General features: G+C 45.3%; 3 protein-coding genes across 31 annotated transcripts; 2 read left to right on the plus strand and 1 right to left on the minus strand.

Annotated features, from left to right (window-relative positions):
• Window positions 1-26,249: 26,249 nt before the first annotated feature.
• KAT7 (lysine acetyltransferase 7) lies at window positions 26,250-43,153 on the minus strand. Its single transcript, XM_074940852.1, has 15 exons — window positions 42,898-43,153; window positions 39,696-39,843; window positions 37,789-37,965; window positions 37,332-37,571; window positions 36,028-36,110; window positions 35,705-35,794; window positions 34,654-34,752; window positions 34,368-34,478; window positions 33,228-33,419; window positions 32,765-32,854; window positions 31,873-32,013; window positions 30,514-30,607; window positions 29,652-29,798; window positions 28,639-28,745; window positions 26,250-28,052 (listed from the first exon to the last, which is right to left on the minus strand). The coding sequence occupies exons 1-15, from the start codon at window positions 42,910-42,912 to the stop codon at window positions 27,951-27,953; spliced, it is 1,836 nt and encodes a 611-aa protein (XP_074796953.1). The 5' UTR covers window positions 42,913-43,153; the 3' UTR covers window positions 26,250-27,950.
• On the plus strand, window positions 43,012-93,930 carry FAM117A (family with sequence similarity 117 member A). Of its 29 annotated transcripts, none has more exons than XM_074940863.1 (16): window positions 43,035-43,498; window positions 49,001-49,088; window positions 51,101-51,271; window positions 56,814-56,941; window positions 57,110-57,199; window positions 57,335-57,577; window positions 59,138-59,317; window positions 60,262-60,400; window positions 60,648-60,863; window positions 81,499-81,665; window positions 86,057-86,152; window positions 86,789-86,893; window positions 87,278-87,412; window positions 90,239-90,464; window positions 90,849-91,002; window positions 92,136-93,928. In XM_074940863.1, the coding sequence occupies exons 10-16, from the start codon at window positions 81,645-81,647 to the stop codon at window positions 92,476-92,478; spliced, it is 1,080 nt and encodes a 359-aa protein (XP_074796964.1). In that variant the 5' UTR covers window positions 43,035-43,498; window positions 49,001-49,088; window positions 51,101-51,271; window positions 56,814-56,941; window positions 57,110-57,199; window positions 57,335-57,577; window positions 59,138-59,317; window positions 60,262-60,400; window positions 60,648-60,863; window positions 81,499-81,644; the 3' UTR covers window positions 92,479-93,928. The 29 variants fall into 29 exon arrangements, with proteins under 29 accessions (XP_074796979.1, XP_074796978.1, XP_074796981.1 ...); XM_074940855.1 differs by having other exon boundaries at window positions 43,036-43,498; window positions 57,332-57,577; XM_074940857.1 differs by lacking the exons at window positions 51,101-51,271; window positions 56,814-56,941 and adding an exon at window positions 58,808-59,033 and having other exon boundaries at window positions 57,332-57,577.
• A 6,289-nt stretch (window positions 93,931-100,219) lies between these two features.
• SLC35B1 (solute carrier family 35 member B1) lies at window positions 100,220-110,245 on the plus strand. The gene is made up of 9 exons (XM_074940663.1): window positions 100,220-100,425; window positions 102,172-102,275; window positions 102,951-103,081; window positions 103,713-103,743; window positions 103,955-104,115; window positions 105,499-105,625; window positions 106,568-106,674; window positions 106,988-107,141; window positions 107,528-110,245. Exons 1-9 carry the CDS (start codon window positions 100,220-100,222, stop codon window positions 107,578-107,580), a joined length of 1,074 nt encoding a protein of 357 aa, XP_074796764.1. The 3' UTR covers window positions 107,581-110,245.
• The last annotated feature ends 11,727 nt before the right edge of the window (window positions 110,246-121,972 follow it).

Raw genomic sequence — 121,972 nt, forward strand, 5'->3', positions numbered from 1 at the left:
GTCTCCATTGACTCCTGCCGCGGTTGAAATTACAGTCCCTTCTTCCCCACCACCCCTTAGTTCTCTTTGCTCTGGCATTACCCCTGCGTTAGCATCATCCTCTCTCTTGATCTCCCCCAACTCTTCTCCAGTTTGTCATAGCTAGCCCCGGCCTGCTGAGAAAGGCTGGGATCCTCAGTGCCTTTCGATCACCTGTCTCAAGGGACAGCCTTAAGTGACAAAATAAGGTAGTTAAAGCAGCGGGTGATTCATTTAGTCGGAAGGAGCAGTAACAGATCTGCTCAGCAGCCTCGAGCCGCTGGGGGGCGGGGGGGGGGGCGCAGCTGAGCCTCTTGCTCCAATGCATCAGCTCATCAGATACAGATGGAAGTTGCCACCTGATGTGCTCTGTGCCTCTCTTTCTGCTGCAGGGGAGCAAGCAACAGATGCAGAAATGGCAGGGAGAGAATAGAAGCTTCCTGTTCCCACTGGCGTGCCTGAGCTTGGCTCAGAAAGGCCAGGGGAAACACAGCTGCCCAAGCTGGCTTACAAGCCCATATATCTCCCTGCAGAAGATCCATAGATACCCCTCTGTCTCACTGCACATGACCCATAGATACACATATCTCCCCACAGAAGGTCCCATAAGGTATCGAGAAGGCCCATGAAGACCTTAATGATCTGCCCAATGTACATCAATGGCAGAACTGGGACTAAAACCCAAGAGTCCTGGGGTGAATTCCTGACCCCTTGAAGTCCGTGGGAGCTTTCCCAATGGCTTCAATGAAGGTGGGGTTTCACTCTGACTTGCCAGTTCACCGCTTTTGCCAAGCCAGACAGTGTCCCAGACACAGATTAACCTTGCATTGTCTCTTATACACCAGTGCTAGTGAATGTACCAGCCGTGCTCCTTTAGAAAGTTATGCTATCTAAAGTCTCAGCTGTGTCATGGAATGTGGGGTGAGGCATCACTAGCCAGGAGCTTCGGAGGATGGCCCAGCACTGATAGACACACAGACAGACTGGCCTTTCTCAGTCCATGCAAAATGCGAACAGACTGAAAACAAGCAACGACAATTAAACCTTTCATACTTGATAAGTGCAAAGTGATGCACATTGAAAGGATCAATTTGAATGGCTCATCCACATTGATGGGTTCTAAATTAACTTGCAACCACGCATCAAAGCGGTCTAGGTGCCTCTGAGGTCAGGTCCACAAAAACCTCAGTTCACTGAGACCTGATAGTAAGAAAAAAAGCAAACAAGACGGCTGGCTTACGAAAGGGATAAGGAACAACACTTAAACAGATCATGCTGATATATAGAGATGGCAGCGCGTCACCTTGAACTCAGTGGTCATCCCATCTCCTAAGGGATATACCAGAAATAGAAGCAATCAGACAAGGACAATGAAAATAGAGAGAGACCTGGACAGGTTTCCATGCAAGGGGAGAATACTTAACATTTTCAAAAGTGCCTAAGGCCCAGCTGCAGGAAGGTATTGAGGCACCTAATTCCCACTGAACTCAATGAACCTAAATACCTTTCAGGGTCTGGGCCTAAATGTCTTCAGAGCCTAACCCCCATTTTCAGAAGCGACACTTAGGCTCCTAAGGCCCAAGTCCTCAAAGACAATTAGGTGCCTAACACCTGTTGATTTAGGAGCCTAAATCCCAGTGACTTTCAATGTCCCCTAAATGCCTAAGTCAAGTTTGAAAATGGGACTTAGGCTCCTAAGTCACTTAGACCTAGACTATGCTTAAAAGTTTTGCTGGTATAGCTATACTTGCAAAACCCTCCTAGCAGTAGAGGGTGCAATAGTCCAACCTAGTAAGGCAATTCCTATGTAAGTAAACAGGCAACAAACTCCTCTGCCAGCCCCAAACTGTGTGGTAACAGACAGCAGCCTTTCTAGCTGCGATAACATGTAAAATTCAAATCCACGCTTCCAGCCCAGTAGCAACAAAGAATGGAACTTTTCAAACTATGAACAGACACAAACAATTCCTCTTCCACTGTGGGAACAACATATATCTTATCAAACCACTGGTGCACCAGTTCTGAATCCTGCAGCTGGTAATGGGCAATACCTGATGTTTCAGTGAAAAACAAAATGTAAAGGCATAATATACCTAGGAAATTGCTCAATGCTGCCCACTTCAGAAATATTCCTTCCTGGTGTCCCTTGGATTATGCCCTGTTTTGTAAAGGGCCTGCTCAGTGCACAAGAAACACACGCTCGCTACAGCACTGCAGGCTGGGAAGCTGCTGCTTTATTCACCTACATAACAAATGGGGGTGGGGGACACCCACTAATGAAACAAAAAGTATGGGAGGTATGGAGCATAGCCCAACCCAAAATACTCTGTTAACTCCTTGATGACCATTTCACAATGTCTCCCCTCTTAATTTACAGCCCAGATATAACCCTTTAAATAACTAGGGTCTCCCCTCTCTTTCATGGGTAGCGTCTCTCCTGGGTAGCCAGGCAAGCCTCTGAGGGCAGAGAAACACTTACCCAGTCTCAGGAATTCAGGGCAAACAGGTGTCCTCCCTTGGCCGTGGCTCCTTAGGTGGTCATCACCCAAGGGCACAGGCTCCGGTGCTTGCATGTCACTCCACAAGCAGACAAGATCCTGATGTCGTCTTACGACTTGACCTTCACTTAAATGGACTTCAAAAGACAAAGGTCCAGTTTGTTCTAGGATAGCACCTTCTCCAGTGTGGACAGATATTCAGCATCACTTCTGTCTGCTATGAGGATATTGTCAACCTTCGCTACAACACACAGAATACCTTTCAATATGTTTCCAGGGCTCTCCGGAAAATCCCTGCTGTGGACAATATTCCATATGGCAGTCTATTGTACAGTATAAGCCCTTGTGAGTATTCACAGAGTCCACCTCCAGTTTTATATGCTGGTATGCCTGCAACATGTCTGGCTTGCTACGTTTTTTACCACCACCTAGCCCCACCAGCAGATCCTTGTCCGTGGACAGGGTCATTGTCTAACTTGGAGACTCTTGGCTGCTTTCACCACAAGCACTTTAGGTGTTGGCCATTCAGAAAACTGCGCTGATGAAATACTCCCCCCATTTTCCATCCTAACTCAAGCTGTCGTTTCTCTGAGGGCATAAGGACCTGGTCTTGCTCTAAAGTATTTTGGCTTGACTCCATCCTGGATATAAATCCTCCATCCAAGGTCCCTAACTCTTTTTTGTAAATGGCCGGATAAGCATCCAGGACTTTCTCAAGTGCTGGTGTTTGCTAGGCTCTAATTTGAAAATTTCCTTCCAATTCAGTTTTAGTTCCTACAACCAATCTCTGTCTTAACAGTTATTTGCTGTTGCCCCCAGATCACAAGGACTCATAGCTTTTCCTTCTGGCTTTTATATTTTAGAAGGATAAGCACAGACCCTACCACCTAGCTGGGTTATCAGGTGTATGTCTGCAGGGTAACTCCTGCATTTGCTAGTGAGCTCAATCCTGCTTTGCATTGCTGACATGTATATTCATTGATCACAGCAGCTGAAGCCCCATTAGTACTGATTGATTGTTTAACTACTGTTACTTCCTTAGGTCCCACTGTCTTCCCTTTTAAGCAATTCATAGTGTAAACCTCCCCTCACGTCTTCCTCCCACTCAAGGTAAAAAGTCCTTTGCTTTGTCTTTTCTTCTGGTCTTTTAGCATCTACCCTCCTGGGCTTCCCATACTGTTTGAGAGTCACCTTCGCATTGTCTGGCTGAGTGTCCAATCTTGAGGCATTTATGGCACTTGGCCATTTTAAATTTACAAACTCATGCAACATAAGTTCCTCCATGCTGGAAATGAACCCCTGGAAGCCTGAGTCCCTTGCAGCTGCCTCTGGATTTTGTTTACTGAGTCTGTTTGATTGTCCTTGCAGTCAAAAAGTGAAAATTTTGCAAGTTTTTCACTGCGGCTTCCATTGCGGTTGCTAATTCTGCCGCTTTGGGCCGCGTTAAGTTCCTGTCTGCCAGCAATTATCTTTGAATTGTCTCATTATTAACAGATTAAAATTTTTTATTAAAGCTAATGTTAAAAAATTATATAATACACAGGTTGTGAAAAGAGAGTCTGTAAATCTGGGTATAGCGTTTGCAAAGTTTGTTTTAAAAGTCATAAGATACATATAGTGCATAATCGGCAATAACCCAAATTAAGGTGAATAAATTTACCAATACAGTTTGGATATTAGCATTCAAGTACTTGGGTACATCACTCATGGAAAGTTATACAGAGAGCTGGTTGTGGAAAACACTAAATATATTATTTTAACGGTGGCGTGTGTTTAGGACTAACCACTAAATATGTTATTTTTTCTAAATCTCATGGTTTTAAGCCAGTCTCATGATTTTTGGGGCCTGACATGTGATTTTCCAATACCTGGAGTTGACAACACTACCAGGAGCTCTTAATACGGGAATGAAATTAAAAAATGGCAAATTTAGGCCTAGTAATAAACAAAACTACCTAGCATGAAATCTGCTAAACCCTGGAACAGTCTCCCATTGCTTGGGACACCATGAACGAGAGACAGCACGGCTGACTATGCTGTAGCAAACGAAGCTGTAATAGTTTAGCATCTTTTCTGTTCCATATGCCGCTTAGTAAAATCCTCATGGATGAAGGAAGAAACCTGCATAAGGGGAGAGCATTCTCCATCCCCATGGCCCGATAGTCTCATTTTCTTCCACCTGAGCATGTGAATTCACATTGGCCCTCAGCTACGGTCACCCCAGAACCTCTGCTTTAGGGTGATATGCTACTGTGGCAGATCCCCCAGGAGCCCTCTAGCTCCCTGTGCTGGTCACAATGCACTGGTGACTGACACGCTGGACCCAGCTGAGATCAGGATGACTCTTGCCCAAACTTGAATACTTCTTTTGAAAGAGATCCCAGGGCTCATCGGGATGCACTGAGCATCTTGCAGACGATGGCACTGTTTCCTCCTTCGTTTTAGCTTGAGGCCTGTTTTCTCTCTCTTCCTCTGGCTCATTACAAGACAGAGGGACGAGCCATGGGTTTCGAAAGGACAGCCTGATACAACCCATTAGGCTGGGCAGTGAAAGCCTTCCCAGTGCAGTATGAATCTCTAGCCTGCTGCTAGGAGGACAGCAGCAGCAGGAGGGATGGGGGATGAGGTTAATTCGCTGTGAAGGAATCAAGGACTCTGCCTGCAGTGTTAATAAACCAGGAGAGATTTGTAAGTAAAACAATCACTCACTCTAGCAATACCAGGAGAGGTTGCAGAGCTTTTGTTTCGCTGAAGGGCTTATGGTGCCGGTGGAGAGGCCACAGCTTGTCAGGATTTAGGGCCCACTAAAGTCAATGGAAAGTCAGTGGCCTTATGGGTTTTGCTCTGAGCTGGAGTCTGCACCCACCCTTAATCCCTGAATCGGCTGTGGGGTGCGGAGATGGGTCAGTCAGTTAATCTGGTGTGGAGAGCTGCAAAGACTGATCTGAAGAGATGCTTCCCGGATCCCACTCAGGTGCTGCAATCAGGGAGGGACTGGCACACAGCATTACACTCAGGATTACAGCGACAAATCTCTTCCCTGGCCTGTAGCCTCCAGACAAGCGAGATCTCCCATTGACTTCAGTGGATTTGCCATCTTGTTCCTCTGTTGGTGTTTACTCAACATACAATAGCTGAGTTAAATCTAAATCAAGGGGGCAAACATAACCCCCCCACCCCCCATGTGTGTGTCTAGAGGTCTCTGAGCTGGTTCCCAGGAGTCCACAGAACACAGCTCCACAGGGGTTCTCCCTGTGTTCTAACACACATGGGGCAGGCAGGAATGAGCCAATAGATCTGCCGTTCCAGCTCCCACGGAGTTGACTGCACTGGGGTAACAGCCATGGAGTAGCTCCAGTATGGCTCTGCAGCCTTGTAGTAGGGGAGGAATCCCTGTACCTCACGCACACCCTTGCCCCTCTTTCAGTTCTACCCTGTGTGCAGCCTGGTCACTGTGGCTGGGTACAGGGACCAGGATTGCCCCTCACCCCTGGTGCGAGTCACCACTGTGCAGAGGGGCCTGCTAGGCACCACTGAAACCATGAGAGGCTTAAGTGGAAGTTCAGGACTAGGCCTCATACTGGCCCTCTGTCCAGGGAGGAATGCTACCCCCAGTGCAACCTTAGAGACACTGTCAAGGATTTGTGGCTCCAATTTGAGGCTGAGGAGCTGACTCTGGCCCCTGCCCCAATATGCCTCTCTGGCAGCCATAGGGACGGCTGAGAAGCTGACAGGGACCATGGGAGAATCCCGCCTGCCCCCCATGTAAGTGACTGTCTGCTGCCCTACTCACAGCCCCAAGGGTAGCACATGTGCCGGGGTGACTAGCTACCTTAAGGGAAGGCTACCTTAAGGCAGAGCAGCCCCGTGACTCTGCAGCAACCCCCATATTGCAGGCAAAAGCCGGGCTTAAAGGCACCTTTGCTTCCCTCCCTTCCTCTGTGCTGCCTCCCTCAGAAGATGCAGCGCAGAATCGGCCCTTTAGCATTTCTTTAAAATATTAATACAAACGTTCTCACGATGTTTCCTTTCAATAAAACCTGGAGCGAGGGGTGAGCGTCTTTTGCATTGGTTAAACAATCCCCTGCCCCTGCCGGGCCGAACTTTCACATGCTCCCCCAGTAGCTTGGTATTAGTGTGTGTGCAAGCCAGGGAAGGGAAGAGCCCCATGCACTGTCCCCTCTCCAAGCAGCGTGCTGAGCAAGAGGTAAACAGAAAGGTAATGCCACTGCAACTCAGTTCTGTTCAAACCTATCCATTTTAACCATCTCAGGTGTTTTTAGTAGCACATTGAGGGACACTTCAGATATAGGGGCTAATTCTCCACTGCACGACTCTTCCTTAGTGAGGCAAGAAGACCCATTCATTAGGGGCATTAGCCTGGACATGAGAAGTTACACGTTCAATTCCCTACTCTGCTACAGGCTTCTTGGCCACTCACTAGTCTCTCTGTGCCTCAGTTCCCCTGCTGGTGCAACGTGTGTTTTGTCCTCTCCAAAGTAGGGTTGCCAATTTTGATTGGACGTATTCCTGGAATTTTCATCACAAGACACAATCATTAGTTAATTATTAGTTGCTGGAGACTCCTGGCAGGGCTGGCAACCCGACTCCAAAGCGCCAGTGCACGTATGAATCTACTACTGCTAGCAGCTAGCAGAATAACTACTCCGGCTCCAGAAGCAAAGGCCTGTCCTGAGTTCAGATCCCACTGATGAGATGACACACGGGGGAAGATTACTGTTGCTTTAGCACCTTGAATAGCCAGTCACACCTGTGCAAAGCGGACACTAATCAGAATAGGGGCCATGTCACATTCTGTGTGCACAGGTGTTAATGGTGAGCCAGGGAGCCAGGCAGAATTAGGCCTATGATTCTTAACAGCGTTCCTTAAATTCAAAGCACAAAACCCCTTGACTATATAAAACAGGCAAGAGCTATTCACTTCCCCCGGGGCTGTTTTTCTTCCCTTTTGTTTTCTCTTTCTTTTCAGATCCTCTGCTATCATCCCAGACTCGGGCTGGGTGTTTTCTTGTGGTGCGTGGGCAGGAGCGCAGGAGGGGGGTGGGAGGGGAAGCAGATTTAATTATAGGGGACGCTTTAAAAAATAGAACTGAGTTTGCCCTCCCGTTTGAGCTGGTGGGAGATGCGGCTGTTCTTGTTCTTTCCATGGTATCAGAATAACACGGAGGAGGGATGGAGTCACTGGCAGATGGACTGTCCTACGTGGATTACAACTGAGCTCTGCCTTAAACTGCAATCACAATAGAAATGACCAAAATAATGTCACCTTCCTTCCTGCTTCTCTCTCCCTTTCTTTTTCCTCTCCCATGATTGATAGGAATATTAGCCACCTTGCAGAGCCTCACACGCGGATGCATCATTACCACATCCTGCCCCGGCCCCCCACGATTACATCCAAAAAGAAACGCCAGCAGGGATTTCAGTGCTCAGTGGGAGAAAAGAAACAGCAGCAGCCAAGGGCTGGATTCCTGGGGCTCTGCCTGCTGAGGAGTGTGTCGTTGAAAAAAAAGGAACATAAGAACGGCCACACTGGGTCAGACCAATTGTCCATCTAGCCCAGTGTCCTGTCTTCCGACAGTGGCCAGTGCCAGGTGCTTCAGAGAGAATGAACAGAACAGGAAATCATCAAGTGATCCATCCCATCACCCCTTCCCAGAGCAGAGGTGGGCAAACTACGGCCCGCGGGCCACATCCGGCCTGCGGGACCCTCCTGCCCGGCCCCTGAGCTCCTGGCCAGGGAGGCTAGCCGCCCGGCCCCTCCCCCACTGTCCCCCCTCTCCCACAGCCTCAGCTCACTGTGCCACCGGCACAATGCTCTGGGCAGCGGGGCTGCGAGCTCAGCCTCACCCAGTGCTCTGTGCTGCGCGGTGGCATGGCTGGCAACAGCTGGGCGGCATGGCTGTAGCGCCGCCAGCCACGGTGCTCCAGGCAGCGCAGTAAGGGGGCAGGGAGCGGGGTGGGGGGTTGGATAGAGGGCAGAGGAGTTTGGGGGGGTGATCAGGGGGCAGGGGTGTGGATAGGGGTCAGAGCAGTCAGAGGGCAGGGAACAGGGGGGTTGAATGGGGGGCAGGGGTCCCAGCCGGGCAGTCAGAAAGGAGGGCGGTGGTTGGATGGGGCAGCCGGGGGCAGTCAGGGGCAGGGGTTCCAGGGGCGGTCAGGGGACAGGGAGTGGGGGAGGGGGATGGATGGGGCTGAGGTCCCAGGGCGGCTGTCAGGGAACAGGGCTGGTTGGATGGGGCAGGAGTCCCGGGGGGAGGGCTGGGCCACACCTGGCTGTTTGGGGAGGCACAGACTCCCCTAAAAGGCCCTCCATACAATTTCCAAAACCCAATGCGGCCCTCGGGCCAAAAAGTTTACCCGCTCCTGCTTCAGAGTATGGTTTTGCATCCCTGCCCATCCTGGCTAACCTGACCTATCCTCCATGAATTTATCTCGTTCTTTTTTGAACCCTGTTATAGTCTTGGCCTTCATAACATCCTCTGGCAAAGAGTTTAACAGGTCGACTGTGTGTTGTGTGAAGAAATACTCCTACAGGCCCCGCCGATCAGTGCCTCCCCCTCCCTCCCCGCGCCTCCCGCCTGACACGATCAGCTGTTTCACGGCGTGCAGGAGGCACTGGGGGAGGAGGGAGAGGAGCGAGGGAGCAGTACGCTCAGGGGAAGGGGTGGAGCAGGTTGAGAAGAGGCAGGGTAGATGTGGAGCGGGGGAGGGAAGAGGTGGAGCCGGGCGGAAAGAAGTGGGGAAGGAGTGGGACCTTTGGGGAAGGGGTGGAGTGGGGGCAGGGCCTGGGGTAGAGCCGGGGATCAAGTACCCCCCAGGACCTTGGAAAGTCAACACCTGTGTACCAAACTGACCCACTTCTGGTGAGAAGCAAACTCTTGAGTGTGCAGCTATTCTAGGGGTCCAGAATAGATGAGAACCAGGGGACCTGAGGCAGTAGTGGTATTTCAAAATGATACTGAGGAAAGAAAAAAAAGAAAGAAAGAAAGAAAAAGACAAGAACAACCTTAGACATGGTCCATTCTCTCCAGGTCATGACAGCCCCAACACTTTGTTTCTGACCTTAGGACCCAGCCCTTCAAGGTGCTCAGCGCTCCTCCATCCCCACTGGCTTCAGTGGGAGAGGAGGGTCCAGCACATTGCAGAATCAGGCCCTTACCTGGCTTGCTGCTGATTCACCCTTCATCCCCATATGCCCACTGCTATGATCGTCAGCTAGAAGGGCTGCTCTCTGTCTGCTGCCCTTGCAAACCCCACGGTCATCCCCTAAACAGCCCAGGGGCCTTATCATTACAAACAAAGTTATTGTTGTGGTGATGATGATGAAAATGCCAGTTGGAAGCTATAAAGGGAACAGTGCTTCCCCGCCTGTTTACGCGCCCGTGTCAAGCTGAGCAGCCATCTGGCATGGAGCGTGGTTGTTACGCAGTATTTTGTCCCTTGGGTTCCCCACATATGCTCCCTCTGCCTCCTCATTAACCTTCCCTCAAGAGTCAAGTGTCTCCATTGTTTCTGGCCTGCTCCCCCTGAGAGCAAGCGGGGCTGGATTTGCATGACAAGGCTGAAGCACCCAGCTGTCCTGCGGGGTTTCATGATCACTGCATCCAGCAGCACCTGCCATCTCATTACCATCTCATTACCACTACTTGCATCAGGGCTGTACACGTTTCACTGTGCTCTGGGAACAAGATAGGCTGTGTTTTGGAATGGCCATGTCTCTGAGCAGAGGATCTCTGGGGATCACTTCACTGCAGTTGGAAGTGTGATCTGCAGCTCAGGTAGGCATACTCACATTAACTTTAACCTAGCTAGCATGGCTAAAAATAGCAGTGGAGACATGGTGGCCAAGACCCTGGTGCAGGCTAGCAACATGAACAAGTATAGTCCACGCTGCTGCATCTTCTCTGCTATCTTTAACTGCGCTAGCTAGATTAAAGCGAACGCCAGAGTGCCTACCTAAGCTGCAATCATACCTCCAATTGCAGTGTAGACATACCTTCTGGGCTCAGGAAACCTTGCCAGGCCATTCCATCCCGCTCTAAAGCTTAGGCAATTTAAATGCACAGTCCATTCCCCAGTAACTGAACTACCCCTATATCCTCGCATTCAGTTGTCATTCGGTACCTGCTGAGCTGGTAGCTGAATCTTTCCTAGGTGCTGCCAAGGCGTCTAAAATACAGCTTCATGAGCCAGGGGAGCAAAGGGTAGGTGGGGTCCCCTAGGATCACTATTGGCATTTTAATATTGCTGATGGTAATCTGCCAGTCGGGAAAGAAATTCCCTGCTCATAGCTTTCTGTATAGTCCTGTTTTCTTCTTGAGATGAGGGTCATGCATCTTCCCTGACCAGCCTACACTGATGTTGGTGAAGTGTCCCCAGTGATCGACCAACGCTTGCATAGCCATAGAAAAGTAGCCCTTTCTGTTGATGTGCTCTGTAGCAAGGTAGTCTGGTGCCAAAACAGGAATGTGTGCCATCTACCACCCCACTGCCATTCAGGAACCCCATTGCTGCAAATGCATCCACTATGTTCTGCAAATTGCTGAGAGTCACAGTCCTGCACAGCAAGAGACGATCAGTGGCCCTGCACACTTGTGTGACTTTGGTCTCTGCAATGGGGTTTCCAACCCCAAAATAATTTCCCACTGACCAGTAGCAATCTGGCGTTGCAAGTTTCCACAGCATGATTACCATTCACTTCTTCACTGTTGGTGCAGGTTTCATTTTGGTGTCCTTGCACTGGCGGGCTGGGGCAAGCTTGGCACACAGATCTAAAAATGTGGCCTTGCGCATCTGAAAGATCTGCAGCCACTGCTCATCATCCAAAGCTTGCATTACAATGTGATCCTGTCAGTGCTCGTTTCTTGGGCCAGAAGTGGCGCTCCACCATCTGCAGCTGCTCTGCATACACCTTGAATTGGTTCTTGCTATGTCCCACAGCAATCTGACCTGAAGAAGAGCTCTGTGTAAGCTCAAAAGTTTCTCTCTCTCACCAACAGAAGTTGGTCCAATAAAAGATATTATCTCACCCGCCTTGTCTCTCTAATATCCTGGGACCAACATGGCTTCAACAACACTGCATACGCCAAGAAATCATCATGTTCAGTGAGGACGGCCACGCGGGTTCGTGGAATTTTTTTTTAAAGGCGCAAAAATTATGGGATACAGATGATAACATTATGGGATGGAGACAGTTGCACACTGGGCAGTTGACCCTTTGCTCCCAGTTAATTCTGCATGACTCATTTCTGCCCCACCGTATATTACCAAAACTTCCCAAAAGACAGTGTGCTGGATGGTGGCAGGTTGAACACTGGGATACCAATCTATGGTGCACCACACTGTGCATTGACACAAGCACTCCTGGTGAGTACATACAGCGCCAATGCAAGGAACTGAGTATGCACGCACACATGCGATATATGAACTGCAGCGGCTTTACACCTACATAAATTGTGTCTACAGAAGTTTGCAGTTTAGACTTGGCTTTGCTGTGAATTTTCCCCCCTCAGGAAGAAACTATTCCAGGGACACAGACTTGGGAAAGATTCCAGAAATATCTTATTATTACTTATTATTTGTATTTCGGTAGCGCCTGGGTCTTCCAGTGCTGAACCAGGACACCCGCTGGGCTAGGTCCTGTGCAAACTCAGAAGAAAAAGATGGTCCTTGTCCCAAAGAGGTTACAATTTAAGTATAAGAGAAAAGACAACTGGTGCAGACAGATAGAGAGACATGGGAGAAGAAAGAGTCCATACTTGTCAGCATGATGGGCAGCAGTCACAGCATACCAGCTGCCTTTTGGTTGTTAATTTTTTTGTAGGCATCATGGCAAAGGAGAGCTTTTAAAAAGGGATCCCTTCATCTCTCCCCAAAATACCCTCTGTTCTGGGAGTTCCTTTTTCTAGGAGGACCTTAACTTTTCATTTCCTAATTTCTTTAGTGTTTAAATTCACAACCTTGATTTTGTATTAGCTAATCTAATCTATTTTCACAATACACACCGCAATCTCTCTCCACACACATAATCATAATTTATCTCCACAAATAATTATCTGTTTATTTAATCTGCCTAGACACATCAGGCTAGATTCTTATCTCATTACACCAGTGTGATATCTGAGTAAGTGGGGTTACTTTTGGATTTGCACCAGGGTCATTAAGATCAGAGTCTGCACTACGGCCACAAAAGTATTCATTGCATCAGAACGACCGGGAATAGAGTCACACGCTACCCTGTAACAGCGAGATTCCCCCGCCACTAAGGGAACCTGAAACTGTGACTGGGGAATGTATGTTACATGATAATCTGTTAAGCACTATATAGCCATGCTAGGGGAAAATATAGACGACTCCCCTAAGTGTTCCTGATAGGACTAACTCCCAACCCTGCCTGTATGATGCCCAGATTTCTCTCTCCTTCTGGGGAATTAGGCTCAGTGGGGGGGTCCCCAACATTTTTTCCTTTGAGATTCCCAAATTACTAGTACTCAGATTTTCCCCAAACATCTTTGCATTCATATACCAGAATCCTTTGCAATTTATGCCACTACAATAATAATCATCAATCATCATCTCTTTCTCTAGAGGTTACAGCACAAGACTCGAAGCCAAGACTTCTGATGTCAATTGCTCAGCCACTGGGTTGCTATGTGAACTTCGGCAATTCACCTCATCTCTCTGTGCCTCAGTTTCCCCATCTGCAAAATGGAGATTAATAATATTTAACCTACGTACCTGTGAGATTTAATTCAAGCTGCTAGAGAAATACAAAGGATGTTACGCTGTGCAGCAGCACGGTGTCTTGATTCCAGTGACCTATGCAGAATTTAGCAGCCCTACCTCACAAATCCCCACCTGCACCAGGTCCCAGCAGAACTGACTCATTGAGGCATGATGGTTCATTATGGAGCACTCTATGAGGATGAAGGATAAAGTCAGAGCTAAAAGCACAACATCCTATGTTAGGAAGGCTTCCTCCTCAGCTCCAAGCCCCTGTAGACCTGATAGAGCCTGGCATGAATAAATTAGGCTCTGGCTAGTCTGATCATTGACAGAGACTGGATCTCAGAGGCACAGACATGGAGGTAGTTATATGGAGCTGCTCTCTGTACAATGCTGGAGTTAACAGCCTGTCCTCATGTCTATTAGAAACCCCTTTTTTCAAAGTTTTCAGCTGTGAAAACTTGCCCTGGGCAGAAGCGCAGCCAGAATACTCTCTGTATAGGAACAGCATTTATTTCCTTCCATTTTTGACTAAATTCAGGGAGGAAATTAATTCAAGCATGTCCAAGTTCAAAGGGGAAAAATAATGAGCATTTGCCAGTCTGAGATTTGCTGTAAAAATCACGGGTCTGATTCTTAGTTACACTCTGGCAAAAAGTGGCCTTAAAGTGGGTGGAAATTGCTCCTTGAGAATGCCCCCTCTACAGGGGATTCTCCGACCAAGATAAAATTACTGTAAAGTCTCTAGATCCACCCTGCTCCCAGCCTCTGGGGTTGGGCACATATTGGGGGTATCCCCATTTTTTCACTCTCTCTTCATATGAGTTTTTGCATGTACCTCTGCCTGTGAGAAGATTAAATATCTAATGCTGGGTGGAATCTGTGTTGCCTTTAATAGCTAATACATGCTAGAGGCTGCAATTTCAATATTAATAATACTTTGAACTTCTCTAGCGTCTTTCATCTGAGGGCTTGTCTACATGGGAAAGTTTTACCAGTAATACTGGTATAATAATACTGGTACAGTTAAGCCAGTATAACTCCCCAGATGCACATTTTCATTGCAGGGACTTTTTTTGGGTAAGTTTAAACGGCTTTCCCAGTGACATAAGATAAACTGAAAACAGGCCCCCTTGTACCAGAATATAGATGCAGGGAGCTACACTGGTATAACTACACTGCTTTAAATTTGCCCCTTAGCTTATACTGGTAAAACGTGCTCATGTAGACAAGCCCGGAGAAGCTCAAAGATCTCTGTAAGCAGTCATTAATGAAGCCTGTTTTTCAGATGGGCAAACTGAGGCACCATGAATTGTCTAAGGTTACACAGGAAAGTGATGAATCGAACCCAGGAGTCCTGGCTTTCAGATCCCCAACTAGACAGGCTCTTTTCTGCAGTAGAGGAGCTCTGCTGGAGTGTTTTATACAACAGATCACCAAGGGAAGTTGTAAGGAAGAAGAAATTTTCACTGAATATCAACCTAATTTTTCCTAATCTAAACTTCATTTCAAAGTGTCATTATTTCAAATGAGGGTTTAAAAAAATCCCTCCTACACAGTGTAAGCAGTCAGCCAAGGAGAATGCTGGGTAAAGGTCTGGCTTCTGCTGGCAAGGTATTTAGCGGCAGTGTCTATAAACAAAGCAGCAGCGGGAGCATACAGCTAGCAAAGCAGGATTGCAATGAGATTCCTGAAAACTAGAGTAAGATGGGGACGTTTTAATGAAGTCCTTGTTCCATTAGTAACTGTCCGTTCTAGGGTTTAACTATGACAAGATGCTCTCAGAGTGGGTGCACAGAATGTACAGACTGAGTCAGACTCAGGTGAAATGTAGAAGCTATTCAATGGGTGAAAATGTACTGTTGATGTCATAGCAGTTAAATAAACTGATAAGGAAATACAGGATGAAAAGAAGTGGATCAGAAAAGAAGTCCACCTCGCTCAGTGCCCTGCCTTCAGCAGTGGCCAGTGCCTGATGCTTCAGAGGAAGGTGAACCCTTTCCCCCAGCATACACACATTTGCCTGGCCAGATATGTAATGCTGTATATGGGGTGGATGAGTATTCCTTTTGGAGCCCTTCAGCTATCAGCTCATGTCTGCTTGGTTATCCCTGTATTTGTGAGCACCTTTGAAAAAGCTTGTTGGGTTATGTTTTTCGAGGTGGTATAGCTGGAAGATCAATACTGTGTTATGGGGAGGGGAGGAAATCACTGGCTGGAAACAATGTTTGACAGGTTTAATTGGATGCTTCTTTGTGGTTGAGCAGTGGAGTCAAATTGACTCTCTTAACACTGTGGCTGGTTGTGTTGTGTGTGATTTCAGAGTAGTGAGACTCAACATATCATTTCCTGGCTCAAAGGCGGGAGCTGTCTCTTCTGATGAGCATGAAATGGATGGCAGGAAGAGGGATAAAATGACACTTGGCAGTGGAAGATGAAGCCCTAAACTCCTGAATTCCTGAGGGTCAGAGGATCTGGCATCCCCCCTGAGCAGAGCACCCATTGGAATAAGTTTCAGAGTGGTAGCCATGTTAGTCTGCATCAGCAAAAAGAACAAGGAGTACTTGTGGCACCTTCGAGACTAACAAATTTATTTGGGCATAAGCTTTCGTGGGCTAAAACCCACTTCATCGGATGCATGCAGTGGAAAATACAGTCGGAAGATATATATACACAGAGAACATGAAAAAATGCGTGTTCCCATACCAACTCTAACGAGACTAATCAATTAAGGTGGGCTATTATCAGCAGGAGAAAAAAAAACTTTTGTAGTGATAATCAGGATGGCCCATTTCAAACAGTTGACAAGAAGGTGTGAGTAACAGTAGGGGGAAAATTAGCATGGGGAAATAGTTTTTACTTTTTGTAATGACCCATCCACTCCCAGTCTTTATTCAAGCCTAATTTTATGGTGTCCAGTTTGCAAATTAATTCCAGTTCTGCAGTTTCTCATTGGAGTCTGTTTTTGAAGTTTTTTTGTTGAAGAATTGTGACTTTTAGGTCTGTAATTGAGTGACCAGGGAGGTTGAAGTGTTCTCCGTAGAGACTGTCCTGTTTGGCCAATGTGCATGGTAGAGTGAAGAAACAGATTGCCAGAGCCAGAAGAATACCCAGAAGTCACCTACTCCAGGACAGGCCCAACAAAGAAAGTAACAGAACGCCACTAGCCGTCACCTTCAGCCCCCAACTAAAACCTCTCCAGCCCATCATCAAGGATCTACAACCTATCCTGAAGGATGACCCATCACTCTCACAGATCTGGAGAGACAGGCCAGCCCTTGCTTACAGACAGCCCCTCAACCTGAAGCAAATACTCACCAGCAACCACACACCACACAACAGAAACACTAACCCAGGAACCTATCCTTGCAACAAAGCCCATTGCCAACTCTGTCCACATATCTAATCATGGGATAGCATCACAGGACCTAATCACGTCAGCCACACCATCAGAGGCTCGTTCACCTGCACATCTACCAATGTGATATGTGCCAGCAATGCCCCTCTGCCATGTACATTGGCCAAACCGGACAGTCTCTACGCAAAAGAATAAATGGACACAAATCAGACATCAAGAATTATAACATTCAAAAACCAGTCGGAGAACACTTCAACCTCCTTGGTCACTCAATTACAGACCTAAAAGTCACAATTCTTCAACAAAAAAAACTTCAAAAACAGACTCCAACGAGAAACTGCAGAACTGGAATTAATTTGCAAACTGGACACCATAAAATTAGGCTTGAATAAAGACTGGGAGTGGATGGGTCATTACACAAAGTAAAAACTATTTCCCCATGCTAATTTTTCCCCCTACTGTTACTCACACCTTCTTGGCAACTGTTTGAAATGGGCCATCCTGATTATCATTACAAAAGTTTTTTTTTCTCCTGCTGATAATAGCCCACCTTAATTGATTAGTCTCGTTGGAATTGGTATGGCAACACGCATTTTTTCATGTTCTCTGTGTATATATATCTTCCGACTGTATTTTCCACTGCATGGATCCGATGAAGTGAGTTTTAGCCCACGAAAGCTTATGCCCAAATAAATGTTAGTCTCGAAGGTGCCACAAGTACTCCTCGTTCTTTTCATTGGAATGTATGTGTGTGTGTGTGTGCGTGTGTGTGCGCGCAAAAGGAATGTTTCAAACATTAGGGAAAAGGAGAGCACCCATTGGAATAAGTGTGTGTGTGTGTCTGTTATCAGAAGCCTTTACAAAGGCATAAGGATATAGCTTTGCCATGCAGCACAGTTAACCTGCCTTGAGGTTTGAGTGATGGAAAGAGGGAATCAATGACAGCAGGACAGGGGACCAGAGAGCATCCCTCCCTCTCCTGTACAAAGCCCTCCTCCTCAGAGATTTACCCTAGAATCATTGGGTACTTCGTTAGGTCATAGGTGTAGCTGCTCGTTGATTGGACTGGGGAAGGTAAATCCCTTTGAGAAATCTGGATAAATAGAGGCAGCAGAGCTCAGATTTGCAGACTGGTAAAAGAAGAATCTAGGACTTTGACAAGACAGAGGAAGAACAGAAACAGGGGCTGAATTAGGGAATTGATGTCTTATGAAACTGATGTGCATAGCTCTTGCTCTTACCAACTTACAGTGCAGCTATAAGACAGAAATAAACAAAAAAGAGGGAGGAAAAAACCCAAGATCTCGCTTCTATACTCCCTCAGCAGAACACGAAAGAGCCCCGACCTTCTCACAGAGTTCTTTAAAACCCATCTATTTAAACATTTGCCAGTAGAGGTTTAGACAAGGATCTTTGTCAAGAGCTATGGAAAGCTTTAGAGCTTTTTTCCTGCTGATTTTTCTGTGTTCACAGATTTTCTGTTTTGAGGAAGATATGCCCAGTTTGGAGGAAGACCCTTGGACAGCCCCATCTCTGAAGGTAAATAGCTTATTCTTCCTTTCTTTGTCGATTTTTGAAGGCTGGGAGGGTGTTTTGAAGCCATTTATGGCATGGGGAATTCATTCTCTCAGTATCTTAGCACAGTCTGATTTAACTTTATAGTCTCCTGCAAAGGAGGACCACTAAGAGCTAGTAGTGATGCTTTGCACTGATGTAGGACGTGATCTCTTCAAAGTCCTTTCCAAACAACAATACTCACACCACCCCAGGAAGGTGTGGTAGGTAGGGAGGTATTTATTATCTCCACTTTACAAATCGGAAAACTGAGACCTAGACAGGTTAAGTGACTTCACCTCAAGCTTCTCTGGTTACAAAGGAAAAGTGTGTAACATTTTTAAAGGAATGATTTCTCAGAAGTGAAAAAGATCCATCAGCAATCCCATTGGTGCTAGACACCACAGCAATGGGTACATTAGAAATAAGGTACTTCGAAGCGTCACTACATATGGTATGTTTCTAGTCAGCGTATCTGCTTTGAAGTGCAGTTGCATACAGAATAGGGGCTACGTTAAATATAGCACCTTCAAGTCCTATCTGCTCAGTTCTCTATCACTAGTAAGTGTTAGCCAACGCAGCTAAGGGACAGCAAGTTAAAATATATTCTGCCCCATGTATCAGCAGCTAAATTGTCATGCAAGCTTCCACTGAGTAATCTTTTCTACTGGTGATAAAGCGAAAAAACAACAACTCTACTTACCTTGTACCCAGTGCTTTTCATTTGTAGTTCTCAAAGCACTGTACAGAAGAAGGTAATGATGTTCATCCCTACTTTACATATGGGGAAACTGAGTCACAGAGCGAGGCCATGATGTGCCCCAGATCATACAGCAAGTCAGTGGCAGAGCTGAAACCAGAATGCAGGAATCCTGACTCACAGTCTAGTGCCCTTGCCACTGGACCACACTACCATCCCAGTATGGCTTGGAGTTTCAGATCTCATGGTGAGTTGGCAGGCCTGGTAGTCTGAAAACTCCTCTTATGATTTGTAAACTATAAGCAAATTTGACTGGGAAATTGCTGAAAGCAAAAGGTGGAACCCTGTAATGTCTTAATGATACATAGGAAGTGCCAGACTGGATCAGATAAGTTCGCTGTCCTTTCCCTGACAGTGGCCAGTACCAGCTGCTTCAGAGGAAAATGCAAGAACCTAACAGGTAGTTATGGGATAACCTGTCCATCAGGAAATTTTCCTTCTGACTCCCATCCATTAGAGGTTAGCTCTTGCCCTGAAGCAGGAAGGCTCATGGACCTTCAAAAATTCTGTGATTTTTTAATTTGAAACATTCTTTTTACTAACAGCACAGTATATTAAACAGGAACTAATTCCTACCCTCTATAAGAGTTCCAGGGCATGAGGAGGTTAGAGTTAAAAAAACCCACGTTCATGACATATATTAATGCATCTGAGAATCTTTACATTAAAAGTGGCAGAAATCACTTATATGCTAGATCTCAGTAATAAGGAACAAAAGAAAAAGAGGAATTGTGAGTTTGTTTAAAACCAAACACTGAAACACACACGTCCCCGCAGTGCACACACTGAGCCTGATTCTCTATTGCAATGGAGAACTGGGCCCACACACACACACTGGAGTTTGTTTTACCTCTTCATTTGAAAAGTATATACAGCAAGGCTCCTGCTTTGCCTCCTGAGGATTAACAAGAGCCATGATCAAAATCACTCTTTGCCATTGCATGTTGTATTATCATTAATGTTCACAAGTGGTTAAAATTATCTGAGCTCTGAGCAGAAATTTCATAGCCTGGACTATCTAGCAACAGGGATTGGATCTCCTGGAGTCAGTTCAATGGAGGGATGAACTGAGGCAATGGCCTAAGCTAAGCAGCACTATGGCAATTAATGTCAAGCTGTGTTGAAATCCTATCAAATCTCTGTGGATATCAGTATCTGCATGTGTAGCAAGCTAACACATCCCTTAACTATTTCACCCTCAATGCTCCAAGCTGCTGCTTGAAGGGAAGTTTTCACTTCCAAACTCTCAGCTCTTTGTTCATGACTAACAGTAGAGATGGGATTTCAGCTTCTGTCCTTGGCTCTCCCTTTTGCTTTCTAGGATGAGGGCTTGCAGAGCAGCTCACTCCAGCGCTTTGCACAGCTGGTGAAAAGGGGGAAATTCCAGCAGTTCTATGGCCTGATGGGAAAACGGGCTAGTGGTAAGTTCAGTGCTTATCAGAAATTAAAACAACAGGCATCCACCCTTGCTTAGCCCATCAGACCAATGCATGCAAACTGCCACTCAATGCAAGGACCTAGTACTTTCCCTCTTTCTACAAGAGAACTGTTGGGCTTTTCTTTTGGTGAAGGGGAGGTCAGTTGCTTTCATACTGCAGCCCTAATGGTCTTCTATTTTCCACTCACTTCTGTGATCCTTTGTGACAACCACTATTGTTCTGCCTGAAAGAGATTGAAGAGATTTCATTCAGAACGTATCAGTGGCACCCTGATAGACAAAGGCAGAGCTGGCCTTACCATGAGGCGAACTGAGGCAGCTGCCTCAGGTGCCAGATTGGGGGTGGGTGGGAGGGGGCGCCACTAGGTCCCAGAGTTTCTAAATTTTGGCCCAAGCGAGGGGGCATGGGAGTGTCATTTGAGCTCTCTGCCTCAGGTGCCAAAATGTTGTGGGCCGGCCCTGGACAAAGGGTCCATATTTTCCCAATAAAACCACTTATCAGCGGAGCCAAAGGTTACCAACATTATCCCCATTTTAGAGATGGGGAAACTGAGGCTCAGAGAGGCAAAGTGACTTGACTCAGCTTACAGAGCGAGTTAGTAGCCGAGCTAGGAGCAGAACTTAGGTCTCTGTCCTCCCAATCCCTTGCTCAAATCACTAGACCAAATGGCCTCTCTGAGGAACAAGCCCTCCCTTGGCTCAAAGTGCTTCCTAAACAGAACAACTAGTCCCTGCTGGTCTCCACTCCACGAGGCTGAGACTACATCCGAGCACCGGGCAACACAGTATTAATCCATTGCCTCTTCCTCTCCTACATTAAATAATCACCCAAGAGGGAATCCCATTTCAATTATAGCATGTGACCTTGTACATCTCTCTTGAATGTGGGCAGAGTAATAAGCAAAATGCATATCTGACTTTACACGGATCACTTGGGAGAGGTTCAGGGGAAAAGAACGAGGTGTTCACACCCAACCTTCATTTCTCTCTTTCTTTTTAAAAAGGGGTGCCACATATTTCACCGGCAGGGCATAAGAGTGTGTGTTTCTTTTACCCTTGTATTTCCGTTTGTAAAGCCAGTGATGCATGTTCACCCCTACCCACAGCCCAGAGAGGCAGCCACATTGATTTTGCTTAGAGTCACCTGCCTCTGTGTCCCTAAAAACGGTCGATGAGCTTTTTCACCACCCAATCCTAACGGGAGTCTAAGCGGTACCTTGATCTGTTGCTAAGGGGAGGAGAAATGTTAGTAATGAGATTGCTGTAACATGCTTCTGTATGAAAGGAAAGAGAGATGAGCACAAAACCCATCTTGAAACATACTCATACTGCTTACCGCCCCCATAAAGGCAGATAAATACCAATCCTATTTTACAGATACAGAAACTAAGGCAGGAGGTGAAGTGACTTGTCCATGGCCACTGGAGGAGTCAGTGGGATTAGGAGTAAGGTGGCCCAGGGTCTCAGTCTCATAGTCACACCCTCAGGATATACCTTTCAAAACAATGAGGGGCAGGGAGAAGCTCCAATCCTCCATCCTGCCCTCAAAGGATTCTTATTTGCACAGGTCAACACAACACCTAGTTCCGGGCTTTCCTGGTCAGTCAGACAGACTAACTTTGTCCAAGCTTTTTTTTTTTTTTTTTTTTTTCCTTCTTCTTCTTCTTCCTAGCTTTAAACCACAAAAAACTTTTGAAGCAAAGTCCCTTCTTAGTGACAGTACTGTCCTCCTCGCTCAGCTCCAGAGTGGCTCTGGGCCTGCAGCAGAGGAAGAGACACAAGGCTCTTTGCACTTCTGGAGTATGGCCGTTCGGTGATGGACAGTGGCTCACAATACAGTAGTATAGGAGCAGGGGAATCTATGACAAACCCACAGAGTAAGGGCTTGTCTACACCCAGTCTGGGTATTGCTTTAGCTAGTATCTGTTTGAAATCCATATAGTTAAAGCTGTACAACCCTCCCCTAGTGTGGATGCAATAATGCCAGTATAAAGATGCCTTACATCAGTAAACTGCAGCCAGACGATGGGTTTTACTGCTTGAAACGATTTTGGTAGAAAAATAGTTTTACTGGTACAAAAACTGTGTGTAAACCAGGCCTAAAGGAAGCCGAAATGACCAATTCTCATTTCCACTGTAAATGTGCTATTGGTATGGGTCCCCATCTACTTTTCCTGCCTGTAATAGGCTGCGTTTAACTTTTATAAAAAAGTCTCCTTGCCAACCTCTGCATCTCTTTGCCGTGCTAGGGCACCAAGGAGAGACGTTCATGGGACAAAGATCCTCCAGTGGAGGTGGGTGAGCTCCCATGCCTGACGCTCCTTAGGAGATCAGTCTCTCTCCCCTGTCAGCTATTCTGACAGGGAGCTCTCAGCTCATTATTCACCTGTCCTCCTCCTCCGCCCACTTATTTATAGGAATCCTCTCTAGCTGCTGGAGTTTGCAAGAACCTTGCTTGATGCAGACAGACGCTCACTGGTTCAAGTCTCTCTTGTGGCATTTGCACGTGCATAGTTGTGTCTTAGTCATGCAGCACAAGGGGTTTTTTTTACCCCCTCTCCCAATCCCTTTCACTAAGGAACTGCCCTCTTGCAATTTACCAGCATATATACTGCATTCTGCTGATTTACTATTCCAGCTCCATCTCTTGAGAAGCAGCTGGCATTAACTAATTGGGAAATCTCATCCAACTTTCCTACCAAAATTAGTTTGTAGCACGTTTTTAAAGAAAGATACTGATTCCCAAATACTGGGGTGTGGGGGTGGGGCATTTCCCATCTTTAAGTCCACACAAAACCACAGCCTAAAAGCTAGGAATAACTACTGCACATGATAGCATGACTTCATCCCCTCTGTGCAAAGTTATTCCAAGTTGCCATTTTTCTCTTCCATGAAATATTTTGTAGCTGCAGTTTATATGATTTTGAAGGAAGCTAAAACTTACTGGAACACAGGTCTCTTCTTACACCCACGCCCACTTGCATTTATTTTCTACTCCAGAATTATTATTTGTATTAGGGTAGCACTTAAGAGGTCCCAATCAAGATCTGGGCCCCAGTGTGCGAGGCTCTGTGCAGATACATAGTAAGAAACAGTCCTTGACCGAAAGAGCTTACATTTTCAACAGACAAGATCAACAAGCAGTGGGAGAAATGATCCCCAGTTTGCAGATGGGAAACTGAGCCCCAGAGAGATTGAGTGACTTGCCCAAGGTCATACAGGAAGTCTGTGGCAGAGCCAAGAAAAGAAATCTGGGTTCAGGAGTCCCAGCCTTGTGCCGTAACCAAAAGGCTACCCCTCCTATCAGGACTGAAGGTCTTCTCCCCTGCAGAAACTGGATTTCAGACCTGGTCCATACTAAAAAGTTAGGTGGACCCAGCTATGTGAAAAGTCCACCCCCCTGAGCGACATAGTTAAGCCAACCTAACACCTGGTGTAGACAGCGCTATGTTGACAGAAGAATTGTTCCGTCGACCCAGCTACTGCCTCTGAGGGAGGTGGATTACCTACAGCGAGGGGAGAACCCCTCATTGGCACAGGTAGCATCTACAGACACCAAAGTGCTTCAGTGGTGCAGCTGCAGTGCTACAACTGTGCTGCTATAGCACTTCAAGTGTAGACAAGCCCTCGCTACTCTGGAAACCAATGCAAACAGACTTCCCTCACGCAGGTGTTTTTCTCTCCTCCTACAGATTCGACACAGGACTGGGACAACAGCCAGCCACTTCCTGCATGGCAGCCATAGCATGACACTCCATCAGTGACCAACAGCCGCTCCTTTCCTTCACAAGCACTAGATTAGGATAGCTACGCCGTCTGCTCATGTCTATTCACATCCCAGGAACGGAGTGACACAGTGCTTTCTAGTACCGGATAAGCACTTTAGAGTCTTTTCTTTTGTCAAACTGCTGTGATGTATAAATGTATTGCTCTTGCTGGGAAGAGTTGGTGCTTTCTTTACATCACATTCGAGGAGCAGGGCACAGGGTTAGTACATCCCTTCCTTACTCCTGTAGACCAACAGATACACACTTTGGTTTCCTTTTTGCATTATTTCTGCTGAGGTGATAAAGCCTGAAATTTAAGTTCTTAAAAATCGAGAGAGGAAGAGAACACTTATCTAGTATCCTTTCTTCAGTTTTTGTAAGTTAATAACCTGACTGCAGGGAGCTATTGGGAACATAAAAGTTGTATAACTAAAGTACACAACTTATATGGCACAAAAGCTTTATTTTCTCTCCATCTCCCATTTCAATTCATTATCCAATAAGCACCCATTTTGGGGCAAGCACAAAAGCAGCACCTGAAAAGCTTTCAGTCACCTCTTCTTGGGCAGGGATGGAGATATTTTTTGTTCTGTATTTGTACACAGAACAATTGCTCAGCAGTGTTATAATGGGGGTTAGGTGCATCACTCTGGTAGGTTAGGCCACAGTGTTCTGTAGTCTAAGGTGGAGAGTGCAATTAGGTGGCTACTGCATTCAGTAAACTTTCAGCCATTAAGAGTATGAAGAATTTTATTGTAATCAAGAGCAGCTTCAGCTCAAAGAGATTAGTGTGTCTCAGCACCATCTTCCTCTCAAGAGATACATACAGCTGCTGGCTGAGAGAGAAGAGACGCTCCCCTCTACACCCCCACAAATATTGTGCAATCCATACAGAAGCCTTGAGCATCACATTAAGTATTTCCTCTTGTCCCTGTAGTCTAATAAATGGGGCAGTGATCTATTGGTACAGCTACAAAGATCAATGGTTCTCTGCCAAATTCTCCACGATAGTCATTTTCTATGGCAAGAGTACCAGACAGGTGAGACATTCCCTTATTTCTAATCTCCAACCCTTCCACTATAGGAGAAGGGTGGGGAAATGATGCCAGCAGAGCTATTTGGCAATGCACTCATCATCATCATCAAGGTTTCATATATTCTCCTTGCTGATCAAAGGCTCTTCCTCTTCATGGAGTAACATAAGCAGATGGCAACACAGGGTAGGTGCACAGATGCTCATCCCAACCAGAGTGTAAGAGAGGGAAGCAGAAAAAAGGGGAACCCAGGGTGATTTGCTTCCCACAGCAAACCTCTGGAGAGAGATGGGACCAGAGTGGTTTCATTAGCTTCCAATTTAAATCAGAAATTGTAGCAAAGGCTCAAAATCTTTGCGGTCTGCCTTGAACTTCAAACTTTTGATCTTCAAAAGACAGAGACTTAGTTCTTTAAAACTCTCCTGGGGGGAAGAAATAGGTCTGGTTTCAAAGAGTTTAAGGCCAGAAGGAACCATTAGATCACTGAATTTTACCTCCTCTATAGCACAGCCCATTAATTATCAACAGCCAGATACCCGTATATTAAGCCTGAAGACTTCCCTTAGACTAAAGCACTTCAGTCCTCAGGAGGCTAAACTGTGTGCCACCAGCAGAGAACAGGAGACCAAAAGGTGCCATGGTCATGGAAGAACTGCTAGGGTAACCAACTAGGACCATCAGTCCTAGGAAGCTCCTCCCTTCTTACAACAACTTTGGGGGCCACTACAGTCAGACTTGGTATGAACGTTGGAAGTACGGTCTTGGAGCTATCGTACATTAGAGTTATACACTCCCAACAGCACCATCCACCACAGAGAGGCATTTCTAAACAAAGCTAACACAGGATCTAGGACATTTTTAATGCAGCCAACCTGAAGTCTGCTTCGGTCACTATCCCCATTACAATGACACATAAAGGAAGGTTCAAAATTCAAGTATCTTACATGTTAGGAATGGAAAAAGCAGTCTCAACTCAACAGAAGAGCCACCTTAAATCCCCACTGCTCAGGAAAACTAAAAGGAAGGAATTGACGACTTGAGCAGAGAACATGCTTTATTGAGAAGTAGATACAGGAATAGCACATTCTACCACATCAGGGGAACAGGGTTTAGCTTGTGTACATGACTGGCCTTCTTCCCCACTCCCCAGAGTTCCACCCTGCCAGATGGTTCCAAGAGTATGTCTTCAGCTACAACGTAGGATCCAAGGGCCCTTGACAGCAATCCTCAGTAATGCCCACAAAGATATAAAACCTGTGCCAAGATCTATTTATTTAGGGAGGCAAAGAAAAAGGCACAGCCCAACATGAAAGGGCCTGTAGAGAACTTATCCACACTGGGAACGGTCAGCGATTAACAAGAAATGGCCCTTACTTACCAGCACATGGTAAGTGCTTCATTTCAGACACCACAGAACAAGAGATCATAGGAAGGGTCTAAATGCAGCTATCACTCACCTCACACCTGTCCCCTTGCAGGCAATAGATAGGAAACGCATGGAACAAGGACAGCGGTTATACTTGAAAGCCATTTTATGGAGGTTTCTTTTGGTAGTGCAGAGGGGTGTGTTTGTGTGTATGGGGGGGTGGGGGGGTCACTGTTGTTCTACAAGAACAGACAGGATGTACTGTTAACAGAAAAGCAACCATCCATACAGCTAACCGGAGCCACTGTCGATGCACAGAATGTATGCTTTAGACAATCCAACAACTGATGATATTGCTTTATAGACTTGGTGTGGCTGTTTGGACAAGGTTATCAAAAATTCACCTGAAATTAATATTTTATTCCTTTAATATAGAGAGAGACTTTTCAAAAAGCTACAATTCAAAGACTGTTTTAAGAGAACGACTAAGTTGAAATACACTAAACTCGTTTCTATATGTGTAAAGGAAACCACCAACTCCAGCAACAAGGAAACTAGTGATATCTGACCTCAGAGGCCTGTACTGCCATGATACTAAACTCAGGAGCGCCTGCCACACCCAAAAGGGCTACTCTCAAACAGTATGTCACATCACAGTGCTCTCACACTATTAATCTGGACTCTTCCAGTGTAACACCAATGATCACACCACTCAATGACAGGTGCAAGTTGTGCAAGCTTCAGAGTGTACAATATTAGCAGTCAGTTTTTGTTACATGAAGACCCGGTATATTATGTGGGGAAGCTCTCTTTAAAGAGGTGTCATGCTGTCTTACTGAAACTAATTGATACATGGGGTAAGGAAGTTCATCAGACAGGGTTAGTTGTAACAATGCTAAAGTCAGTAAACTGGCAACATGTTGGGAACCTGCTTGGATGCAGTTTTACAACCCTTTTCCCAAACAAAACGTTGACAGAATAATTTGGAGAACAGATTTGTAGACCTTGTTCAAAGGCCACAGAAGCTGTCCTGTCCATTACTTAGAAAGCAGAGTGCCTGCAGGAAGGAACACAAACAGATTATAGGACACAACACAACCTCATTGGAATAAGAACGAGGGCAGGACCAGTGACTGGACAGGTACAGTACCAGATATCAGAACTCCTTGGGCCAGTGCTTGGGTCCTATACAGATCCAATCCTTGCAACCTCATTGAGGCCGAAACATAAAGTTCCTCAGAACCAGCATCTGTGGTGTGCAGAAAAGATCTGGGCCAGAACAGTACCAAGGGGAACTGATCTTCCTGGAGGGTACTGTACCAGCCAATCACAACAGCAACAGATACAACAGAGATCCCTAGGGTACTTCCTACTGCTGGGGTTCTTCACTGGCTTCTGGAGTGATGGCCAGTTAAGTTCCCTTGGGAGGGGTCCATTTCAAACAACTGGGATCCATTGTCTTATTGGTGTTTGATCTTTTTGCCTCTTTGGCTATCCATTCGTCAATCAGATCCTGAGAAAGAGAGCATGAAAGGGCAGGTTAAACCAAAGAGAATAACTGATGTGAATTATCCATTGGACAACCCACATGTGAGTCCAACACTTTGGAGATGACCTGCGCACCATCTGCTTGGTACCACAGAGATGACACATTGTGAATGGAGCAGCCCATATTACTTTCTAGCAACTCCACTGATAACATAGGTCGGGCTGTCTTCACCTGCAGGTGAGAGCCCCAGGAAGGGGAAATAAAAAAAACAGTAAAGAAGGGAGCTGGGTTTGAGGATTTACTTGCTTAAGACTAGCAATGGAATTTCCCTATGTCAAAAACCACCACAGAAGGTGGTTAAAAAGTAGAGGATTTCTACACTAGTCGGGGAGAGGAGGGAACAATCAGACTGGGGACCCACCTGACACTTTATCAGATATTTTGTTTCACTTTAAGATTAGAAAGTTCCCTCACCAGAATCAAAGTGCAAGAAAACCCAACACAATGCATAGGGAATGTAGATTAAGATAGGATGTTATCCTATGGACCTAACACACAAAGCTGAACTGTAAGAAACTAAAAGTGCAGGTGCAGACACCAGAAGTCTTACCTGTCTCTTTAAGACCAGGTGTTTGCCCTTCCAGTACTTGAGCATCTGAAGTGCCTGCAGAGTACTAACGATGTCAACAGGGTTCACTGCAGTCTCCTGGCTGATTTCTGAAAAACAAGATCACAGTCCACAAGAGGATAGAAGGCAACAGGCCAGACCACCAAGGAATTCCCTCAAGACTGCAGCTGTCGTACTTGTTTAGTTCTCAAATACAACTTCATGTTATGCTGTATCCACCCTTCATAACTATATCCACAAGATGCCTTGTGAATACTGAGATCTTTAACTTTAATGCCCTTACTCATTCCTCTGCTTCAGCTTGCTCAATGATTAGGGAAGCAGTGTTATCTAGTGGTAAGAGCAGGTACTGGGAGCCCGGAGTCCATTCCCAGCTGTGTCACTGACTTGCTATGTGACCTTAGACAAGGCATCACCTCCGTGCTTCACTTTCCTCACCTGTGAAATGGGAATAATTGTTATCGCCCAAGGGGTGGCTGTGAGGGTTGATTTTTGAAAGCATAGACATGAGCTAAGCAGCAGTCCATGTGCCTGCTGCATTCTTAATAACTAGATCTGCATAGCATCAAAGGCGTAAAACATTACTCATTTGTACCTAGTTATTCAGTCTTGCTTTTCTGGAGACTGAGCTGTGCAATGATGCTGACTTTCAAGCTGCTGTTTTGATCCCTATCACTCATTGTTTTTCTTTTTATAAATAAATAAACATTTAATTAAGGGCATACAAGTGGGTGCGTTGTGAACCTTCAAAACCCAGCAACCTAGCTTAAATTTAAAAAATAGTGGCGTAAGACAGCAAGACAAAAACCCATCTAATTGCAGTCTAGAGGAGCCATGTCACTTCAAGAACCCCAGTAAGAGAAAGCAACTCACCCATGAGGGTAAAATGGGCGAAACGTCAGTCACTGCAGGTTTGGGGAAAGGGGTGACGAACAAAGAGCACAGAAACATTCCTGAACAAATTCTCTACTAGCTCATTTAGCACTAGAACACACCTTTGATAGAGATCTCTTTGCCTTGGAAATTATGCAGATAACGAAGAAGAACTTCCTTCCAGTAACTACGGTAGCTGATAAGGCCCAAGTCAGACAGCGGGCGTTCTGGAGAGCCAACCTTTTCTTCCACTTTGGAGAGTAAATAACCTGTGAGCAAGAGAAGATGTTTACTAACAGTATATCAGGCTCTCTCCTGACTGTCAGCTAGCTACAGCTAACTGCAGGGATTTGTCATCACGGATGCCCAATGAGCAACATGTGTGTTGCACAAGTTCACCAAGAAATAGTTAATCGGGGGAAGTCAATGCCTCCTGACTACCACCTTATGTATAGCACTGGAAATGCAGCTCAGAAGTCTTTTTCCATACAGACAGACCAACTATAGCCTGTTAAGTGGTGAGCAATTATAATTCAGTCCAGGAAATACTGCTGACTTGCATCAGTATAGTCTGAGACACATTTGGAAAGAACCACAAGAGACAACTGTGCAGGTTTTGTTAGCATAAGTTTCCCTAAAAGGGAGTAACAGTACCTGGATGTGATCTATCTTAAAGGCTCTTCTTTTGATTGGCCACTTCTGCACCCACATATCTGTTACAACCCTGCCCTGAATGGCCCCACTGAAACACACAGGCAAAAGCGTGTGCTCAACAGCTCTTCTGGGAGTCAAGGGCACTGATACACTATGTACAAGCTTGGTTTGAAGGAACCTTATCTGACTCAGCTGTGCATTTCTCTGCTTCTCAAAGGTCAAGGAAGGAATACAGTATAGAGACAAAAGCTGAACTCTTGAAGATAGAGGGTTTGCCTCATTTCACAGACACTGCTGAAAGATTTTGCCATAACTTTTCCATATACTTACTGAAGTCGATGAGCATTTTGCCATAACCCTGCCTCATGTACTGGGGCATCGTCAGAATACAAGACACATTGTAGTTGAGGAAAGAATTCTTCTCCTGAAAGCGAGAAGAGGGAGAAATGAGATCAGCAGGTCTCAATCTGCACAAACAGCAAGTACATCGCTATTGCGGCAGGCCAAACAAGGCAGCACAGCTGACGCAACAGAAGTTGAGTGAAACAGCAGTGTAATAGCCAGCCTGACAATTAACTTTTGATACGAGCGTCCTCCAGCCACCAAGCTGGCTTAGAATTTATTACTGTATTAACCATTAAACTGGACCCCCACTCTCATGATTGCTGGGAGTAGGATGGAAGGCACATAGAGCCTTGTCGTAAGAGACTGTTGATTTAAAACAACTGCCAGGTCATTAGCTGGCACAGCAATCTCTGTTCTGAATCCAACAACCTTCTTAATTGCACATGCAACATAAAGTTAACACTGCACAAGAATGATATACACTCTGCACTAGCAAAAAGTTTGATGAGGGAAAAGACCCATTAGGACAACGTAATCCGCAGGCCAACACAGGATATTTCTTTATGTTTCTTCAGTTCTTTATCCAGTCATAATTTAGGTGGTTTAAGAGATGGAGCTTCCAACACTTTCCTTGGGAGACTATTCTACTCTCAAATGGCTTTCATTTGCTGCAAATTTTTACTCTCTCGGGACAATTGCACCACAGAAACTGCATTTAAGTAAAGACCGCTAGGAAGTGTGCTTCACAAAGATGTAACAGGCATTAAGTAAAAAGCCTAGAGACACTTCTGTCTATTAAGGAGGCAACATGGGTGAGCAGACAAGACACAGGACTATGAGACAGGAGACCTGACTTTTACCCCAAGTTCTGCCACTGACATGTGTTGTGGCCGTGGGCAATTCACTTCACCTTTATTCCTCAGTTCCCCATCTATAAAATGGATATATTTTCCCATCTCAAAGTGCTTTATAAAGCCCTAGGGATAAAAAGCATTAGAAGTGCTAACTACTATTAGAAAATGAATCTAAATTTATCACAAAGGAATTCATCTCCATTTGAGACAATGAGATCCTAGCTAACTTGTATACAAGTGGTTATGAAAACAGTTTAATATAACAATGTCTCTTTGCAAAAGTTTGATTTTGCTAGCAATTAGGAAAGCTAAATAGCAAAGCTTCTGAAAAAGCTTTTGTAGTTTAGCTTTGAAATTTTAGCTCTTCCTGGACACTTGGATGTTGGGACTTGTAGAAAACCGAGGAGTGAGGACCTACACAGATGACCTCTGTCTTAAGCTATGGCATTAATACAGGATTTACATATATTGGTGGTTGATTTCTACTGACCTTGGAGAAATACCCTATCAGGTGGCAGCCAGTGTTGTCAGCTTCTGTCATGACATAGAAGAGGAAGGGTTCAACATCATAATACAGAGTCTTATGATCCAAGAAAAGCTTCGCCAGCAGGCACAGGTTTTGGCAGTAGATCTGGAAGCAGAAGGAGAATCTGACACACCTGTTTGTCATGGTGCAGCATCTCTGAAAGAGAACCCCTTCCACTTTTGAAAGGATGGGAACTGTAACAAAATACAGATTAGAGTAGATCTGTTCTTCCACCAAATGAGTGTCTTCTCAAAACAGCTTCATTATCCAGTTTCTAGCAGGGCTTAGAAGGGTTTTCCACTGTAGCAATGGCTCTAGCCATTTGGAGGCAGCTGTACCACTTCACTAGACTAAGCCCTCAGTTGTAGCTGCCAGTACATACTACACGCTAGTCAACTGTGAATGCTCTAACCAGCAATGGACTGGGCTGCTCCGCTGCAGTTTATAACATTCGTAACTGTATGGGAGACAGGTAGCGGTGGCATGAGTCCAGGAACTGAGGGGCCTCATTAAGGTTCAGAAGGGGAACTGAACATACAGCTGACAGCGGCTACTGTACTTGTATGTGAACAAGCCGCTGGAACCATGGATCTGCAGGAGGGCCAAACAACAGCCACAAGGAAGATGCAGATAGACATTATTCAGGGGCACTGTTGCAAGAACCAACCAGTGCACTGAGATAACGGCTAGCACTGAGAGAAGGGGCAGTGTAGGCACTAACACCCCTTCTGGAATCAGAGGGAAAGAGGCCATCCCATCTCCTGCTTCTCTACAGTGTGAGGCAGGTGACATATAAAGTGCATTAGAAATGTGAACGTCAGAAGCAAGACTGTGCCACCACTGCAATTCCAGTTACCTTGTTCTTTTTCCCATCCACTTCAAACACCGAAATAGAGCCTTTGCGGTAAATTTCATCCCCCGGTGGATGTTTCCAGACACATTTTGCCTACAAGAAAATGACAGTCAAAGTTAGGGTAACAATACTGCTCTAGCAGCTGCTTCGAAAGCAGAAAGAGCCTCTTGGATATAAAATAAGTGTTCCTAACAGGGAAACATTCATTCCTGTTCAGCTATAATGAGAAACTGGATTCCCAGCCCCAACTCCTACTCCACTGAGGTCCATCCAGCTGGCCCAGGGATTAAGGCAATCTGAGAAAACCTGTCTTCCTTTCAAAGCTGTGCAGAGCACTTAGCATTCTGGCAGGCAGGCTCCAAAATGGACTACTAGAGCCCAAAACAGCTCCTTTGTTTTGATGTGTTTTCATTATACTTCCAATCTCTAAACCTAAGGAACTGGGCAACGACCACCAAGGATTTACCATGTGTCTGCGTAGTATTGTCTGACTCTTCATGTATTTGAGACAGAACTCGCACATGTAGAGGCGTCCCAACCGAGCATATTCTTCTGGATAGGGAGAATGATACCAGGTGTCCAGCTCATAGCGGCCAAAGGCAATTGTTTTAATCATGTTGCTGCCTTCTGTGATCTGGCCTTGAAGCCGCAACTTCTCCTATCAGCGGAAGGAACAGCGGAAATGTAATAAAAAAGGAAAAGGAAAAACAAACATTTATTTCCCTTCTGTGAGCTTCTTCCAGAACCATCTTACAAAATGCAAATCCCCAAGGAGCCCTTCCATGCTTCCCCTCTAGCCTGACACATATTAACAAGTTTCTTGTCATGCCGGTATGGCCTGTGATCTCCAGGACCTCACATCACTCAACCTTACCTTGTATTGTTAACTTGAAAGCAAATTTACTCTCCATGCCACTTTGTATTTTCTCCCTCCCACAAGGGGAAAAGGGCAATTGACCATTCTGGTCAAGGTGGCCCCAAGCTACCGCCAGGGACCATCAAAATTGCTTCTGGATCAGCTTTAACGGGTGGGAAGTGGCATCTCAAGAAGCCCTTATCAGTCTAGCTTAAGACACAGTTCTGAACTCCAGGATGGCAGCGGGCTGATAGGCTGGCCTCTTGCACAGCATTTTAAACTCTCAACTCAATCAATACTCAGCTATTGTTTCAATGTGTGAAGCTGTTGCCCATTCTGCCCAGGAACACATTGGTCTTCTCTCACAGGAGGAAAGCTGCAAATGAGCACTTAATAAATGGGACCGAATCACTCTCTTGCCTCAGAGCTCTTGCAATGTCCAAGACTGGAAATGCACAGCTCCAGCTCTGCCGTGGACAAATTCATGGTTGTCAGACACCTCTAGACTCGTTATATTTTTAAGACGTAAATACAGGAAGACAGTCAGCCCTGGTGTAACTCCACTGACTTGGCTCTTATTTTGAAGATGTTTCACTCTGCATTCTATTGCCATTTACACTTTGCATGGTTCAGAGGCTCTTGTCACACACACTCACTTATCAGCATAAACACTGCAGATTCTGGGGACATTCAGCTCTTGGAAAAGCAAAGGCTGCTGCTATCAGACATGATAAGGATTAGGAGTCTCACCAGGTCTTCAGACGCCCGTGCTTGTGCTCTTCGGAAAAGCTCCAGGTCATACTCGCTAGTCAGGTTTTCCAAGAGGGGTTCTCTGGTGTTGCCATAGGTTTGTCTGTGTTCCTGAAACAATTAAATATTAGGAGCTTGAAACCTCTGAATGATCTATGCCAACCCTGGGCTGCTGATCCCCACAGCCTTGTTAGCCCAGCATTCTGTAGAATGAGTGGAAAGCCAAGTCTCCATATGCTTGTGGCATACTATAGAAAGGAACTAAAGAAAAATATTACTGTCATACCATGTACTTTTCTTTTTGCTCCTTGGTTAGTCCCGCATTCCTTTTCTTCCTCAGCTCTGCTACTTTCTCTTTGTACCGCAGCTGTCTCTCTGTTGGTGCCTGAAAGAGAGAGACTAGGAATAGTCAATGCACTTAGCTTACTTCAGACATTGCCCGTATCCTTTCAGTTCTAAAGGACTCAACATTCCACGTGTTCCCCCTTTCATCAAGTCTTTCTCCCCTGAAGGGTAGGCTCAGTTGACTGCTTGCCACCAGTAGCTAGGAAGGGCAACATGAAATCACAAGGCAACATAAAAGAATATAGAGTATGTTACGTGAGCAATGGGTTGATAACGTGTGCTAGCTGCATCTTCCACAAAAAAAATGTTTAAATGAGTTTTATGAATTTCAAAGCTCATGAGAGAACACAGATTAGAGTCAGGCAGAGCGCAGGCATGGAAAGGACAGAGTCCTCTTTCTTCCCCAGGCTCTGCACTTCTCTGCTAGTACGTCTCAATCTCAATGCACAGACCCATACTCTGTCTATGTGGGATTTTATCATGTGGACAAGTATTCCTTAGAAACAGACTCAGGTCAAACTTGTTACAAAGATAAACTCATCTAGATTTGAACCCATGTGTCCAAAATTTGAGAAGCATAAACCACTGAAGGCTCTCTCTTTGGTTTAGCAGAAGGTATACTGTCCAATGCGTTTCTGTAGAAACACATTTGCTCTGCATTTCAAAAAGCGCTAACGGAGAATAATCTCTCAGAACAGCCACAGCCTATTTCGTGCAACTATAATAGATTGCTGGATTATGATGTTTCCTATAGCAATCAGGGCCAGCCACATCCCATGCTCTCACCAGCAACCAGGGTTTGGGCTGCTCCAAACCCTCATCTCATGATTACAATAGAGAGGATAATGGTGCATGAGAGCCCAGGACAAAAGCCCATCTCAAAGATGAATCAGGGAGAGGAACGCAAGAGTTCTAGTCACAAAAGCCTGAAGGCCCGAATTGAGGTTTTGCACCTAGAATTGGGAAACACTGCTTATGCAGAGAATGCATACCTGATGTCTGGTGGCATGCCTGTTGTTGTCATCCTGTCTGTGGGACAGCATCCTCTCCTCGATCTGTTTATCTCGGCTCTGCGCTCTCACCTGGAAATCAGAACAAAGCCCTCAAAGCATGTTAGCAGTCTTTTCTAGTTCCCCTTTGAATTCCAGTATACAGAATGCATACTGTGACACAAATATGCATGGCTGTTTCATGTCTGAAGTGAGACTACACTTGGAGCATAACAACCATCAGTTTAACCCTAGGGTATTAATGACAGGCCTTGACATCTCGTACTGTAAAAGCAGAATGAAAACAGAAGAGGAGAGAAAGTTACCTTGCACTCATCTGCTGAGAGGTTATGATATAGTGGGCATCCTGATATGGAAAAGTGTCTCTCATGCTTCCCTGTTAGGTGTCCTGTGGAGAACCAGCGAAAAAACACCTTACAGCCAGTAAGTAAAAAAGCCAATAATTAAAGCAACTTTAGATCAGGTAGTTAGACATGGTGGCTCGGTTTCAAAGAGGGGCCAAATAAGTTTATTCCCGTAAAACAGGACGAACAAATCTCATGATTCAAGAGATAAGCTGTAGGGGCCAAAAAGGAAACCCAAATATACACACTACACCACATTATAAGGTTAGATCATCTTCCTTCCAAGTACCCCGCTTCTGGCAGTAACAAGGGTCTTACCTCCAGGAGCCTATATTTTCCCCAAGCCTTTATGTTGAAGACCCATCTTCTTTCTGACAGATCACTTTCCCTTCACATCACATCCATTCCCCTCCACTCTCACCCCTCCACTGCAGGGTGCAAGAATTCCAAAAGGATTTACTAGGATTGGAACCAACAAATTTCACTGATGTTCCATCCAGAATACCGCAAGATATCAATATAAACAGGGTTTTTTCATTTTGCTTCAAAGTGAATTTAGTGCAGATTGCATTTGTTCACAGAACAGACAACATTCAGACAGCAGCAGGGCAAGCTTCCTCCATGCTATCCTGTCACAGCACTGACACGCATTGACCACCTCAAGTGAGAAAGGGTATTTCAAACTCCATAGCCCATTCAGTTGCTCTCTTTGCTGAGAAACTATTAAAAAGGGGGCAACTGAAGTTTGTGTAGGAGGAAACTGAAACAAGATCAAAACTATTTCCACATATGCCCAAGAGCCAACAGGTGGCATGGCAACTAGTCACTACTAACAGACGGATATCAACTACTGACCTAGAAGAATATTCCATTGACCTTCCAGGCCCAACTCTGCAGAGAATTTTGCAGTAAACACAGAGCTTTTTGTACAAGTGATAGTGCATCATGAGAACTCCACTGATCTGGGTGCAGATAGAGAAACTCGAAAAGCCTGAGAATGGATGGTTAGAGTGCCAATTTTTTCCTTCTCCACACCACCCTCAACCATTTCTGGCCAAAAGACACCCCTGAAAATATGTACTGCTGGCGTGTTCCATTCCCCCCAAGTGGTTTTCTATTTCAACAAATATCCTGATCCCAATAAAGTGCATGCAGCGGAGACATGCAACTCCACCCAGTGGGGTTCTCAACCCTGTGAAACGTGGGCTACTGAGCCCAATGTCAGAAATGGAAGGGAGAGGAACTAATCTTGGAGCTGGCTTTACCTAGGGAGTTGCAACCAGGTGTGGGACACTTCATGTTGAAGTTGTAGCTTTCATGGAAGCGGCGGCGCTTGGGGCGGTGAGACAGGTCACTTCCAGAATCCTTCATGGACATGTCCTTGGCAATGCTCTCATCATGGGACACATTTGGACTGGATATATCTATGTCAGACTCTGAAGAGGGGGCATTCCCAGTTGGGGTGCGCGGCGGAGACTCGTCATGATCCACTGCATTTTTGGTATCTGAATAAGAGTTGAGACGTTATAGATTTGCATGAAGGGAAGCTTACAAAGAAATGAATTACGTGACTTCATACAACACACAGCCACCTGCTGCAAACCCTTATCCTTAGGGCCCTGTGTTAAACCCTCAGTCTCATAGGGCTCGTCTCTGAGGGAAAGCACACCACTCAGCTGACATCGTCCTGCAAGCATTCAAAGCCACACCTCGCTCCCGTACCTCTATCGGAGAAGTCGACCACTTGCTCTGTTTCCGATCCAGATGAGCGGGTCTGTCGGAGTGGGTATTTTTTTGGAGTCACAGGGGTGGGTTGTTGTTGACTGCGGGTCACCCTCCTAGTAGAATAGGCAGGCTCCTCTGTGCCAAAGGATGGCGGATTACGAACCGGGCTGGAATCTAGTTTAATAAAAAAAACAACAAACAAATTTAATTGAGGACAACCACTACCAATCACTAAACTGCCTCCCCGCCTGACCCCAAAGCCAGGGTCAAATTACCTCTGATTCTGCTCCTATCAACAACCTAAACTACAGGTTCAACATCATCTGACAGCTTGACCCCAACAGCAAGGTCTCTCTTCCAACACCATTGATACATCTACTGACATCGAGATCTGTTCTGTTTGTCTAAGCTGCCCTCTTTCCCAGTTTTACAGACACTATGAGCCACCAACAATCTGAGGAATCAGGCACAAAGTCAACTTGCTCTGTACTCCATCATTTAGCCAATGGTTACAAACAACCTCCCACTGAGAAAGAGAAAAAGCTGCCTATGAAGATGAGACTCATTACTAGTTAGATCAGCCCTCTGTATACCACAGCTGCTTTTGGTGCAAGGCAGTAGAATTGGGACCCTGCATGTAACCTTCCAGCGTTACCACCTTCTCATGTAGCAAATTCTCCGGCAAAAAAAAATGTTTTTTTCCTTTTAATTAGTGTCAGCCAAGAACAGCAGTCCTTAAATCAACTATGAGAAATTGGAAAAGTAAAACATACCCTCAGTCTAGATGCCAAAAATGTAGAAACATGCAAAATATATCCTACTGACACAATATATTGATTACACTCCATTATACAAAAGGCTTTCAACTAATCAGAAAATACACTCCTCCTCACAGCACAGAGCCTCAACTTCCATTTCTGAGCACCTCCAAGCAGCCTGAAGTCTCCAAATACCAACTTCCCTCTTTCTGTCTAGTTATTTATATGCTGTTCTCATCACCATGGTATCCAAGAGCTTAGTGATATTACTAAGCTAAAATTCAGGAGAAAAAGCCCTGAGGTCCAGTTTCAGGGATATGGTTACAATGAAGCCTTAACAGAACAGCGAATTCCAGGTGTGCCAGGCCTTTTTATGCAAAGGCATGTTTTGAACATTTCTTTTGATTACAATACAAACAGCTGTTCCTTAAAATAACTCAAGCGACTTTGAAAGTTCCCAAGATTTCTTTCATGTGAATGATACTTAGCACTTCTATATAATTACATGCTTAAGAATCTTTAAGTGCACCAAAACCACTAAACTGAGCATCACAAACGTTTGTATTAGGTAGGGAGCATCCATTACACACATAAGGAAACTGAGTTAGAGAGGTCAAGTGACTTTCTAAAGGTCTCAGAAAATCAGTGGCAAAGCTAAGAATAGAACCTAAGGATTCCAACTGCCAGTGCCTTGAACTACTAGACAACACTACCTCTCAGATCAGGGAATAGATAGGAGGTCAGACTTCCAACCCCCTGGTTAATCATTAGATTGAACAGCCTCATTTAGAATCATAGAATCTCAGGGTTGGAAGGGACCTCAGGAGGTCATCTAGTCCAACCCCCTGCTCAAAGCAGGGCCAATCCCCACTTTTTGCCCCAGATCCCTAAATCGCCCACTCAAGGATTTAACTCACAACCCTGGGTTTAGCAGGCCAATGCTCAAACCACGGAGCTATCCCTCCCCCTTGCAATGCCTTTGTTCCTTTCCCTGGCACACCTGTATTCAATGAGAAAAAATAATGAATGGGATTAACTAATGTGAAGGTATAGATTCACTAAAATTCCTTTAAGTAATACCAAGCCAAGAATACTGTGACTGCCCAGCCAGCTGCTTCTGGTGGGGTTAGGAAGAAAGGCATTTACCTTGAGAGCTCTGACTGAGCCTGGCTGAGGAGCGGGTCACACGGGCGGATCTTCGCGACGTGCCATCACTTTCAGAGCTGTCCGTGTGCTCAGGATCTGTAGAGAAATCGGAGTCTTCGGTTCCATCTGAACTACTGCCTGCATTCCTCTGTAACACCACAGACCCAGACATTAGCACAGGAGCACTTCTACTTGCATTAATATTAGAAATAAGATAATTTCAATACACAACAAAAACAAACTAATGGCATTCAGGTAGTTTGCTCTGGAGGAAAAGCACGCTTTAGTACTATAAACATGAGATATCAGACAGTACCATCCATAATACAAGATTTTTTGCAAACAGATCAAGTCCATAAAGCTACAGATGGCACCAATTTCATTTAAGAAGAACATACTTGAAGTAGAGCCAAGGCCCAGTGCATCCTAGTGATGTGCAAGCACTGGCAGAGTTAGCAGTGGGGAAGACGGGACCCAAGACTACATGTTCTGACCAAATGACCATTCACTTGCCCCACTGGAGCAGGGTTTGGGGTCCAGAGCAGGAGTGATGTGAAAGAAAGCCCAGGACTGAGTGAACATGCAGGATTTCATGCCATGGCAGGTTGATGAATGCAGGTGCATCACCTTGAGTCTTCTAGATGCTCCTATATACAGGGAGTCCCAGCTACACAACCCTGGGATTTGGGAAGGAGCCCAGGAGAATCTGAGGGGGTAAAGAGGGGAGCATAAGGGATAGCTGATGAAGTCCATCAAGGGTGAGCTTTGGCAGTGCACAATGATGTAGTGTAGAGGGAGGTATGGGGGAGGGGTGAGATAAAGGCAGTCCTGTGGGAGTGGTACACTATAGCAGGAATATCTAAAGCAGCACACATTGCGGGTGCATATATGACATACAGTGAAATACGGGGGAAGAAATAAGGCCAATTGTAGGAGCGTGGCATAGACACAAGAATGGGGAGAGCTAAGGCAATCGGGGCGGTACAGGAGAGTGCCTGGAGAGGGGAATTAATGCAGCCCAATGCAAAGGGATACTATAGAGGACCGTATGGGGGAAGAGCAAGGTAGTCCTGTGTGGGATGGTATAGAGGAGAGTATGGGGGAAGAGTAAGGCAATCCTGCGACGGGGGTGCTGTAGAGCAGTGGTTCTGAACCAGGGGTACTGTACCCTTGAGAGGGGACAAAGAGGTCTTCCAAGGGGTACATCAACTCAGCCAGATATTTGCCTAGTTTTACAACAGGCTACATAAAAAGCACTAGTGAAGCCAGTACAAACTAACATTTCATACAATGACTTGTTTATACTGCTCTATGAAATGTAAGGACACTAGTTATATTCCAGTTGATTTATATAATAATTATATGGTAAAAATGAAAGGCAGCAACTTTCCAATACTAGTGGGGCTGTGACACTTTTGTGGTTTTAGGTCCGATTTTGTAAGCAAGTCGTTTTTAAGTGAGGCAAAACTTGGGGGTGCGCAAGACCAATCAGACTCCTGAAAGGGGGGGGTCCAGTAGTCTGGAACGATGGAGAGCCACTGCTCTAGAGGACAGTAAGGCAACCCTAGGGTGGGGATGCTCTAGTGGGGAGTAAGGCAATCCTGCCCTGGGGATGCCCTAGAGGAGCCTATGGTGTGGGGCGCAGCAATCCTGGCCTGGGGGTGCCCTAGAGGAGCCTATGGCGGGGGGGGGGGCAGCACAAGGCAATCCTGGCCTGGGGGTGCCCTAGAGGAGCCTATGGCGGGGGGGGGGGGCGGCAGCGCAAGGCAATCCTGGCCTGGGGGTGCCCTAGAGGAGCCTATGGCGGGGGGGGGGGGCAGCAGCGCAAGGCAATCCTGGCCTGGGGGTGCCCTAGAGGAGCCTATGGCGGGGGGGGGGGGGCGGCAGCGCAAGGCAATCCTGGCCTGGGGGTGCCCTAGAGGAGCCTATGGCGGGGGGGCGCAAGGCAATCCTGGCCTGGGGGTGCCCTAGAGGAGCCCACGGGGGGGGGGGGGGGGCAAGGCAATCCTGGCCTGGGGGTGCCCTAGAGGAGCCCACGGGGGGGGGGGGGGTGCAAGGCAATCCTGGCCTGGGGGTGCCCTAGAGGAGCCCACGGGGGGAGCGGGGGGGCGCAAGGCAATCCTGGCCTGGGGGTGCCCTAGAGGAGCCGGCGGGGGGGCACAAGGCAATCCTGGCCTGGGGGTGCCCTAGAGGAGCCCACGGGGGGGGGCGCAAGGCAATCCTGGCCTGGGGGTGCCCTAGAGGAGCCCACGGGGGGGGGGCGCAGCAATCCTGGCCTGGGGGTGCCCTAGAGGAGCCCACGGGGGGGGGGCGCAGCAATCCTGGCCTGGGGGTGCCCTAGAGGAGCCCACGGGGGGGGGCGCAGCAATCCTGGCCTGGGGGTGCCCTAGAGGAGCCCACGGGGGGGGGCGCAGCAATCCTGGCCTGGGGGTGCCCTAGAGGAGCCCACGGGGGGAAGGGCAAGGCAATCTGGGGGAGTAACGGAGACGAAATCCAGCGCTGCGCCCCTGTCCCTGGCTTGGGGGTGGGGTGCCCCTACCTACCCCTGCCGCAGCCGCTTTGTTTTGCCCCCGCTGCGTTACCGCTCGCTCGGGCGCGCTCCCCCGCAGCGTCCAACCAATCACGGCGGAAGAGGGGAGGGGCGGAGAGGAATCCTCTCCAATAGAAACATGAGTGAGAAAGCGGCGCGGCCCCCGGGCGTGACGGACGGGAAATTCCGGCCTATCCGCGCGCACCTCGCTGCCACAGAACCAGCCACTAAGGGAGGGCGGACTGAATGGGAGGGAAGGGAAAGCGAACGGGAGAAACAAGGCACGCGTGGGGAGAGGACGGTGGGAGGGAGAGACGGGCAGCAATGTCGTCCAATCAGCGTCCAGCAGTGCCGTCAGGAGGAGCCAATCAAGGACCAGGTCTCCAAGTAGGTGTCCAATCAGAAAGGCAAAAAGGCGGAACGTTCCCCAAGAGGGGGAAGGGGAAAAGATGACCGTTGGGGCGATGAGTGATAGCAGCGATGACCAATCAGTGCTCAGCAGGCCCTACTGGGGAGCCATTAAGGTTGCAAGAGGGGCGGGTGCCGGGGGCTGAAGGCCGCTATTTTCGCTCGGTTTTCATGCCTGTAGGGGGCTGTTCGGTGGGGGGCAAACACGGTCTAACCCCTTGTCCCTCCCGAGGGCCTTTCCAGCCTGCCCGGCCCTGTACTCACCTTCCTGCGCGGCATCCTTGGTGGGGGCGGGGGCAGCGAAGGCGGTTGCTCTCCGGTGCCCCCGGCCCGGGAAGCGGCGGTAGCCGCCGCGTTAGCACCGGTGGGCTCCGTGGTGACAGCCGTGTCTCTCGTTCTATCCCGCTGACGGTCACTCCGCGCCAGGCCGCTCCTCCACCGCCAACAGACCCCGTTTCCAGCTAGGTCCCTCACGCTTCCGCCGGGACACGGTCCACACCCCCCGTCACGTGACTCGCATCTAACCTCACGCCAGCAGCCGCCGCCATCTTGGATTCGGACAGGTAGAGTCAGGCTCTGTTGACGATGACGCTGGTGGCAGCCATTTTGGATGTGGGCACTGACATTTCCAGGTGGGGGGGCAGCCCGCCATCTTGGTTTAGGGCATTAAGAAGGATTCGACCCTGTTGGCGCTCAAAGTTTGAAGGGACGCTGGGGATTCGGACACGATGTGTTCCAAGGAGCCTGATGTCTGTGATGGATTGGGGCAGGCCCCGACTGCCTCTGAGGCCATGACCGGCCATCTTGGATGCTGTCACTAGAGCCCCTTGCTGGTTTCATTGATCGATTCGGTGGGAGTAGATCGGTGAGTATCGACGATTTCCCTTTGGGAGGTGGGAGAGTGAGGTATTGTGGTCTCGGTACTGCACCTTGCCTTCCTCTCTTTCTGACCACCGGGGGCTTCATCCCTGGGCTCTGTCTCCTCCAGACTCAGTCGGGTATCTGCTGCTGAGGCGGGGTAGGACAGGGGCTGTCAGGGGGACTGGGAAACTGGGCTCCTGAGTTCTTTTTTACCCAGCTTGGGGTGGCACCGTGAGTTGGTGGATGGAGCACGTCACTAGGAGACCAGTGCTTATTGTAGGTTTGGGGCCTTAGGGTACTTTTCACATGAGAACTCACAAATTATAGCTCTTTCATATTTCAGTGAGCCAACACAAAAAAGTCAAATTTCAAGGGCTTAAAAAATGGTCCATGATTATATAGGCTACTATAGAAAGTCACTTAGGCGCTTTTGAAAATTTTGCCCATAGTAATGATTAGGGTGAAATTTTGCAAAAATAAACAAAAAGCTAGGAACCCCAGTTCCCCCTTTACTATTTTCACACTTTGCTGTTCCTTAATCTGGCATTGAGATGCTGTGTGATAAAGTCACTTTACCTTTCTATGTCTCACTTTTCCCACCTTTCAAATAAGGATAATAATACTTCCTATATAGATTGTAGGCATAACCCATTAATTTTTGCAATATGCCTAATAGATTAAGTAAAATCTACATTAATAACTATTTATTTATTATTTTGTTACATTCTGCTGTTACAAACCTGAGAAGGAGAGAACTCTGTCAAATGGAACGTTTGTGTGCCAGTCACGAATAATGAAAAAGATTAATAGAAATGGGGGAAATGTTATTAGATTTTTAAAATGGCAATTCCCACTAAATTAAATAGATTTCTTATTGGTATGGGTAAACCGTTAATGAGCTAAAATAAATGCTCAAATAAACTGGTTAGTCTCTAAGGTGCCACAAGTACTCCTTTTCTTTTTTCTTTTTAGTTAATGAGCTAAAAGGTCATTGTGAGGTTTGTTTATCGCTAAAATAATACTTGATGTTGTTTATATTTCATTAGCACCATATGGCAATAGGAAGATCTCAGAGTACTTTTTCAAAGAAACAAGCAAAAAAAACCCTCTCAACAGTCTTATGGGATATTCTAGTTAAGGCCAGACCCACCCTAGAAACTTTTGCCATTATAGCATTTTTATACCAGCAAAAAGCCTTAGTGTAGACACAGTTATGTTGGCAAAAAAATCATATTTTTGGGGGGAAGCTGGGTAGGAGCTATACATTGCACTTCTACTGCAGGGAGATGGGGCCTTGCTGGTATAGTTATACCAGAAAATCCTTTCTAGCATAGACAATGCTTAAATATTATCCCTATTTCTAGAAATATAACAGAACGCCACTAGCTGTCACCTTCAGCCCCCAACTAAAACCTTTCCAGCGCATCATCAAAGATTTACAACCTATCCTGAAAAATGATCCCTCAGTGTCACAGATCTTGGGAGACAGACCAGTCCTCGCTTACAGACAGCTCCCTAACCTGAAGCAAATACTCACCAGCAACCACACACCACACAACAAAAACACTAACCCAGGAACCTATCCTTGCAACAAAGCCCGATGCCAACTCTGTCCACATATTTATTCAAGTGACACCATCATAGGACCTAATCACATTAGCCATGCCATCAGGGGCTCGTTCACCTGCACATTTACCAATGTAATATATGCCATCATGTGCCAGCAATGCCCCTCTGCCATGTACATTGGCCAAACCGGACAGTCTCTATGCAAAAGAATAAATGGACACAAATCTGACATCAGGAATCATAACATTCAAAAACCGGTAGGAGAATACTTCAACCTCTGTGGCCACTCAGTAAAAGATTTAAGGGTGGCAATTTTGTAACAGAAAAGCTTCAAAAACAGACTCCAACAAGAAACTGCTGAGCTTGAATTAATATGCAAACTAGATACCATTAACTTGGGTTTGAATAGAGACTGGGAGTGGCTGGGTCATTACACATATTGAATGTATTTCCTTAAGTTAAGTATCCTCACACCTTCTTGTCAACTGTCTAAATGGGCCATCTTGATTATCACTGAAAGTTTTTTTTCCTCCTGCTGATAATAGCTCATCTTAACTAATTAGCCTCTCACAGTTTGTATGGTAACTTCCAACTCGTGTGTGTGTGTGTGTGTGTGTGCATCTTACTATATGTTCCATTCTGTGCATCCGATGAAGTGAGCTGTAGCTCATGAAAGCTTATGCTCTAATAAATTTGTTAGTCTCTAAGGTGCCACAAGTACTCCTGTTCTATTTCTGCTGATGATGAGTGACCTATCTCCTCCAAATCCTAAACCTTACAAAAACAGGTTGTTTCCTTCCAACCCACCAAATCATGATGTTTGGAGGACTTAAAAATTCTAAAAAGAACAGGAGCTGGATGTTCTTCTGTAATCTTGATATTTGATGCATTTGAAGACAGGTTATGGAATCTAAAAGAAAGGTCTTGATCATTTGTGGTCACCTTTTCATTTTTGCCAAAGTGTGAACTCTGGTGTTTTGGCCCAATTCTAATGTGGGCAGTTATATTCTGCCTCACTTAAATCCTCTTTCAGATTCAATTGGGTAAAGAAGCCTTTGCTAAACTGTTGTATAGTGTTCCTGCACATTACTAAACACTGCCACATCCCACCCCAGCAGTTGCTGTAGTTCAGTGTTGGGAGAAGGATTTCTCTGTACAGCTTGTACCTCAGTTATGGTTTGTAAAGTGTTTTGAGATCAGTTCTACAGAACTTTTCAGCCAGACTGAAGTTCTATTAAATGTGCATCTGACACCTGTGACTTATGATTTTTGTGGAATGTTGCTTAAGTTAACTTCTTGCAAATGTGCACATCCTGTCACGTTACATACTTCTCTGGAAGTGTCTGTGCTGACAGGAAACTATTGGCTAAATGGGACAGACAATCCTGCTGTGACAAGACTTGATTCAAGTTTCTTTGCAGAAATTAATAACCAGTGAAGCTAAACAGCATTTTGCAAATTGGTTAGAAAATTGCTGTATGATCCTGATATTATAATTGTCTGTTGCTCCCAAGGGACAAGAACTGTAGAATTGAGAACAAAGGTCATTTTGTGGCCAAAGAGACATTAATTTCCATATTTAACATGGCCAGGGCTTTATTGTAGTTATAGTTGCATCTTGTTGTTATGGCAGCAGAGCTCTCTAAGCAACATACAGTGTATATAACCATGATTAGAGTTGGTTTATTAGGCTGTTCCTGCTCTGTATCTCCAGAGTCAATATTCACTTAGAAGTAAGAGTCAGGATCCTGTGACTGGCTGTGCTCTAAGTGAATGGAAAGTCTATTTCTGGGAGTCTTTATTTGCAGTTCTCCAATGTGTAATATTCTGCACTGAGCCATAATGTTTCAGTTGGGAATCTCAAAGCATTTCACAAAAGGGGGTAGGTATTTGACTACATTATACAGATGGTGAAACTGAGATGCTGAAGTTCAGCAATTTGCTCAAATATTACAGAACTTGGAATCTAGGCCTCCAATCTCCTAACAGCAACACTGGCTCACTTCACTAGTTCTTAAAATAATTAGTCCTAGGGGAATTCTGTGCCAAAAAATTCTGTGCATGATATTTTCAAATTCTGCATATTTTATTTGTCAAAATAACACAAATATAATCATGCCAGTTTCAATTATTTTGATAATTTATTTCAAAATACCTGTCTATAACAGTACAGACAACAAAAAAGATTCAGGAAATGTTTTTTGACAAATAGATTCCTTACTAGGCATATTAATACAGAACTTTGAGTAATAATTTATTTAAAATACAATACAGAAAAGTATTTCCTGCACCCCTCAGAAGCCGTGCAAAGGCTTGGGGGAATCAGGGGTAATGGGGGAGCTGAGGGAGAGGGAAGTAATTGCTGGGAAGGAGCCTGGGAGTGAAATTGAAGGGTTGTTTGGATTTGGGTGGGAGAAGTTTTTGGGAGGGGGATTGTTAGAGGGTTGGGGAGCCTCCCCCTTGCAGACCCTGTCTGACCCCTAGCCTCTCCCATTGATTCAGGCACATCTGCCCCTATTCCTGTGTGTCCCACCACCCTTCCTCCCCCATCCCTCAAGGAATCAATTCTGAAGCACTTAGAGGAGAGGAATGTGATCAGGAGCAGTCAGCATGGATTCACCAAGGGCAAGTCATGCCTGACTAATCTAATTGCCTTCTATGACGAGATAACTGGCTCTGTGGATGAGGGGAAAGCAGTGGACGTGTTGTTCCTTGACTTTAGCAAAGTTTTTGACACAGTCTCCCACAGTATTCTTGCCAGCAATTTAGAGAAGTATGGGCTGGATGAATGGACTATAAGGTGGATAGAAAGTTGGCTAGATTGTCGGGCTCAACGGGTAGTCATCAACGGCTCCATGTCTAGTTGGCAGCTGGTATCAAGTGGAGTGCCCCAAGGGTCAGTCCTTGGGCCGGTTTTGTTCAATATCTTCATAAATCTGGAGGATGGTGTGGATTGCACCCTCAGCAAGTTTGCCGATGACACTAAACTGGGAGGCGAGGTAGATACACTGGAGGGTAGGGATAGGATACAGAGGGCCCTAGACAAATTAGAGGATTGGGCCAAAAGAAATCTGATGAGGTTCAACAAGGACAAGTGCAGAGTCCTGCACTTAGGACGGAAGAATCCCATGCACCGCTACAGACTAGGGACCGAATGGCTCGGCAGCAGTTCTGCAGAAAAGGACCTAGGGGTTACAGTGGACGAGAAGCTGGATATGAGTCAACAGTGTGCCCTTGTTGCCAAGAAGGCCAATGGCATTTTGGGATGTATAAGTAGGGGCATTGCCAGCAGACCGAGGGACGTGATTGTTCCCCTCTATTCAACATTGGTGAGGCCTGATCTGGAGTACTGTGTCCAGTTTTGGGCCCCACACTACAAGAAGGATGTGGAAAAATTGGAAAAAGTCCAGTGGAGGGCAACAAAAATGATTAGGGGACTGGAACACATGACTTATGAGGAGAGGCTGAGGGAACTGGGATTGTTTAGTCTGCGGAAGAGAAGAATGAGGGGGGATTTGATAGCTGCTTTCAACTGCCTGAAAAGGGGTTCCAAAGAGGATGGATCTAGACTGTTCTCGGTGGTAGCAGATGACAGAGCAAGGAGTAATGGTCTCAAGTTGCAGTGGGTTGGACTAGATGACCTCCTGAGGTCCCTTTCAACCCGGATATTCTATGATCCCAATGTTTCCTTGTATCCCCTGCCCATCATGTGTCAATGCATCCCACAGCCACCCCTCCCCTCCTTCCTTCTGTCCCCATGTGTCCCTGTACCTCCACTCATCCACCCCTCCTCCCTCATTCCCATGTGTCCCTGCACCTCCTATTCCCCCTCCCCGCCCCCAGCAGCAAATAGTATGAGGATGATTGACAATACCCCTATTTTTACAAAGTATGTGTGAATGGAAAAAACACATTTTCTTTCTGTAAATTGTTATAGGTAGTGTTCACGTGCCTGATGAGAAAGGAAGATAGATGCCTTCATTGCTGAGTTTTTCCATCCTCTGTTGGAAGGAGGAAGGGACCAGGTAACGACTGTTATGCTGCAGCTTGCCAGAACTTTTTTCACACAGATAAATCTATGATGGAGCTAATTTTAGGGACTGGGTGGCTCAGGGGATTGGTAATGGGATACAGAGGCTTTTGCTGTCTGCCTGCTAGTTCAAAATCCAGTTCAAGTTGGGAATGTCTGGAAAATGTAAAATCTGATGGCTATTCAGTGACTTGTGTGTGGAGCATGTTCAAGGTCCTGTCCCACTCCTCTCAAAAATTCCACTATCACTAGTTCTGATTAGTAAAGTGGTATGTATTGGGGTGAGGTGCATGATCCAGGGAGCTGTAGATCAGTACTGAGGTGAATTGACAGAGCTATATAGTAAAAGTTCGTTGTGCCTGCCCAGGATATGCTTGATTCAAACCCTAGTACAATCAGTCTCTTTCACTAGCACAGATTGATTGATTGACTTTTTAAAGGTGTATTAGGGAGAGGCTTTATGGAGGACATTCGTCTATTTCTTTTTTGGCCATTTTGTTCAAATAAATTCCCTTGCATGCAGAGCAGTGGGCTGTGTCAGGAACGAGGATCCTTCTTTCTGTCTGGGTTTTCAAGAGTTACCTTCATCACCTCAGTTTGGAATAAGGCATTTACAGAAGTGTCATTTCTACACTGACTTAGCATTACCACTAGGTGTCACTGTATGAAGTGACTTATTCACCCTTCTAAAACAGGGTAGCAAGCTCTTAAATTAAAGGGCTGGATCTGAATTTACTACATGCAATAATCAGATTAACTTTTATCTATTAAGAAAAAACATCTCTGGCTGAAGTTCTGGGGACAGATCCCTGTGGTCCCTTAACCAGGACTGAAAATCTTCCAAGGAAGACCCAGTTTCTGGAGTCACTTTGGGTTAAATTTTCAAAAGCACCTAAATAGTTTAAGAGCCTAAATTCCATTTTCAGAAGTGACTGGGGAACTTAAGTCTCACTGAAAGTAATTGAGATGCATTGTCCAAATCTTAGTAGTACAGCAACTGTAGGAGGTGAAAGGAAAAGCATTCCTGAAAAATGGTGTGACTCTTAAGAAGAAAAAGCAGTCTTCCTAATAACTAGAGGCAATGGTATGCAGTGGTTAGGACAGAAGATTGAGAGACTGGAGTTCTGTACCTGGCTCTGTCACAGACTTGCCAAATCACTTAACTCTGTCCTAGGTTACCCACCCATAAAATGGGGATAATACAAACCTACCTTAGCAGGGGAGTCATGAGGCTTAGTACATGTTTGTAAAGTACTTCACGATCTTCAGTTGAAAAGTACTGTACAAGAAGTGTTATATTCTACATTATTCATTGTCAGGGTGGGGGGGTTATTTTTAGTGAGACATTAAGAGCTCACTTTACCTGCAGCAGCACATTTAGGTGAAGAACATAAGGAAAATCTCTCGGTACCGACGATGCCAGAGTACTTGTGTAGCAGCACAAGACCTACTCTGCCTTTCAGTGACATACTTTCTTATTGTCCAGGGGACAAATTGGCTGGTAACGGTGGATCCTCCGGCCCCAGCCATGGACTTAGCTCTGAGTCATGATCAGCCCTTGGTACCGTGGGGAGGCTAGATTTTCAGAGCATCCAGAACTGTCTCTACTGGTGCAGTCAAAGGATAAACCCAGCATGTTTTTCCTGGTTTTGCTATCTCTGGAGAGATGCTCCTTGTCCTCGGCACCATCTAGCATAGTGGTTAGGCAACTCAGGGTCTCGTATGCCCCTTAATCCCAGGGTAGACCATGGCACTTCCCTTTTCCTTCATTAAGGGAATTTTGTTAATGGTAGCTACCAGATGTCCAGAGACAGGGACCCGTGGGTCCTATCCTGTACTGATCGCCTTATGAGAACCTAATCTGTTTACCCCCTTTTCCAGATCATTTATGAATATGTTGAATAGGACTGGTCCCAGAACAGACCCCCGGGGGACACCACTATTTACCTCTTTCCGTTCTGAGAACTGACCATTATTCCTACCCTTTGTTTCCTATCTTTTAACCAGTTACCAATCCATGAGAGCACCTTCCCTCTTATCCTGTGGCAGCTTACTTTGTGTAAAAGCCTTTGGTGAGGGACCTTGTCAAAGGCTTTCTGAAAATCTACGTACGCTATATCCACTGGATTCCCTTGGTCCACATGCTTGTTAACCTCCTCAAAGAATTCTCATAGATTGGTGAGGCATGATTTCCCTTTACTAAAACCATGTTGACTCTTCCTCAACAAATTATGTTCATCTATGTCTGACAATATTGTTCTTTATTATAGTTTCAATCAGTTTGCCCGGTACTGAAGTCAGGCTTACAGGCCTGTAATTGCTAGGATCACTGCTGGAGCCCTTTTAAAAATTAGCCTCACATTAGCTATCCTCCAGTCATCTAGTACAGAAGCTGATTTAAATGATGATAGTTTTGCAGTTTCACATTTGAGTTCCTTCAGAACTCTTTAGTGAATACCATCTGGTCCTGGTAACTTACTGCTGTTTAATTTATCAATTTGTTCCAAAACCACCTCTAATGATACCTCAATCTGGGACAGTTTCCCAAACCTGAGCCGTTCTTTTTAGGTGACAGATCTGAGGATCTCCCTCACATCCTCAGCCATGAAGACCGATGCAAAGAATTCATTTAGTTTCTCCGCAATGGCCTTATCGTTCTTGAGTGCTCCTTTAGCATCTCAATCATCCAGTGGCCCCACTGGTTGTTTAGCAGGCTTCCTGAGTCTGATGTATTTAACAATCTATTACTTTTTGAGTCTTCGGCTAACTGTTCCTCAAATTGTTTTTTAGCCTTCCTAATTGTATTTTTACACTTAATTTGCCAGTGTTTATGCTCCTTTCTATTTTCCTCACTAGGATTTTACTTCCACTTTTTAAAGGATGCCTTTTTGCCTCTCACTGCTTCTTTTACTTTGTTGTTTAGCCACAGTGGCTCTTTTTAGGTTTTCTTACTATGTTTTTTTTTAATTTGGGGTATACATTTAAGTTGAGCCTCTATATGGTGTCTTGAAAAAGTTTCCACGCAACTTGCAGAGATTTCACTTTTGGCACTGTACCCTTTAATTTCTGTTTAACTAACCTCATTTTTGTGTAAAAAGAAAAGGAGTACTTGTGGCACCTTAGAGACTAACAAATTTATTTAAGCATAAGCTTTCATGAGCTACAGCTCACTTCAGTTCCCCTTTTTAAAATTAAATGCTACAGTGTTGGGCCACTGTGGTGGTTTTCCTGCCACAGGGATATTAAATTTAATTATATTATGGTCTCTATTACCAAGTGGTCCAGTCATATTCACCTCTTGGACCTGTGCTCCACTTAGGAGTAAATCAAGAATTGCCTCTCCTCTGGTGGGTTCCAGGACCAGCTGCTCCAAGAAGCAGTCATTTAAGGTGTCAATAGAGCTGCATCAGAAAAGCTGCTCATGTCCTAGCATTATATGCTTGGGAAATTCCCATGCTCACCTATACTGTCCTTGGAGAGATCTTCAAGTTGTACATGACAAATAGTCATTGTCTTTCAAAAAAACATCTCTGCTTCAGGGCTGATGGTGTCTACGTGCTGCCAACTGGATGGCTCTGGCTAGGAATCTTGGGCCTGATTCTTTACTGTCTTGAACCTTGTGTAGTTCTATATACCTGTGCAAATAAGGTGTAAAATGCCAATGTTCTGATTTGGTAGTTCTTACACCTTCTTCACATGTGTACATAGATGATACAAGGTGCAAAGCAGTAGTGAATCTAATCTGGACTAAAGAGAGTGGATGCAATTTCACAGCAGTAGGCCTGGCTCTTCAAGCTGTTGAGCCTCCACTTCAGTTGGAGTTGAGGGTGTCCAGCACTTCTTAAGAGGCCCTTCGCACGTTTCAGGGTTAGGCCCAGTGTGAGTGAACCTTGTGTATATCCCGGACTGTAGCAGTCATGAAGATAGTCTAGGATGTTGGATTCATTTCCATGTTGGCACAGTGTACTTATTCATGGATTTAGTCATGAAAATATTCATCAGCTGTTGCATGCAAAGGAGACTCTAGTTTTGAGAGTATGTGCCTACAGTCCTTTCAGCAAACAGCTGGCTGAGATGGACAGATGCCTCTTCTTTCCCTTTCTGCTCTGATTTCCCATGAAGCAGAGGGCAGCTCAGAATCCTTTTGTCTGGCAACCTCAAATTCCTTTTCCAAGCCAGTTTGAATGTAGCAAGGATATGGATTGTAGTGTAAACAATAGCTACAAAAATCTTCAATATCAAGAGACAGTCTTGGCCACCTACCACTTATTGAGTTGGAAGTTTTGCAGGGCACAGCTAGCTTAGGTAGACAAAGGTACTGCAGGAAACTCCAACAGAACCCTTGCAATTACTTTTTCTGCTGTGGCTCTGGCATGCAGGCAGTTCTCCGGAGCCAGCATTTTCTGGCATCCAGGAACAAGGTCCAGGCCAGTTTGGCCCAGCTGACTTTCAGTGTAACGGAAAGCAATCCAGTCTGAGCTTTGCTGAAAGCGGAAAAGTTTTCACTCCGTTATACAGCCAGATTTCCTGGTTCTTCCCCTGGCTCCAATGTTATAATTGAATTTATTGAATAAGCCCATAATAAAAGTAATTTTTGCTAAGCAGGGTCAAAACACCTCATGATGGGCCAAATTTTTTATGCCTTCCCTGCCCAGCGCGCCTCCCCCCTCCCCCTCCCCAGCTTGGGTGTGTTTTATCCTCTTGGCTGCTTTTGAATTCATGACCTGCTCCTTTAATACATTCCTTCCACTCTAAGCAGTGCTCTCCAACTGCCTGGCACTGATGTTAATGTCTTGCTTCCTGATCAATCAAGTCCTTTGCACACTTCCTTAAAGGAAAACTCTGCTCATTTTATTCAGTCCAATGGCCCAAACATTCACATGGGTAAGGAACATTTATCACCAGGAATAAAACTTTGACACACGTGGGAAGGGAAATTAAGATGTTTATCCCACTTGGCATTTCTGACTCTGTCCTGTGGGTAGTCATTTTCCCCTAAAATTGACCCAGGCAATGTGGATAATGAGTAGCAGAGACTGTGTAATTTCCTACCAATCTGAATAATGGTTTGACTATAATAAAGAGAGGAGGGAAGGGGGAAAAAGGAGGAAAAAAAAAAAGCTTTTAAGATCAGATAGTCAATTTCCCCGGAGTCAGTGGGTGTCGTGGGGACAGAATCTGCGTTGCAGTGTTTCAATATTAAAACAGTGGCCCCAATTCCTCATTGTCTTATGCCTTTTGTAGTCACACCAATATGTATAAAATGTTATCCGATCAGACTGCTTGCATTTTATACCCACTTTACCTTGGATTACATGAGTGCAGTGGTGAGTTGGGCCAGTAACATGTCCTTTTTCTAATGAGTGTCAAACTGTTATCAAAGCATGTGGCGAAACAAGATCACAGTTCCTTCCAGTAGGCTTGCACTCTTCAACAAGATGGCCGCCCTAGGAGAAGGTTCAGAAATGCCAGCTGGAATTGAAAGTTTATTTGAAAACTCCTGTTTTCAGTTTATTCATGGTAAAACAAAAAAAACCCAAATATTCTTTCCATTGGAACTTCTAGACTGTTATGCTGAGCCAAATGTGGTGTTTTCCTGCAGTATCTGCTTTTTCTTCCTATATTCTGCCAGTTACTAAACAATTCATGGGGTCTTAAGCTTTTTCAAAATGAGAAACCCATTTTAATAGAAAAATTGTCATTGGAATCACCTTGCCTCTGTGATAGAATAACATTCCTGTGCCAAATATAGCAGTTTACATGGAAAAGTAACATCAGGAAAATATTTAATGCATGTTTAACTTATTCTAATGCAATTTAGTAGCTAGAAACAAAGCAATCCAACACCAAGTGACCAGCCAGCTGCCTGCAGGCCACCAGCTAATGCTCTTTGGATCACAACTGGTCCATAGATAAGCATTTTAATTACAGAGGGTCTCATATACTAGTTCAGAAGCCATGTTTCCCCCCACCCCAGGAATGCAATGCTTCCTCCTGCTGGTTTTTAATTCATTCTCCTAAGCAAGCCATTATTCTGTGACTATTAACACTTTGCATTTAACGTAGCCCCTCTTCTCAAGGGTATCTCAAAGCATTTTAACAAACATTAGTTAAGCCTCTGAGGTAGGGTAACCTTTTATACTCGTTTTATTGTGGTGCAGTGATTTTTTTTTTTTCCCCCTTTCCCTCAGTGTGAGTCAATGGCAGAGTTGGGAACAGAACACGTGAGTGGGGATTTGTCTCATTCTATCCACGGGACAGCATTCCCACACTGTTTCCCTAACCAGACCCTTTATCTTCTGAATCCATGAATTACCTGGCATTGATTCCTCAGTGCTTGACTGGCTTCCTCTCACTGGTGTTATTCTTTATTCATTTACATGCTCCCTTACTGAACTGGCAATGTTTGACATCAGTGATTCCTCTTAAGTGAACTTATTACTTTCTGCTGTATGATAATACATGACTTAGTGCAAATTGTCTGTTTCATAATACATCGTCTTACGTTTATTAGGAGTTAATGGCAAAGGTCCCACTGAATTCAGTGTGAGCTGGATCAGACTCTGAAGTGGCTTAGATGTGTGGTGAATAATCTGTCAAAGCCTCTAATTTAAAAAAAATAAAATCAGTTATGCTGTTTTACATTCTATAGAGCCTTTCACCTCAAACCATGTGAATGTATGAACTGCCCACTAGTGAAAAGCAGCCATCTTTGGGGGATGGGGATAGTAGGCAGGTAGCCATTTTATGTAACAATTTAGAGTGAGAAGAATTTTGTTCAAGGACACTGAGGGAAAGCCTGGTTCATACAAAAACATACCCTTTGAAGTTTCACTCAAAGATCAAGACCTTAAAACTAAGCTTTGTCTCCCTCCCACCCATAGCAAACAGCAAGGAATTTACTTTATCTTATTCAGGACTTGTGTGATAGACCAGAATGGTGATACTGTAGCTGGATCTGTTCATTCTGAGAGATTTCCAGTTTGCTTGTCAGTCCCTCCAGTGAAGCTGACAGACTCAGAGCCAAGGAGTGGGAGATGGAGTAGCTGTTGTTGTGGTTGTTTTTTTTTTTTTTTTTTTTAAGGTGTGACTCAGGGCAATGAGAGGAGGAAAACCTGTTACACACAAATAGACGCTCTTACACATACAGTCTATAAATACTGAGCATAGTGTTGAACAGAGTGTGCTTTTTACAAAGGCTACTCTTTGGGAGAGTATTGACTAGATCAGCACTTTGCTTCAGATACCATGGGACAGATTTGATAGATTCTGAAGCTCTGATGTAGCCTTTGCTCTTCCTGATGAGGTAGCTGGGGTTCTGCAAACAGAGAGATGGGTGAGAGTGGTAGTTGGCTGGCTGCAGTAGATTAGTTCTGCTTCTTGACTGTTCAGGATTGGAAGGTTACAGAAATTACAACAGCAGGATTAATAGAAACCAGCAGATATATTACAATAAACTAAATTTGGGTTCTTAACCTATGGCCCTTTAGCACTCACAATAAGACTACATCACTACTTCTGCTGTTTTACAGCACAGCATTCAGAACCTCTGTTATGAGGAGATGACTGCATTGTTCAGCTATATTTGAGTGCAGCATCCAGGATCCAGCACATCAGAAACCTTACTGCTAAGGTGCCCCAAGGACTCCTCGTTGTTTTTTGCTGACACAGACTAACACGGCTACCCCTCTGAAACTTGCTTTACCTCTGCCATTCTCAGAGCTGTGGCAGTGACTTCTGGAAGTGCAGCAGCTCTTGAAGAGGTCCAGAATGCACAGCATTTAGACGTTTGCTTCTGTCACCAATAGACCCAAACCTTCCATCCTGGGCTGATTTGATGAGATTGAGGTGAGATTTTAAAATAGCTGCAGCCCTCTTGATGGATAAAAATTAGTTATTTTCCCATTGTGGGCTAAATTAAAACCAACTATTTTTAGCAGGATGCCAAATACTGCAGCTGTCCACCTTGTTAATGATCAACTCAATCCCACTCCTAACCATCTTCCTTCCTTACAGTTCTTTTCTCCTCTTCTTGGGGATCTCTGCCTAAAAGTCTTAGAAGCATTGGCAGAACGAAGTAAAACATGGTCCCAGGAGACCCTATAGGTAAGGCACTGGAGCTATGTCACTGTATTCTCATAGTGTGGATGCTTTCTACAGTGATGGAACGTTTTTTTTTTTTTTTTTCTTTTTTTTCTTTCCCCGTTGCTGTCGGAACTCCATCTCCCTGAGCGACAGTAGCTAGGTCAAAAGAAACAGTCTTCCGTCAACCTAGCTGCATCTACACCAGGGATTAGCTCATCGTAGCTACAGCGTTCAAGGGTGTGGATTTTTCACATCCCTGAGGGCTGTAGCAGTGTCAACGTAACTTTTGAGTGAAGACCAGGCCTAAGGATCTAGGGGAGGAAGAAACAACTTGGTGGGGAAGACTGGATCATATTGGGAAGATGATCTGAGGCAGTGCTCCTCCTCAAAGTAGCAAAGGTAAGCTGCATCCCATTGCAGCCTGCAAACACCCCGGCAGTATTTATAACACACAATCTGGTTAACTCTGGCACTGTGACACATTTGTATTACCTCTGTTATGCCAGAGTGAAACAGCATGGAAACACCAGTGCTGAGGTGGCATGAGGTGTGATAGTTTTTGATTTGTGTCCAGGTGTAGAAATTGTTTAAAAGGTGAGTTTGAACTTTCACAAGGTGTGGACTGATTAAATGATCAGGGATTAATAGAAGGGTGAAGCTACCAGTCAAAAGCTGTGACAAGAGAATGCAGTCACAGTTGCCTCTAGTCAGCATTCCTAATTCCATTCTTCACTGTTTTCTTATGATGGAGCTGTTCTCTCACCCACGTGCCCTCGTCAGTTCCTACTCCATTCTTCTTTCTTATATCTTGGCACTCCCAGCTGACATACATGCATCTCCTGTTCCTTTGACAGTATTCCATGTGGACCTTGATAGTTAAGTGGTGTTGTTTCCAAGGCCAGTGGTTTGCTATTGAGAAGGTTTTGTGTACAAAAAGGCAGAAACAGCCTAGAAGAGACTGTCTTTAACAGATTTTACTCCTAATTTCATACACACGTTTTGAAGGGGTGGGGGGATTCTGTGTAGTCTACCAGGAGAACAGGCTCAAGGGATCTCTAACAGGAAGTTAAGGTACTGGTATGAGGTCTTAGGTGAATTGAGGAGAACCTGTAGAAACAGCATCCAGCAGAAGAGAGCCATCTGGGAATATGTAGCATAATTTTTCCCCTGCCTTCAAGAGTGGTGCTGTGAATAAGGTCACTAGTATGTCCTTCTGGGAGAGGCTGGGACTAAAGTATTATTATTAATTAATTAATTTTTATTTATTATCATTATCATCCTCTATGAATTATTTGTATTACTGTAGCACCTAGGGACCCCAGTCATGGACCAGAACCCCATGGTAGTACTGTAGATGTTTTACAAAAAGATGGCAGGTTTGAGAACGCAAATGGAGATTCTAAATCATTCCTGCCCATGAAGGGGTAGGATTGGAGTAGATGTGAGCTCACAGTACCATGTGCTAGGAGAGGGTAGGCCGGTGGTATCACAGTACCAGTAGTTAGGAGTGATTGGACTAGGGAATTTTATGGGGGATGGCGGTGGGTGGGTGTATATATATATTTTTTTCTTTTAAAATTGTTAGTAACAAAATTGTAGCTTATATTTCATCTGTGCTTCATTCACAAGATTCATTCTATGTGTCTGTCATTCCCTCATTAACTGAAGTATTGCAACATACACATGCACACCCTTGGTAAGAGGAGTTCTTCTTGAAATAAGAAGACGATTGCGTTCAATGCAAGAGTTATGTCCTGAGTGTTCCCTATGCAAATTGAAGCAGCAGGCCTTGTGAGAAGGGAGATACAGGAAGACAATGAAGAACACTGTTCTGCCGTGATATCCACTAAAGGAGGTCAGCTGCTCACTGCTGTCACATAACATTTTCTTGTCTCCAGAAAGGTTGGAGTGGAGCTGAGGCTGCTTTGCCACCTCACTCCTTTCCCCTCTCTTATCTAGTTAAGCCACAGCTTCCCAGGCTCTGCTGCGTCTGCATGAGATATGCATACCACACCCGTCTCTCAGCACACCAACCATCCCCTCCTGAAGGCACCCATGGGAAATCAGAAAAATGATGTCTGAAACCATTAGACAGAATCTGATCCCAGGGTGGGCCAGGACAGGATTACAAGAGCCACTGTAAGTTTTTTATAACAAAATGTCTCTTGGCTTGAAGTTTGATCACATACCTTTCAGTTCGGACTAGGACATAAAACTATATGTTGCGTAATAGCTTTCATACAAAATGTGTGAAATATAACTACAAAGTTCAAATGAAAGCAAGAGCAGGAAAGATGATCCCAAACGATATTTGAGAATTGAGCGGGTGAGTGGGGTGGTGGAATAAGAGACAAAGATGTGAAAGGCTCTTCCAGGCAGTGGGAGATGCAAGGGAGAAGGTCCTTGCACCTGAAGGGGTGAAGGAATGGAGAAGTAGATTGAAAACGTGATTCCTAGAACCAAAGTAGCTCAGGACCAGATGCATCTCAAATAATTCCAGGTGTTCAGCCCCTACAGTTGGAGGACCAGATTTTCAGCACCCAGCAGCTCACATTGTGGCACTTTTGTGAACAGCTTTGCAAAAGAACTCTGCACCCAAAATCCAGAGTAATGGTGAAAATTTGGCTCTGACTCTGGTTGCTGAGCTCTCTTTAAAACTCTGGCCTACCGTAGTGGAAGGGGTAGGGAGGGGAATAGAAGTGGATGAATCCTGTGCGGAAATAAAATACAATTCTAAATATCAGTTCTGCAGTCAGACTTGTGCAAGCAGACTCTTGTACCCATGCAGAGCCTTTGAGTTTACATGTGAGTGTAGGAGGTCTGCCTGCCTGCATGGATCTGATTTGCAGGATTGGGTCTTATTTTTGTACGGAATAGAGTTATTTTCAAAGAAAATGAGTTAGCTAATTCCAGGTATCAGACAGTAAATGGTGTAAATTGCAGAAAACTGGTGCGAAGGCGTTGTATAGTGAATAAGTTTAAAACAGTAAGTGAGGCCAATAGCAGAGGAAGAAGCTATTCGATATGATTAATAAGAAGTTTGCGCTGATGTGCTATGTGTCTCAAATAATTCCTTATTTTAGAACATTCAGGGTCCCACTTAAACTCTCCAAATCCAGGAGAAACCACGCTGCAGCTGCCATGCCATCACTTAAACCCTGTGTACTGCTAGCCACCATCACGGCAGAGAAGATGCTACCAGGCACAAGACCAAGAGTACATGTGAGTCTTGCATACCTGGCCTGTGACTATATGGAGTAGCTACCCTGCTTTATTGTCCCTCTGTTGTGGTACCCATGGTGTATTGGTTTTTCCACTGCCTAGAGGCTCTGGCAGTACCCCAGTACAAGATAGTTAAAGTGGGGGTGTCTGCATTTTCTGGCTTTTTTTGAGGTTCATTAATGCTGTTTGAACATATTTAAAATGTAGCTTAATTTCCTGTGTGTATTTGTTTCTGTCTTTTCCTTAGAACATCCAAAGAGAGTAAGCTGGGAGTATAAAGCAGAATGGAACCAAATTCATCCACTGCAGTTGACGGTTACACTAGGGTCTGAATTTGGCCCAGTGCATTTAACCACATTCACCATGTTCCTGTGATACAGCTTTTAAATATTTTATATGATTTGGATCTTGTGTGATTTCTTTTAAACTTGTAGATTTAGAGGTGCCTGGAATGCTGTGGCAGGTAGGTGATATCAAAATAAAATATATTAGTAATATGGGGCCTAACTTTGAGGTCTGTCTGTTCATTCCATAGGCTTTGACCTATGTGTATTATCACCGTGTATTCACGTGATGGACTAACAAACTGGATCATCTTGGATTTTCTCTTATTCTCTACAGGCGGCCCAATGGTCCTGTTTTTTCCCCCAACGTTTAACCCTTCCATTATTATTAAAGCCCTACACTGCAGCGATCTCCCTTCAGGCAGGGGGTGGGGCATTGGATGGGACAATCTTTGGAAGCTACAAGTGCTGCTCCTTCATTTAAGTAGAGCCACTTCCAGAATCTGTACTCCTAGGGGCTTGATCCTGCAAGTAGCACAGTATCTCCAGGAGATACTGAATGTAGTCAGCCCATTAAAGTCCATTTGAGTTGAGGGCACTCTGCAGATTGGAGGATTTGCATCTAAAGAGAAAGGGTCTGATCCCTTTGGCAACAGGAGCTGGATTAGACCCTAAAACCTGGACTGGGAGTCAAATTCTGGAGGTACAGAACATCCTCACTAATGGCTTGTGTACTTGGCATCAGCATGAGTTACTCTGGTTTGAAAGCAGCATAAGCTGCTCTAGTGCAAACCCTGCCATATGCTGGTGTAGCACATCTACCTTGAGACTTTGCATCAGTGCACCTCTACTGGTTCAAAAATTGCTAATGTAGACAAACCCTAACCTATCCCTTAAGCCCACATGGCTTTGCCTTCCTTGCCTATACCTGTTTCTAACTTATCTGTGTGGCATCTGAATAAATCCACAGTAGCTTCTTAGCTTTTATTCTTTTGGTTTTTTTCCCCTTTCCCTTCTCATTCACCCACCACATTTTAAAAAAGTATATTATTTGTGGGGGGGTAGCTATACTGAGAGAGAACTCTTGGGTTTCACCTGAAAGAAGGAAGAAGCTATGGCCCATCTAGCAGTAAATAATACTAGTGAAACAGCTGTTAGGAGAAAACTCTTATTAACAATTATTTCTAGTTTAAAGACAAACAATGAACATTTCACTGACTTCAGTGCGGGAAGAGTTAGGCTAAAACTGTGTCCTTTTGCAAATCTCAGCCTTACATTGAATGAAAGGCACTAAGGGGCCATGGACCGAACCTGAGGTCAGACATCAGGAATCCTGAGTTCTAATCCTGCCTGCTAATTTGCTGCATGGCCATAAGCAGGTTTAAAACTCTTCCTGTCTCAAATTTCCCCAACTTTAAAAGAGGCCTAATACTTAAAAGCCTCTCTCACAGGGATATTAGAAGGATAAATATTTGTACAAGACTTTGAAAATATAATTGCTAAGTATTTTCGTTAGTGACTTTTTCATAAACACGCTTTGCAGTCACAGAGGATCCAGCATTCTTCACGCAAATTATATCATCTTAAAGAAAGTATTGTAAGCACTTCAGGCAATTGTTGTTAGAAATGGCTAAGTTATTTGAGGTGGATGATGGCAGAAGTGTGTTTATTAATGGACTGTTCAGTCAAAAACTATAATATTACCCTAAAGTGGATACAAATATACCATCTTCTAAAGAGAAGGATTTCTTGCAGTTATGAAATGTGGCAGCAGTATTTTTGTCTTCTCTTTTCTATGCCACCAATCATTATTAGGGCAATCAGAATTCCTTGTGAAAAAAGACTGAAAGGGTGTCCTTTGATTTCTGTTCTTGCATAATATATTTTCCATAGGTAATATCTTTTAAATTGAGCAACCCATGTCCTACAGCCTAAACATTTAAAATATTTTCCTTAGTCCAGACAATTAAGCTATATGAGCAAATATTCTCTCTCTCCCCTCCCTCCCCCCATCCCCTCTGTGATAGCTTTTATTCTAAAATTTCAGAGGTTGGGACAACTTTCTTCTTATTTTGTGTTTGATGCTTATCAGGACCACCTAGCAGTACGCTTTCTCTCTTTAGCTGTGACACATACGATAATGCTCTTCTAGCTATATCACAGTACTGGCAGTAAGAAAACATGCTCTCAAAGAAACATGTCCTCTGTGAAGTATAAAGTGGATGATGCTGCAAATATATGCTTGGTATACTGTGTCAAGAGAAATGGATTGTTACTTCTAATTGTCCTGTAAAATTATTTCTTTTTTTAAAAAGGTTTCTAAGAATAAGAGTGCTAAAAACTGAACTTGTTAAGCTACCTTATTTTCTTCTCCCCCCCTCCCCCCTTTTGCATGTAGATAAATCAGTAGCAGGGGCTCTAAATGATTTGGAGGATTCCTGGAAGAGGTGAAAACCTAAGTCAGTGTTCAAAGCAATGACTGAAACTTGGTACCTTCTGACAGCTAGTCAATAAGGCTCATGGGTAGGGAAGTGAATGGGGAATGCTTGCTGTAACTTTAGTGTGAATAAAGGACTGACATCTCTTGGGAATACTCAAATTGATAAAGATGAAATTAAGTACACTTGTGTGAACACTTACTTCTTATGGTCTCATTGCTGTCATTTATCTTGTCATCCTCAAGCTTCTCATTGACATCAATCCGAGTAGTGCAACACAACTATTATTCCTTGCAACAATAACAGTCAAATTCAAGCTTTTTAGTTCTGGGATCTAGGGGTGTATTTCAGCTAAAATTGTTTATCATAGTTTATTTCATATGGTATTAGGAAGCAGTTGGTATACTCCCTTCCTTTAAATGATCAGGCACCTATTATAGATTAATTCCTGAATCCAGAGGAGTCTTAACTATTTTTCTATGCTCCTTTCATTCCAATATTAAACAATTATTTAACTGCAAAACAGTGGGACCCTATTATAATGAAATGTTTTCCTCATAAAAGAGGTACAAAGTAAGTAAAGGTTTTGCTGTACTAGACATAGAGGTCCAGTACACCCAAGTTCCTAATACAATGGTATTTCTCTTCAGTATTTAGAGAAGATAATCGTGTTGGCTTTGCTTATATGTCATCAAGTGAGCTCAAACCCTTTATCAATAAATCACTTTGGAGACAGAACAAAGAGACCAAGTTTCTTGTTAGGTGTGCACTTTGCCAGAACTATTGCTTTGTCCTGGTAGTAAAGTAGTAGTGAACTAAACCTCCACTCCCCCTAGTCTAAGAAGCTCCTACAGTAGTGAGCTTGATGTTCAGTTTTTGAAGGTGGTGATGCCTCAGCCAAGGAGATTTAGTAACTCCTAGTATACAATATTTGCACTCTAGAGACAGGCGCAAGCCAGGAGTCCTGACTCCCAACCCCTCCTAACCACCTTTTGGTGAAGAACTGAGAAAACATGGTGTATATATCGCATCGTGTACTAGATGGTTTGTGTTGGCGACTACATCCTATGTGTGGCCGGCGCAGGCAGGCCGTACCACAGCGACCTTCCCCACGTGGCCCTGGTGTAGGCCTCACCCTCTTGCCCTGCAGGAGCTGGCTCTAAAAGTGAAAAAGAAACTCGGTCTCTCCACTGAGGATGCGAACCAGCCGGCAGGCGCTAAACGACAGCGCTCCCCTGGTCTCTCCTGGGGTGGGGGCGGGACCCTAGTACCGCCTGCTTTCCTGATTGGGCACGGGGGCGGGATTGAGGCACAAGCATGTCCTGCGTTTCTGATTGGTGCTTGGAGTGAGGGGGGTAATTGGAATTCCGATTGGATGCGGAAGAAAGGCAGGTCCTACGTACGCTGCTCCTTTTCTGATTGGTCTCTGGGAAGGGTGGGTTGCCCATCTGGTGCTCCTCTGATTGCTCTCTGGTCGGGATAGGAGGGGAGTGGGATGTTATCATTTCTGGCTCTTCTGATTGGACCCCGCGTAAGGGGCGGGACCATCGCAGGTCTCCTCCTTCCCAGTCAAGGCTCGGGGCGTGGCGGCGGCCCCCCATTGGCCGGTGGGCGGAGCTGGCCGCCGCCGGGGCCCAATGGGCGGCGGCGTGCGTTGGTCCGCTCGGCCCCCGAAGAGCTGATAAGTAGCAGCGCGAGGGGGGGTTCGCTGGTTACTGTTGGGGCTCGCGGGAGGAGAGGGGCGAGGCTGGGTCCGAGCTGGGGATGGCGGGGGCTGCCGGGGCCTCCTGCTGCCGCGGCGGAGTGGGGGGGCTGCAGCCGCTGAGGGCCACCATCCCCTTCCAGCTGCAGCAGCGGCGCGGGGCAGGCGGAGACGGCGGCCGGGCAGGTAACGGGGGCTTGAGGGGGGCAGCAAACTGGGGGGGGGGCGAGCCCTGGTGCTGGGGGGGAATGGGAGGGAGCGGGCTGGGCTGTCGGGCGCGGAGCGAGGGGTTGGGGGGCCGTTGGGGCGGGAGGGGGGGCGCGGAGCGAGGGGTTGGGGGGCCGTTGGGGCGGGAGGGGGGGCGCGGAGCGAGGGGTTGGGGGGCCGTTGGGGTTGGGGGGCCGTTGGGGCGGGAGGGGGGGCGCGGAGCGAGGGGTTGGGGGGCCGTTGGGGCGGGGGGGGGGCGCGGAGCGAGGGGTTGGGGGGCCGTTGGGGCGGGAGAGCTCTTCTCTGCGCCCCCCCCCCGTGTCAGTTGGGGGCCCCGCTAGCCCGCGCGCGCCCCCACCTGCCACGTGCTTCAGGACCCAGCTGTGCGTGACCAGCCCTCCGACGCAGCACCCCCCTCCCGCAGCAGCGCCGCCGGGGCTGGTCGGGCCCTGGGGTGCACCCCCTGCAGCAGACCCCCACCTCTTTTATCTGCGGCCGTTCAGCTTCCTGCTGGGCTGCCCGGCTCACCCCGGCTCTCCCTGTGGACGGTTCCCAGCTGACAACTGGCCAGGAGGGTTTGTCCACCTATTGCCATTTAGGGGCCCCTTTCTGTCTCTGTTGCCAGCCCAAGTTCTTTCTTCTCTTGCATGTGCAGTAAACAGGTGTGTGGGCCTGCAGGGGTAATTATTATGTAGCCCCGCAAGCAGACTGGGGTGGGTAAGAGTTGAACAGATCAAGATTGAAGGAAAAGGAGAGGCCTAGGCAAGAAGTGGTGGGATCTCATAAAAGAAGACCTTTATTTTGGCATGCGGGGCTATACAGGATATGGCACTAAATCGATTAATTTGGAGAGAGATGACTTGTAGAGCAGACTCCATTTGATGGGATTTACACAAGGAAGAAGACCAAAAGCTGCTAGTGAACAAAGCCCACCCAGTAAAGCATCCTCAGCTATACTCCTGCAGAGCCTAATCTAGCCGTTAGGGCATATGGCAAAGCACCTTGGCTGGCTCTTGCCTGAGGGTTGTGATGGAGAGGCTTATACTTGGTTGCTTAGGTAAGGTTCAGTTTTGCATAGTGTGTACCTGAGTTGTAGGTGAGCCTGGAATCTTTGTGGTGACTGGTTTTTAATGGTGGGAAAATAGCTTACTTGTAGTGGCTAATTAACATGGCAGTGAGTGTGTGATAAAATGCTTAATGTCCACCTATGGTGACATAACTCTACAAGTGCATCCAGCTCTTTGCCTTCCATTTCCCATCTTTAAAAAGGAAATAAGGTACTTTCCCTCACAGGGATGGTTAGGAGGATTACTTAATGTTTGTAAAGAGAAGATGAAAAGCTTTATTAAGTGTGCCATTATCAACTTGGCAAGATGGAGGACAAACTGACCAATGATCCCACCCAGCATAGGGATCAAAACTTGTTAGCTACACAATCTTTGATGGAAGGATCTGTATGCTGAGAAAGGGAGGAGGGAACAGCAACTCTGGTGATCTTGGCTTTCTAGAACCTCCATTCTTGGCTTTAAAGTTAGTTTTGAGTTTAAATCTGAACTGTAGTCGCTGCTTTCCTTAAGGGTGTGGGTGGAAAGCCCCTGCATCTTAGTCTAAACATGCTCTCTGGTTGATGAAACTTACAGGTTTCAGAGTAGCAGCTGTGTTAGTCTGTATCTGCAAAAAGAAAAGGAGTACTTGTGGCACCTTAGAGACTAACAAATTTATTTGAGCATAAGGTATTTTCCACTGCATGCATCTGATGAAGTGAGCTGTAGCTCACGAAAGCTTATGCTCAAATAAATTTGTTAGTCTCTAAGGTGCCACAAGTACTCCTGTTTTTACAGCTTACAGTCTTTCTATTCTAACCGTATCCTCAGTCTGAGCAGAGCGACTTTGGCCCAAGCTACGAGTACATAGAGTTCAAATGGCTGATGCTGCGACTCAGGTTTAAACTGAAATTATATAGTGGTGCAAGTTATTTTTTTAGAGGAAGGTAATTTGAATCCTTATCAAGTACTGTGCGACGGGAAATAGTATTGGCTAGAGCTCTGGGGCTTGTTTTCTGTTCCCACCTCTGAAACTGACTTTGAGAAAAATCACACTGCTGGTTCCTATGTCTGTAAAATGGGGATATTTACCAACCTTTGTAAAGCACTTTTAGATTCAGTGAGGGAAGTCTCTTTTCAGAGTATCAATGTAAGAAAAGTACATAAAATGAGTATGTAATTGTGAGTGCTTTTTAAATATAAGTTGAGTGGGTGGAAATGAGAGTAATGAGAACCTGGAATGGGTGAGATATGGGAGAAAAAATACGGAGGGGGGGTGGATTTGGGATGAGAAGCAAAGATATAGTAGAAGGAGGAAGGTGAACAAGAGCTAAACTAACGAAGATATTTTTGACTGCATTAAAACCATTCCGGTAGATGCAGTAAGTTTAAAATTCCATGTGGGCATTCTAATTACATGCACAAATAAGGAGCTTTCATCTTTGGGCTCTTGTGGTCCCTTCTGCACATTTGCCTGTTTGAGGCAGGGGAAATTTGCTTTTGCATTATAACAAGTTGCCTTATTTTAAGATGGCTTTAGGTCACAATTAAAAGAAGCTAAACTGAAAGTTATATCTGGAGTTGAACAGCACATCCTATTACTGAGGTCACTTGACTTGATACAGAAGCAATCGTTTAAATTCATATGTACTGTAAACCATAATGGATCCCAAAACTGCATTGCCGAGGTATCTCTAAAGTTTTTTTTAAAAAATCACGAAGTATAACCTTTTTGGAGGGTTTATATGAGCTTGTGGAAATGCTTTTCCTTCATGTGTGATTGCTGCTTTATTTTTAGGGTTGCTCATGAGTGCTGGGCTGCTGCTGAAATCTTCCTTACTATATGAAACACTGAAAGAGCAGTGTAACACTTTTTTTGGACTAAACACAGGATTACATGGGCTTTTCAAATAGTAAAGAACATTGATCAAATTTTGGCCTACCAACCTTGACAGCATCTGTTTGAAATGCTTTTATATCTGGTTTCATGCACCAGTTCTTAAATCTACTTTAGGGTGGGTTAGAGCAATCACTTTTGTAAAGAGGAACAGCCATTAATTCTCACAAGTGTTGTGCATTTCATTATATGAAGCTTATAGTACTAGTTGTTTTTCCTGCCACTGTGAGGATTAGTATTGATCAGAGAAGCCATTAGAGTATTATGCCCAATTTACACTTGAACTGAGTTCATTAAATAAACAGCACATTTCTTTGAGCTCTAATCCCCCCCTCTATGCCACCTCTACGCTGAAACTGACATGAAACTGCTGTGAATATGGCAATTTATCATATGACAGTCTGAAAACATATAAAATTAAAGCAAAACATTATTGTGAAATTAGGACATATGTAGGCTAGCTTTTTCTGCTGGCTGCATTGTGGAGTCTCATTGTGGCTCTGTACTGCCCTGTGCCATGGCATTGGATGCTTGTAGGTTTTCTGAGGGTTAGAAGGCTGAAAATCCACTGACAGTCTATTCAAAAACAGGAATTGCTGGTCTTCGTTTCTTCCTGGCTTTGTGCCCTCACTGCTCATGCTCTGGCAGCTTGAATTTTTCCTCTTGATCTCTTTCATATACAGTTTGAGATGTATTTAAAGTTCCATAGCTGTGCCCCAGTCACTGTTCATACAATAAGCTTCAATTTGCCATTTGTATGTGTGGAAGCTACTGCAGTAAATTAGCTGTGGTTTAACTAAAAACTGTATCAGTGTTCCCTAACTCTAAAACTTTCACTGCAATCTTGGAATCTCAGTGCTGAAATCTGTTGCTATCAATTTTTTCCTCATTCCTGTGCCCTGGCTTATTGGATGGCTTATGAGTGGCTTGACTGCTGGCCTTCTGAGATGGGTTACTTTTAAAAAGCTGAAGCCGTTTCTCCAGTACTAGCTGTGTGTCTTTCCATGGCTTCGACTGACACATGGAAAGACGGTCTGCGAGCCAGTCTGATTCTGCAGCTGCTCTGTTCACAGAAAATCCTGCTGAAATAAAATAGGGAGCAGCTGTTGAATCTGCCCCTTAAAGAGCTTCTGCTAAACTGCCTAGCTATTCTGCAGTGGAGAAGCCAGGCAAACAATTCTGCGGAGACTAGGGTTTGTTGTCTTGGTGTTTAGAAGTCTTCATGCTTTGAAGTTTATAGTGTGTGGCAGTGAAGGTAGCCATGATGGTTTCAGTCATCCCTTATCTCTTCAGTGGTGTAGTTTATGCTGGTAAGGTAGGTAAATTACTACCCTGTCTTGAAGATCCCATTCAGATACGGGCCAGACTCACCTCTACTGTCTCCTTTTGCACTGATTCATTGGCTTTGAGACTGCTATCAAAATTCCGTAGGTGCAGTAACAGTTGAGCCTATGTTCTCACAAAGGTGGAATCAGCTCCTTGGAAATTTTTAGGTTTATTTTAGTTCACTGTAAACAAAGCTGTGCTGTGTGAAGCTCCAGTTTCCCCCAAAGTATATTCTGAGCTCCACATTAACTGGAAAATTTCCCTTCTTAGTATCCAGACTCTAATCTCCACAGGGACTTATGAATACATTTCTACATGTTTCATGCCCTTGAATCTACTGGGATGAGAACCAAGCAGTCTTGGCTTTCTAGAGATCTTGCACCAGATGGCTTAAACGTGGCTTTCTAATTGTCTAAAGTAAATTGTTGAGATCCTCTGAGCTTTCTCCTTGCCAGACTGACCATTGCAAATGGCAGCTGCTTAAGAAAACTTGGAACTTAATGTACGTGGCAGCATTGGTGTACATGGTGCTTTATAAATGTAGGTGGACAAACTACCTGCCCTGCTGAGCTTGCAGTCTGAGACAACGCATAGAAAAAAGGAGGGGATGGAGCAGTGCACCATAAAAACAAAGCGACTTCATAGTTGTTTTCTTAGTTCCAATGATCTTTAGTTCCAATAGTTCCAGTGATGATGATAAAAATAACAAACTTTTGTTTATACTATAATGTAAGCTGTGTTAAAGGTCATGTGGTGAGTCAGGGATGATGGGTTAGCGGTGCAAGCTGGTGGTCACAAACTGCATTTTAAGGGGAGTCTTGGAGGAAAGGGAGGATGTTTCTTGGTCCACTGGAGGAGAGACACTATCATATAGGGAGTGGCGTGAAAAAAGTGCATAGTGGGTGGAGGGCATAAAAGTCAGTTATTGGTGGCAGAGTGTAGTCTGTGAGAGGGAATAGTATGAGATGAGTAGAGCTGCAGGCAGAGTGTCTTCATCTGTGCATGCATGTAGCTGTGCTTGGGGGACAGCCTTGATTAGGGATGACTTTTTGCCAATTTCCATACCTCCTGTCAGCTTAATAGAGGCTATATTGGTAAAGAAAAGAATTATGGACATGATCACTTATTGGTAACTATTCCCTTTTCACCAGGACAAAGTTTCCTCTGTCCTGTAGCTTATAGAATTATATAGTGTTCTTTAACTTTTCAGGAAGTTGCTATTAACTGAGGTGACTCATCTAGCTAGGATTCTGTAGCTTGCTGTCTGAATTTGCCTGCTTCTGAGATGCCAAATCTAGATCCTGCTAAACCAGTGAAGAAATGAGAAAATTACCAAATCAAGATTTATCATGGCATGAGTGTGAAACCATGTCTGGAGAATATTGTAGATTTAAACTGGTTGGGACATGGTTTCATAAGCAGTTTATTCTGCCAAGCATACACAGACTTAAAACATTTAGGAGGAAAAATGTCTGTTTACCACTTGAAAGCATTGTGAATGGACTTTGTCTACATGATATAGATAGAGCAGAGCCTGGTAAATTAATATTTCTCCTCCTCCTTACCTCTGCCATAGAAGATCTAAAATTAACTTGAAGGCCTCTGTTTCTGGATTTACTAACTGGACATTTGCTGCAGGGTTTGTGTTCACCCTGAGGACACACATGAAGGCTTTCGCTACCAAAATAGTGGCCCAGGTGTTTGTGGTTTTGCTGTTCTTGGGTTTTCCTTTGTGCTGTTAAGTAACACCTGTAACTTCCCCAGGTGCATTTATGCAGGGATGGTCAGAGTGGGGCCCACAGCCTACCCAAGGAATTGCTTTGTGTGAGTGATTACTTAGATCCAGTAAAACATTTCATGCTGGCACCTGTAGTCTGCATATGCTGCAGCTATCCTTCACTTTAAATAAGGAATTGTGGAAATTAACTGATCAGTTTAATATAGGTTGGCTAAAAGTTAGATGTCCTTACAGTAATGGCTCACCTGCTAACTCTGGTATTCCCTCCCAGGGATTTCTGGACTTCTGGAAGATATGTGCATGTGATGTTGATACCATGGTGAGCATGGCTGAGGATCTTGTTGCTAGTAATGATGGGAGTAACTTTAGTGGCCTTCAGTATTTAATTTCTTGCGTTGTTGGTCTGATTTTTTCCTCTGGTGGAACATGTGCCTGTTGGCTGGTTATATAATAAAGCTTCACGTGCATGTGTTTAGTAGGTATGGAATGAATCATTCCCTGTGATGGGAATAAGTTGACTGGTTTCATTCAGCAGATCTTGGATTCCTGGGTGAGTCTATGGTTGTCTAATTGGCAGTCTACTGGTAACCCTGTGTATTGGATGAGGGATGTCTCAGGCAGGATTAACAGGTCAGGTTGTGTCAACCATACAAAAATAGGAGTATTGATCCACTTTCACTCCAAGTGAGAAAATAGTAATTGTAGGAGGTGTAACTCAAGACACTATGAACTCATGGGATGAACTTCAGTAATAACAGAGCATAACTTGGATGATACTGTGCTATGTCACACAGCAAAGACACTTGCACACAAACTCTGCTCAGCTAAATTGAAGGAATAAAGCTGAACTATTGCAAAAGTTATGGGACATCCTGCTGCTTTTCCCTCTTTCTTAAGGGCTTTTTCAAGTGTGTGTGTGTGGATTGACAGGATTTGAGGGATTAGGGACAGGGAGGAAGTTGTCCAGAAAGTGAACATCCTTAGGGACTAGCCTGAAGATGGGAAGATCTTGAAGTTAATAATCTTGCTGCTGCTCTAGACAAAAGCAGTTCACCTTTGCCCTATGCAATCAAGTCAGTTATCTTTATCTTCTATGAAGTATGGCTATATACAGTATAAGGCTCTGACTTGAGGCCAGATGCAAAACACAGGTGGTGTAATGTTAAGTGTAGAACAAGTTTGTCATGAGCTGTGTAATTAGAGCCACTTTAGAGTGTTGATGTCTTCAGTTGATATGGATCATATGTTCACTGTAAACTTGCTGCTCTCAGCTTGCTGGCTGGCCTCTTTACAAGTCTGGGAACGGGGAAATAAAGGATGTGATCCCACCTGTCATTAATTTTGACTTGTATTGACAGTTCTGTATCAAACAAGCTGCTCCCTGCTTTAAAAATTCAGGATAGTCTTTAAAATTCTGCTTCTATTGGGTAAATTTGAGATTAGTGTGTGCCCTGAAGGAATGAGATGGCTTTTATGGGATATCTGAATTGCTCTCTTGAGATGGACTTCTGGGTTTGTCTCTGGATCCTTTCTTATCCATCAGAATGTAAACAGTAGAGTTTCCAATGGTCTACCAACACATTTCAATAACATTGCTTTTAATATGATACAGAGCCAGAAGCACTGGAGACAGTAATCTGTTAGGGACTGGGACTGTAAACTCTTAAATCCAAGGACTGTTTTACTTGTATTTGTAAGGCGTCTAGTATGTTGGTGTTCTGATCTTAGCTGAGGCCTCTAGACTCTACTGTAATGCATTATAATACATAATAAAAATAACTTTTCCTGTGGCAAGTAGTTGGGTACAAAAACAAATAATCCCAGTTTAAACTAGTTATGTTTAAAACAGGGGTGGGCAAACTTTTTAGCCTGAGGGCCACATCTGGGTATGGAAATTGTATGGCGGGCCATGAATGCTCACAAAATCGGGGGTTGGGGCATGGGAGGGGGTGAGGGCTCTGGGATGGGGCCAGAAATGAGGGGTTCAGGATGTGGGAGGGGGCTCTGGGCTGGGGCCAGGGTGTTGAAGTGCAGGGGAGGGGTGAGGACTCTGGGCTGGGGATGAGGGGGTGGGGGTACAGGAGGGGGATCAGGGCAGGGGTTTGGGGTGCAGGAGGGGGTCAGGGGTGTAGGCTCCAGGTGGCACTTACCTCAAGCAGCTCCCGGAAGCAGCAGCATGTCCCCCCTCCGGCTCCTATGTGGAGGCACAGCCAAGCAGCTCGGCATGCTGCCCTGTCCACAGGCACCTCCCCTGCAGCTCCCATTGGCCATGGCTCCTGGCCAATGGGAGCTGTGGGGGCAGCCCTTGGGGCAGGGACAGCATGTGGAGGCCCCTGGCTACCCTTATGCATAGGAGATGGACGGGGGAACATGCTGCTGCTTCTGGGAGCCATGCAGAGCAGGGCAAGCCCCGGAACCCACTCCCTGGCAGCAGCTCAAGGGCCAGATTAAAATGTCTGAAGGGCCGGATGCGGCCCTTGGCCGGAGTTTGCCCACCCTTGATTTAAAAGCAAGCTGACCTCATTTGCCGCACTTCCCTTTTCCCCAAATTAGCAAAGCCATAAGAGAGATTTTGGTAACATATTGTGTGTTGTAATTCCTTGCTTTTTTTACTTTTGCGCTGGAGTCATGCTATAACTTGTAAACTTCTGCTATGCTTCCTACTCTGCAAAATTTACTTACTGTCTTCGTGTTGGACACCAAAAGCTGGTGGCAAGGCCTGGAAGGTTTCTTGCATGTTTTTTCTGTTTGTTTTTAACTGTAGAAATATCAGCAGTATCAAATCTGGTCTGTTTTTACTAGGATATTTCCAAGGACCCAGAGGACTGAATGGGTGTTTCCTCATCCTTTAGTTGAGGACAAAGTTGAATCTTAGTGATCTCTACTCCTGTTTATCAGGTGTTTTATTTTAAATAGGTTTAACAAAAACAAACCAGTCTTTAACAAGGACTAGAAATTGGTTCCTCTCAGTTGCTCAGGGTTTTACTTCCTGTATTTGACATAATCCTACTAGTTCTCCAGTCATCTGTAATCTACTAGGTAAAAGAGTTAATAATACCTAAATTTCAAATGTTAAAAACAAGTAAAAACCTGTTTCTGAAGCAACCCTTATATGGTCCATATTGGGGCAGAAACCCACCTGTTCTTTGCCAGCTCACCCTTAACCTTGCAGAGCATAAAAGCCAGTCCAGAAGTGCTGCATATGTGCGTCAGAATAAGTGACCCACTTGCTTGAAGCCCCCATTGAAGAGTGCCTTCACACCAGACCAGGTCTAAGAATGTCCTTTGGAGCCAAAGATTTCAAGTTTGGTTGTTTTTTCTAATTCTAAAATAAGCTTTAGAGAATTAAGATAAAAGGTGAAAAGTTCAGCTCATTTCCTCCAGTAACTGGGTGTTTAGCTGCAGCCTTGGACCCTAAGTAACTTGTGTTTGTGTTCAGTGGAGCTGCTCCTTAATGCATGCATTGTCTTTCGATTTGATTGAGTGCCACAGAAAAGCCTGAACTTCTAGTATTCTTTATTGAATAATTTCCTTAAATTACATCTGCAGATGGCTTTTTTCCTTGGACAGCTTTCCCCAGCTGCATTCGAATACATCCTGTAACCAGGGAAATGGTTACAAAGACTGCAATTTCTTTCGTTTTGCTTGCAGGCCAGATCTTAAAACTCCAGCCCAGTTTAGCAGTGCCTACAGAAGTTGATTTGGGTCATAACTAATGTCAGTCTAGCTCTCTAATCTGGTAACTCCTCTTGTCATACACTGCTCCTTATCCTTGGCTATGAGTGAATGAAAATGCTTTTCCATAAGATCATGGAGGGACTGCCTCTTTCAGTGCAAAATGGTAGCTTAACCACCTGATTCAGCCTATAAGCTAGATGACTGGGAAGGCTCTTGCATGTTTTTCAGAGGGTTGCATTTTGGAGTTGGCGGTCTTGAAACCGTGTTGGAGTTTGGAGTCTGGGTATTTTGGAACTGTGGGCACAGATCTTTTGCAAGAGTCGGAGGGGTACTGTGGTTTAACCTCAGCTTCTGCCTAATTACCGGAAGATGTAGTGGATTTCAGTGCTCCCAAGGCTGTGCAGTTTGTATATGTTTGTTGAAATGGAACAAAGGGATGTGAAATGTGTAACTGTTGGTTGTAAATATTTTACAAGTAAAAGGATTATTATTCTAAAGGTGGAGGAGGAAAAACAGGTAGAGATGTAGAACATTTACTTTGTGCAGAGACTTCATCTTAAAATAGAATGTATGCCAAGAGTTGTAGAAGTTTTCAGCTAATTGTGCTACAGAGAAATGTTAATGCTAATGGGTGGGGGTGGGCATTTTTGTCCTCTCCCTAAATCCCCCTGTAACCTGGTGGTTTTTAATCTTTCACTACTATGAACAGCCCCCTAGCGGAACCTTCTTCCAGTTCAAATTATTCTCTTGTCTACCTACTCATGTTTGTTGTACGGTTTACATAAGTTATCAATGGATGTCTCACTTGACTTTACCCCCCCTCCCCCCCCCCCCAATGTTTATTAGTGAGTATAGTCTTCCTTTTCTACACCTATGTTCTGGGTAAAGCGGGCTTCCCTCCCTAGAATCAGCACTTCCTTACTGTTTTCAGCTCTCAGAACAAGGAGATGCCTCAGTAGCTAATCTGCTCCTTATCTTGCATCATGGATCCCTTTCTTCATACCCAGTTCAGTGTTTATTTCTATTTTCCTGTACTTGGGAGTTCCTCCAATACTATGGTGATTAGGGGCTTATTAGTACCTAAATAGCTCTGCCCTTCAGTGACTTGAACAAGAAGCCAGCATCTTCAGCATGTTCTCTTCTGGGGTCCCTTACAAATGCTTCTTTCATTTCTGGTACAGACTTTAGATCTGCCCTTTGTCCCTTCTGCTTCAGAAGGCTTGTCTATCGTCCTCTCCCATAGAGACAGCTCTATCTTTTCTGTGACATCCATGTGAGCTTTAATCCTGAAAACTACCAACCTCCACATCTCACCTTGATCCCAATCTTGACTATCAGCTCCTGACTATGCCCCAAATTCCTATTAATTCCTTCAGACTAAAATCTTAGGCCTCTCTGTAGAGTTCACTGTGTGCTAAGCACAGGAGTATGGATCAAGGATTTTAAACTTCATCATAACTGTGACATGTGAAGTTACCAATACACTACTTTGCAGAACTCCCAGATAAAGACCTATATATTGCATAATACTAAATTGTTCTCAAACCTTTTGATGTCATCAAGGTGTGCTCTGGCAGCAGTTTGAAGAGGAGGGAGCACCTAATGATATATTTTGTTTTAGCAGCATATGGAATATTCTTATTGAGAGGCATTAAGGGAGAGAGTAGCTTCTTATAGATTTGGTTATCACTTCCAGAATATGAAAGATAAGAGCCACATCTGGGAAATAATAAATGTTTGGTTTAGCCTTTGTTCTGATGATAGATGATGCTAGCAGGATTAATGGATGCTGCAATTTGCCAGCGCTGCCGCGTAACTTGAAATGTAGATACAAATCTTTCTTGCACCTGCCCAGTCTGCAAAATATACATGCCAAGTTTTAAATGAAAACTGAGAAATCTATAGAATCTGATCAGTTATTAAATGTTCTAGCCTTGTTCGTGGCAAAAGACCTCTATCAATTTAAGCTATGGTGCACTATTGTCTTGAGTCTGCCAAAAAATTGAAATAACTTGATGCCAATATCTCATTCCTTAATAGGATGCAACACTGAAGCTTCAGCTTTGATCACCTTTGTCAGTATTAATGCTTTCACTGCTGATCATTGCACTAGAAACATCTAGATAGTGCTTTTATGGCACATCTTGACGTTCTGTAGGACTAAGGTAGCAAATATCTGTTGGTATCTGGAGGTCTGATGCCTGCAATTAAAGTGATGTCAGATGAAGTGTCTCCCTGACTGTGGTTTGTGGACTCCTGAGTTTTCTCTAAAATGTGGTCCATTAGACTAGAGCAGCATTTCCCAAACTTTTTTGGCCACGGAACACTTTTTAGCCTGGTGTATATATGGCAGTCTAGTTAAAGCAATACAGCTTTCCAGTGTGGACGTGACTCCTTAGAAAGGAGAACATCAACGAACATCCAGATGGAGAAACTGTTGTTGCTAATTCAGGAGGGGGGCACACTTTTTAGATACTTGGCCAATGGCCTACCTTGATGTTAGGTTTCACTGTGCTGTGGGAGGTTTTTTAGATGACTTGAAATCAAAGTACCTGTTGTAGTTTGCAAGAACTATGATAGAATGCAAGCACCCCGCTGGAATTTTATTTGCCTAAAATTCCTCCTGTAGTTTCAGTTGGATATAAAGTATTTACGGTATGCTTTGAAAAATTTCTGCCCAAGTGAGGTGAACTGTTCGTATGTAGCTTGTAAAGCTTGTTGCATGCTTTCGGATACTTGGCTGGAAGGCACGGTATAAATCAGTTATTGACCCTAGTAATCCTCACATGAATGGGAGTGGCTTTGGCTGTATCTCTACTGGATTCTCACTTTCATGAGAGCCTCTAAAAAGGTAGACCTCTTGCATTAAATGTTTAGATTCTTTGAGCTAATGAGCTCAGAATTGTAACAAACTCCTTGATGTGCCCACATATCACAGCACACACAAGTAAAATTTCTCCACTGTATACCTGTAACAGCCAGGCACAGTGAGATAAGTGTAGCATCAGTTCAGCCTTAACTTTGACTTTTATCTAAGCTCTGTCCATTTGTTAGATCCTTAAAGGGACACAGTTAATCTTAAGAGTTGACATGTTTCGAAAGACTTCAGTGTCTGATTAAACTGCATGTCCGTGAACTTTTTAGAACATTGTTCTGCTCCCCTTTTTGATAAGGTTTAGCTCTGCAAGGGAGAAACTATAAGGGGGATTGTGAAATAAACTATATACAAATGCAAAACTACTGGAAATATTTTTGCTAACTTCTGTTTGTATATTAGGTGTTGCCTCTAACTGTATTGGGTACAACATTTCCAGCTAGAAATGTCTTGCTGATGTCCCTTTAACAATTTTTAGTAAATTTGTCCAGGGATCTGATATGTCCTCCTGCAGATGATAAAGATGAGATGGGCACTTTTTCTTCCTACAACTCCCTAGAAAGCTATATTTGCTGAGAGCCCAGTGCATGATAGGGATAGAGTCCAGAGTTCTAGTATAAAAAAAAGAATTGAAAATGCAGCCACCTTAACGATGAGGTCACACTTGACCTGAGTGAGTAAAAGGGACTATGCAAAAGTTGTTAGTGCAGCAGAGAGAGACAACCAAGTGGGTCTCTGAGATATAGCGACGGTTCTGTTATCTTGAGTGGCTTTGCTGTCGCATGAAAATCGAAAGCCCTCAAACTTCACTCTTGTCGGCTGTGTAGTTAGCGTTGGACCAAATCCAGAGCCTACAGCCAGGTGGCAGGGCTGTTTGGACTTAGTGCAATAGGATGATAATAGAACTGCTGTAAACAGGACACTCCACCCTGCCTCGACTTCTCTCATGCACCCTCTTTGTCATGCTGGAAATGTTGTTTTACTGTCTCCGATGCTTTTTTTAGGCCTATTCACTTTGACTTGGGCGGGGCGGGGCGGGCACCCCTCATCCAGCACAAGCCCTGCCATCTGACTGCCTCCATTCCCACACCCTTTCCCCATCTTAGATTGCTACTGCCTTTAAGGGAACAACACTGTCCACTTGCAGAATTGACCTCCTGCAGTGGCAGGATGCTCCATCTGAGAGAAGGAATCGAGGTACAGCCACTTACATATTGAGTAGACATTCCCTCCTCAGGACTTTAATCTGTGCATTTGAGATTCCTCTGTGCAACAGGCATAGCTGTCTTAAGAGACCATGTTCATGCCCACACTCATTTCTCATGTATGCTGTAGAAGTCATTTTAGAATGGAGTGGAGCTGACATTTGCCAGATCATCCCCACAATCCAGTTGAGTGTTTGCAAATGGAAAGGCATCCATCCTCATGTATCAGCAGGTGATGGCTATAGCAACACAGAGGACCTTCAGTGGTGGTGTAAAGGGAGTTTCTGGGATTCATAGGCGCTGACTCAGTGGGTGCTCTGGGGCTGGAGCACCCATGGGGGTGAGGGGAACCCATATTAGCTCTCCCTCTCCATGCCTCCCACCTGCCATGATCAGCTGTTTCACAGTGTGCAGGAGGCTCTGGGGGGAGGAACGAGGATGTGCTGTGCTCAGGGGAGGGAGTGGGGAGAGGTGGGAAGGGGATGTGGACTTGGGGAGGAAGGGGTGGATTGGGGGGCAGAGTGGGGGGTCGAGTACCCGCTGGCACATTGGAAAGTCAGCACCTGTGCTGGGATCTCTGGGATATAGTGGACTCTGGGGTGGTGGAGATGGGGGGGTTGTCCAATTATGGTAGCATGTTTAACTCTTCTGCCAGAAACCTATTCTTGGGGACCAGCATGAGTTGAGGAGACAGCTGATGCCATATATAATTGAGATGCAAGTGATGCAGCCTGTGGGGCAGTGACTCACTGAAAGGAACTGCTAACACTTGAGCAGGTTTTTAAACTAGAATTAGGGTGGTGGTTTTTCTCAGACTGAGAGTTGTTTGAGGCAGGGGCCATGTCTTCATATTTCTATGGGGCCGTTCAAAATCCCATTTGAGAGCTAGGTCCTATTGCAGTACAAATATTAAATCTTTTCCAGCCCTACCACAGGCCTCTATGGCAAGTTGCTTTTTGTTTCTGTTCCGCCTCACCTGGAACTCAATTTCTATTACTTAAGTCATTTTTAGATGACACAGATTAAGTTGATAAGGAATCTCACCAGAAACACAGAGGTTAGTAAACAGATGGCAGCCATTTCTGAGCACTTAGAATGCCATGTGGCAAGGACTGCAAGCCTTTGTATATTGAATCATTTGATTACTAGAATATTAGTACTGGAATTATTAGAAATATTAATACTGGAATACAGGCTTAATTTACACTTTAAAACCAAGTGCTAAATTGTTTTTACCCATTGGGCTCTGAATTTGGGGGGTACATATATAAAACACCTGAACCAGGGCTGTCCAAGGCCTCATTGACTCTTTGCCAGGAGGCCAATGCGCTGATTCTAATTTGCATATTAATTTACATGTTTAATCAAATTAAATGCAAACAACCCCTAGTGTTGGCTTCAGCTTGCATGTTTCTTTATAGAATAGAAAATGCTCATTTGACTTCATCAGTAATAAAAACCCTGCTGTTCTCTGTCCCTGCACTGCAGTTCCAGGGAGAAGGGGACTACACTGTTCTGTCTGGCCACACATGGAGTGCACACCTACTTTAGAGCTGACTAGGAATGTAATATGCTGGGGGGTGAGGTTGTATGTAACATCTTCCCTCTTTCAGCGTGTCTGCCAAGAGAGAAGTTTGGCATTCTGTACTCTTAGCTGTTGGCATGAAATGGAAGCATGTCTGTGCACACAGTTACTGACATGGGAACTTACACTGGTGGTGTTTACAGAAGCTTTTCTGTTTGTCATAAAGCTGCAGTTGTGAAAATATTGCTCTCTGAATAGGCAACATAGTCATCCAGTGGACTGAGCATGAAACAGAGAGCCAGGACTCTTCTGACTTTTAGTTCTGGCTGTGACACTGACCAAGTCACTTACCCTTCTGCTTCATATTTGCTCTGTAAAATGGGGATATGTATTTACTCACCTCCCTTAATGCTTGCATAGCACCTTTCATTGGAGGATCCCGAAGTGCCTCAAGTAAATTTTTCTTTTGTTACAGATAAGGAAAATGAGGCACACAAACTCCAGCTTGCATGCAGTGTCATTGTTTTAGATTAGAACCCAGGTTTTCTGACTCAGTAGTGTACTTTGGGCCACTAGGCAACATTGCCATGAGGGCTTAATAGATGTTTGCACAGTACAGCATTAATGCAAAAATATTGTAGATGTGCCAAATATTTCAGTATGCCATTGAGCTGTGACTACCTTCAATTCTTAAGTTAGATTGGAATTTCTGATCAACAGTTTCAAGCAGCTTCTTCAGCACTGAAATAAAAGTTCCCGCACTAAGAAAAGAATCTTATTTTGATAAACATTAGCATAGATCTCTGTAGTGGGGGCATTTAAGCAGATTTCCCTTCCCTGACCCAACTAACCAACAACCATAGTGACTTCTGACAGTTGATCATGAGTAACAGGACTTTCATTGTTGTCTAGATTCAGGCTGGGAGATGGCAAATGAGAGCATACAAGCTTCTGCTACTATAATGGCGTGAGTGCAGTGGATTAATTAGGAATAATAGGACTTCTCTTGTTGCTTCCAGTAACTGAACTAATTTCTCTATCCCTGTCTGTCATTCTGGTTGCTCTCATCATCCCTGAAATGGGTTTTCACTTGGTTGCACTGTATCAAATGGAAGACATTTAAAGCACTAAGTGTTAGTTATGGGCAGAGACTTAATATTTTTCTGCTTTTTCCTTCTAGCTAGTGTTCCATGTGCTACTGCTGTTGAAAAGACATGCCGGACCAGAGCGCCCAGAGTGAGGCGCACCTCTTCGCTAGATACCATCCTTGGATCGTACCTCCTAGGACAGTGGCCACGGGATGCTGATGGAGCTTTTGCTTCATGCATGAATGACAAAGCTACCCAGGTATGGAAGGTACCTTTGCAAGGTCTGAGGTATGGGGAGGGTTACAGAATGCTGGACTGGGGCTGCATAAACTGATTGTTAAAGAAGGCATCAAGCTTTCTTCTGTTCCGCTGCAACTTTCTAGGAAGACCTTCCCCTCTTACTACTTAGCCTCACTTCACTCTGGTTTGGTGTGGAGTTAGAATTCTCTTGGCCTTGTTTGGAGGCAGATGGCCTTTGATGCTTTGCTTCAATACTGGCTCAGTGTTAGGGGTGGTTTTTTTTTTGGTGGCTTGCAGCTCTGGGCCAAATCCTTATATAACACTCATGGGCTCTGTGCCACAGCAAGAAGTCAAGGGTGCTCCCACAGAGGACTTGCTCAGTGCGAGCCATACAGCACTCTGCTGTAGCATGGAAAGGCTCCAGACTTTGAGGAACTCTTAGCAACCCGTAAATATTACTATATGGCAACAGATACTGGTTCTGCATGTGGAGATGTGGAAGAATTTAGAAGGATAAGAGCATCTGTTCACTTAACCAGCCATTTATTTAGCACATTAAAACTGTTAATGGAGTGTTCATTCTCCAGCAGTTTATTACTTACTGGGCTGTTTGCAGGAAATTCTCAATTGGTTTCCAAGTTCCGTTGTCCTGTTTAAATATATTCTTGTCTGTTCTGGTCTCTGCTGCAACAAGCAGTTCAGGGGTTGGAGGGCATTCTGAACAGAAAGGGAAGGAATTCCTTTGCCTTGTATCTTTGGGGTGGGAGATGGTCTCTTAAAGCATATTGGCACCAGTAAGGAAATGTAACCCCAGTGTTTAGGATCTGCAACTAAAAGGTTAATTTTTTAGGCATTTGCTCTGCTTTCCAGCTGGTCTTCTCCACAGTATGTTAAATGCTGATATGTTCATTTGACCCTTACTTTCAATGTGGATTTAACCAGTGTGGTGCCTAAAGCAAGTTATGCCAGTGAGGTAGCAGTACCTTCCATCTGACTGACTGAAAGCTCTTTGCAAACAAGAGTAAAGGACGCCTCCCAGCACACCTGTGAAATAAGTAATTATCACCACTATTTTGTAGATGGGGAAACTGACAGGGTTAGCAGTTCCCTGGGGAAAACTAGTTTAGGCCAGGGCACTGGTAAAATACTGGCTGAAGCCTGATTTAAACTGGGGAAAAGAATTGCATCAGTATCCAGCAAGATCAGCAAGGATAGAATGACTCTTTTCAAATTTGGGATACATCCATTCAAAACTGCAATAGGAATAGGCTCAGTCTCTCCAGTGCACCAAAGTTGATTGTCTGCTACAGAATGTGACATGGCCAAATGGACTTGGACTGCTAGGCTGCAACTCTCTGTGCACCTGATTGCTTAATACTTCAAGCCTACCGCTCTGCATTATTGTTTTCATATAATCGAATGTTTTCAACTTTTGTTTATACAATATTGAAAACTGAAATGAGTCACGACCTGTAGAACTTCCTTGAGAAATTACTGGACCAAAATGTATAGGCGTTCCAGTGTTCAGTGTTATAATTACATACATTAGTAATGTGCTCACTGCAATTTTACTTTTCTTTTGTACAGCTCTAAATTAATCTACTGCCCTATGTAGCCACAATTTGAATACATAACTAAAACTAAATGTAATGCAGTGTGCATTAATGAATCTGTTTTTAAAGTAGAAAATGCCTTAAACAGAGACTAACTCGTTTTTCCTACGGTGGTAAAAACCATGATTTTACATGCTAAAAAACACCTCTGGTAAATACCATACCATCCCTGGAAACTGAGACACATAGGTTGTGACTTGCCTAGGTCACACACTAAACTTGTGGCAGAGCTGAGAATAGAGCCCAAGCTTCGTAGCTGCCAGTCCTGTGCCTTATCCATATCATGTTCTTCCACCTGTCATCCCATTCTAACTTTTACTGAGATGCAGGATCATCTGTGTTGCTGTTCTGCAGTTTGCCAGACTGAATTTTTCAGTGTCTTCAGGCACAATGAAGCAGGCTCTCTGGAACTTCTGGTGGCCAGTGCATGTTTATACCTTTCTTTAAATAGCTACTGATCAGCTGTTTTGAAAAACTCTAGATCTGCTAGCTTAAGGTGGTTAAGTGAGATGCAGCTGCAGGTGCTGAGTGTGGGGGCGAGGATGGCAGCAATCTACATGATTAGAGCTTGTGGTTTCATCTTTCTTGCTGCACAAAGCATTTTGTCCCTTCTCACTGTGAGGGGAAGTGGTTTTTGCCACAGTTAGTACAACAGGTTCTGTAATTTCCTTCTCTGCTGATAGACTTGGCCCTAGAGAGGTAGGAGGCACATGCATGCTCAGTCTTCAGACGTTCTCACTCCTGCAGGGTTCTTTCTTCCTTTTTAGGCTCTGACATGAGCCTTTAAGCAGTGCTAAGTGCTCTGGTGTTAAGGTTCTCTCGCCCTTGGAGTGTAGAGCCCAGTGTAGATATCTGGAGCCCACTCAAGTGGTGAGGGATCCTGAGGGTAGTCCAGTGACTGGAAGAAAAAGGGGACCAAATGCAGCTTTGGATTATAACACCCCCACACCTACTATGAGGGTCCAATAGCATTTTACAGACAACTTGGACTAAATTGTCTTGAATATCCTTCTTAGCATTGGTTCATAAGTACATGAGGTGTCCAGCGTTTTAAGAGGCTGAATTACTTTAACCCCAGAGCAGTATCAGCCCTGGCAGTTGCAGTTCAAGCATCCCCATCAGTGTCCCTGCTGCTCTGACCTGGGTGGCGAATGTGGGGTTGGGTCAGTCCCATGCCCATTCAGTCTTTGATCTGGCAGACACAAGTTTGTTTCATGGAAACCACTAAGTAGCAACAAATTTCAGGCGTTGCAGGAAACAGAATTCTTTGCTTATTTGAAGTGGGCCACTGGATCCAATCTGCCAGCACAAGAGGACTTCACTTAAGTTTTTGGTCTAGTGACCACCCTTCCGATCTGCATGCCACATCAGGCTGCTGCTGCAACCCCAAAGAGGAGCCCCTGTGTAAAATTGAAAGTTTGTTGGTGGAAAAGCAGCATGCTAAACTACCAGTGGTATGGGTCCTAAGGAGTCCAGTTCAGCCTCCGCTATTCAGTGAAAGCTGGAGCAGTACCTGTAAATCAACTGTATCCAGCTATAAAGCTTAATCTGTCAGCAGAAACCTTGTACCTTTCTGGATAGCTTGTCTTGTTCCTCTGGCTTGGACTGTAACCTTTTAAGCAACTTTCTGCAGAGAGGATTCTGCAGCCGTAGTGACTCAACAGGGCTGTTTTTAACAGCTGCTGTTTTTGCAATGACCTCTCCAGGGAGGTCAGTTGCATTGCTTGGAGAGGAACTGTTCTCAGGCCTTTGCACCTTCTGGCAGCTTGTCCAGGGAGGGCTGAGGAGGAAATTACCATCAATCCCTCCCACAGAAATGGCAGGGAGGGGAATGACTTGAGATGAGTGGTTTATGGTGAGTTTAAATGTGGTGGTGGGGATGTATTTGAAAGTGAGGTACCTTGGGACTCGTTTCTGATCCTAATATCTCATCCATGAGAATTTAAGTTCACTGTACTTCCAGTGCAAGGAAATTCACATGCTTCACCTAGCCGGAGTTTGGCAAACCATTTCTTTTGATGATTGAAATAGAGTTGTCTCTTGAAAAACAGTTCTGTAAAATGGTGCTGAGGTCCTGTTTCCCCAACAAGTTCAAATTTGCTCAGTTTACAGTCAGTCCTGCAGACTCAAATGGGATCCGAGTCAAGCCAGATTCTTGCATTGCTCATGCATCAGAACCAATACAAGACTCTGGTAGCCAACTTCTGCTTTTGGTTACACGTATGAACTTCCACTCAATCTTTATTGAGGCTGGACAGGTGTAATGGGGAAGAGAAATCTGGCCTAGCAATCAGAACATAATTTGCTCTGAGCGGTGCTAACTGCTAGGCTAACATGAGTGAAAAGGAAAATACATACATCACTTCTGTCACCAGATCTGACTGGGTACATGTGGGAGGCAGGAAATGTCATTTGTACACTCCTGCTTTTTTCTCTGGTTATGCATAGCAATATTATTCATCACGGATATCTGAGCAGCTGACAAAAAGATAAAGCCAGTGTCTTGAGTGGTTCTCTCCTTGCCTATCCCAGTACAGGAAGAAGTAGATTCAAAGAACCACAAGTTCAAACAAACATTGCTTGATCTCAGAGTATTAACATGCAACTATTTTCTGATCTGTTTTACTGTGCATAGGCACTGTGACCCGAAACTCTTAATCCAGAGCTGAAGGAAGGACTGAAATATAAGTGTGAATGCACAGTACTTGTTCACTTTTCTTCCTAGGAGGCCTTGTCCCCTGCCTAGAAGACAGTAAATTTGGTGGGTGCAGGCCTAAATAATCTCTCTTCCCTTCAGACTCCAACATCCTGGCACGAAGTGGAAGTCGGGAAGGCCAGTGCCAGTACTCATAAGCGTTCTGCATCTTGGGGTAGCATGGATCACCGCAGAGAGGTAAACAGACCCCTTCTACAACTTAGCAACCCTTACAAGTCTTACTCATTATGGACCATACCTTGCCCATAAAGTGGGGAAAGAGTGTAACTGAAGCTGAGATATTAAACTCCCATGTGCACTCGTTAGCCCTTAGTTTGAGGGCTGCATGGCCTAAGTAAATATTCTAATTGTCCATAAATCTTACACGGCAGGTCAGCATGCTCTTCCCACCCCACCCACCCTCTATTTGATAAACTGCAAGTCCCTCCTCTAGCCAGCTTCCCTTGTAAGCGGGTTGACTATAGCTTAGTGCATCACTTGCAGAGAGGCCATGCCCATAACACCAACCCTTGGGGTGAGCTCTGTTGAGTCCTGGTTCAAAGCTGATGCTGTAAATGAAAGACTAATACTCCAGGACTTCTGGATAGGGAAAGCTGTCTACACCCTTGTAAAATAGGGGAGTTCACTATTAAACCTTTGGAATAACTTCCTCCCCACCCTCTGAGAAATGTCCAAGGTTTGTTCTAGCTTGACTGAATGTGTCCCTCTGTCTTGTAACTCCCTGTGGGGGAAACAATGGGGAGGGGATGGTGAATTTTGGTTGTAAGCCCTGTTTCCTTGTCCAGTTCTATATATGCTGAATTTGTTTGCTAGATTGCTAAACTGAAGCAGCAGCTCCAGCGAACTAAGCTAAGTGGCAAGGAGAAGGACCGGAGCTCCCCACTCCAGGGGGATCACGCTGTCCTTGGATCAGTCAGGGTACGTTTCATGTTTCATCCCCTTCTTCCCCATCTGTTTTGCAGTGTACCCTAATGAGGCTGGGGAGCACAGTCCAGTTCTGCTGCCAGATTACAAATCCAGTTTCTAAGTGGTTCTTAGTTTTGTTTAAATTCTAATATCCAGTGTGGTTTAAAAAACAAAACAAAACCTTCCCCATGTACCCCCAAGGCTTTGGACTGCAGGCAATGGGTTTAATATACACACTTTCCTATCAAGGCTTTCCCCAATCAGCTGGCTTCCTAGAACATCTTGGCTGAAAATTCAGAGCTGAGGGAGATAGATGCAGCTGTGCTGGGAGATCTGTATGAGTTTGTGTGGCTGCAGTGTACCCCTGCACCTCAGACTGACTCTGTGTTGTCACAGGACTCCCCTCCTGGACTCCCTCCTGCATCTCCTGTTTTGAGGCTCAGCCCCTGCTTACATAGGAGCCTGGAAGGACTAAACCAGGAGCTGGAGGAGGTTTTTGTGAAGGAACAAGGAGATGAGGAGCTTCTCAGGGTGAGTTGTGTCCCTTCGGGTAGAATCATAAGTATCAGGCTGGAAGGGACCTCAAAGTCATAAAGTGCAGTCCCCTGCACTAAGGCAGGACCAAGTAAACCTAGACCATCCCTGACGGGTTTGTCCAAGCGGTTCCTCCAACAATGGAGATTCCACAGCCTCCTTGGAAGCCTATTCCAGAGCTTAACTACCCATATAGTTAGAACGTTTTTCCTAATATCTAACCTAAGTCTCCCTTGTAGGACATTAAGCCCATTTACTACTTGTTCTGTATTCAGTGGACATGGAGAACAATGGACCAGTCTTCTTTTCTCAATACTAAACAAGCCCAGGTTTTTAACTTTGCCTAATAGATCAGGTTTTCTAAACCTTGGATCATTTTTGTTGCTCTCCTCTGGACTTGCTCCAGTTTGTCCACATCTTTCCTAAAGTATGGTACCCGGAATTGGACACCGTACTGCAGCTGAGGCCTCACCAGTGCTGAGCAGAGCAGGACAATTACCTCTTATATATGACACTCCTGTTACTATACCCCAGAATATTATTAGCCTTTTTCGCAACTGTCACATTGTTGACTTGTATTCAGTTTGATCCACTGTAAGACCCCCTCCCCCGCCGCCCCCCCGGTTTTTCAGCATTACTACCACCTAGGCTGTAAGTCCCTATTTTGTAATTGTGCATTGGACTTTTCCTTCCTAAGTGAGTTATTTTGCACTTATCTTTGTTGAATTTCATCTTGTTAAATTCAGACCAGTTCTCCAATTTGTCAAGGTGATTTTGAATTCTAAGCCTGTCCTCCAAAGTGTTTGCAACTCTTCCAAGTTTGTCACCTGCAGATTTTATAAGCATACTCTCCACTTTATTATCCAAGTCATTAATGAAAATATTTAGTACCAGATGAAGGACTGACCCCTGTGAGACCTCACTAAATATACCCTTCCAGTTTGACAGCAAACCATTGAGAACTACTCTTTGAGTGTGGTCTTTCAATCAGTTGTGCGCCCATCTTTTAGTAAGTTCATCTAGAGCACATTTCCCTAGTTCACTTATGAGAGAGTCATGTGGGATTATATCAACTAACATTAAGATATATCATGTCTACAGCTTCTCCCCCATCCACTGGGCTAGTAACCCTGTCAAAGAAGGAAATTAGGTTGGTTTGGCATGATTGATCTGTTGACCTGAATACACCTAACTTACCTTAACATTCTTTAACATGTTCATTCTCTATCTTAACTTGTTCTTTCCCCCTTGTTGTTAATTGTGTTGAGTATCTGGCCACCTTTTTAGTGAAGACTGAAGGAAAACAGGCCTTAAATATCTCTGCCTTCTTGATGCCATCAGTTAATAGCTCTTTCCCTGCTAAGTAGAGGATTTACATTTCCCTTCATCTTTCTCTTGCCCCTCATGTATTTAAAGAACCTCCTCTTGTTGCCTTTCATGTCCTTTGGTAGGTGTAACTCATTTTGTGCCTTAGTTTTTTCTGATTTTGCCCATACATGCTTGTGCTATTCTTTTGTACTCCTCAGTAATTTCTCCATGTTTCCACTTTATATAGGATTCCTGCTTGATTTTCAGGTAAAGAGCTCCTGATAGAGCCATATTGGCCTCTTGCTATTCTCCCTGTCTTTCCTTTGCATCAGGATAGTTTGCAGTTGTGCCTTTAATACTGTCTCCTTGTGAAACTGCTAACTCTACTGAACTCCTTTCTCCCTTCATTTTCTTCCCATGGGACTTTACCTACCAGTTTCCTCAGTTTGTCTGCTTTTGTGTGTGTGTAAGTCCATTGTCTTTATTCTGCTGCTCTCACTCCTGTCCTTTCCTGGGGATCATGAAATCTATCATTCTGTAATTGTAGATTTGTAAAGATTTAGGCACCTAACTCCCATTGGTTTCAGTAGGAGTCAGGTGCCTAAATACATTAAAATCCAACACTAAGTGACTTTCACATGGTCACACAGTCTGTGGCAGAGCAGAGAACTGAACCAAGGTCTGTTGAGTTCCAAACCAGTGCTCTAACCACTTGTTTGTGGGTTTGTGCTTGTCATTAAAACTAGAGGAAGCAACCAAGGAAGTTCTCTGAGACTCTTAACTGCTTTGATTAGCTGCTCATTTGTCAGCTCTCCACCTTGGGCCCTTTGGGTATGGAACTCCAACCCAGAGCTGCCCCCTGCTCCACATTCCTCTTCAAACCCACTGCTGCTGTGATACTTAAGAAATCAGCCAGTTAACTACAGTGTTGAGAATATGCTGCATCATTTTAAAAAGCGTATTAAATTATGGTAGTGGCCAAAGGTCTCAGTCAGAATCAGGGCCTCCTTGTGCATATGCAGAAGAGTCCCTAGACAGAGCTTTCAATCTAAAGGATTTGTGCCTATACCAGTTCTGCATCATTGCCTGTCCCTCCCCATTTGTATGTTGCTTGTCTCTTGTCTAAGATTACATAAACTCTTCGGAGCAAGGGTTGTGTCTTTGTATTGGGCCAGGCTGTCAGTGTCCAGCAAGGCCCCCAGCCTGACTAAAGTATCTTGACATTGCTGCAGCATAAATATTGAATTGTTGTCTAAGGTGCATGGCATTAAACTGGCAGGGAGAGGGAATTAGTCTGAAGGCTAGTAGAGAAATGGCTCTGTAATTCAGCACCTCTGTGTGTTCTGGATGGGTATATGATCTGCCCCTGCCTATATAAATCCCAAAGCACGTGGTCTGGAGCAGTAGGATTGCTTCAGTCAACGGAGATCTAAATGCCACTTGTAAGTTCTGCCTGTCTGTGTGAAAGGGGGCTGAGGTTGGGGGTTGCTGTTCAATATGCTTTCCTCCCTCTAGATTCTGGATGTTCCAGATGGCCACAGGGCACCAGCCCCTCCCCAGAGAGGCTCTGAGGATCTTTTGCTGCTGACTCTGGAACCCAGCAGTAGCAGCTGCAGCAGCCTTTCTCTTTCCCCATCCCCTTCTGTGCCTCTCCGATCTTCTCCGCACACCCCTGCAAGAGCAGCTACGGAGGAGCTTTCTTCGACCCTGGAAGAGCCACTGCCGGACCCCAAGGAGAAAGGTAAATGGCAGTAGTTAGGCTCAGCAGTGGCCTTCTCCCAGCACAGGGAGATGTGAACACAGTAACCCTTTCAGTGCAGCGACCCAGTTCTCTCCACCTCCAGTGTGTGTTGAATTGGGATTGTGGGAGCCCAGAAGTTAAGTAGGAGATGGGGAGTGTGGGGCGGGGTGTCATTGAGTAGGTGCTAGAACAAATTGGAGTTGCAAGGACTCTTCTGTGCAGGGTTTTTTTCCCTCAGTCACTTGGGAATTCTCAGTACCAGGCTGACTGAGGATACAAGTTAGTAACTGAATGCAGTTCTCATGCCAGGACTTTTGGACGCTACTGTGATTTTGGGGAGCTTATCCTGTGTTGATTTAAAAGGGCTCTGTTGAATTCTTCTAGAATCTTCTCAAAAAAGTCTTCCTTCCCTGCTAGAGGATGGTAGCCCCTCTCCAGTCCTGGCCTTTGCCTCGTCTCCGCGACCTAACCACAGCTACATGTTTAAACGGGAGCCTCCCGAGGGATGTGAAAAAGTCCGGGCCTTTGAAGAGGCTTCGTAAGTATCAGAAGGGATGATGTCTTGAGGGAGAGTTTAAATGAGATGGTGCCAATGCTTATGCGGTTTCCCTTGCCTACATTGTACTGCGTAACTGTCACTCCCCCCTCCTTGGCCTGACTCCAAGGAAATAAACCTCTAAAACAGACTGGAATTGGGGAGCAGCTTCTCTTGGGAAGTATGCAGACATTAGATGTGCTGCCCTCTTGTTGGGTGCAGAAGCAATGAACCAGAGTGCTTCTGACACGCTGGAGGACTCTTCGGTGAAGATGACCAGTGGCGCCTGCCTTCCCACCACACATACAAGCGCTTTGCTTACCTAACCAACATGCCCACTTGGCCACAAGGGTTGGCCCTCAAATAAACCAGCTCTGCTTTCCCCAGCCCTCAGCAGGATGGGGCTGTTGACCTTACCTGTGCTACTGGCCACCCTTCCTGCTCAGCCTGCTTGTTGGCTCCCATAACCACCCACAGTTCCCTTTGTTTGCTTCCAGTCAGCCTGCTTCCCTTCTACTGGTCTCCAGCCCAATGGTTGAGTTGAGAACTGTAGGGAGGGCAAGCAAGAAGAGGTCAGTGAGGGTTCCTACCATTGTCAAGGGTGACTTGGGTCTCCTTCCATCTCCAGGCAGGTCTACGCTTAAAACGGTGTACCACTGTAGCGCTTCAGTGAAGATGCTACTACACAGAGAGCTTCTCCTGTCGTCATAGCTACCGCCTCTTGTGGAGGTGGATTAACTATGTCAATGGGAGAGCCCTTTGAGGTAGTGCTGTCTACTCCAGGGGTTAGGTCAGTATAGCTGTGTTGGTCAGGAGTGTGGATTTCACACCCCTGAGCAGTGTAGTTATACCAATGTGCATTTATAGTGTAGACCTGTCCCTAGAGTCTTGGTCTGCCCAGCTGCTCAGAGCCCTCACTCGTTGCTGGCCAAGTGCTTCCATTGTGTTTCTGAAAGAACTAACAGACTATTCCCTGCCTGGAAAGTGGCCAGCTTGCAAAGGGTTAAGACAGTAGGCAGTCTGTGCCCTCCACACAACAAGCGTATACTATCAAAGCTGCAATTGCTTGAACAGCTGTATGCTCTCTGAGGGCTCCATTCCTAACCCATTTCTTTTTGTTTCTCTCCCTCCTTCAGATCCCCCAGCCCTGATCAGAATTTTCTGCCCTCCTGTCCTGATAAGAACAAAGTCCACTTCAACCCAACTGGCTCTGCCTTTTGTCCGGTCAGTCTGGTAAAGCCTCTCTTTCCAAACATGGGTTTCCTGTTCAGAAGCTTCCCTACTACCCCCAGCCCCGTGCCATCAGGCACGTTCACCTCCTGCCAGTCCACTGCCCCAGGCCCGTTCCTTGGGTCGCGGAAAGACTCCGCAGCAGATGGCTTTAGCGAGGTCTCTAAATCACCTCCACTGAACTTTGAACACTGGAAACGCACCCAGACAGAAGAGAGTGTCCTCTTTCATAGCTCTCTTGTGGTCTAAGGCCTTTAGGAGACCTGGCACAGCAAAGCATCTGTGGTTCTTCGGTGCATCTTAAACAGCCTGCGGTGCCTTGAAGTTGGGACTTGAGGGTTAGATGGGCAGCCCTGGGACTGAAAACCACAGCAAGTTTCCTCCAGAGCGATGGTGAAAACTATTAAGTACAATGTGCCACAGGACTCTTTGCTGCTGGAGTGGTTCCTTTCTTCGAGCCCCCCCAGTACTTAAAGCACTTTCCTCTCCTGTGTTGAAATGTCATTTTTTTCCTGTATGATTGTTTTGCTGTCAAAGAGCAGCTGGGACTCTGCTGCTGGTAAGCAGCATGGAAATGCAAGCTACCTGGCTCTTTAAATGAAATTCCTTGCTGCAGGTATTCAGGGGACATGGGAGATTCCTAGCACTTCTCATCCCCACAGTTGTCATATGGACTTCCTGCACCCAGGAGGAGGGAGGCCAGTAGCTTGGCTGCCTCCTGGAGAAGCTGGTAGAACCTGGCTTAGCTGATTCCAGCTACCTGAATGTATTGGGCAGAATTTGACAATGCATCTGCTCTCTATCAAAGGCAGCTTGAGCCACTTAAAGCACCCAAAATACAGAAGAGAAAGACGTGAGGGGCTTGGAAGTGAACTGTAGACAGCTCCACTACTGGATAGCTGAACCCTTTGAAATAGCCACCTAGAGCTTTCAGGAGCCTCTTGGAATGCCTTGCTGTACAAAGATAGAGAATGCAGATCAGATACCTGCCAGTGCACCTTCGGGAACCTCTGTTTGCAGAGGACCTGTACTCTGGGAAGCTTCTTACACGACAGAGGATGAATAAGTAGAGATGTGGAACTGTCTGCATGGCTTGGTAGGTAGCAGAGGGCCTCTCAGACCCCCACAGCCTTTTGTCAGGGGAAGGAGATGGAAATCTAAGTCCAAGCAGCATACAAAAGGTTTCCATGGACTTGTGGAAGGTTGCTGCTAGTAGAGATGTTACATGCTGCTTTCCAACCAAATGCCGTGGACATCCTGACTGGTTCTGGTATTGTTTGCATGTGCAGAGGTGGAGTTGGGGATCAGAACCATTTTGTCTCACTGCAGAAAAACTTTATGCACAGACATAAGATCATCCTAACTGGGCTGGAGTCTGAGATCCTGCTAGACCCAGAGATGCTTATCCCAGCACAAAGCCTTATAAGGTGAAACTATAACATGAGGAATTCTGATTGTAATGCCTCTTGAAAATGAAAGTATTTGATTTGTGTTCTGTTGCTAAGGCTCTGGGTTGTATTGAACCCTATTTTCTTGTATCTGATGTAGAAACTCTATTTTCTTCCAAAGACACTATTTTTGCAGCTGTTTGAAGTTTGTATTTTATGTATGTATTGCAAAGCTTAAAGGAGGAATGTTAGCCTTGGAGTTTTTCTTGTCTTGTGTTCAGAGTTTTTTTTGCAGATCTTGGTGTTGCCAGTAAAAAAAAAAAAAAAAAAAAAATTCCAGGCATCCAAAGCTCCTTTTCTTTCTTTGGGGTTTGATAGTATTTAGTCTAAACTGGAATCTTTGGGTAGTTGAATCGACGGCTGCTGAAACGACAAACAGGCTGGATAGACTGCATTTGCTGCTGCAATGGCCTCTAGCTGTTGATACGGTACCTTCAGCTTAGAATGTGTGCTTGCCAGCCCATTGCTGGTGCACAGCAAAGGGAGGGGTTCAGTACTATTTACCACTATCTGCTAGACATGCAATAGCTCCAGAGCATATGCTACACAAGAGACTGGCTAGTGTGCTATACCTCAAGTGGTCCTTGTACTGTTTTTAGGCTTAGGACTAACTTTCTGAACTGTAGCCACATAAGTTCAGTAATGCTAAACAGCAGCTAGTGTTAAAATTGCTTCTCTGTAATGTATTAAAGATGTGTGCTCATCTGAGCAGTATGAATATAGCTTCTAAATTAGGCTGTGGAGAGGAAATGCAGCCGGCTTGGAGGAAAACACCTACGTACATAAACTCTGCTTCATCCTACTGCATGAACTGCAAAACAATCTCCTTCACTTTCACTCCCTGAAGTTGGTCATGGCATTTTAGTGTTGCACTGGGGGAGCTCTGCAGCTGTTGGTAGCAAAGGCTCATTGGAAATGTGAGAGGAACCTCACTAGGCCAGGTAACCATTCACCCAGTGAGCTGGGTATGCAGAGCCGGGGAAAGCTGCAGGCCTCAGCTCAGAACATATGTCAGATTTATTAGGGGAAAGTGCAGTGAATAAGGTTCCACCTTTTATTTTTATTTGGAAACCTTGAGTCCCTCTGCCCAGGTGTTCTTAAATCAGAATTGATCTTGCAGTGGGGGAACGCTCTGCTACCAAGAGGAGTTCCAAACTGCTCCCAGCTCTCTTCAGCTGTTGCCACCTTCTGATGAAGCACCACTGACATGAGTTTGTGTTTTTGGCAGGGAGAGATGGGGGAAGATTCTTCAGGTAACAAGCCAATTAGCCTTAAAAACTTTTGATTGCTTATAAACGTAAATTCAAACAACCTCTTCCTGACACTGCAAGTCATTCTACCTGCAGTTCTGCCAGCACCACAATCTCTGACCTACACCTGCCATACTGCAGACTCTGGGGGAAAGGTTGTCAACCAGGCTAAACTGTATGGAGAACTGTATAGAGATAGCAGCTAGGCACCAGGAAACACAACTGTACATGTGCTGCCTCAGGAATAGCGTTCTTTTCTGTGTTAATCTGTAAATCCATCATTTAACTCCAAATGGAGTGGATAATAGAGGTTGCTGTGCTCTGAACAAGCCCCACCATCACTCAGTGCTCTGGTTTGAGACATGTCATGGCTGCTGGTATGTGCTATGCATGGATTACAAGCTTGCTGTATGATTCAAGGAAGTAAGATGGAAAACTGGCCTTCTCATGGAACACTAAGCTTCTCATAAATGGCTAGTGCATTCATTTCTCTGCACCCCCTGCCTGCAGACTGAATGACATACTTCACCCCTCTCCTCCTGTGTGCAATTAAATCTTGATGGTAGTGCCCTGCTGGAGTACTCCTTTCACTGGTCTGCATTCCAGTCAAGTCTGGAATTATTTGAATAAAGAATCACTACTGAAAGGAGAGAAGCAGTGAGGGGAAAAAATGACTATAGAAAGGGGAAGCCAGCATGGAAAACCACGGGGCCTTGTGTTTAGTTCTAGCTAGAGCTGGCCTGGTTCATGCAATATGCTCCTCAGCCATAAACTCCACAGCCAGCTAGACTGATCATTCCTCCTCCTGTACCCAGAGTTAGGACTGGATGCATGGTGTACTAGTTTTTTATACAAAAATGCCCAAAACTTTCTGAGGGCTCTGGGCTGTCCGGTTACTGTGTTGATGATGGTGAAATGTTTGGATTTGTGCACACAGAAAGCAGAAGATAACCTAACTGAATTGGGTAAGATTCTGAATGACAGGGAGCTGTATGTAGACCAGAGCTAGCAGGTTCTGCCTGGCTAAGTAATGCAAGTTTGGATAACCAGAGGAAAAATACAACCCCACGCTTCCATCAGCAATATTTCATTTCTTGTCTAACCTGTAGTTGTTCATATAGAACTTCTGTTTTTGTTGCCAGTCTATGGACAATGTGGAGACATTAAATTACATAAGACTCTTTATTCACAATCTAATTAGTCCCTGAACCTGGACTTCTGGAACTGAGTGGACAAAGATCATTTTTACAATTTGCAATATCACGTGGGTAAATTTAGCAGAGTTCATTTAGGGAGGGGCTTGGAGATTACAGGCCAGGTTCATCTTGCCAGTTGTAGGGAGGCATTATGACAATTTAAAAAGCATTCACTGCCTCCATATATTTCTCCTCCAGAACCCCACCAGTATAGTTGATCCTCCATTGTGTTCTTTAATATTAGAGAGGTGGGTCTGGTAACTAAAAGCCCTGACTCAAATGTAAAGGATGTAATTGGGTTCTAAAATCACAAAGCAGTTTCTGTACCACTGTTAATGTTAAGTTCTAATAAATATACCTTCCCCCTGTTCTTATTGCCCCCATCATCTTAGAGTGTGTCCATACACAGGTCAGTTGGACTTGCTGGTTCTTGCATGGTAGCACAGTGCTGCACTGTTTAGGTTACAGACAAGCGTGTTTAAATATAAGCTTTTTATTGGGATTCAACTTCATGGAGCCACTTCTGACGCTTCTAAATTTGGGAAAGTACCGTGCCTCTTTAAACACCATGACCATGCTGACAATCAGCGTACAACCCCTTCCAAACCCTGTATGTGTCAGCTAGAGGCAGTGTCATTTCCACACTCCTGTGAAGGTGGACCTAGTGGAGAAGTCAAACCTGTTCTCAGCTGCAGGCTGTGTGTTTAAAAATAAAGGGTTTTGCAGCTGTGGGGGGAGTCAGCCTAGCAGGAGGTAACCATTCTTGCTAGATGGTAAGAACAGCTTCAGATTAGGAGTGTCTAAAGGGTAATTACAGCAAACCAAGTAGTTTGAATGTGCAAGATGGCAAAATGCTAATCTCAACACTGATACGGTTTCTAAACATCTATCTTCAAGGTGAATCTCTGCAGAACAACCCCAACCTGCTTTCTACAGGTGTACCGAGATTCTGCATTGGTATTTCCCAAACCTCTGGCTTTAGGCTGAAGAAAAGCAAACAGAACATCCCATGCTGCTAAATGCGGGATGTGGTCCCTACACAAATCCCCAAGCAGAAGGCAGAGCTATGGAAAAGGGCCTGCTGGAGTTAAGGGTTTCTTTTTAAAAGGGGGAGGGAAGAGAACGTTCCTTGTGCTGGTGCATGTTAATGGAAACACAGTGGATGCTCCTTTTTAAAAACACAAGGACTGAGAACCTGCCGTGCAGTGTAATTGTAGTATTTGTAGATTTGGGGGGGGGGGGGGTGATTCGTCTGTGGGCATGTGATAAGCCCTCTGTGAGGGGGGGGAAGGTGGCTGTGCTTCAGGGTAGGACGTACACCTTGCTGCAGGTTGAGAACTGTCAGAGCTGATCCCACTTGCACCCCGCCTGCAATAGCCCCTATGCACTGCTGGCCAACGACTCTGTCATGAAAATCTCTCCTGTGAGGTGTCTCTTGCGGGGGGGGTAGAACAGGCCCTATGCCTGCCCAGACTCTCCCTTATGAGGGCAATGTCCTAGGGCTGTCTTATGCCTGTTTTGTGACCCCAAAATGAACATCATGTAAGCAGGAAATCCCTTCTGCTTCATATCTGTTTTCAGTTGTGTAGGGGTTTAAAGCCCAGGGTTAGGATTTGCCTCTGTTCATTTGCTTTCTGGACAAGACCTGATGCTATACATGAATAGGGTAATATGTACCACTTCTAGATGTACTGGACTAGACTCCTTACATAGGTAATGATGCTTTGTCTTTAGTGCCAGTAGCCTCTGCTTTTGGAACAGGAGAAACTAGGTTCTGACCCCAGCAAGACAAGAAGTGAGTAGTGGACTGAACTTCAAGTGACCTAGGTTCAATTCCTATCTCAGCAAGACTTTACTGTGTGAGGTAGGCAGGTTACTTTATTCTGCACCGATTCTTATCACCAGGGGAGAACTATGTGCAACAGAGGCCTGTTTTCTAAATGTCCCCCATGCTCTGGCTGTAGTAGAGACGGCAGCCTGCAGAAGTGCACCTGGCAGTTGGGGTGGAAGATGGTGCGGGTTGGGAAAGTCCCTCCTTCCTCAGGCAGTTCACACTACAGGCTCAGAGCAGCTGCTGGGAAAGCTCTTGTTTTCTACATCAACGAGCTTACTGTGCTGGCTGGAAAACTTCCATGGAGCTGCCGACCACGGGCCTCAGCCTGCTGCTTTAGAGGAGGTGGGCTTAGTCCACGGGCGGGGCTTGAAGGTGACTTGCTCTTCTGTGAGGAAACTACTGCGGGGGGCAGAGCCCAAGTTGCTGAGGTCACAGGCTGCAGGGTCCTGTACTACCGTACCCTGCCCCCCTAGCTGTAGCCCGGGGGCTAGTGCTTCGCTCCTTCACAGGGGAGGCTGAAGTTGTGGCCCAAAGTGCAGTACGGTGGATGTGGGGGCTGGTGCTGCTGGAAAAGGATGCGAGGTCATCCCTGCACATGCTGGCCAGGGCATCTCACGTTGGCAGGGGGGCGGGTGTCAGGGCATGTGGTTCTACCACTAAAAAAAAACCAACACACCCAGGACATGTACATTGAGGTGACTGGCCCATGCGCTAAATGGATTGTGGCCCAGGCCACAGAGCTCTTCTACAAGATCTACCAGCCCCCCCCCCGCCTCCCCACCTGCCTCTTCCTCCCCCCCATTTCCTACCGCCCCCCCCGCCTCTTCCTCTCCCCCCCTTTCTACCGGCCCCCCCCGCCTGCCTCTTCCTCTCCCCCCCCCACTTTCTACCGCCCCCCCGCCTCTTCCTCTCCCCCCCGCTTTCTACCGCCCCCCCGCCTGCCTCTTCCTCCTCCCCCCTTTCTACCGCCCCCCCCGCCTGCCTCTTCCTCCTCCCCCCCTTTCTACCGCCCCCCCGCCTGCCTCTTCCTCCTCCCCCCTTTCTACCGCCCCCCCGCCTGCCTCTTCCTCCTCCCCCCTTTCTACCGCCCCCCCGCCTGCCTCTTCCTCCTCCCCTTTCTACCGCCCCCCCCGCCTGCCTCTTCCTCCCCCCCGCTTTCTACCGCCCCCCCGCCTGCCTCTTCCTCCTCCCCCCCTTTCTACCGCCCCCCCGCCTGCCTCTTCCTCCCCCCCCTTTCTACCGCCCCCCCGCCTGCCTCTTCCTCCCCCCCGCTTTCTACCGCCCCCCCGCCTGCCTCTTCCTCCTCCCCCCCTTTCTACCGCCCCCCCCGCCTGCCTCTTCCTCCTCCCCCCCTTTCTACCGCCCCCCCGCCTGCCTCTTCCTCCTCCCCCCCTTTCTACCGCCCCCCCGCCTGCCTCTTCCTCCTCCCCCCCTTTCTACCGCCCCCCCGCCTGCCTCTTCCTCCTCCTCCCCCCCCTTTCTACCGCCCCCCCGCCTGCCTCTTCCTCCCCCCCCTTTCTACCGCCCCCCCCGCCTGCCTCTTCCTCCCCCCCCTTTCTACCGCCCCCCCCGCCTGCCGCTTCCTCCCCCCCTTTCTACCGCCCCCCCGCCTGCCGCTTCCTCCTCCCCCCCTTTCTACCGCCCCCCCGCCTGCCGCTTCCTCCTCCCCCCCCTTTCTACCGCCCCCCCGCCTGCCTCTTCCTCCCCCCCCTTTCTACCGCCCCCCCCGCCTGCCGCTTCCTCCCCCCCTTTCTACCGCCCCCCCCGCCTGCCGCTTCCTCCCCCTCACAGGCTCCCAGGGCTGAGGCTTCCCCGGTAGCATCGCCTGTAGTAGCTGCTGCGGCGCATGCGCCCGGGCGGGGTCAGAGAGGCTCCGGCAGCCTTTGCGTCCGGCTGACGCTAAAACCAAGCCAGGAACCGATCTCCTGGTTCCGCCTTCGAGCCGGGGGGGCCAATCCGTGAGCTCCACATGCGACTACATCACCACAGCGCCCCCGCACGATGGAAGGGCCCCCAGGCTTTAGGGAATCTAGGTGCTGCCTGATCAAAAAGCTGCTGTATTGGGGCTCGGCTGCGGGGAACAGCAGGCAGCGACGGGCGGATTAGCCCCGTGTGGGCCAGCAGCGCCCTCTCGGCCCGGCAGCCGGGACCACCGCCCCTTTCCCTCCCGCTCTCCCTGCCTCGCCTGGGCCGGCAACGCCGCGGGCAGCCCCAGCCGGCCGCGGGCGGGTCCCGGCAGACTGGCTGTCCCGAGCAGCTTTTATGAGGCCCCCTGCGCCGCCGCTGCGCCCGGCTCCGCTCGGCGATGTGCGCCTGGAGGTGCCGCCTGCCCTGAGCGGGCCCCGCGCCGCCGCCGCTATGGGAGCGAGCGGGAGCGGCCCCCTGCTGCCCGAGCGGCTCCGCCTGCCGGTCTGCTTCCTGGGCGTCTTCGTCTGCTACTTCTACTACGGCATCCTGCAGGAGAGCATGTGAGTGCCCCCCCCCGGACCCCCCCCGGCTCCCCCCACCCGGCATCCTGCAGGAGAGCATGTGAGTGCCCCCCCCCGGACCCCCCCCGGCTCCCCCCCCCCGGCATCCTGCAGGAGAGCATGTGAGTGCCCCCCCCCGGCTCCCCCCACCCGGCATCCTGCAGGAGAGCATGTGAGTGCCCCCCCCCGGCTCCCCCCACCCGGCATCCTGCAGGAGAGCATGTGAGTGCCCCCCCCCGGCTCCCCCCCCCCCGGCATCCTGCAGGAGAGCATGTGAGTGCCCCCCCCCCCCCCCCCGGCATCCTGCAGGAGAGCATGTGAGTGCCCCCCCCCCCCCCCGGCATCCTGCAGGAGAGCATGTGAGTGGCCCCCCCCCCCCCGGCATCCTGCAGGAGAGCATGTGAGTGGCCCCCCCCCCCCCCGGCATCCTGCAGGAGAGCATGTGAGTGGCCCCCCCCCCCCCGGCATCCTGCAGGAGAGCATGTGAGTGCCCCCCCCCCCCCCGGCATCCTGCAGGAGAGCATGTGAGTGCCCCCCCTCCCCCCCCCGGCATCCTGCAGGAGAGCATGTGAGTGCCCCCCCTCCCCCCCCCGGCATCCTGCAGGAGAGCATGTGAGTGCCCCCCCTCCCCCCCCCGGCATCCTGCAGGAGAGCATGTGAGTGCCCCCCCTCCCCCCCCCGGCATCCTGCAGGAGAGCATGTGAGTGCCCCCCCTCCCCCCCCCGGCATCCTGCAGGAGAGCATGTGAGTGCCCCCCCTCCCCCCCCCCGGCATCCTGCAGGAGAGCATGTGAGTGGCCCCCCCGGGCTCCGCCCCCCGGCATCCTGCAGGAGAGCATGTGAGTGGCCCCCCCGGGCTCCGCCCCCCGGCATCCTGCAGGAGAGCATGTGAGGGGTTGTCGTCCCCGTCCCCCCAATCCTGCGGGACAGACCGCGAGTGACAACCCCGCTCTCAGCCCAGGCACTGGGGAGCACCTCTGTCTGGGTCCTGCAGTGACCTGTATTTGTAGATTACACTGGTGTGGGGGGGGGGCATCTGTCTTTCATTTGTGGGCATGCGCTGAGCTCCCCCTTATACAAGGCCTGAGGGTGGGAAAGGGGTGAGTGTTTCCCCTAGCCTGGAGCTGCCAGGGGCGATGTACTGAGTGACAGATGCTCGGAAAGCATGTGAGTGACCCCTGCCTAGTGCCTCTTCTGCCCAGGCACTGGGGAGCCCCTCAGCCTGCATCTTGCAACAGAGCATGTAAGAGCCCCTCCCAGCCTGGACTGTTTACAGCAGAGCATGTAAGTGACTCCTATTCTACGGTATTTGGGTCTTACATGAGGACATGTAAGTTGCACCCTTCCATTGGGAAGTCCCCTCTCCCAGTCTGGGGACCTCCCCCACTTTCTGCACAATGGCAGAACCTGGACATTTCTTGCTTTCTGGTAGGATGCCCAGAAGAGAGGACATCTTAGGATCTGATGTTGGGCTGGAGTTTCTTTCCCAGCTGTGTGACTAGGGTTTGGAGAAGTCTCAGTCCACTGCAGGCTGAGAGCAAGCACAGCTGAGTGGAAGGTGGGGGGACTGGCAGGTAAAACTGAGGGCACCGTTTGCTACACGTTTGTGTAAAAAGGTTGGTAGCTGTTGGGCTAAGTCACCTGGGAAGAAAGCCTGAGTAAATGTGTGCCATGCCTTATGCTGTAGTCTCCCTCGCTGTATCTCTCACTCTCCTCAATCTCCTGCTTCGTTCGTTTGTTCCCACAGAACTAGAGGTAAATATGGAGAAGGTGCCAAGCAGGAAAAGTTCAAATACGCTTTGTCTTTGGTCTTCATTCAATGCGTGATTAATGCCGTCTTTGCCAGGTTAGGTAAGTGTTCCAGAACAACCGGTATGTCACCCCTTGCTTTTCCGCACCAGGACCTCTTTGAGCCTGACTCCTGTCCCACTTCCTTCTCCTCTGGGCTGGGAAGGGACTCTCTTCCAGAGTCGGGGGGCCCACCTAGTGGTTACCTGTAGTCCAGGTCACACTCCCCATATCAACGGTTGCCGAAGTCACAACTTCCAAGGGACTGTGAGCTTTTGCTGAGCACACAGTGGCTTTTCCATTTGTTTGCAGAAACATTGCACTAGTACTGGCTAACTTGATTTAATAAAGAATTTTATAAATGAAAGACACTGCATAAAACCAGATTCTAAATTTTTTTTCATTCAATGTGGTTTTATTGTTGGGAAGGGTCAGAGTAGACCACTAGGATGTCCGAGCTTTTGTCTCCTGTAAGAGGTTCTATACATATTCCCTTGGTTTTTTCCATCTTCTTTCTGCCCCAGCGGGTTTCAGAAATTCAGTATACCTCCTTTGCCTCAGAGAGCATGTGAGCTGAAAAGATGGAGTGGTCTTAAACTGTCCAGATCTCCATCTCCCCTCTGCTGTAGATATTTTGTGGCTTTTGTATCTCGATGGCATTATAAAATAACCTTATGATGCCAATGTCCAGTCACATCAGCTTGTGTGTGTTTCTAGTACATTTTGTCTTCTCCACAGTGATCCAGTTTTTTGACGCTGTCAGGGTTGATCGGACCCAGAACTGGTTGTATGCAGCTTGCTCACTCTCCTATCTGGGTGCTATGGTTTCCAGCAACTCAGCTCTGCAGTTCGTCAACTATCCAACCCAGGTGAAGAAAGGCAGGAGGATGAGTGTTAGGGAAAAGGTTGCGTTGTAAAAATTCCCTTTTACAGATTTGCCCTTTCCTTATTGAGGACTATTCCAAATTCTAATTCTGCACTCTTGGTATGGAGGATTCTTACATGATCCATCAATGCACTGTGATAGGAAACCGTTCTAATTAAAGAGTAAGTCACTAAAAAACATTGACCATGGAGGATGCTGCAGTTCTAACCCTTGTTGCCCTGCAAGAGCGGCAATGAGGAGGCCGGTGTTCTATTGCGTTTCTTTTTACTCTATCCCTACAAGGCCAAGTGGTGGTGGAGTTAGTGATTCCAAGAGGGACTAGCCATCCACATGGGTAACAGGAAATGTTTAAAAAAAACAATCTGGGAGAAGGAAAAATCCTCATGTTTCAGGGTTTAAGCCAGTGTCATAAACCTGCACTGGGGAGGGGGTAGCTGATCCTCCATCTGCCTACTGCGAGGTTTCTGATGCTGACCACCATCAGAGACCGGATACTGAACTAGATGGACCCTGGGTCTGATCCAGCATGACAGTTCCTGTGTTTCTGTAGCCGTCTTGCCTGGTGTGGGGGAGGCTGTAGCATGCAGCTAGTTAAGATACTCTTTCTCTTACAGGTCCTTGGGAAGTCCTGTAAGCCCATTCCAGGTGAGCTGTGTGTGTTTCTCATGCCATGAGCAGTCTATGGATTGCATTCCCAGAAACAGTCCAGCTGCTCACACAATAGCTCCACGCCAAGTAGCGCGGATAACAAACTATCTGTGCACATCCCAATTAGATCCAGAACTGGACACAGAGTCATTAGATTCCTAGTAGAGGGTTTTTGGGAGCACTTTACCATATCCTGTTTTCTTTTCAGTCATGCTCTTAGGGGTGACGGTGCTGAGGAAGAAATACCCATTAGCCAAATACCTGTGTGTCCTGCTGATAGTTACAGGCGTGGCTCTGTTCATGTACAAACCTAAAAGGGGAGGTGACGGTGAGGACGGCCACATCTTTGGCTATGGAGAACTCCTTCTGGTAAGTACTGAGCTGTTGAAGCATAAGTAGTTCCAAGGTTTTGTCTTGGTGAAAGGTACAAGAGGAGAAAACAATTACTGGTGCAGGCTTCTGCCTGGATCTACCCACCATGAGGGATTGGCAAAGCCAGCGTTGGAATGCTTGGGTACCCTCTGGTGCAAAGAGGGACATCCTTGCACACTACCACATCGTGATGTGGGGTGAAACACTGGCGCCTCCTCGAATGCCCTCTGAACTGGAAGCAAGAAACCTATAGAATTTAAATGCTACTCCTGGGGGGATTCTGCACCACTGCACATGTGCAGAATTTATGTCCCTCGTAGATTTCTTTGCTTCCCCACAGAAAAATGACTTTCTGGCAGGGAAGCCACAAGAGCAGTCATACAACCCTCCCCAGCAGTATGTTTTGGGTGCCCAGGGCAGCCAGCAGAGAGGTAAATCACTGTGAGGCAGGGGGCAGGACTGGGAAAAGATCTGGCTGGTGGCTCCTACCCTGCACCAGGCTCAGCTGCTAGTCAAGGCTGGGCTGGGGAGGATGGGAATTCCTCTTCCCCTGCATGACATCTGGGGCTAGGTCAGATCCACTCCCAGATTTCTCCCCCAGCTGCAGGAAGCTCTTGTGTGTCTAGACTCTCCTGCCGAGCCTCAACGCCTCTCCCCCTGCACCTGGACCACCCCAATGAGCCAGCCAGCTCCCCACCCTAATGAGCCCCAACCAGTTGCACCTGGACCCCCCAGTATCTGGACCCCCCCCCCGACTGAGCTCCCCACTTCCAGACCCCCCTGCCGAGCTCTCTCCCCCCCAGACCCCTCGCTGAGCCCCAACCACCTTCACCTGGACCCCCCTGCAGAGTCCCATTACCGTTGCACCCAGAACCCCCCTGTGCATCCTGATTTCTCCCCACCACACACACATACCCAGATTCCCCACAGAGCCACCTGCACCCAGATCGCCCCAAACAGAACCCTCAACCAACACCTGGATCCCCCCATACTAAGCCTTCCCCCTCCCCCTCCACTTGGATCCTGCTTTGCTGAGCCTGCCTGCACCTGGCATGGAGGGGCAGGGCTGGTCCTTGTGCTGTGTCAGGGTTGGGTGCAGCCTCAATGCGGAGTCCATGTCCTGGGGGGGGGAACTGCAAAGTGATCTCCCACCTCAGTGTAGCTAGTGGCCAGTGCTCCCCAATGCCATGCTGGAGCCTCCTCATTTATTTGACAAATAAAATATGCAGAATTTTGCAAAATTTTAAAATACCATGCACATAATTTTTAGGCACAGAATGCCCTGAGGAGTAATTAAATGCATGTGCCAGGAAGGGAGTAGGTGGCAGAGAGTTCTCTTCTGGTTTTCAATCTTTTTTTTTTCCCCCCCCCTCCTCTTAGCTGCTGTCACTGACATTGGATGGACTGACAGGCGTGTCTCAGGACCATATGAGAGCTCATTACCAAACTGGTTCCAATCACATGATGCTAAATGTTAATCTATGGTCCACCTTGTTCCTGGGGGCTGGTAAGGAACATCTGAGGAAGCCCTAGCGACCTGGCCTGAAGACTGATTTGTAAGATCCTCTAGGCAGGACCCTCATTTCTTGTTCTAAAAAGGGCCGAGTATGTCTTGCAGAGCTGCTTTTTGTTTGTTTTTAAACCTAATCTGTGGAGATTTTATTGTAGTTTCTTAAATTGCCACCAGGGGACACTGCTTCTCCTAAAGCGCTATTACCAAAACTGCATTCACTTCTGAAATGTTCCTGCTTTCAGGCTGGCTCAGTAGCATAGATTGTAGCTTCCTAGGCTACAATTTGGTGGCTCTCTTGTTTTGGCAAAGACTGGGATCACATCTATTTCTATTTAAGGGGTGTGTATGTGAGTGAGATTGTTGGTGGCTGTCTTGAGAATCGGGATACATAGTACAAGGTACAGTCGTCTTGTCATGAGAGTAACACTGACTGTGATGTTTGTTTCATCTGTTCCATTCATAGCTGAGGCCAAGTTTAAAAGTGTAGATGACATGTGGAATGTGAAGGACATGTTCCTTGCTAAGATGACATTCTTACATCCTGCTGTAGCATCTGATTCCTCTCACTGATCTCCAAGCACCCCTTATGCTGGCTGCAAATGCAATGAGTTTAGGCTAAGTGGGTACAGGAAGACAGCAATTGTGCATAGAGCTGCAAAACTGAGGCAGCAAAGTGAACTTAACTCCTTGATGTTACTTGTTTAAATCCTGAGGGGGTAGCCAACTTGCTGTTTTCTCTTCCAAAACAAGTTATCTGGTATGGTGCAATGACTGAAAGTTCTTTGCCACTGGTATTCTCTGGGTGGAGATTAGTCTTCGCTGTCTGTATCTGTTGTCTGATCAGTGAATGTGAGCTAGGAGTATGAATGCTCCGGCCCTGTCTGCCCAGAATGTCTCTGGCTTGAGTTCATCCTGCTCTCTTAAAACTTTCTGCAGGTATCTTGTTCACTGGAGAGCTCTGGGAATTCCTGAGTTTTGCTGAACGCTACCCCAGCATCCTCTACAACATCCTGCTGTTTGGCCTGACAAGTGCACTGGGTCAGGTAAGTAACTTTCTGGTTCCCTTACCCCAGGCACTTGATGACCAAAGAACATTGAATGTCCCAGATATCGTTTACTTGTGGGACAGAAATATGAAGTTGTCTGGTCTTCCTGCCACATCTGATTGTTCCTAGCTCACTGTTCAACCAGCATTTTCAGATCAAGAATGTCTAGGTTGTGTACAAATTCTTGTAAGTCGTCTTCGGGTTGTGGTTGGGATTTGTTCTTTGCCAAAAGATTCCCTTAAAATGTTTAAGATGGATCTTCCTGTTGGAGATCTTGCCTTCTCAGACAGACTGAATCTCTCTCTCTCAGAGTTTCATCTTCATGACTGTGGTATACTTTGGACCCTTAACTTGTTCAATCATCACCACAACCCGCAAATTCTTCACCATTTTAGCATCCGTCATTCTATTTGCCAACCCAATCAGCATGATGCAGTGGGTGGGGACTATCCTGGTATTCATGGGTAAGTCCTGGAAGCCTGGCTTTTTTTTTTAAAGTCTTTTCCTTATCCATTAGAGTGGTGGAGTATAGACTGGGGGGATGGGTTGACAGGATTTTGGACAATGGATTTTCTTGGACAAGCTTGCTGGCAAAAGCACTATCTCAGTGTTCTGGGGAGGGGAAGTGGGAGGGAGGGGGATATCTTTGAGGCTGTTGCTATGGTCACAGATCCAACTGATTTGGGAGACCTTTTTTGGACTCTTTTAAAAAAAAAAAAATGTTCAGTTACCCACTATCTCTCAAGTAATTCGGCATCAGTTAGATCTGGAGCTATAGAGAGGTCTGATCGTACTTATTTAAGGAAGGCCTTGGGCTTTCCCTTAGAATTTTTTTCTCATTTATCTGCAGGTCTTGGACTTGATGCCAAATTTGGGAAGGGATCAAAGACGACAACACACTAGGAAGACTTTTGAACTCTGCAAAATTGGAATGAACTCTTTAACTTATTGTCTTGTACCTCAGCATCTGTTATGAAACTGGACTCAGGATGGGTGCCTGGGGAAAGGAATGGGTATTGTTTTTTAATTACGAAGTGTTTTTAAAATGTTAATTTTAATCAAGAGTTTAGTGCTTTTTTTTTCTGTAATCAAAATTGCATTAATTGATCCCAGTAGCAGGAAGAAATTCAAGTCTTAACGGGAGAAACACTTCATACCTTTATTAAAGAAAAGGAGACAAGTCACTTTTTTGACCTTTATTTCAAAGCAGTCATCTGATTGTTCTCGGAAAGCCTTGTTCTCTGCAACCTTGCAGACTTCTCAGTGTTTAGAAATATTACAATTAGCATTCCTCCTCCACCATACTCCAAAGGAAAGTGCCACTCTTTGTTTCCTCGGTCTGAGTTTGGTGCAGTGTAGCAAAAGCACAGGATTGACTGACAATATTGAAACGAGAAATCCCACCTCCCCCTAGGAGAATGAGTCTCCAGAACATGGTTGGTGAAGCAATGAGAGAGGTTCTAGTTTTCATTAATATACCCAACTTGTACAGCCTGTAATCTTCTCTCCATCAGCACTATTTAAAATAGAAAGAGCAAATTTAGGTATATGTAACAAAGTCCTAGGCTCTGCAGTTTTCATCCCATCTGCTTAACCACTTGTGGCCAAATTAATTCTCTTTCATCCCACCCCCTCTGCTGTTGAAGAAACAAGACCCTCTGCTGCTAAAATCATGCCAAGGTTTTGCGACAGCAGCTTCTAAATGTCGAAAGTGCCCTTGTTAATTAACCAGCATCACTGAGAGCTGTGGAACGCCTGCTCCTGAGTGCACAGGCTGTCTCTCAAGTGTTGTAGGGGGAGGAGCTATTAGCATAATGATGCCCTCAAAGTTGGAGAGCAAAATTCTCCAAAGAGCAAACTTTACACATGAAAGCGTGTTACCACCAGCTGTTGCTTCGTTTCCATCTGTTCTGTGACTTGGCCTCTTGCCCCTCCAGATGGGATCTTGATCAGCTTCCTGAGTGACTGCTGCAAGACTGTTCTTCCCCACACCCCCTGCAACCTTTCTGGCCACAGCTTGGCTTTCATTAATCTTTTTAATGTCCCATGGCTCTTCCCAAAGGACAGGTTTCTTTCAAAACTGAACTTTTTAGGAAAAGATATTAAAATTCATCTGGAAGATTTTTCCTCTGTCATCCACTCCTCCTCAGTGGCTTCCTATTTCCTTAAAGATCGACTGATGAATAGCAAACGTTCTCTGTAGTGGAGGATCCCTGATCCAACTCTCCTGCCATTTAACTGCATGAGTCCTGTGTTCACCATGAAACGTAGCTTGCTGAACTTGATATGCTGGTGTCTGGTCCTATGTATATAGCTGCTATTAGGCCCTGTGTAGACTCTGACATCTCCCATGTAGGTACAGCTTTATCCTCTTAACATCCCATTTCTACAGTTCAAGAAGTGAGCCATAAACTGACTCAGTTCATTTAGGGAGCCTCTAGCAGAGCTAGAAATTGGACTTAGCTCTCCTGATTTTCAGTCCAGTGCCTTAATTACAAGGCCATCCTTCCTCCTTTTAAAGAGGAAGACTAGCATGAGTGGTGGGAGATGGATATGGCCTATGCACCTTGAAGAAACCTGTAGCTAAAACTCCTTACATTTATGCTGGAGGAAACTGGACCAGCAGCAGAATTGTTCTATGTTGGCTTCATGTTCTGATAAAACAGTTTCTTGCACTTGCCCCTTTAAAATTACTGTTTAGATTGGTGCCTGAACTCCTTGTGCAAACAATGCCTTATTCCCACACAGCTCAGGCCTACTGTAGCTGTAGGGGTTTGTACTACTAACATAAATAGGGTTTAGTATCATACTGCTTGCTCAACCACTGAGCTCAGTCCAGTCAGGGCTGACGTTCTATCAGACAAACCCAGCCCATTTTTGGGATATACAAGAATCAGTCTTAGTAACAGTGAATTTATGCCTGGTGTACACTGTAATTCAAAGGAAAACAAGTCACTTTTTACCATACCTTAGCTAGACACCAGTTTGTTGTCAGGACAATGGAACATCTTTAAAAACAAACAAACCTCTTCTGCAAGGCTGTAAGCATTACTCTCCACTGCCCAACCCTGCAGATAGTTTGATCGCTGGTGTAAAGAAGTCTATTTACCTGTTGGCTGACTTGTCAGAGTTTACTGAAGGAGAGTCACAGAAGGAAGACCTGTGCCTAAACTCAGCCTTCTTCAATGTATTTGATTGTCCTGCTATACAGCTGGAAGAGGTTGGAAATGGAAATAGTTTTTAATAAAAGGGTGATTTTGCAACGGTGCTGATTGATAAATGCATGATTTAGACTAGAAACAAAACAGCAAGTGCAAAACACAGTGAGCATCTGGTATCAAGATGACAAGTTAGCAAAGGCCACATCCTCCTCCCTTGTCTGCCTGTTCTGAGATTCCTGTACTAGAGAGAAAGTAAAAAAAAAAAAATTTATTTTGAGAACCAGCAGTTGCCACTAGGAGGCACTCATTTCAAGCATGTCCATATTATATATGAATAAAACAGCCCTTTTGGTTAATATACTTTTATTTCTAAAGTCTGTGGGCTCACAGCAGAAATAAAATTTGAGAATCAAGATCTTCCTTCATTATTATTCTGTTTGTAGAGTCTCTGACACCCCCCCCCCCCCGCTTGAGATGCAATAGTGAAATGTGTTAAGACCAAATACTGATTCTTCACTACATTTCCAGATGAGAGCCATTCTGGGGGTGTGCATGTACACCTGCATGTTGTCTTATTGTATAAGACAAACAGGTGGTTTCATTCACAACAGCAGCCACAGTCATTGTTTTTAAAAGCACTTCTAGCAGAATCCTCTTAGGAACCTTATCAGTTCTTGGCAGTTCCTGGGAGATGAGAAGAGTCATGCACATACACAGAATAAAGAGCAGGTTACATTGCAGCAATGTTTGTATGCTGCAGGTCCCTCTAGGAGCAACTAGTTGATGCAGCTAAGAAAGGTGAAGTTTTATTTTACAGCTGCCTGAAACACAGCATCCCCAAGGGGAACAGCTTGGCAGCTTTCCTTTTCATCCTTCCCTGCTTTACTAGTGCCCCCTCAACTCCATCAGCCTTTTGTTTAAATAGTTACCGCTGTAACCTCTCTCCAAACAATGTGGTGGTATACAAATATACAATTCATTAAGGTACATCTGGCTGTATAGAGTAGATACTTTTCCAGGCACAATGCAGTACATCATTAAATAGTCTGACAACTGTTTAAGGGATAATGAAGAGATGATTACCTCTGTTTATTAATTGCTATCTGATGGTTGCCATTTTTCAAAAGTGCTTAGTGATTTGGGGATTTATGCACTTATGTTTGGCATCACATTCAACTAAACAGGAGGCTAAATTTTTTTTAAAGGGAATAGTGATTTTGAGTTCCCAACTTACATGTACCTGATTTTCAGAAAGTACTGAGCACCTGAATTCTGAAAATCAGGCCCCTTTTAAAGTGTCTCAAGTTGAGCACCCAAACTCACTCGTCACATAAAAAAAAAATAATCTTACCCTTACATTTATAGCTGAGATGGGGCCAAGACTAGTAGTGACCAAGAGGCCCAACACAGAGAAGGTGATCCTTTTAGGGGCTCTGCAGTAGGTGAAAGAATGCTAGTGAGTCCTTGAAGATAGATGTTATAAGTGTAAACATATTTCCTTTTGTTAGCCATTTAGTGGTCAGACACATACTGGTTTTAGATAATTGGCAGAGTTCCTTCTCTGCACCCCACCTCCTTCATCATGTGTGTACACAGATTACAGCAGCTGGGACTTAAAAGGCCATTTGTGGTCCATAGGAGCCATTTCAACCCATTGAGGCTCCCATTGGTTAGATCCATGCTCAGCTTATTTTCTGCTAAAATTGTTCTTTCCATGGTAAAACTCTCATCCTGTCCCCCTTCCATTAATCTTTTACTCCCAAGGAGCTGATCCTTTAACCCTTTCTCTTTTAAGTGACTTGTGTTTACAGCCCCAGTTGTGGACTAGAACGCCGTTGTGCTAGGCGATAAACAAATACAACAAAAAGGAAGTCCTTGCCCCAAAAAGCTTACAATCTTGCTGCTGTGCCATCTGTAAACAGGGTCTATGTTAGGTATTTAGGACAAGGGACTGGTGTTGTCATCAGCTACCTAACCCTCTAGTAATAGTGGCGTGTGCAGTCACTGCTTCCATTCCTGACAGTTCCAATACATCACACTCGTTCCAGTTTTATTTTCTGAATTTCACTGGTTCTTATTTCAGAACCCTTCACACCTCCAAAGCTGGCAAAATTCTATACCTTTAAGAGGAGCAGCAGAGAGAGAGAGAATCAAAAAACTGGCACCCAGAACAGAGAGTGCAGAGAATGGAATTGTCTCTAATTTACCAAATTTCTCTGGCATATAATTCAGCCATTTTGCTTTGCAGTAAGTGGTTGTGAGATGCCTAAAAAAATCTGGTTTAACTTTTTAATGGAAGTTTTTCCTATCTGAAGGTCAGGTTAGCTTTTCAGTGGCTCAAGAGTTAAACAAATGAAGTTATGTGTTGGTTCCCATTCTTCTATCAAACAGCTTCCTCACCACCATGCTACTGGGAGACGGTATGGAACTCCCTTTGGACTCTTTGTGTTGACACTTAAGAGTGATGTGATGCAGAGTACTTCCTCCTCAGAAGGTGTAAATGAATTGCTGATCCAAGAAATGAGAGACTGGGAACAGCTACCAAATGTAGCTATCCCATATGGCTCTGCAGAACAGTAGCGTATTTTTTAAGAATTCCTATTTATTTCCACAAAATAAAGGATGCAGATGAGATCTTCAAAACAGCATGCAAAGGAAAGATATAAAGCAAAAGCCCCAACAGTTCCCAGAGAAGGCAAGATTGAGAGTCCAACTTCAAACTGGAATCAGTATTCCTGGTGATAGGGAGTACTGAGCATCTCACAGCAGCAACTGGGATGAGGATATATGCTTGAAACAGGTACACTCAAATGGAGCAGTTTTGTGCCTGGATTTATAGTATGCAAACTAATAAATATATGATTCAAACAAGAAATAATGAGCCAAGGGATGCATTTAAAATAGGCATGACAAAGATAATACCACATACCTAACATCATACTGAGGTTGTGACAGCTGGATGTCACAGAGATGAGATATTAAAGGTTATAAATATTTTAAAGAAAAGTGAAATCAATCTACATTAAACCTCTCATAATTAAGAAACATCCTTTTCCTGTTTTCTCCACATTGTCCTGTGGTGTTTGTGTCTTCACTTTAAGAGTACACCTGCATGTATACAACCCTTTAGTCCTTTTATTCTTCTCATTCTATTTTAGGTATTTATACATTAATAATGTGTTTCCATAGAAATTTGCCAGGCATTGTACTTGGTTCAGAGTGGTCATTTAAAAAACAAACTCAGAGTATGTTTTCCACATACAGTGTAAATAAATATACATAATTTAATATCAACTCACCTTTACCAGCAAAAAGGTAGAAGATATTCTGCAGGGGAAAACATATATATTATTATTTCTTACTTGTTTTCCCTTAGTGCCTAGGAGTCTTAGTCAAAGACCAGAACCCAATTGTGCTAAGCACTGTACAAAACACAGTGTCTCACATTAGATACATCACAGGGACAGTTCTGCCAGTATGACAATAATGAGCTCTATCCCACCACATCTTAGTGGGAGGAATTCCATCACTGCAGAGTGGTGACTAGAGAAATGTGTTGGTTAGCCAAAGGGGCAAGGTCTGTGAAGATAAGGTGAGAGAAGATTTCGATAAGTGTACTGATGAGTTTATATAAACAAACAGTCACAGTAAAAAGTTTTGGGGACGACAAAGGTTTTTGTCTGGAGACAAGGTGTCCTCATATAATGTGAAGTCTTCCTAGAAACCCCAACTGCAACCGTCATTTTGTGTTTTCTCCTTTAAACCACCCCCATGGAGGAGCAGGACTCTCGGATGGGGGCTTGCCTCAGCCTTAGAGTAGGGGCCAAACTGTGGCAGCATCAGTTGACAGCAGAAAGCAATCCTATGAAGGACTAACTTCCATCAAAGTTAGCCATTTGGCAGCAACGCACTTCTGCTTTCTCCTCTCACCTGCACTCCCAATAGCTGAGTTCATTACCTCCACCTACTATTCCAGAAGTGGGAAAGACAGAATGGGAATTGAACTTGTATGATTTTACAGGCTTATCACCTAATCCTAATCTGCTAAGAATTTTTAAAGCTTTTCTTAAATTTCCACTGAAGACAATGTATTGCTTCCCAGGTAATGCCCTGTCTTCCTTGCTTCTTATTAGCTGTGAGGATTTCTGCAACTTGTTGCCATTTTAAAAAGAATTTGATGGTTCCTGCTCAGGTTTATAGTGACTGGTGCTGTTTAATTGCTCTTTGGCAGCCTATGTGAATCGAGTTGTCAAGTTTCTTTTCAATTGCTAGTGGACAAATAGCCACATATACAAGCATCCTAATAGGCTGTAAGCTCTCATTTACTGAATGTATTATAAGCTGTCATTTACTGTATATTTGTACAGTGCCTGCTACAATAGGGCTCAACCCTGGTTGAGGCCTCTAGGTTCTACCACAAAATAAATGTAAAATAATAATTGGCACTAATTAACCCTTCCTGTCCATCTCAGAAGAATTAACATCCCTAGAGGCTGTCTCCTTAGGGCAGGAATGAAACATATAGGCAGGGCATTATGGGCATCCTTGCACTATTGCCTTCTCAGCTGAACCTGCTTAGAGGGTTTTATTCTCAAAGACTATCACTAGGTAAATCTTACATGCCAACCAGAGACTGCATGGGCCATCCCTGTAGAGCAACTGAACATGCTTCATCCTGGGCCTGCAGGGTCTGAGCAAGACTTTCCTTGCAATTGCATCTTCCAATGGCTGAGGGCCCACTGCAGTGCCAAGCACTGGAATTGACAGCCATGCTCCTGTTCTCTGTGTTCTCCTGTGCTGGCAACCAGGACGTGTGGAGGAGGTGGTGACAACTACACTGGAATGCAGAGAAGCAAGGAAGGAGGGAAGAGGTGGAATGCCACAGTATGGGTAGAAGAACAGGGGGAGGAAGGAGAAGCCAGTGGGGGCTGGAGTTTGGCTAGGAGCAGAGAGAGACACGGTGCACAAGAGCTTTTAATCACTAAAGCATGCTTCCCCTACAGAACCTGGAATTGAGCCTGGGGGTCCTTAGTCTCTACATTCCTCTGCTGTCAGCAAATACTGCAAAGCCCACTGGCAAAGTATCTGTCTCATCTTCTTCTAATGACTATTCCATCTGATCTGGGAGATAACAGCCTAATACAGCTACCATTTAGTCCATGAGCACAAACAGCAGAAGTCTGAGCTGTGAATCTAAAGGTCCAAACCCTACTGATGACCCAAGCTGGTGAATATAGTTTCACATGATGGAATTTCTGTTATTGGGTTTTTTCAGTTTGTTTGGTTTTTTAAATTAGGAAACTACATTAGAAACATGATATTAAAAGAACATTAAGGTTGTGAAGTCATCCGCTCAAATGTTATGAAATTTCAGAAATAAGGTTCCCTGTGAAAACTTAATTCAGCCTCCTGATATATAATATATATATGCACATGATGATAGTCTTTAATTACATGACTCCCTACTACTTTTTCCCATAAGACCCCTTCCTCATTTAGTGCACAGGATGGAAGTTCATCTCAGCATGAATCAGGATTGTGTAGTCAGTGAGGCTGTTGTATGAATAAGGCAGGGAAGAGAGAGAGGACAGTCTCATAGTTAAGGAACTCAAATGTCACCCTAGAGAACTGTATTCTATCCCTGCCTGTGCCAGTGTTCCTATGAGATGCTGGGCAAATCACTTAAACCAAAATTTTCACAGGTGACCACTAACTGTATGTTCTTCATTTTACGGGTGCTCAATGTGAGACCCCTGGTCTAGAGTTGCAAAAAATTCTGAATGCTCACAACTGCAACTGGAATCAACTGGAGCCATGTTTTGAACAAAAAGTACTATGGAAATATTATGTACTCTGGAAAATAAGGCCCTAGGTGTTTCAAGCTGGCTACCCAAAATTCATGTACACGTTTAACAGTTTTTGACTTTAATCTCTCTCTGTGCTTCAGTTTCCCAGCAGTCAATTGGGAATAGTACTATTACCTAATCTCACACAGGTACTGTGAAGATAAACTCATTCATGTTTGTGAAGCACTCAGCTACTATGGCCTGAGCACCAACCAAAGGCCCATGAAGAAATTATTAATTTTTTATTCAGTTAAAAAAGCATGCATGATGTGTGTTAAATAAATCCTGAGGATACACACTCAATGTGGAGAATAAAAAGAAATATTAAATAGCTGCCCATTCACTGAAAGAAACAGGGTACTTGTGGAGAAAAAAAATATATGTGATCATGTAATTAAAGATCATCAAAGTGTATATGTGCATAGGGGCCAAATTGAAGTTGCCTGGAGAAATTTAATTCTGGTATTTCCGATCTTTAGAGTGCTTGACTTTGCAACCTTAACATTCTTTTAACATAATTATTTCGGATGTCATAGCATGTCATTTAACCTCTCAAGTTCTCTATTAATGAACTGCATTCTGTCGTGCACAGAGGTATTCTTTCCTTAAGCTACGTTTGATAAAGGTGATGAACCGTAACTAAACATCTGAATGTTATATTGCCACCTTTTGATTGCAACAACCCAATGCCATTCCAGATCTATTGTAAAACATTGTTCTTGAGGAAGCAGAAACAAGCAAAAGCAACTGACTAGTTGAACATGGGGAAAAAAATCATATAGAGTCCTCTTAAAATGTTTTAAGATGGATGCTGCAATTCATAATGCTCATTATAATTTGTACAAGAACAAATAAGTGGAAATTGATCGTTAATATGAAGTTTCATTGTTTTATTCTCAGTTAAAGGGTGTACATTTGCATACATGAAGCTTTTTCCATTAGTGAAAAAAAGTGGAACCCAAGTGTGCTCCTTGCATAGCTATGTACCTTGACACTATCTCTTTAGGAATTTAAAACCAAACTGAGTAGGTTGTGGAAACCCTGCCTTCTTTCCATCCTGTTGTCCTTTATCCTTTTTTTGGTCCTGTTCCCTTTCCCTGCAAGGTGACTAGTCAGATTTCCTCTCTCCTTAGTTCTCTCCACTGTCTCCTCCTTCTCAACCTAGATGAAATTTTAAATAATTATTACTCCTTTCCTAGATCCTCTCTCTTCATTGTCCCCTACTCCCTTCTCATCTCATTCTTCATTGTTTCTTCTCTTAGCCATTAATCAGGATTAAAAAAGGACAAGCCACAGAAGAGGGTTTCTGTTTAAGCCCCCTTTCTCATTTTGTTCATTCAAGTCTTCCTGCCTCTTGTTATACTAGCTAAATCATTCTCTATTTCCAAGTCCTTTGTCCAATTATCCTTCTGTACCTGCAGAGGGGGAAAGAGCAGTGATAAAAACCCTTTAGATTCTTCTCCACCCAGTTCCACTTTTCCACTAAATCGACTCCTTTTCTTTTTGCAAATACAGACTAACACGGCTGTTACTCTGAAACCTGTGATAACACTGAAGATTAATTTTTGTTTGTGGAGAGAAGCAGGTTTGAATAAATTGGAGGACTTTTGACAATATTTTGAGCTCCTCTGCTCTGTAGGTGCTGGCAGAGTTAACAGCATCTTAGAGAAAGAGAAATAGTTTTACAGACCATTAGGGCTGGTGGGAAGCAGCAGGATCAGGTTTTAATGAATACAGGATCAAAAGCATCTTAAAGAAAACCAGCCGTTGAAAACAAGAGCGAGGCTCATCAGGGAAGACAGGAGACACTTCTAACAAGAAACAAAGCACTGACTCAAAGACATCAGGGAGTCATTTCCTCATAATGGCACATTTTAAAGTATGATTTCCTCCACTAAGAAATTAACTTTGATACTTTTCCAATAGGTGTAAAAATAGAACCATAAACTGACTGCCTGCAATTAAAATCTCAAAATCAGATTTTTCTCTAAAGGAGACTAGCGCTAACAACATTAGCCCTCTCACAAATAAGGCTGCCAGTTCAAAACATAACACTAGTGCACTGTTTTGGGTATCCTGTGGTGTTCTGCAGCTAGAAAGGTGAATCCTTACAAGCAGTAGTGCACTCACATCTGGGTGTGTGATTTGGTACAGGGATCCTACTATTATACTCTGACCTAAGAGAATAGTGTGTGTCTCATATCAGACAGACTACAAATCCTTTTGGTTTGTATTTTAAATGCATCTTTTGCACCAAGACATAAGCAGTTCTGTTTATTGCAAAGTAAGCTGCTGCAGCCCACCACATACTGTAATATTTTGTCATTATACAATGCCTTTAATCAGATAATTTCAAAGCACTTTAGAATCTGTTAATAAATCACAACAATCTTGTGAGATAGCTAATAATCCCATATTAGAGATAGGTAAACTGAAACAAGAGAGGTTACATGACTTGCTCAAAGTCACAGAGCAAGATGGTAGAAGACCTGAGAATAAACCCTAGGAATTGTGGCTCCTGGTCTCATGCTCAAACATTAAAATAATGCAAAAAGAAAAGGAGAACTTGTGGTACCTTAGAGACTAACCAATTTATCTGAGCATAAGCTTTCGTGAGCCACAAGTCCTCCTTTTCTTTTTGTGAATACAGACTAACATGGCTGCTACTCTGAAACCTGTCATTAAAATAATGGAGTACTTGTGGCACCTTAGAGACTAACCAACTTATTTGAGCATAAGCTTTCGTGAGCTACAGCATCCGATAAAGTGAGCTGTAGCTCACGAAAGCTTATGCTCAAATAAATTGGTTAGTCTCTAAGGTGCCACAAGTACTCCTTTTCTTTTTGCGAATACAGACTAACATGGCTGCTACTCTGAAACCAACCATTAACATAATGCTGACCATCTCTTCACACATATAAAACCTCAGAACCTCTTCTTCCTACATCTAGAGTCCCAGATGAATGTCACCCATAAAATGTAATCTAGTGGTCTGTGCACAGGACTAAGTGCCAGAAACTCCTAAATTCTAAAGAAATCCTGAATCTGCTAATGACTTGCTGAGAGGCCTTGAGTAAGTTTCTGAATCGCTCAGTGGTTCAACTTTAAAAGGATAATAATATTTAACTTCCTGCCTCATGGGACACTGAGGATTAGTTAATATTTATACAGCATTCTGAAAATACAAGTGCTAATTACTATTCAGCTTCCCATGAAGGAAATGTTGGAATACAGGAGCCCTTCTAGCTCACTATCAACTATTCTCTTATGAATTTAATTTAGGGGAAGGAGGGCTACGGAAGAAAGAGTCCACCAGTTTCCTTTCCTTTGAAAATCTAGTCTATAAAAGCTACAGGCTTGCTTGGGACAACCAGAATCTCAGCAGCTCTTTGTTATATCACAGATTGTGCAGACACTTGCCACATCTTGGTGCATTCAACCAGTTCATTAAAGCTAATTACTTATCTTGCCCAAAATTGTATGATGTGAGCTTTGTCTAGGGGTAAGGAAGGATCCTACATTTCCAAAAGGATGGAGTGGACACCCTAATGGATGTTAGATTAAAAAAAGATCTATGAGTCTATGTTACTATTACCAAAATTTCATTGTGAAACCACAGAACACCAGTAATATCAAGATTCATTTTTAAAACCTTTACTTTAAAAAACAATAACTGTATGCTCAGAGCAAGGAATAAGCCCATCACTGCTCATGAATACACTGAAGCATTCCTTTGGGATTACATTTGGAAAATGAGTTGTGCAGATTTCCCCCGGCCTAAGGAGAAGTGAATGAAATAACTTCCATTGTGTGTTTGACTGCTGCATAGATAAAAGCCTCATTAAGTCTCTCCAGTGATTGGAGATAGGTTTTGTAACAAAGATAGCAAATAGAGGAAATAATTAAATAACTGTTTTCATACCCTCCTGATCATCAGGAGCCTATATGAGTTTTTAATTAGTACTGCATTTTCAATCAGTTTGTATCTGTATGTGTTACCGATTATTTCCTGGATAACATGGAGATAATGATAAGAATCCAGTTTTTCAGTCTCACAAAAGATATATTTAATCATGATGTAGAAACACTGGCAGCTTTCCCTGAGCCCAGCCTCCCTCTAATTACATTTCTACATTTTAGTAAATTGAAAGGGAAAATATAGGAACACAATAATTAAAACCAAAGAGGAAGTGAATATTAAAAAGCAGAGCTGTTTAAGATTCTTACACACAACTGTTTCAAGGACATCAGTTTTATCAGCTTCATATCAAACCGAACATCTATGTACACAAAGGCTATAGAAACAGCACCTCCAAAGCCATTTCTACATTAGCATTTGCTGCATCTTTTCATGCAGAAAAAACAATCTGTTTCATATCATTCAGATGATCACTGGGAATTTATACCCCACACTTGTGCACTGGAGGGTTCAGTACTCCCACATGCACACTAGTGTCAAAACTCACATCAGTGCACCACTTTTCAAATTCTCAAGCTCTGAGCAGTTACAACATCTGGGAAATGTCCAGCACTCTCACTACAGTGTCCTCTTTTGAATATGTGCATATTTACTTCCACATGCACAGCCACAGCAGAGGGCAGGACTGACCTAAGTTAACATTTCATATGAAGGATAGAGGGAATTCCATCTTTTTCATTATTCAATTGGATTTAAATTCCCAATTATAAAAAACTGATATTTCAAACTTGTTTGACCACATGAAGAATCCATGTTTCTCAACATTTCCTAAGCTATATAAAAAGGAATACCTATCTAAATGACATGGATAATCCTGAAACTGTGAGAAATCCATGTCTGCTTGATCTAACCAGAAACCCTTGGATCCAAATATAGTTGCTCAATCAGGTGACTGAGAGGAACATCTCCATTAGCTTCCACTATAAAGTGAAAGAGGCAAGCTTTTGAGCTTACACGGAGCTCTTCCTTAGCTCTGTGTAAGCTTGTCTCTTTCACCATCAGAAGTTGGTCTAATAAAAGATATTACCTCATCCATCTTGTGTCTCTAATATCTTGAGACCAACATGGCTATAACAACACTGCAAGCAATTCACTAGTAGTATTTTAGTCTTTCAGCACTCCCACTACAAGAAATTGAGATCATCACTGGAGACTCAGCATTTCTAGACATATTTGGAACAAAAGTCAGGTATTGGTCCATTGCAAGATGGAGATGATAAAACTGTATTCACTGCTAGTGTTATTCAAGCTACCTAGCTAAAAGTTAGCTCTGTTCTACACATGCTGCAGTCACACTTTTGATGGAAGTGTAGACATACCCTATAATTAATCTCATGCATCAGCCAGTCAGCAGGAATCAGAAAGGAACTCTTCTGCCCCCTCCCCCACCCCGGCCTACTCCCTTGGCCAAATGTATTCTGGGTTTCCCCCCACCCTCCTTCTTCTGAAGCATCTGATATTGACCACATCTGGGGACAAGACACCAGATGGGGTGGACCAGTGCTCTTTAGTGATACAGAAAATCCTTTTTCTTAGATGCTTGACAGAGGTGTCTTGGTCATATACTCAGGGTTATAATGATTGCCAGATGTAGGGCTTATAAGGAATCTTCCCCCAGAGAAAACTGACAGGGACTCTGGGAGAGGGGGTTCGCCTTCCTCAGCAACCTGGGCTATTGTTTACCTGCTAGGATCATCTGAACACATCTCACTTAATTCCGCACCTCTGCAGAGGCCTCGGGCACTGGTGGTAGTTTGGGCTCTCCTGTTCTCTGCATGGGGCACAGAACAGTTTAGTCTCTTGAGAACTGAAAAGCTTTGGTCTAATTAAAGTAATCAGGCTCAATACAGGGGAATTTGGATGACATTTAATGACCTATGATATGCAAGAAGTCAAATTAGATGATCTAATGGTTCCTTCTGGCCTTAAACTCTAAGAAACCCATCAGTCTTTACTGGGCATGTAGAAGGTGGGGCAAAGGGAAGGATTATAGTTATAAGAAAATAGTTCTTGGGGAAAAAGTAAGTGTGTCCTTTCCACAAGTTCTGAATGCTAATTGCAATCCCATGCCATTCAGAATGCAGTTTTATGGCCATTTCTTCATAACAAGCAGCATGACCTGCTGCTTTGTCACCTTGGGCAGCAGCTTGTGAAAACAAAAAACAAACAGGGTCCAAGGACTGATAATTACTTGGATGAGACCCCTGCAAAGATAGGAAAGCCCAGCAAGAAATGATACAATAGACGACACTCTGAGTTAATACTGGACAAGTGTCCTAGTATGGGGCACTGGGTTGTTGATAGAAAGA

This window comes from Natator depressus, chromosome 27 (assembly GCF_965152275.1).
Source record: "Natator depressus isolate rNatDep1 chromosome 27, rNatDep2.hap1, whole genome shotgun sequence".
In the NCBI taxonomy this organism is placed as follows: Eukaryota; Metazoa; Chordata; order Testudines; family Cheloniidae; genus Natator; species Natator depressus.

Excerpts from the sequence above, each read along its gene's own strand:
- KAT7 (XM_074940852.1), bottom strand. Across the intron at positions 36,111-37,331 it reads ACCTGGTTGCAACTCCCTAG|GACACCTAACAGGGAAGCAT; the intron begins GTAAAGCCAGCT and ends GGTTCTCCACAG. Across the intron at positions 32,855-33,227 it reads CAATACTACGCAGACACATG|GCAAAATGTGTCTGGAAACA; the intron begins GTAAATCCTTGG and ends ATTTTCTTGTAG.
- FAM117A (XM_074940878.1), top strand. The coding sequence starts at position 81,645 with ATGAATGACAAAGCTACCCAG. Across the intron at positions 86,153-86,788 it reads GCATGGATCACCGCAGAGAG|ATTGCTAAACTGAAGCAGCA; the intron begins GTAAACAGACCC and ends TTTGTTTGCTAG. Across the intron at positions 87,413-90,238 it reads GAGATGAGGAGCTTCTCAGG|ATTCTGGATGTTCCAGATGG; the intron begins GTGAGTTGTGTC and ends TCCTCCCTCTAG.
- SLC35B1 (XM_074940663.1), top strand. The coding sequence starts at position 100,220 with ATGAGGCCCCCTGCGCCGCCGCTGCGCCCGGCTCCGCTCGGCGATGTG. Across the intron at positions 103,082-103,712 it reads TCGTCAACTATCCAACCCAG|GTCCTTGGGAAGTCCTGTAA; the intron begins GTGAAGAAAGGC and ends TTTCTCTTACAG. Across the intron at positions 107,142-107,527 it reads GACTATCCTGGTATTCATGG|GTCTTGGACTTGATGCCAAA; the intron begins GTAAGTCCTGGA and ends ATTTATCTGCAG.